Genomic DNA, 144179 nt, shown 5'->3' with positions numbered 1-144179 from the left:
GAGGTGGTAGTAGGTACCAAAACAAGAGGAAAGATTCCAGTTAAAATGGGCTGTAAGTTGCATACCTTAAGAGCAATTGGTTTTCGCTCTTCAACTGAGCAAGTGCTCATAGCTCTTAAGGAATGCATTTTAGAGCCCATGTTTACTACACCATTTACCTCTGAATGATCGTTCCTGTTACATCGCTGAATACTGACCATTTCTCCTGAGTCACATCGTCTATTAGACCAGATAATTAATAAATAGCTACCGAATCAAACCGAGATGAAAACTAATTTTATGGTAGGGTTGAACGGTAGGGATGTGCTTTCATTCCTCTAGGGAGACAAAGTGTTGATTACAGTAAGATGTTTGAAGTGGACAAAGGTAGCTGCGGTTATATAAATACTGTAAACCCTCAATACCGCGTCGCGATTTGTTCCTCAAATTACACATTTAAGTCGCAATATACTCCGGATCGGAATTAATCGTCTCGTCAGGTTACAGAATATACACCAGTCACAATCAGGTGTGGTTATCAGTGAGAGCGATTGACATGATAACATTATATTGTTTATTTTCTCGGAACACAAAAAATTTTCTCAGGTTATCCCCTAAGCAGTAAAATGTAATTTTGTAACTAGTATAAACAAAAGGACTCAGTTGTATTTCGGTGATGATATTAAACAATTCTTAAAACATATTTGCTTTTAACAGTTTTTCGTATGACTGTAATACTAGTTACATTAAGTTAACAACAATTCTACTTTTCAAATACTACCATTAATGCATGGAACAGTGTTTTGTGGGTTATAGCTTGTGCAACGAATGTGTCAACATCCTCATAACGCAGTCCACCCACTACTTTGTACTTTGTACCACGTGACCGTGGTAGTAAAAGTGAGACAGATACATCAAATACTCTTACACACCTCGTGAAAATGCCTTCTACGAGCTGTAGGTACCTCCCGCAACAGACCAGAAACTGCTTCAATACTCACTTCGCAACAATAAAGAGATTAACAGACAACACAATAGTAGACGCGTAATGGCTACTACCCTGCTGTGAGGCGCTTACTTTCATAATAATAATAATAATTATTATTATTATTAGTGGCAGCAGTGAAACACAAAACATTGGCAGCCTGAATTTTTCCAGTTTCTTTCAGTTCAGAAGTAAGGAGCCCACAAATCAAGTCGTTTACATGCAGTAGACCCTAGTGTAGAGCACAGATCTTAATTTGGTTGATTTTAAATGTGAATTCATGGTATGGATGTATCAAGTGTTGGTAGGGAGAGGAATGGTCCAGAGGAAAGATATTTTACAACACGTTTCTGCGCTCAATATGGTCAGTTATCCATAGTTCCAGAGAGGAATTGTAGGTAGCAATCGCAATGCATTCGGAATTTCTTCCTCAATCTACACAAAAAGTTCTTAGGAATAAGCCACATTGCTGTCTCGTTGGCTCATTGAGGTTGTGGTTCAATAAAGCACCTATGAAACTAAATATCTTTTATCGTTCGCCATTTTGAAAATGAAAGTGTTCATAGTAAATTGTTTTTTCATTCCAAACATACGTTAGCTGCTAATGTTGCTGAAAGCGGTGAATGGGATGTAGTAGCTACCAACTGACTCACTCAGGGGTAATGGTCTCAGAAACATTAGGAACCACTGATTGGTGCACTTGCCTGGAAGAAGCAAAGATCTTTTGGAAATCCCGTGTCCATCTTTGCAACATTTCCAGTGCTCCTGAGTGAAATTTATTTTCGTTGTCTATTAGCTTCTTCTTCAGTAGACAGCATGATTTTCTCGTACCTTTTATTGTCTCGCACTGTATTCACTTCCATCAGAAGACTTAAATGCGCATGGCACAGTTAATTATTCATACTGCATTAATGACATTTGTGCCCCTGCCATTGCCTTATTCATGAAGTACTTTATACAGGATCAGCCCAACTCACGAGAGTTTTAACTACTAGTTACTTAGAGATTGATGTAACATTTACACATTAGAGTACAATTATATACAGTTTATTATTTGTCACGTGATGGAAATAAAACATTAAATACCAAGTAATTATTTTATGTTCTAGGATACTAAGCTGTGAGCACTTTCCAATATGCTTGTTTTCTTCTTTAGACACCCAAAACACAAATGTCACTCATTTATGTACTGTCAAACAGTCCCGTTGCTTTCACTATGCGAAATAATGTAACAGTTGTATCAATTCATGAAGGTACAATCTCAACCAAAGGAGACATTAAATCCTCCGTCATAAAATAATCTGGGAGAACCTATTTATCTGACACCCACGCTTGTAATTCCACAGTACCTCTTGTTTATCTATTCACCCATCGAATGTGGATAAATATACTGGCTGACAGTATTTTCTCAGACATTAATTAGCAAATGCTTTTTATCTATTTTAATTACAGATGATAGGAAGTAAGTAATTACTATACTTACCGCACTTCCTGTACTCTTTAGGTCAGTAACATTAAGATTTAATTTCATTTGCAAGTTTCATATAATTCAGACTAGCAGAATGTCCTCTGCTTATAAAGGATAACGTTTCTTTTCCTAATTCAAAGAGTAATGAATTAAAGTTCATACTAACTACTACTACCGCTGAGTACAGCATGATCTATTTTAGAAAATTCAGACGTCAAATTCCTACCTACACTCTAAAAACATTTCTTCCTTTATTAAGATTTATGTAATACCAACCCAGTTGATGGTAGTGTAATTATTTACCTTACAAAACAGAAAACTAATTAATACTCGTTCTATATACTTCCACAGTTCATGACTTTTATGTTAGGTGATCACCTTCTTACTAAAAGTAGTTCCTAAGTTATGCACTAGGATGTTAATCCCTAGTTGATTGCTTTCCATTGTATATGAATTATTGTATTATTCCAAGGCGGAAAAATCATTTTACATTGGACATGAAGAAAAATTCTGCAGTGTGGCTGTAAACGAATGCTATCTGAAGGTTCCAGATCTTAACTATAAGTCAAAGCACATGTGCTTAGTCCACTACTTAGTATGTTAAAGCTCCCACTTCAATGAGTGTTCGTTATAACATTATTCGCCTTATTACATTTCTAAGTACGCTAATTACTTAACTATAAAAAGGTGGATAAATTATTCAGTAGTGATAGATGTCACCATCAGTGCATTGATCAGATATTAAACAAAGCTTCGTACACCTATTTATCTGCCCAACGTTGAAATAACTTTTGTTATAGAAGTTCGATTCACTCGTTTTTTCCTTGCCCTATAATCTTGACCAGACTGCACTTCGATACTTGTTGAGCCATGCAAACTGACTCCGATCCCCTACATTAACTTAGCCTGACACTATAGTGGCCATAACACACTCAGAAAAAGTTTTACATCACCCCGGCTCCCAGAGCTCCTGAAGACAGAGGTTCACTGTGGATATTGTATCGCAGACACAGTCACTTTGACTGTTCAGACATGTCACTAAACCAGCCCAAAGATGTAAACAACCATGTATGAGCAGCGCCTATAGATGGAGGGGGTGCGACAGCCGATCACTCCAAGTCGTTCCACCAGGAAGGTGGTACACAGCTCGTGTTGTCTGTAGTTCAACCATGCCTAGGGAGTCAGTACCGAGGTTCGATTACGTCTACATTGTTATTTTGTTCCAGAAAGCGCTCTCAGCAAAGGAAGTGTCCAGACCTCTCGGAGTAAACCAAAGCGATGTTGTTCGGACATAGAGGAGATACAGAGAGACAGGAACTGTCGATGACGTGCCTCGTTCAGGCCGCCCAAGGGCTACTACTGCAGTGGACGACCGCTGCCTACGAATTATGGCCCGGAGGAACAATGACAGCCGTACCAACATGTTGAATAATGCTTTTTATGCAGCCGCAGGACGTCGCTTTACGACTCAAACTGTGCACAATAGGCTGCATGATGCGCAATTTTACTCCCGACGTCCATCGTGAGGTCCATCTTTCCACCCATGACACCATGCAGTGCCGTACAGATGGGCCCAACAACATGCCGAATGGACCGTTCAGGATTGGCGTCAAGGTTTCTTCACAGATGAGTGTCGCATATGCCTTTAACAAGAAAATCGTCAGAGACGTGTATTGAGGCAACCCAGTCAGATTGAACGCCTTAGTAAAGTATCCAGCGAGTGCAGCAAGGTGGAGGTTCGCTAATGTTTTAGGGTGGCATTATGTGGGGCCGACGTACGCCGCTGGTAGTTATGGTAGGCGCCGTAACGGCCGTGCGATACGTGAATGCCATCCTCCGACCGATAGTGCAATCACACCGTCATCACATAGGCGAGGCATTCGTCTTCATTAACGAAAATTCGCGCCCCCATCGTGCAAATCTTGCGAATGACTTTCTTCGGGATAACGACATCGCTAGGCTAGAGTGGCCAGTATGTTCTCTAGATATGAACCCTATCGAACATGCCTGGGATAGACTGAAAAGGGCTGTTTATGGACGACGTGACCTACCAGCGCTCTCCGGGATCTACGCCGAATCGCCGTTGAGGACTGGGACAGTCTTGACCAACAGTGCCTTGGTGAACTTGCGGATAGTATGCCACGACGAATACAGGCATGCATCAGTGCAAGAGGACGTGCTACTGGGTATTAGAGGTTCCGATGAGTGCAGCCATCTGGACCACCACCTCTGAACGTATCGCTGTATGGGGGTACAACATGCAATGTGTGGTTTTCATGAGCAATAAAAAGGGTGTAAATGATGTTTATTTTGGTATCTATTCATATTTTCTGTACTGGTTCCTGAAATCTGGGAACTGAAGTGATGCAAAACTTTTTTTGATTTGCGTATATTCTTTTGCTTAACATAACTGTTGCAACTACTTTTTATATTTGCTTAACATAACTGTTGCAACTACTTTTTATACATATACATCAACCTGGTTAGCTGTAAATAACGTCTTTCATAAAGAAAGACTAAAACATAGCACCAAAGATAAGAGATTTATCTTATTTCATGAAAGCAATGTGATAACTTCTTGCTTTCATTCTAATTTATTTCAGTTATTGTCTTAAGGTACTTTATGCTATCCAGTTGTACAGGTAACATCTATAACGCCACCTAAAATTATGAATACTGAAACTCGTATCCTCCTTCCACTTTCATTAATTATTGGTAAGCCCTGGTGAAAGTACTTTTCAGTGTCCCTGAGGGGATTCAGTCCGTTAATTTTCTTACTGGATAGTTAAGCAACTGAGTAACAGACCTTGTGTTGAATTCTTAAAATTTAGAAGGAGCTCGGGTACATCAACAGAAATTTCTTGGTTTTCTTTGATAGAAACGAAGGTTTATACTGAGTGTTGAGCAATACTTTTTCATCAGTAGAGTAGTTCTGCGTTCTCGCTAATTTTTTATCGTAGCACACTTACCATAAAATTGCTCTTTCTGTAATGGACGTCAATACCTGGTTTATATCCTCTTACCAGGTGGTTTCTGCTCGGGGCAAACTTGGTATTGGATCTACCAAGTCATTCCTTTCCTTTTCCTTATGTATTAGATTAGCTGTGGTATGTAGTGTACTCCACGAAGGAAGATTGGTTACTGATTGTTCAAAAACTTCCAAGAATTCAACACATTTGGTATGCTTACTCACTGCATATGTCCCCATAAACCTGCTAAAATCTCAAAAACCATTGCTGTGGCATTTTCTGGAGGATTATATTTTGGGAATAATATCTGTTGAATTTGTTGATTCTCCAAATATTCTTTTGTATTTATTCAGGTAATGTTTGATGCATTGCCTGCACCTCGCAGATCTCGAGTTATGATAAAGTGTTAACTGTAGCATTGTGTGTCCTTTTACATGTCTAATTTCAAAATAATAAGGCTGCAAGAACATCAGAGAGCCAAATTATTATGCAAAAACTGCAGGTTAACAAGATATTTAATGTTGGTGATAATAGACTTCCAGGTGTTTTCCAAACAGATAACAGTTAAAGTAATTAAACGTCCATATTATGGCCAAGACTGAATAATCACGTTCACATTCCGATAAACCATGACTAGCAAAACTGATTTTCGTAATCTCAATTTTACCTTGTTGTAATAGGCATGATATCTGCCTCGAAAATGAGGCGTCAGAGGCAATTCAAAAATGTTTTCTCATTTCAGAATGACGTAATGTCCCAGAATGTGTTAACATCTTTTTGACATGGAATTGTCCAAGACCAAGGTGCATTTTTTAGTAAACTCAACAGGCAATTCTGTTTAACAGTTGATGAAGGACTAAATGGCTAAGGAATTAACATAACAGTTAGTGAAGTGTGAAACACCCAAAGAGGGAGTATAATCCCATGAAAGCTTTTAACTGTCTGTTGTTTTGGAAACTAGAAAGCTTTCTATAGCACTCATTTTATACCGTCTCTGGATTATTCCTTATGCGAAATGATGTGTCCGAAAAGTTTAATTTCATCTCTTCCAAATTTGAATTTCAATACACTGACCGTGACACCTGCAGATAAAAATTTCTGCAATATCTCTTCCAACATTTCTAAGCGTTCTTACCAGGTGGGAGTGGCTATGAGACTATTATCGACATAAATTGTAATTTTTTCTAATTTATTGAGCACAGTATCAAGTTCTGTTATGAAAACTCCAGAACTGACCTTTAGACGGCAAGGTAACATGCAAGAAGATCTCCCAGCGTATACAAGTATAAAGGGTGTATGTTTCCTGGATTGTTTGGAAAGTGTCATCTACCAGAACAAAGCCTCAGGATGGATACCAGACAGAAACTTGAATTGGAGCAATTTTTACACTTCTTATTTGAGGTTTTCCAGTCATCTTTGCACAGTTATGACAATGTGGTTGATTGCTCCAGCTTCCAGTACTAGGTGTATCCTCGTGCCTGGTTTAACTACTGCTAGAAGTGGACTGCTTTGTGAAGACAGTGAAGCTTACATCTACGTCTACATCTGTATCTCCATGGATACTCTATAAATCACATTTAAGTGCCTGGCAGAGGGATCAACGAACCACCTTCAAAATTCTCTATTATTCCAATCTCGTATAGCGCGCCGGGGAGAATGAACACATATATCTTTCCGTACGAACTCTGATTTCCGTTATTTTATCTTGGTGATCGTTCCTCCTTGTGTAAGTCGGTGTTAACAAAATATTTTCGCATTCGGAGGAGAAAGTTAATGATTGGAATTTAGTGAGAAGATTCCGTCGCTACGAAAAACCCTTTCTTTTAATGATGTCCATCCCAAATCCTGTATCATTTCTGTGACACCCTCTCCCGTATTTCGCGATAATACAAAACGTGCTGCCTTTCTTTGAACTTTTTCGAAGTACTCAGACAGTCCTATAAGGATCCAACACCGCGCAACAGTATTCTAAAAGTGGATGGACAAGCGTAGTGTAGGCAGTCTCCTTAGTACATCTGTTACATTTTCTAGGTGTCCTACCAAGAAAACGCAGTCTTTGGTTAGCCTTCCCCACAACATTTTCTGTGTGTTCCTTCCAATTTCAGTTGTTCGTAATTGTAATACCTAGGTATTTAGTAGAATTTATGGCTTCTAGATTAGATTGATTTATCGTGTAACCGAAGTTTAACCCGTTCCTTTCAGCACTCATGTGGATGACCTCACACTTTTAGTTATTTAAGGTCAACTGCCACTTTTCACACCATTTCGATATTTCTTCTAAATCGTTTCGCAGTTACTCGATGACTTTCCGACAGTTACAACGAACTGTGACCTCTCTGACAGGAAATCACAGATCCAGTCACATAAGTGAGACGATATTCCATAAGCGCGCAATTTCACAACGAGCCGCTTGTGTGGAACAGTGTCACAAGCCTTCTGGAAATCCAGACATACGGAATCGATCTGAAATCCACGGTCAACAGCACTCAGCACTTCATGTGAATAAAGAGCTAGTTGTGTTTCACAGGAACGATGTTTCCTAAACCCATGTTGACTGTGTATCAATAGACCGTTTACTTCGAGGTAATACATGATGTTCGAACACAATACATGTTCTAAAATCCTGCTGCAAATCGACATTAACGATATGGACCTGTAATTTAGTGCATTACTCCTACTACCTTTTTTGAATATTGGTGTGACCTGTGCAACTTTCCAGTCTTTGGGTATGGATCTTTCGTTGAGCGAACATTTGTATATGATTGCTAAGTATGGTGCTAACGCATCAGCATACTCCGAAAGGAACCTAATTGGTATACAGTCTGGACCAGAAGACTTGCTTTTATTAAGTGGTTTAAGTTGCTTCACTACTCCGAGGATATTTAGTTCTACGTTACTCATGTGGGCAGCTGTTCTCGTTTCGAATTCTGGAATATTTACTTCGTCTTCTTTTGTGAAGGCATTTCGGAAGGCTGTTTTTAGTAACTCTGCTTTGGCAGCACTGTCTTCGATGGTATCTCCATTGCTATCATGCAGAGAAAGTATTGACTGTTTCTTGCCGCTAACATACTTCACATACGACCAGAATCGCTTTGGATTTTCTGCCAGGTTTCCAGACTAAGTCTCGTTGTGGAAACTGTTATAAGCATCTGGCATTGAAGTCGGCGCTAAATTTCGAGCTTCTGTAAAACATCGCTAATCTTGGGAATTTTGCGTCTGTTTAAATTTGGCATGTTTGTTTCGTTGTTTCTGCAACAGTGTTCTAAACCCGTTTTGTGTAACAAGGAGGATCAGCTCCGTCGTTTGTTAATTTATTTTTTATAAATCTTTCAATTGCTGCCGAAACTGTTTCTTTGAATTTAAGCCACATCTAGTCTACACTTCTATTATTAATTTCTAATGAATGGAGATTGTCTCTTAGGAAGGAGTCAAGTGCATTTTTATCTGCTTTTTTGAGTAGGTATATTTTTCGATTATCTTTCGAGGATTTGGGGATTACAATATACAATCTTGCTACGACAGCCCTGTATTCACTAATCCCTGAATCGGTTTTGATGCTCGTTATTAACTCAGGATTATTTGTTGGTAAGAGGTCAAGTGTGTTTTCACAACAGCTTACTATTCGCGTGGGCTCATGAACTAACTGCTGGAGATAATATTCAGAGAATGCGTTTAGCACAATTTCGGATGATATTTTATGCGTACCTCCGGAATTAAACATGTATTTTCGCCAACACATCGAGGGTAAATAAAAGTCACCACCAACAATTATCGCATGATTCGGGTACGTGTTTGAAATGAAACTCAAGTTTCCTTTGAACCTTTCAGGAACTGTATCATCTGAATTGGGAGGTCGGTAAAAGGATCCAATTACTATTTTATTCCGGTTGCCAACAATGACCTATGCCCATACTAATTCACAGGAAGTATCTACTTCAATTTCGCGACAAGTTAAACTACATGTGACTGCAACAAACATGCCTCCGTCAACCGTGTTTAGCCTATCCTTTCGGAACACCGTTAGGTTCTTCGCAAATATTTCGGCTGAGCTTTTGTCAACTTTCAGTACCTATAACGATTAGGGCATCAGTGGATTTTATTAGTGCTTAGAGCTCTGGTACTTTCCCAACACAGCTACGACAATTTACAACTGTTATACCAATGATTCCTGTATCTATATTTCCCTGTGTTCAGCCTGCACTCTTTGTGCCTGAATCCCTTCTTGTGTTTTCTCGAGACCCTCTATCCTAAAAAACCGCCCAGTCCACGCCACACAGACCCTGCTACCCGTGTAGACACCTCCTGCGTATAGTGGACACCTGACCTATTTAGCGGAATCCGAAACCCAACTACCCTTTGGCGCAAGTCGAGGAATCTGCAGCATACACCGTCGCGGAACCGTTTGAGCCTCTGATTCAGACCCTCCATTCGGCTCTGTACCAGAGGTCCGACTATGCTCCAAATGGTCAGCTCTGCTTTCATCTTGCAAGCAAGACTGGCAGCCTTTACCTCCTCAGTTAGCCGCTCGTAATCCATGACTGTCCACTCTAACATAAGTCAAAGTCCTTAATACGAGTAGGTGTTGACCATAACTGGCTTACTGTGAAACACAAACGCCAACTTAACAGTGCGTCTTTATGTCCCTTTGGTTGCTGTTGAGAAATGCCAGTAACTTCAAGTACTTTGTTACTAACTACATTGCTATCTTCGTATGTTGTAACCTCATTTTCAGAGAGATTAGTGATCAACAGCTTTTTATTCCAAATAAGCTTTATCAGTATATTTAGATAAAACTACCTATGGCATATACGTATCCTAACAAAGTCCACAACACTATCTACAGATGGCAGTTTTTGCATTTCTTGCTCGAAGAAATTCGAGACCGAAAATACACCTTTTTACTAAATCCTTGTAATATACGCCTTACTGTTAACCTAGAGATAATTAGTATAATGCAGGTTACTGTCAATGATGACAATGAAGAATATAACATGACAATCTCTGATGTATAAAATAAGTTAGTTCCAGATAAGCAGGTTCGTATGTATAACATCAAAATCGATGTAGATTCTGTTACGAAATTTTATGTTAGTAATGGGAGTGAAAACCATGACGAATCATTCTCCAATTTAAACAAAGGATTTGATGAAACTCGGTCAGCATTGTACCTGATGCATTCAGTAGGTAATGTAATACAAAATTTATTTTTGAAAGCAGATTGGCTTTAGTCTGGATTCCAATGTACGATATTAATCTCCAAACTTTTGACTACAAAATTCCAATTTCTGTAATCTCTGTTCAGTGCAACAGCCTTACATCACCTTACTGTGGGTCCTTGGTACCATTTTACTGGTTGACTTTGGAATCAATGTCTTGCGGCATCAATAATTTCATCATCAACATACGGCTGCCTATGGAGCTCATCCTTCATATGGCAGACGGGTGGAAGTCAGAAGGTGCGAGACACGGGCCGTAGTGTTGATGAGATAGAGCAGGCCGATGAAGTTCTGTGAGCTCCTCTTGTTGTCTGATCGTTGCTCGTCGATTACCTCGAATGAGACTGTTCACACGTTCCAACAATACAGGAGCTGCAACTGTGTGACCGACCAGCTCACAGGAGATCAGATCGCACAAGTTTGCTCGACCTTGTTGCGATGATGACACACGTGCCACTGAACGAATAACTGTGCTTTTATTTACTACCGAGTCTCCGTAGGCATTCTGAAAGTCTGCGACGCTCAAAATTCTCGCCAAAAGGCAATGACAGGTATGTGGTTGGAATGTACCTCCCTTACTGACGCCATTTTGAAGGCTATGTAGAGCACTGCTACCAATCGGAACTTCATGTAAACATAAGGGCTGATTCGTGAATGTCCCACGATCTTCTAAAACAATTTTAGCATGTTTCAAAGAATCTGTCCGAGAGATACATTTTATTGCCTTATTTGCTGAAAGCCGCTGATGTAATAGAATGTTGTCAACATAGAATTTTGCAAAAACTAATCCTAAAATGACATTTGGCAGTGTAGCTGGCATTCAGCAAGATATCAATGATGTTACTGCCAGGAGCGCTGATATCTTCGCTGAGAGATTAGATCTGAAGTTAAGAAAACTTATTACAGCAAATAACAACAGTCGAAATGCTAACAAAGGAGACCACTATGTAAAAATAGTTACCTTTCTCGAATTTGTTGGTAAGAGAAAAGTACATAGTATAAATAGCCACGGGACGAAAAATGGTGATATTGTTAACGAGGTCCACTATTTGAGACTAAGTGGATTAGGCAAAGTTGTCACTAAGATAAAAGTACGCCCTATCGGGAATCGTAGGGAGAAACCCGGGAATACTTCGAAGACTCCATGTCAGGTGGTTGCTTTGCCAAACAAAGTAAGGAAAGGTACCGGTTGGAAAGGCCTAAAGTTGAAATAAAAAAAGAGTGGGAACTAAAATAGTAATAAAGTAAGCAACGTTTCCATAAATGAAAATGACAGATATAGTAAAGGTTTTCTCAAGAAGGGAATAGGTTCAAAAAGAAAGAGGCTCACGTTTCCGTGGCGGTAAGCAAAATAAAGATCGTGGCAGAAAACACTTATGAGAATATATATTTTGATGACTGTAGACAAAATGACGGTTGTGACACCAAGAACCCTGGCGGGAGTTCAGTATTTCAATAACGAAAGACGAGTCAATAATAATGTTAAGGCAAATATGGAGAAAAGGAAAGGGCCAAGGAAAGAGAATAAAGATAATCATCATTTCGGTGTGAGGTTTGAAGTTGGTAATATTGACACGTAGCAGTGATTGTTATAGCTAGCAAGTTAGGCCCCACTGTAAAGGAGAAGTTCGCGAACAAATAATAGACAGAGAGAGCCGGTGTTATCAGAGCAGTGATCTGACATTGTACAGCAACGAATGATAGTAAAAGTGGGGCATAAAGAAAAAGTTTTGAGATAAATTGTGGATGGTGGTACCAGATGAATCTTCCTTTTTATTCGTATGATGGGAAAGAATCTGCTGGGACACTATGCTGACTTCGTGAGTTTGAAGAAGGGCACTATGATCGTTAAGGTAAGTGGTATGGAGCAAACTATGAAATTGGCAAATGTTGATTGTTTCTTTAAGAGAAGTGGTCAGCGAATCTATGTGGCGATCAGTAAATGTCTTCAATTCGAATTCAACAGATATGAAACGAAATCAGAGAAGGAAATAATAGTCGGAACTTTTGTGAACAAAACTAGTAAACTGAGAAATGAGAGTTAAATTAAAGGAAATTATTATGATCAATGAAGCAGTAGAAGCAACAGTAAAGAATTTGATTTTAAAGTACCTTGAAACATGATGAAGGATGATGGTAAAGTATATAAAGTTACAGACACAATGAAAATAATTGAGAAAGCTATAAAAGATAGTTACAGAATTAGTTTTCAAGGAAACTGAACGTAATTTCGAAATAAACAGGATTAATGAAAAATGACGAAAAATCAATGAATATTATGCACAGGATGGTGATGCATGACGGGAGTTTTGAAGAGCAGTATATTACGAGCATGGTGGAAATGTGAATTTAATTAGAAATGATACACTCTGAATACAAAGTAATATAAGGGATATACAATGTACATGATGTTAAAACGTACCATGGCAATCAAGGGAGAATCTATAGGCTCTGAGATGCTTGAGTAGAAGATACCGACGAGAATACCTCACTAGTAATTACACCTACGAAGAATAGTAGCACAATAAGCATATAAATTAGTAACACTAACAACAGTTTTAATAAGTTGAGATAACGTGTATTTAGTACAGTGTTTGCATACAGTAAGCAACAAACGCTGAATGAGCTCCAGGAGAGCAAAGAATCATACCTGTCTTGGCGGCACCAAGGCATTTAAAAAAATTGTTCAAATGGGTCTGAGCACTATGGGACTTAACATCTGAGGTCATCAGCCCTCTAGACTTAGAACTACATTAAACCTAACTAACCTAAGGATATCATACACATCCATGCCCGAGGCAGGATTCGAACCTGCGACTGTAGCAGCAGCGCGGTTCCAGACTGAAGTGCCTAGAACCGCTGGGTCACAGCGGTCGGCAAGGCATTTAAAGGGCCAGGATGGTGGAGAGGAGCTAAACGGCTTTGAGAACTGCGGCCATCAGCTGACACAGTCGGAGTGCGAGAATGTATGAACGCAGGTGTACAGTACACAATGGCTTCAAAGAGTATGGAGAAAGGTACTTCATACGTATAGTTTTTTTCATATTGGAGATCCTTATTGATGACTAAGTGATCAATTTAAAAAAATATATATACAATGGACTTAGATTCTGAAAAATGTTGAGAAAGACAGTGAAAGCATTAGTGTATCATATGATTAGTTAGTCGTTTACTATGAAATAATAAACTATAGAAATATGTGTAAGAGTAAATATTCGTGGGTTAATAAAATTATCAGTTGAAGAATCTTTTAAATTTCCCACTTGAGTAGAATAAGAAAATAATCATCATAATATGCAGTTTCGGAGATGTGACAATCATCAAATAGCTCTGAGCACTATGGGACTCAACTGCTGTGGTCATCAGTCCCCTAGAACTTAGAACTACTTAAACCTAACTAACCTAAGGACATCACACACATCCATGCCCGAGGCAGGATTTGAACCTGCGACCGTAGCAGTCGCACGGTTCCGGACTGCGCGCCTAGAACCGCGAGACCACCGCGGCCGGCTGTGACAATCATAATTGTTTTGTTTCCAAAATGTATGTTTTTGTTACATGTACTCGTACTAGACTTAATGGTGAACGGAAACATGGGGAAATTCGCAGCTCATGTAAACAGGTGACAAACTAAGAGTCATATCGGATGAGCGGTCAGCAACAAGAGACACAGTTGGCGTATCCACACTTAATGACGCTCAGCAGGGAAACACAGAGGACACACATCGCCTTGGACCTACAATTTCAACCAGCGGGTAATAGTGTTTCAAGCAAACTTAATCTGTTAGTGCCAAGAGTTCCCAAAAAACGAATCTGACTCATAAGTGGTCCATAATAGACGTAATAGAGAACGTCACTGCACCGTAGTAAAGAGAAATGAAGTTCCTTAATGTATTTTGTATAACGTTTTTTTTTATTCCGTCTGTTTTGTGTCAGTGTAGTGTAAATTTTGCAGTAATGCTCCAACGTATTTCTCTGGGACAGCCAACAATAAGCTGAAAAATATCAGTGAAACAGGCTATTGTTTTTCATACGATTTTGGAAAACCAAATAATATTTTGCTGATGATATAACCATATCTGTATACTTAATCCATATTTAGAAACTGATAATTCGTGGTCTTAGACATGTTACGTTTCCTATGTTATTTTTCTTCAGTGATTCTCTACTTAAAAGAGTAATGATCTGTAATATTATGAGCGCATCTGAGAAGAATTCAAAGATCCTGGTGTGACAATTTTTGGGAAACTTAAAAATAGCTACTTACCAGCTGCTAATTTATTGATATCTGTTGAAATGCTGGATTTTATGTTTAAAGCCTTTCATAATGGAATACTAGAAATAGTTTGATACAAAAAAAATGTCAGATGACCTAAATGATTCGCCCCAAGAATCGTAAGACCTTGAACCCAATGTTTCCAAAATTATGATTCTGATGTAAAGAAAAAGACAAATTTGAGAAAGAATTACCGAGGGGAATGTGTAAAGTACGCCTTATTTTCTAATTACATTTTATTTCCTGATTTTCGGGATTAACATTTTACATCACGTCTGCATTTATCAGTAGCTTTCAACAGGCTCGGGCAGCACGGCAGACCGCAAACCAGGGAGTAAGATTTCAGTTTCCATGCTGGCTGAAGCAGCTGATGGAACATCTGGCTTGGCCACTAGACGGTGAGAATGAGGTGTTATGGCTAGATGTGAGAAAGACAATTATGAAAACGCATGATACATAAAAACCCACAGTCATGCTGGCGCTAAGCAAGTAATTTTGTTTAATAAATACTAGCTAACAAAAGACACTTTTTCCGCTAGAGATACTATAAGAAGCCTACAGCGCAAAATACTTTCATGCAACAATATTGCGACGCAGCGAAACAGCTATTTCAATAAACTGATGGATAATGTTTAATATAACGAAGTTTTGTGAACAGCTACAATGGTTCAGGATTGTTAAGTACCAGTTCTTGACTATGCACCACTGTTGCCAATCGTAGATGCGATGCATTTCGATCTATTTCTGTCACAAGACCCTGCCCTCACTAAATAGTTAGTTTCATGTTGTAACTGATCGATTGTTTAATTTATTAATAGATTACTTTGTTTTCGTAAATTAAAACATCTTAACGCACCCATCAAGATTACTTCAAATACTGTCGACTCCAAATTCATACTCAGAAATTACAAGATACAGAAATGCACTTTCCAGAGAATGTAATGGAGCTGATACTGCTTCTGCGAGGGAAGTTCACCACGAGAGCGTTACAGCAAAAGAGGTAGGAATAAATCCTACATGACGACTCACTAAGACAATCGAAGGATGGGCTGTCCGACTCTTTCAAGTCTCAGCTGGAAAAGACAACCAGTCATATTGTATGCCTCTTATGACAACTTCTACAGACTCTTTCTCTAAAATTTTATAATTCTGGAGGTTCAGAAAAATAGGGGGGGGGGAGATTTTACATCCTCTACTACCCGAAAATTACTTCATCATCCTATTTCTTACATTAACATCCTACCTCCTACAGCGCCAATTATTCTGTAGTTTTGCGCAGGATAAGTAGGTGATGTTTTAACATTACTGATTTCACTACATAACGTTTTGGATATCATGTTAACCATAGCTCCAGTATCAAGTAAAGCAACTGTAGGCAAAATTCCTACAACACCTCAAATACAAGCTCTAACAATCTCTTCTATTCCATCTGAACATCTATGATAACTGCCTGGCAATTCAGTCCGGATTTCCGTATCATCATTGTATCTCTACACCTTACTTATTGGATTTAAATTGCCTCCACATCGTTCATGGCCTACCTCTGGAAGCTTAATGTGACCAAATGCATTTCGACAGACTGCTGCTCACAGTTTGTGTCTTATCTGTGACTTTCACAATACTGGCTATGGGACTGTGATTTCTCCAATGCAGGTGAGCATTATGATAGAACTGTGTTTGTGTGTATTTTTCACATTATACTGTGGGTGGTTTCTTTGATGAGGGTGCCACTGATTGTCGCAGTTATCATGATTCTGCCGAGAACCTCCTCATTCATTACCTTATGAGTCCACCTAATGTTATACATTTGACTGTAGTACCTCATCATAAATCCTTTGAGTCTCGTCTGGTCCATTTGATCGACTGTCCATGTTTCACCATTATACAGATGTATGCTACAAACGTACATTCTTACAAATTTCTTCCCGTAATTAAGGCCTACATTTGACACTAGAACAATCTTGGCCAGTTATGGTCTACTTTTAATGTCCTCTTTTCTTCTGCCATCAGGGGTTATTTTCTTGACTACGTAGCAGAATTCAATAACCTTCTTCTAGTGCGTGATTCCTAATCTTGTAGTTAAATTTCGCGCTATTCTCTTTTCTTTTACTTTTCTTATTATTTTTGTCTCTCTTCCATTTACTCTCAATCTACGACCGTTGGAACTTTAACAGTGGCAACTATTTATTTATCGCTCGTAAAAAATAGATACGTGTTTCAAAGTTTTACTGACCTTCAAAGTAGTCATCAGTGTTGTGAATAAACCGTTGCCAGCGATGTGGAAGTCGCGGGATACTCTTATCAATGCCAGTTGTGTTGACAGTTCGAGCGGCGCCGTCTATTGCCTGACGAATTTGTAGCAGTTCTGAAGCGAATGCCGTCGAGTGTTTCCTTCAGTTTAGAAATAGAGTTGAACTCACGAGGGCTTAAGTCAGGGGAGTGCAGTAGGTGGTATAGCACTTAGTAGGCCCATCAGTCAAACAAATCGGTAACAGCTTGCACTGTACGTGCTTGAGCATTGTCCTAGAAAATGATGGTCATTCCCTACAGAAAGTGTCATCACTTCTGTCTCTAAGCTGGTTGTAGGTTGTGTTTCAAAAATGAACAGCATAGAGAAAGAAGTGGTGACACTTTCTGCAGAGAAAAAACATGTGTTTGGAAGGCTACACCAGTCACTCTTTGTTGTACAAACTACTGCGAAATTCCATACAACGTGGGATATCTGCTGCTTCTAAAACCTGCATTCTTTGAAGATTGTACCCTTTTAGGTTGTACTGATGTAATACTCTCCAAACAGATACATGACCTACTCCCACAGCACGCGCTACAGAACGCATGCTGCCTGAAAGCTCGTTGCTAAATCTGCGGACCCCTTCACCCATTTGGCGCTCTCATGTGACATCTTCCAACACCAGCGTGCTCGAAATCGTCCATGAACTGCGCAAAAGGTACTGTTGTGTGTGTGTGTCTTCCGCTACGAAACCTTTTTTCGAGTATAGGAAGAGCTGCTCTTCCATTCCCCCCCCCCCCCCCCTCTTTTCGCCAATCATGCAGTGTGTTCATAACACATATCTTCCGTGTTACCTTGAGTACAACACGAAGAAAACCTTAATGCGGCACCAGTCACATGGAAGACACTGACGCGACACTACAACAACAATGCAAGCTGAATGCTACACTGGTAACATACAGGCCACCATAGATACAATTATTACAATAACTTAAGCAGAGAGCCGCATTGGTAAGATGCACGCCACTGAGATTACGGTATTACAACAAACAACACAGTGTGAGTAACAGGACTGGCATGGTTCCATATAATAACAGCCTCACTAAAGGTGCGCAGCATGACGCTGGGTGGTGCTGCGCATGTATATCACTCGCGTAGTTTACAAACAACGGAACAAAACGTTTTGTTCCTCAACAAAAACTGAGAGTCTTTGTGTGATTCTTTGTGTGATCTATCATCCCTCAAGATTGTTGATGAGGTCCTGAAACCCCTGTATATTTGTCTGTCAGACGTTTACACTACAATGACCGGAAAATATCGCAACATCAAAAAATTATTATTGTAGAGTAGTGAAATGTCGGGAATACATTTGTCCAGGTAATATATGTAAGTGATTCGCATTGCAAGATCACAGGTAAATGTGAAATGCTGGTACATTAATAAACGGTGTAACCATCATACTGTTGCATGTAAGCATGCAGAGGAGCATGCAATGGGTTGTACAGATTCCGGACATCAGTTGTTGAATGGAGTTCCTTGTACGCCGCTTTTGGTCGATCTAGACAGGGACGGTTAAAGGTGCGTGTGCATGACGCTGTTGTTGTCGTCTGATGATGTCATATGTGTGCTCCGTTGGAGACAGGTCTGGTCATCGAACAGGCCAAGGCAACATGAAGACACGCTGTAGAGGATGCTGGGCTACGTCCGCGGCACGAGGGTGAGCGTTATCCTGTTGAAAAGTACCCCCTGGAATGCTGTTCATGACTGACAGCACAACAGCTCGCTTTACGAGACTGATGTCAGTATTCATGGTATAACCGTGAGAGTGTTCCTGCTGTCATAAGAAATCTCACCATTGACCACAGCTAGAGGTGTCTCTCGGGCAGGCAGTTTCGTCACAGGCCCTCAACAGCCTTCCTTCTAACCATCATTGGCAGCATGGCAGATCCAGCTTTCATCAGAAAAAACAACAGATCTACACCCTGGGCTCCGATGAGATCCTGCTTGACACCACCGAAGTCGAAAACGGCTGTGTTTTAGAGTCGTTCGAATGCACACTACAGATCGCCTGCCTCAGAGATATTCTTGAAGTAACCGATTTGTAACATTTCGTTTTATCACTGTGGTGCCAAAGGCTGCTCAGACTGCTGCTGCTGATGTAGTTCGATGCGCTAAAGCCATACGCCAAGCACGATGGTCCTCACTCTCGATAGTGCCACGTGGCCTTCCGCAACGTCGTCTTCTTAGCACTGTACATTCACGACAATGGATACCAATCACGTACAGTGGTTACATTCCCGCCAAATCTTTCTGCATGATCGCAGAAGCAACATCCCGCTTCTCGTAGCCCTATTACACGACTTCCTTCAAACTCAGTGAGTTCTTGATAATGGTTTCTTCGACACCTTAAGGGGACCACACAGTGGTTCAGGTCCAACAAAATCGATATTTGGTTTTCATCGTATTTCTATAGATTAAGATTTTATTAAAGTACTCTGAATCGTATTTTGCTGAAAAAAATTTTTTTTCGATCATTTAAAGAGCATTCTCCTACCACGTGTGTTTATGTGCCACGCCCACTTTTCAGTCACCCACTTTTCTGCATATGTTTTAGATATTTATATCCCCTACATTGCACCTTAGGGATTTTTTTTACTCCCGAGTGTGTTGGCTATCCTTAGAATGCAACGGTCGTTATTGTTTTGTTTCTGCTCTTTGTAAACAACACGCTTTTCAAACACACGGTTAGTTTTGTTCAAGTGTGATTGCCAGTAGTTGTTATAGAAAACTTGCAGGTGTACTCGTCGTCGGCTGATACTCGTATCCGAGTTTTCATTTCTCTCCTGAGATTTCCTTTGTCACTGTTCAGGCGTGGAAGTGTCGTTGATGGCTTAGCAATCCAATCCTAGCGTGGAACAGGCGGCCATAGACATTACAGATGATGGAAGGTGGAGGACGTGGCTGAGCCTGGAGGAGTTTACGTCTCTGGCGTTTGTCATTCTCCATTCTTAGACGTTCCAGCTCAAAGTTTTGAAGAGCATTTGAGGTAACTGAGCGCCAGCGACTTCGGTCTTCTGCTATTGTGGACCAGTTACTCGGATCGATGTTCAAGTTTTTCAGATTTTTCTTGTACTGATCCTTATAACGTTTGAGAGGGGCACCTCGTGGCCTTTTACCTGTGCTCACTTCGCTGTACAGCATTTGGCGTGGAAGTCTGTCATTTTTCATCCGCTGGACATGTCCGACCCATCTGAGTTGATGCCCAATGATAAGAGCTTCCATGCTATGCATTTTTGCTTTCTCTAAAACAGCCGTGTTGGATATGAAGTCATCCCATTTCAGGTTCATGATATATCTTAGCTTCTGTTGGTTGAAGCGTTCTAGTTTCTTCAGATCGCAGCGATATAACGTCCAGGTTTCGCAACCATATAGCAGGGTGGAAATGACTACAGCTTTGTACACCATCAGTTTGGTGTACAGTGTTAGGTCTTTATTCAGGAAGACACGCTTTGTAAGACGACCAAATGCTACATGTGCAGCACGTAATCTATTCTCCACATCTTTTCCAGATGAGCAGTTGGATGACAGTATGCTTCCCAGGTAGAGGAAATGGTCCACTTGTTCCAAGAGTGTATCATAAATGGATATGCTGAAGTCAGGAACGGAGGAGCCAGGAGTTGGCTGCGCCATCACCTTTGTCTTTGGAATATTGATGGAGAGACCAAATCGTTCGTACGCCCTGCTGAAGGAATCAACTAACAGCTGCAACTCTGCAGGTGAATGAGCTGGAGAGGCATTGTCATCAGCATACTGCAGCTCTGTCACACGAGTGGTACTGGTGAACCTTTTCGAATGGAGTCTGGACTGGTTGAATAATCCTCCATCAAACCTGTACTTTAGTTCTATTCCTGCATTGTTTACGGTTGTCTCGTAAAGCATAGCTGCCAGATACAATGCAAATAATGTTGGTGCAAGAACGCATCCTTGTTTAAGCCCACTTGTTATTGGGAATTCACCAGTCATTTCATTCTGGCAGAGGACCTGTCCAGTCATATCATCGTGGAGAGCCTCAATCAGGTCAACAAAATGTTCAGGGCAGCCGAAGCGTATTAAGACCATCCACATGGCTTCTCTGGGAACTGTATTAAAGGCCTTTTCTAGATCGTAGAAAACAAGTAGTAAAGGCTTTTGCTGTTCTCTGCTCTTCTCCTGTAGTTGTCGTGCACAGAAAATCATGTCAATTGTCCCTCTTGAAGGTCGAAACCCGTATTGAGACTCAGGTAGTATAGTCTCTGAAAGTGTTTGGAGGCGATTTAAAATGATTCTTGCAAAAATTTTTCTAGTGACAGAGAGTAGAGATATTCCCCGGTAGTTACCACAGACGCTTCTGTCGCCCTTCTTGAAGATGGTGACAATTGTGGAGTTCTTCAAGTCAGCTGGTACCTTGCGGGTTTCCCACATTAATATAATAAGTGAGAAGAGTCTAGTTTTTAGAGGCAAGCCGCCACCCTCAATAAACTCCATCGGGATGCTGTCAGGTCCAGGAGCCTTCCCAGGTTTCACACTCTTGAGTGCCTTGCAAAATTCTTGAAAAGTTGGAGGATCAGCCAGCCAGGGTTTTGGAGGGTGCTGTGGGACATTTTTGAGAAAATCTCCAGCGGCAGTAGAAGGGCTGTTTAACAGTGAGCTGAAGTGCTCTTTCCAACGATTTAAGATGTCCTGACTTTCAGTAAGAATGGTGGAGTTGTCAGCAGCTTTCAGTGTTCCTGATGAGGAGCGGATAGGTCCATACAGCTCTTTAATACCAGCGTAAAAGCCACGCAGGTTCCTTGCATCAGAAAGATTTTGGAGTTCTGTGGCTTTCTGTTGCCACCATTTGTTCTTCATTACTCGTATTTCACTTTGACATTTCTGCTTGAGTTCTTGAAAGTGTGCTTTCTTTTCTGCGCAGGATGGATCTTGAGCAAGGGATAGGTAAGCATCCCGCTTTGCATTGATGATGGCTTGGATTTCTCCGTAGTTGTCATCAAACCAGTCACTTCTTTTCCGTGCACTACAACCAACAACATTCTCAGCAGTTTCTTTGATGATGTTCTTTAATGTGGTCCATTCTTGTTCGACGTCATCTGTGGTTGCTGGAGCTTTGTTAAGTTGTTCAGACAGTATGGCTTGGAAGTGTGAGCGAACGTTTTTGTTGTTCAGGTTGCTTATGTTGAATTTTCTGCGTGGTGGGTTTGAAAAGTGGGATCGTGGCTTGCGATACTTTGGTACTCTCAAACGGCTGACTAAAAGTCTATGGTCAGTCCAGCACTCATCGATGTTTAGTGCTGCTTTTGTGATGAGAATGTCTTTCTTGTCACGCTGTCGCGTAATAACGTAGTCTATAAGATGCCAATGTTGGGAGCGTGGGTGCATCCATGTGGTCTTATAGCGGTTACGCAAACGGAATTGGGTATTGGAGATGATAAGCTCGTGCTCAGCACATAGACCAATAAGTAACAACCCATTTGCATTGCAGTTTCCCACCCCTTGTTTACCCATGACATCTCTCCAAAAACGGAGGTGCACTACGGGCAGGCAATTAGGACAAATAAAGAAAATCTGGAGGCAGTGAAGAGTTTGGACCATATTCTACCATCAATCCTCTACTGACAATAAGCCATGTCATGTATTGTGTCCATCAGGAGAAAATTCGTGGGCCCAGGCAACTGGAGAATCTTATTCTCACCAGCATTCTCTTCCTGCTGCTGTTATTACAACAATTAAACCTATTTTCAGAGACTTGGCCCATTCAGACCTTCTAAGGAAATGTCTGCATGGGCAGACACAGAACCCAAATGAATGTTTCAACAGCATAATTTGGAACCGCCTTCCAAAACTGTATTTGTAGGCATGCATACAATGAAACTAGGAGTTCATGATGCTGTTATTACATTCAATTGTGGTAATATTGGAAAGTGTTGAGTACTGAAAAAGCTGGGAATTAGTCCTGGTGAATATATGATAACCGGGCTGCAACATTGCAATAAAATGAGGATAGCCGATGCAGACAGGTCTGCATCTAATATGGCCAAGAAAGTAAGACAGGAAGGTGAAAAAGAAGCTGGAACACCTGCTAGAGGCCAAAGAAGGGCCATCACATGCAGAAGGGCAGTTTTAATTAACTGTGAGTAACAAATTTCAAAAGGTTTTTCTTTAAAGTCAATTTCCCGCAAACTAAAATTTTCAGTACATATGCCCCATTATATCAGAAACTATCATAGATCAATCAGTGAAATTTTCAGAGACTACGTAACATGAAAAGCTACCTATGGTACTACATTCATTAACATTCCCCCAATAGGAAGATCACAGAAAAATATTTTCTGCAGAAAAAACTTAATATTTTCTGTTAATACATTTAAAAAAGTATTTCTTAAAAACTATAAAATGGGTAAAGTAGATTTTAGTACAGTTGACTCTATTAGCATCATGTAACATATAGTAAAAATATGGAGGTCCTGCATCAAATAATTTTTTCATAAATGAGTCAAATACTTGTCTAATTTAACATGGGTTAGATAGGCAGGGTGTGGTCCCCTTAAAATTATTCTTGACTAATGTCAATTCACCAAGTCAAATCTCAAAGGCAACTAAAGCTCATGACCGTTATAGCGTCTATTTGAAGCAAGTATGATTTGCATCGTCATAGTGGCGCTTGCCATTCTTGTGCGACTTGCGCGAAATTTGAATAGACATAATCTTTCAGATGTAGAAACACGCCTACGCATGTCGCACAACTCTTCCTTTGTGTTGCGATAATTTTTTCCGCCAGTGTACTGTAATGTGAAGCAGTGCGTCTTTCAACACATAATATGAAGGGAACACAGCATACAATTACTTCGGACACCCTTACTCATTGAAACTCAGGATTTAATGCACATATCGTTTCCGTTGCATAATTCTATTAATTGCTTTTAGACACTAAACTGCAGTGCATTGAGGTGCTTTCTAACGTGCCGTACTACACAGTGTTAGCTCGTACATGAGGTGGAGTAATACGTTCAAAATCCGGAAAAGTCCTATCAATTTCGGAGTGCCCTCTCCGCTTCGAAACAACGGACATTTGTCTGCACTAATTGCAGTGTAGTCGCACATTACGTGGCTATTAAGGCAACCTTTGTCTGTTGGGAACTATCTGGTCGTGATCATGCAGGATACAGGGCTGTGATTTCGCTGCCTTGCGGATCGTTCGTAACGAGTGCTGCGCTCTGTTAACAAGCTCTTTTAGGCCATTTCTCGTGTCTATGTGAGAAACGTGCGAGCACCATTGAAACTGTCAGCCCGAAAGACATCGAAGTTACTATGTAGATGTAATGAAAGGCAAAGCTTCTTGGTGCTATTCACTTGGAGTACGTTCAGCCGGCATTGTTTCTACGACTATAGGCAATGGGAACATTTAAATTTTCATTAGAGCAGTACTTTATGGGCATATTTGTTATTCCGTAATTACACGAGAAATACACAACAAATCGTTTCTATGCCATCAAAATATACCATTGAATGCTGTGTTATACTTTTCGCGTTAGTTCCGTCTGTATGCAACAGATTTTGAACTACTGGAGGAAATGAAACTATGAGGACGGGTAGCGAGTCGTGCTTCTTTAGTTTAGTCGGCAAAGTGCTTGCCCGGAAAAGTTGAAGGTCCAGCATAAAGTTTCAATCACACACTAAATTTCAAGAGATTATTGAGTTCTGTAAGTGGTGATCCAAAAGTTTCCATTCGAAGCCGTACAGTTCAGTATTGGTATGTCATTCAGGCAAAATCGCCATAAGCACTAGGGTAATCATTCGCCGAAGCACCAGGTTGAAGATGCCCGTTTGGTAAAACATCTCATCCTCTTGGTCTGAGAAATCCGTAATTTCCTGCTGGAAACATTCGTCCGACAGGAATCTTCGAACCTTCTAGGCCCGATAATCGCATGGGGAGATATCAGGCCAAGGTGGAGGCTGCCCGAATATCTCCCACTTGGGTTGGCGTAACTTACCTATACGGGGACGTACGTTGTCACGAACCAGCAGCGCTCCTTTTCTCAGTTTTCCCGGATGTTTCACCTTCATTAGACGCTGTAATACCTCCAGCGTTGCGCAGTACCTTTCTTCAGGAACGACGACACCAGGTTCCCTGAAGTGGATCAGGCTGCCTCCAGATCGGCCGGCATCTTGCGTCTAAACGCGGCCAGCACCGAAGTTGGCGCAACATCTCACAACGGTGGTTTTCGAAAGACATGTTGCCTCATACACATTCTTCATTCTCCGATGGATGTCTACCGATGATCGTCCTTCAATAGCCAAGAACAGGAGGACAGTTTGTCAGTACAGTTTCGATGCATTTGATAATAACGTGGCGTCAGTTCACGTTTCCTTATTTATCGCACGCACCTGGGAAAGATACGAATGCCACTGTAATCTCTTACCTACCTGTCAGTGCTTATATACCAACATCGGAATCACACTCAGTTGCATATACGCTGCAGCAACACCCTCAAACGGCATGTTTTTAATCACCCCTTATATACAGACGGACATAATGTGAAAATTATCAACAAAACATTCCACGTAACAGAGAACGGCAGTAAAAAATAAAAATAAAATAAAATAATGTCAACACACTACGTCACGTTTTTCTTGAGGCGATATGGGCAATATTACGCTCAGATCCTGACCTTAGACTCGTGTACAAGACAAAATGTTAACGAGGATCATAACATCAGAGCAATCAGCCTCTACTGAGCTTGAAATTGTATGTGACAGTGTAGTTATCTGATCGCATATAACTGGAGCTGACTTCTGAAACTTTTTACCACCCAACAGTTCTAGAGGCATACAAAGATAGCCTACAGTCAGTAGCGCGTAAATATTCACATCATACAATACTAGTTGAAGGCAAATTTAACCATCTACTATCGACAGTGGGATGGGTTTGGATTCTTTGTGTGTGTTGGGGGGGGGGGGGGGGCGCCAGGGGGTGCAGACTGAATGTCGTGCGAAATAGTATTGAACACAGTTTCTGAAAACTGTCTTGAGCCTTTTTCTCGGCAGCGCACATGCAATGGAAATATCCTAGACCTTGTAGCTACAACAGGCCGGACATTAACGACAGTGTCAGTGTGCTAATGGGGATTACTGATCATGTGTCATTGCAAAAACTAGTTAATAAATCAGTCAAGAAGGCTAGGAGAGTGTTTTTCCTAGACAGAGCAGATAACTAGATGTTAGCATCTCATTTAGATAGTGAACGGACATCGCTTAGTTCCAGTATGATAGATGTAGAAGATGTATGGGCAAAGCAGATTGTCATCTGGAGAGTTACGAACATAGTAAGTGGACAAAGAATAGAAAAGACCCACCATGATGTAAGAATGAAATTCGGAAGATGCTGAGAGAACAGAGGCTGTTGCATTCACGGCTCATAAGAAATCGAGCAAATAACGACAAACAGAGGTTAGTAGAGCTTCGTGCGTCTGTGAAAAGACGTATGCATGAACCGTACAATAACTACCACCGTCATACCTTAGCAAAAGATCTGGTCGGAGAATCCGAAAAAAATCTGGACGTGTGAAATCGCTAATTGGTTCTAAGGCTTCCATTCAGTTCCTTGTTGACCAGTCTGGCGTGGTAGTAGAAGATAGCAAAACGGAAGCCCCAGTTTTAAATTTCACGTTCAAGAAATACTTCATGTGGGAGAATCGTACAAACATACCATCTTTTGACCATCTCACAGACTCCAATATGGACAACATAGTATTAAGCATCCCTGGCGCAGAGAAACAACTGAAAGATTAGAAAGCAAATAAATCACTAAATCCGGAAGGAATACCAATTAGGTTTCACAAACAGTACTCTATAGCATTGGCCACTTATCTACGTTGCATTTATCGGGAATCTCTCACCCACCACAAAATTACAGCGACTGGAGAAAAGCGAAGATGATTCCAGTATATGAGAACGATAAAAGAACGGACCCGCAAAATTACAGACCAACATCCCTAACTTCTGTTCGCTGTAGAATCCTTGAACATATTCTCAGTCCGACCATAATAAATTTTATTGCCCGAGGCAGCAATTCAGCCAGCGACCGTAGCGGTTCCGGACTGAAGCGCCTAGAACTGCTCGGCCACCGCGGCCGTTAACAAACAAAAGAGATAATATGTTCCCCTTATCAGTTTCATTATTCATATTCCCTAAACACAGTTTAATAATCTGTGTTTCCCAAGTGTGCAGAATGCGTGAATAATATTTTTCAATATTGTGAATCTGGTTACATAGTAATATTTCCCAAGGAGATATGTGAAAAGTGAACTACATTTTAAAACGTAAATACCCGTTACTACATAATTTACATACAATATCTTATTCAGAAGCCAGTCATCACAGAATTTGAACACAACCAATATTACAGTGCCACTTTTAAATTGAGTAAAGCTGTCGGCGTCCATGGTGTTCCACAGGCAATTAATGCCCCGTGTTTAGTTCCAAATAATGAAAGCCCCAGAGGACTCAGTCGTCGTTGGCTGGCTAAGGGTTTGTGGAGCCCGGGCTTCCAGAGATGAAGTCTGGTAAGCGCCGCGACCTCAGAAAGCCGCAAGGCCAATGTGGCCGTAATCTCCATCATGGTTCAACGGCAATGCGGGGTCGTTGTGACACATTTTGCATCACCCTCTGTATTGTCACAAAACTGGTGAATCCTTGACCATCAGGATTCGAGAAAATTTCAAACCTAAAAAAAAAAAACTGAAAATCTCAAGGTGTGCCGCACACCGATGGGGTGTATGTATAGATGATATGAAGGGCTTATATCAATAGTGGTACAAGTCAATTACCTCCACTTCTCTGTCTACGATCCTTCTGAAATTAATGGTGGAAACAAACAGAAAGAAAGGTTCATCTCTAGCAAGAAGCCATATGCTTGAATATTTCTGCTATCTCAACTGCAAATTTTTCAGCGCTCGTTTAACTTTAGGACCCTGTATCTCAGAATGAACAAAAATGGACTTGTACCACTATTGAAATAAGCCCTTCATATTGTCGTTCATAAAGTATCTATGAGGCAGCTCCCAACATACATTAAACTTACCCAGGTAAGCGGAAGCTGTTTCAGTGTGGATAATTATTTCACCCGTGGTACGAAAAACTGCCTACTTCTTCTACAGAAAACATTCCAGTTGATTGGGTAGATCACTGGTGAGTACCCACGTGCGGGTGGCTATCCAACTGACGCACAGTAAACCGAAACAGAAATAAATGAGTAGTAATAGAGCGCTCTTCACTCAAATGTTTATATATTAATAAAAACAGAGTTAGGGATGTTTTAGGATTAATCGGAATATTGAGTTTAGAAAGAGTAAGAGGCAGTGAATAAGGTCCACGTGTCTGTAAAAAGTCCAAGAAATCGCACCTACCTCACTGAAAAGTTAACATCCTAGCTGATGGAATGTATTTTTGATTGTACGAATATACAATGGACTATCCGGTCACTGCCGTAAAGCAAAAAGTGCTCAACCATAGCAAAGGTAGCGTGTCATTCCGTGACAATAAGTAAAAACGACGTCAGAAAAAAGCCAAAGGAATGCTCAGAAGACGGCATTATAGAACATTTTGAAATATTTTAAAGTGAACTGACCAAGCTGTTGCGTTTACTGTAAACTTTGATTCCCCAGTTTTACCAGAATACACAGGGTTATTCAGCTGCGCCCACCGATGTCGTTTTGGGCAACACACTATGTTATATCTAGCCTTCAAAAACCATGTGAGGGATTTTCATATTCTCTCTCAACGCAGGTACTATTACTTCTACAGAAAAACGAACAGGACCTTTTTGTAGGACATTAAAATAGTTAACTTTTGCATTTTGATAAGTTTTAGCTACAGGACGTGATTTTAGAATTATTCAAGAAAAATGTACAAAGGAATCTCAAACGCACCCTAAATCCCACATTCAGCCCCCACTGGTCAGGATTTATAGTATATTGTTGCTGGTAATCCCTCCCAACACTGTAGACAAATTTGCGACTGCGTGAATTATTTCACTTTTTTGGTCTTCATTGACTGCCCTTATTACGCCGCCGTGGGTGGGTGGGGTGGGGGGTGGGGAGGAGGCTTAGTTTAGCACTTGCAATTTGTAAAACTGATGTTTGTGTAAATTTCAGCTATCAATTTTATGCATTTTAACAGTAAAAAATAAACATATGCATCGTTATATTCGTCAGGTCTTGTGACTACGAAACAACTATGTTTGTAAACGTTAAATCTGTTTTGCAGAATTTCAAAATATAGCACGTATAATGCGACAGGTTTTTAATATTTTCCACAACGAAATTCTGTCTAGATAACTGGCACAACACCCAAAGAGATTCTGGTCATACATAAATCACATCAGTGGCAAGACGAAATCAATACCTTCACTGCCGGTCGGTGTGGCCGAGCGGTTCTAGGCGCTTCAGTCCGGAACCGCGCGACCGCTGCGGTCGCAGGTTCGAATCCTGCCTCGGGCATGGATCTGCGTGATGTCCATAGGTTAGTTAGGTTTCAGTAGTTCTAAGTTCTAGGGGACTGATGACCTCAGATGTTAAGTCCCATTGTGCTCAGAGCCATTTGAACTAATACCGTCACTGCGCGATAACAACGGTGAAGTCACTTGTGACAGTGCCACTAAAGTAGAGTTATTAAACACGGTTTTCCGAATCTCTTTCACCAAAAAATACGAATTAAATATTCCAGAATTCCAATCAAGAAGAACTACCGAGTTGAGAGACATAGAAGTAGATGTCCTCAGTGTAACAAAGCAGCTTAAATCACTTAATAAAGCCAAGGCCTCTGGTCCAGATCATATACCAGTCAGGTTCCCCTCAGAGTATGCTAATACAATACCTACATATGTAGCCATTATATCAACCGTTCGCTCATAGAAAGATGCGTACCTGAAGACTGGAAAATTGCTCAAGTCACACCAGTATCCAAATAAGGAAGTAGGAATAATCCACTGAATTACAGACCCATATCACTAACGCCGATTTGCGGTAAGGTTTTGGAACATATACTGTATTCGAACATTATGAAGTACCTCGAGGAAACGATTTATTGACTCCTAGTCAGCACGGATTCAGAAAATATCGTTCTTGTGAAACACAACTAGCTCTTATACTCATGAAGTAATGAGAGCTGTCGACAGGGAATGTCAAATTGAGTCCATATTTTTAGATTTCCAGAAGGCTTTCAATACCGTTCCCCACAAGCGTCTTCTAACCAAACTGCGTTCCTATGGAATATCACCTCAGTTGTGAGACTGGATTCGAGATTTCTGTCAGAGAGGTCACAGCTCGCAGTAATAGACGGAAAGCCATCGAGTAAAATCAAATTAACATCCGGCGCTCCCCAAGGAAGTGTTGTAGGTCCTCTATTGTTGATGATCTATTTGAATGATATAGAAGACAATCTGTGTAGCCCTACTAGATGCTGTCATTCACCGTCTTGTAAAGTCACCAGATGACCAAAACGAATTGTAAAATGATTTAGATAAGATATGCGTATGGTGCGAAAAGTGGCAGTGACCCTGAATGAAGAAAAGTGTGAAGCTATACACATGAGTACAAAAAAAAAAAAAATTCTACTAAATTTCGATTACCCGATAAGTCACACAAATCTGTACGATATAATACAGTTACAAACAACCTAAATTGGAACGATCACATAGATAATCTTATGGGTAGAGCAAACCAAAGACGGCGATTCATAGGCAGAACACTTATAAGGTGCAACAGGTCTACTAAAGAGACTGCTTGCACTATGTTTGTACGCCCCATTCTGGAGTATTGCTGTACGGTGTGGGATCCGCATCCGGTGGAACTGACACATGACATCGAAAAAGTACGCAGAAGGGCAGCTCGCTTTGTATGTAGCGAAATAGAGGAGATAGTGCCACAGACATATACGTGAATTGGAGTGGCAATCGTTAAAACAAAGGCGTTTTTCGTTCGGCGGGACCTTCTTTTGAGATTTCAATCACCAGTTTTCTCCTCCGATTGCCCAAAAATTCGATTGGCACCCACCTACGTAGGGAGAAATGATCATCACTATAAAATAAGAGAAATCAAGGCTCGCACACAAAAATTTAAGTGCTCGTTTTTCCCGCGCGCCGTTCGAGAGAGGAACGGTAGAGAGACAGCTTAAAGGTGATTCATTGAACCCCCTGCCAGGCACTTTATTGTGAACAGCAGAGTAACCATGCAAATGTAGATGTATTGTCAAAGTAATTAGTCTTAGTGTAACATTTACAATAGACTTTCATTACCCTCACGGGCAAGTTTGAACTAAATGTTAACAAAATACATTACTATGCCGTTGGCGTAATCTGTCAATCTACAGAGACAAAAGTAGTCGAATATGGGGAATAACTTGTGTCGTCGGAAATTTTTGCACAGAGGTAGGAGGGAGTGATACGAACAACAGACTAGAAATCTTGACCGGTGAGTGATGGGTGTGGGGTGGAGGTGCATTGCATTTGAATGTCAGTTTTGTACATTTTTCTTGAACTACTGAAAACCGTGGCCTCCAGTGCAAATGTATCTCTCTGCATAATTTAACTACATTGAATTTCTAACAATAATGTTCTGTTCATTTTGTCTGTGGGACTATAAGTTTGCTCGTAGTGAGCGACATAATGTGACAATATCGCGCGTGGTTTGTGAATGCCGGATAAAAAATGCAGGTTTTATAAAACGACATAGGTAGGGCAGGTTAATCATCCTGCATATCAAGGTAGGCTCCCTCCGTTTTCATGTGCGGACGTAGATCCGAAATCTCATACATCATTATAAAAGTTAGTTTTTTTGGGAATGCTACTCTCATGTGCAACAACTATGCAACATTTGACAGTTGCGGTGGAGGAACTGATCATATGAAATTACCAGCTCACTACTCTCAGTCTGTGTGAAGTGCTTGGCTAATGATGCTACCTGTAGGCCAGATGATTTCTGTTGCTTCGAGAGAAAATAATAAAAGAAATTACGGTTACCCAACATATGTACTAAACTGCCCACCAGGCAATGTTGCCCTTCATCCTAAAGCAAAGGAATTTGAAAATAACAATGAGGGGTATAGGAAATACTAACGTTTAAATTGGAAAGCTAACAAATATTTCTCTTGTAGTACATAACACGCTACACAAACATCGTCTTAAATTGAAATAGAAAAATTAAAAAGTAAGAAAATCTATTCCTGCACGAGAGGGCGATTCTCCTGAGCTGGTGGTTTAGTGTCCATGCAGAAAAGTGAGACCGATAGGGGATAGCGCTAAAGAATTTATGTAACTGTCAATGACGAATGTGACTACTCGCGTCTCCCCCAACAAACCAGCTCTCAAACAGTGTAATACCATACGTCCTTTGTAAAGCAACCACAGTCTCTCCAAACCTGACCCCTAGTGATGACCTAGACATCTAAATTGGCAAAAACATTATAATAATGTTAAACTGACCGTTTTACTGTAGAGAGTATAATATTATTGTGCTATGGGGATCGGTGACCACATGCCGCCGGCCGCTGTGGCCAAGCGGTTCTAGGCGCTTCAGTCCGGAACCGCGCTGCTGCAATAGTCGCAGGTTCGAATCCTGCCTCGGGCATGGATGTGTGTGATGCCCTGACGTTAGTTAGGTTTATGTAGCTCTAAATTCTAGGGCCTGATGACCTCACATGTTAAGTCCCATAGTGCTTGGAGCCATTTGATTTGATAACATGCTCCAAGGCGTAACAGCCTTATGGAAAACGAAGACTTACGAACAGGGTAAACAGGACGGCTACGGCGTTCAATCTTCAGCCCTTGTGGACGCTGCTCGGTTGTTGGTGGTAGATTATCTGCATGACAGCGACCCCTCCTCAATCCGCATACGTGTTGCAGATCTACAAATGTCACCAGAAAACTACCAAAATCGATTCTCACCACTGCCAGTAGGATGTCCAGTCAACCCATTATATTCCAACATCCTAACAGTGCGCATAAATTGGACACATTAAGACTGTAACTCACTGAGGTGCTGGTGTATTCTATACCTGGTTTTAATCAGGGTGCCACTTGTCTCGTGGTCGAATGAAATGTGCTATTCTTTAATCAGAAGCAGAGTCGTATGGGTCTGCAACAACTAGAACGCCAACCAGCCAGAAGGAACACCTCAGACTTTCAGATAAGTGGGGCAAAGAGCAGCTGAATAGACAAGAAGAGCAAAGGGAGATCGTCGAAGGGATTCCAGCATTTCCCTAAGTCTAAATTAATGTTCGAGACATTATGATTTTTGGTAGAGATAGTAAGTATCTAATAACTTGTGCAATGTGCAGCAGCGTCCTTATGACCGGCCCACGAGATTCAGACCAGTTAATGTCGGAACAATTTGCAGAATTTCCATCAACCAGTGTCCAGCCTTCCACACATCTATTGCCGTGGAAGGTATCTGAGATATTCTCAGGAAGGAAGTCCTGGATGACATTTTGAATGGCATTGGGCGAACAGAAGACTTTCCAACGTTATGACAGGAGGTACTCTTCATTCCCATTCTCACCCCGGGGAAGTAATGCACTAGCACAGTGGATATTGAATTCTGACGAGCGGTCTAGGAAACGATTTAGAGCATGTGGTGAGTAGCACTCTAGTCTGGTTTTCCCCAATCCTTGGATTCAACTTACAGGAAGAATGTACACTCGACAGCAAAAAAAGTGGGTCACCCCTGAATTCCAACGTGTAGGCTGCACCTGAATGTATGCAACCAACATTGCATATCTGTGCTGCACGTCGTCGCAACCCTCCACAGTACAGTCGTTGTAAGATACACAATGGGTACCACTAGAGACTACTAGAGAACACCAGTCTTTATGACAGTCCATCCAGATGTAAAGTAACATCACGATAGTACAGAAGAGATCAGACAGTCCTTAACGTTTGTAAACTAAACTTAATTACAATAAGTGACATTTCAAATGTTATGGGACAACTAGTTTTGTGACATAAATCGTTCAGTAATCCTTAGGTACAATTCAATATTTGAGACGGTATATGAACTTATAAAGTTGTATGGCAATTGGAAACAAGTTCTTTGCTGTTTAAAAGGTATACCCAACACATGCTGAACGTCGTTCAACGTTCAACGGGGAGTGTATTCGCATCAACTTTATGTAATACTAAGCAGTTAAAAGAAAACGTGAAAAACGGCGGCAACCACTCTAAGGAAATCCCAATATTAACAGCGAATCACAAGTAATATCATTGTTCACATTACTCATCAACAGTTACTTGTACATGAAGTTGTACTTTCAATGACATGACCAACGTCTTTGTTCTGGATCCGGATGCAAACCCAGAACGTAAAGCCATTGTTAACCAAGCAAAGCTTTGTGCCTTATCGAGACTCGATCACTAGGCAGAAAGAGACGTCAAATATTGACGTTTGCACCAGTATCAGTTATCAATTCTCATCTAGAACGTAAATGACGATAATGTTTGTACGAAAGCAGGAACCCTAACATGACAATTACCTTCTTGGTAATTAACCTCGAAAGACTTCGTATAGTGTAGCATTGTCAAGGAATAAAGGATGCACATGTTTAAAATTGAAATGCGATCATGTAATGCTGCGGACAAGGATGCGAACCTAGCACCTAATCGGATTGTTGAATAAGTACGTAAAATCAGAATGTAGATATCACAGTTTGTCACCAGTAGTGGGGTTGGAACTTTAATGACGACTGAAGTTGTATTGCCTGACCGGATTCGAAACCGGCGCCTATCGGCGTCGTTGTCTAACCAGGAACAGACGAGAAATGTCCAGTGTTGGTCCACCATCAGCGAGATGTGCACAGTGCACACGTTTAATTAGAAATAAGGTGACGAAAACGTCTATGCTGACTGAGAGTCGAACGCCGCACACAGGGTTATGAAGACACGTTAATAATCAACTTCATATTCAGTAGTAGCTAGGAGTAGCATCTTTAGTTGCAAACCTTAAGGCCTTACTTATCCCTAGTAACGTGTTGCCTAATATCTGCGATATCATGATGTTAATTTACAAGTGAATTGACTGCCGTAAAGAGCAATGTTCTCTAGTAGTCGTGTATCATTGAGACGTAAATGAAGTGCGTCAGCAGAAAGTAATTTCCGTCGTGCAGCACGTATTGTTTTAGAGACACTGAGTACATGTTGTAAGTGCACGAAACGTGTATTATATACTAAGTGTGTACTATCATTTGGAGGAGCTGCCGCCAAACCTGCTTACTTTTACATTCCGCTTACTTGTCGTGGTTGAATACAGGTTTTCTTAAGGCTACATCTAATGCACAGCGGTTACAAGAAAGTACAGTTTCCTGCGTCACGCTATTGCTAGCTAGGTGAAATATTTTGTGGTAGCTATGTTCAAAATGAATGTATTTTTGAAAGTATTATTCGTCAAATATTAGAATAAATCGTCAACTGTAGGTGTGCCTGCACATGTTATAGCGTAATAGCTGTAGCTGCGTTAGTTTTTACTACAGACTTGGGTAGGTAAGGTGTAACTTTTGATCCTTCAAGGGGTGATCGTGGCCATGCAGCCCGGGTCTGTACTAGCCGCGGCTCGCGAACTACGGGCCAGCCAGGCTGGCCGAGGCGAGACGCAAGTGAGCTAGCTGGCGGTGGCGTTGGTGGGCCAACAGCCCAAGACGAGGCAGCACGGCTGCGCCGCATGCCTCTGCCTCTGCCGCTCCCTTTGACGTAAATATGTTTACCTCCTCTTCTGGAATCGCTATAAGAGCGGCAAGCAGAAATACACATCAGGCTGTCTGCCGTAATGGCTCACTGGGAGAGGTCTATTCGACGTAGAGTCAAAAAGTTGTTCAAATAGCTCTGAGCACTATGGGACTTAACATCTGAGGTCATCAGCCCCCTAGAACTTAGAACTACTTAAACCTAACTAACCTAAGGACATCACATACATCCATGCCCGAGGCAGGATTCGAACCTGCGACCGTAGTGGTCGCACGGTTCCAGACTGAAGCGCCTAGAACCGATTGGCCACAGCGGCCGGCACATATTTCGGTAATCACCGAAATAAAATAACGTAACTGCCACCTACACAGAACTGCCAACAGTGTAGGATGCAGAAATTTAAATAGGAAGTGTTCCTTTCCATTTGAGCTACTCTGTTGCGCTATCTGTTTGTTGAAACCATCGTGCAGTGCAAAGAAATGCTGTAACTGTCTGTCTCTCAGAAGACTAGATCCGGCCATATGCATTATCTCACAGCACTGTGGAATGCCGAAGTTCTGGAGGAACTGTTGTTCACTTCCACAGGTGCTGTAGTTACGTCACAGCTAGTAGCGTAACGGTAAGCATCGCGTGTTCTATTACATTCGCTACAATTTTTTTTTAAACGCAATTCTGCTGTCTGTTGAAGTTATGAATGAAAAGAAACCTTACTAAAACTGTGCACTGTATTGTAAGAAATGAAATAAAACTACCCACGAAAACCTTACGACGAAAGTCTGTTCTAACAAAACTGGGTATCTGTACACAAGCGTGCATCGATCTGCATGAATTAGTAAAATACTACTAACTTAGATTCCGATTGGGTCTGTGTTTAAATGTTATGCTGTGTCTTACTCAACAGGTATACAAATGTGGCATTGCATAAATAAAGTTTCACATTCCTAGAAAACCAAAATTTGCTTGTCAGCAGCGGAAACAGGCGTTACCTGTTGTGCAGCATTGTAAGTTTTTCACCATTGCACTTTGAGCTGAAAGTATTTTTTTGCGATTTGCTAATCAATTTATTTCCTTCATACTTATCACCCTGGCATGGGAGTTTTAAGTGAAAAACATTATTGAATTTCGTATCGTTGACGGTCGATTCGAATTTCTTCAGAGACGCTTGTATTGTATGACAGCTTGGCAGTCAGAAAGCCGAGACCTACGACCATTAACACAACTTACTGGGTCGAGCTGCCAAGAGGATTTGATGTGTAAAGGTTTTCTTCTGATTTTGTTACAGAATTTTTTCTGGGAATTCGCAGCTCCATGAAATAATACACAAAAAAAGCTCGCACGCGCTGCCCCTACCACAATTAGAACTGACGATTCTCTTAACCGTTGGAACACGACACACGGGCGGTACCACGGGGCTACGGACACGCTGCTGCCAGCACGCCACTCTCGTCATGGTATTGGCCGCTCAGCCTCATAACGCATCGTGAAAGATATTAAAAGTTGTCACTTATGTGAAGAATAGCATTTCTTTAGCCAAAAAGTTGAAATTTCTGTCTCAGTGTCTTAGCTTACGTGAGGATTATATACAACGAGTCATTCAAATGGAAGGGGAATATCAAGTGAATTTAGCGACTCAGTTCAGTACCCTACGCGGAAGTGATTGCACTGTCACAGTGTTGCCAAATGTTTGTGACGATGTCGCCAATTCTCAGCTGTGCTAGGGACAGCTCTGTAGGAGAGTCCTGTGCTCATGTCATAGGAGGATACGGAGGCGCGGGGTTTGGTTAATATGCAGCGTTTTCTCCTACCAGCTGTGTCAGACATTCGGGTGTGTAATCTTCCGTCACGATTACAGTTTCCTACAAAATATATACGAATAAAACACTTACCTTGTTACTTTGTTACAGAAGTATTTTCAGTACAATAAAAAGTCTTTGGAAATCAACTTTGCCAACCTTTCACGAAAAGTAAGATAAGAAACACTTTGCACCTCGAAATCGATTGCATCTATGTGCAGTCTTGTGATCATACACGTAGAACTTCATGAATTGCACGAGAATGTAGAAAAATTTTGGTGCGAATGGAAGCTGAAAGAAACACAGTTACCTAATTATTCTGTATCACGTAATAATCAATTCATTTGATAATTCAGAAGAAAAGAAACTAAAAATTATGCCCATTAAGACAGAAACTAAAGTGCAGATGCGGGCACTGTGCTGATCTGCGCTTTTTCATCTTCAGATCTATACAAATAATGTATACTAACCAGCGTATTCATTGCTTTCGTAATGTTTCCCTCTTGTTTAGTCTTCTTATGATGAACTGGATCCACACCCATGAGTCTGATTTTTTCTTTTTACCATTCCATCCACTATCTTTGTGTGTTATTGTTCGGTGTTCAAAAAGTAAAATATTATGCCTGCTCCCACGTGGTATTAAAATGAGGTCGCAGAAAGGCTAACGAATTATAATCAAAATACAGTGAGACACCAAGTTGTCTGTCGTCATGGTATTAAGTGGACAGAAATAGTTGGGTGCTATTATCGTCTTTTCTTATTGAGACTTTCATATTACCCTGACACAAGACGCCGAGGTAAATGTGTATATTCTCCGTGACGAAACATCCCACATCCCATTCATCCTGATCCATTCGTTACGGCAATGAGTGAAAGGAAAGCTGTTGTGGGGTGACGAATAACAATAACAATGGTAGTAATTAGAAATCAATAATCAAGGATGTTTACTGCATTATAGACGATTAACAAAATAACCAAGAATGGCTGAGTGTTTAATTGGCGTACTGAGTAGGTGTTCATACGACTTTGTTACTGAATTCTGTTCTAGTTGTTTGCAGAGAGAAAACAAAGAACCCCATAGCCATACATATCGCTAGTACAACGAGATATTACCTATATATTATCCTTGCTTTAGATCACGAGACGAACATGGCGTCACTGAGCTGATATTTGAAATACATTTCTGTTTTCTCTCTCTGTCTCTCTCTTTATTTTTATTTTAATTTTTTGAGGAAAGCATCGAGAAGCGCAATAATAAGCAAGTTGGCATAAAACGTGTTTACAGTTATTTTCATCGGGATACATAATGCAAAAATACAACTTTTAAGTGTGTTATTGCGTAATTCCAGTTATCGACAGTCTATTCGTGAGGTTGCTCGCATTCAGTGGGGCGAAACCTATCACAGAAGCAAGCAAAAGACAAATATTTCTTGCACCATGTGCAACACATAAACGAAATCTCGCTGCACTGACGTGTTGTCTGGTATATTGCACGGAAAACATATCTGATTCATGTTGCTAAATACAGCTCTATCAGATATCAATTTGGAAGCCTACCAAGTGTATAAAAACATATCTTGCAATACGCAGAAAGGCCCATAGAGGTCGCTACGGTCGCAGGTTCGAATCCTGCCTCGGGCATGGATGTGTGTGATGTCCTTAGATTAGTAAGGTTTAATTAGTTCTAAGTTCTAGGGGACTGATGACCTCAGATGTTAAGTCACATAGTGCTCAGAGCCATTTTTTTGAACCCATAGAGGTATTCGACAGAAACATTGCCATGACCAAAATTGTAACTGGGGTCGACAGCATCGTCGTGTATCACCTTGACAACTCGAACGGTGACAGTGCTCGGCCGGTTACTTACGTTTACTTGTATCAAAGCTACAGCATGAAAACAAAAAAAAATGTTAATAACCCGAAGATCGTTAGTTTTGGAACCCATAGAAAGTAAAGCAGTCATCAGTCGCAAGAGTGGTTTAAACACCACAGTGCTTTAATAGGCACGGTCTTGTTGGAGGTGGTACGCTGTTGCTTTCATCCGACCTTTGAGTTGACTTACCAAGCCAGTTAGTAGGGGAACCAACAGTTTTACGTGCATTTCGGACCACGGTGCAACTCGGCATTTTTCACATCAACAAACACTGCCCCAGGGGAAATATGTGTAAACCGGTACATAAAAATCGTGGGACTGGTGAGGGATCGAATGTGAGACCTTCATATCCATAGTCTTGCTCTTTATCACCTTGATACCATGCAGCCAACACTGTGGTTTGTGCTTGCCATTAAAATTGAGGATCTCTCGTTTGTGCCTGCGTTGGCAGTTGAGTGTCCCTTAGGAGACCTTACCTTTGGGATTACCCTCGTATACGTGTGTGTAAACGCCTTCCAATGCCCACTCAAGGAAGACAAGGATACCTAGCCTAGCTTCATTATTAGAAATACGCCTCAGTTTGTGGATGAACGCAGACTTGGGTTGATAATCAAATGGTTCAAATGGCTTTGAGCACTATGTGACTTAACATCTATGGTCATCAGTCCCCTAGAACTTAGAACTACTTAAACCTAACTAACCGAAGGACATCACACAACACCCAGTCCTCACGAGGCAGAGGGTTGATAATCATTTTGAATATTTATCAGTACTGTACCCATTGGTGTGAAACTCGTTTTCTACCAATGATTCCCACAGCTACAGGAACACTACTTTAATACCTCTTACACAAAATACTTACGCAGTGCTATCAGACGAAAAGATCAACCTGACACAAACTGTGGGAAGTTTGCTTTACAACTTTCGTACCTGGATAAAGAAGTTTTCCTGTTAGAGATATCTGTGAACGTTGCTGCATAAGACGATTTAAGAAGAAACTAAATTCCTTCAGCTACGCCAATGTTTAAAGAAATCGTGTTAACGGCACTAAATCGTCGTTTGTAAATCGTTTACCAGCCGTACTCTGCCACATTTCGCTGGTTCAAAGGCAAAAAGCTTACTGACAAATTTCACGGAAGGAAAAGGGGGACGAAATGTCACCCACTGGAAGATCATGTTATTTTATTTCAATGATTACAAAACCAGGTAAAACGAACAGTGAGGTTGTCAGTAAAAGCACATTACTGTTGTCAGTATGATGTTGCACCGCCCAGGGCCAGTAATTATAAAGGGCCCGTTTAAATCAGGCATAATGTATACACAAGTGGAAGAGAGAGCACCACGATATTCAACAATCCGTATGCATTGCACACAAACAGAAATTACCCTTACAGTGTGCTTATGGAGCCCAATGGGTTAATCCCGTATTTTCCGGTGATAAAGAGCACTGGCAAACAGTATTTGCTACATTAGGTTACTTAAACTGATGTCACTCTGAGCTAGAATTTATGGTCAGCGTAAGGTCAATGGGTCGAATGCGGGTTTTGCAACTGTGAAATACTTTTCCACATTACAGAAGCGAATATTAAAGGTGAACTAACACTGCGAAAATTTTGAACTTGGTTAGCTTAGAATGAAGATCTTTCTGTTGATAGCAAAGGAAAACAATCGATTTTATAAAATATTCTCTGTCATGCACAACTTGAAACAGGTCACGTCGACCAAATCATATGGAAGAACGGACAGCTACGTATATCGGAAGGCAGTAAGATCCCTTGGCTTTTGGTTTGGCAGTATTCGACAGTCATTTCTAGGCGCAGGTAAATGAAGAAAGACAGTGCGTTTTTGTTATCAAGTCACATCTTCATCAATTACTTCATTTTCAATGTAATCTACAAGTAATTGCTGATGTTTGATATTAACATGAAAAGAATTCCGTAGACAGGGAAAGAACCTGTTCTTGGACAACGAATTCTATAATGACCAAAATGATTTTCAAGCACATGGGTTCCAGCAGCGGTATGAAGAAAATGATAGTAATAATGACGGTGATAATCGAATTATCCGGTAACTTCACACTTCACAGTGCATTTCTCGAACTAAGAAATTTCCTGAATTAGTGAAAATTTCAAAATGGCTTCAAATCGAGGCTATGACGCCTAGAAGAGTCTTTACATCCTGAGGACATGAGAATAGCATAATCTCCACGTCAGAAGCTTCCTTATACTTAACCATTTAATAGACTCGCGTTTTTTCCCACCGTGACTAGTTTAGTAAGCTAAGCACATCATCCATTACAGCACACATCTGGTGCAATGCGTGGGTTCAGGTATTTACTATTAAGAGGCACAAATAGATTTACTTTACCTCTGGTAACCTCAAGAGAAAGTTGCTATAATCCAGACTCCGCGTTAAACAACTCGTTCCTTCATTCCAAACTGGGCAGAGCCGGTTTACGTTGGAAAATGACATAGATGGAGGTCAGGTTAAACAGATATACTGTCACCAGTAAACTTAGTTACATTAGAAAATTTTATTTCATTTGATGAAGTGATAACCATCTAAAGGAACAGGGCTCTTATTTTATTTGTACTTTATTGAACTAGAGACGTTGAAAAATTTGGTGCTGGATTCTGATTCTAATTCGTATTTCCTCTTTCGAGGATCTGAATCTCTCGGAACAGTATAGTTCAATCACTTCATTTCTTTTCCCAAGACTGTAGTCTTCTCTAGGTCTCCTCCAAAGGTAAATATGTGGGTTCGGATCCTGATCCAGTACAAAAATTTTGATAATTTCATTTCAAGCTCTATCACGTGCACACCGGCCCGCTAGTGAAAATTAACGTGCATTTTTAATGTCTGTTCATGTTGCCAACAATTTCTGGTCAGACACGCACACATCTTACTGTTGGTGAGTAAGCAATTGATACTTAAGCAATATGCGTGGGCAATAAAGAAGAACGATAGGAGTGCGGTTCGGTTGTCGCTCAGGCACAAAAATTTGTCTCCTTATTTTATATTCAAACACCTAGCAGTTGGCAAGAAAAACCGATACGTAACATTTGATTTTACTTAGTTAACAATCCGATTACGTCTTGGGTTCGTATCTCCGTCGCAGAACTTCACATCATGCGCTTCATCTTTATATGCATACACACTTCGTTACTTCTGAATTGAGGTATATCAGACATCTTTCATGGTTAGTTAACAGGGGTGAAAGTGTCTTGATAGGAGTCTCGGTTTATTACAAAAACTGTCGTCTTTTATTTTCAAATTTAGATTTGGTTACTGATATAGGCGAAACTTTCGGTACTTCATGACTCTTCATGGATAGTCAGCAATATGATATGATTAGATTAGATTAATACTTGTTCCATGGATCATGAATACGACATTTCGTAATGATGTGGAACGAGTCATTTTAATGAAAGGCTTCTTTAAATACCAGTTTTCAATTTCTTTACAACAATTTTTTACTCTCTCTCTCTCTCTCTCTCTCTCTCTCTCTCTTCTCAGTCTCTCTCTCTCTCTCTCTCTCTCTCTGACACACACACCCACCCACACACAGACACACACACACACACACACACAAATCCTCTTTTTATTTTTATGTGTTTGTTGTGCTCGACTATCGGCGAGGCACGAAAACGTAAGTGAATGAGTTTCTTAGTTTTGAGTACGATTACGAAAGAAATATAAAAACAACTATGAGAGTTACTGATGTATGATGCTTAGTAGCAGTCAGTTCTGAGTATTATTAGTAACTACGCTCCAGTCCCTAAACCTAGTTACAGAAATGCGAATCAGACGCATTACGTATTTCAGGCCGTAGCAGCCGCGTCTTTGAGGCGCCAGGTATGGTCACTTCCCAGCCCGCTGTAGGATCACATCGGTTCGTCTTCTTCCTGCTGGTAATGTAACTGAGATTTGGCAACAACGCAAGGTATGTTTGGCAACTCTGTGATCGGCGAGTCATTTCCTGGTGTGCACGGAATTAAGCCTCGAAGTTCACTTGATTTCTCGTGTCATTTCCATTGAATAACGTGAGTAGTTATCGCTTGAGGTGTAACAGAAGATTGTAAATTTACGGTTTTCTGCCCAGAAAAGTCATTGAATGTGGCAATCGCAACTATTCTTGTCCTGTAAATAGCGGTTTACGAGTTCTAGCCACAATTGGCCTCGTAAGAGGAAGGCGTAAACCATATTCTTCCGATAGCTCTGTGTTGACGTGCTGACCTGTGAAAATGCGACTGTTATGATTCGCGGTTCCAGTCTCGCAGAGTGTAACGTTTTTATCCCTTCTCTGTAAGAGCTGCAAGCAGTCAGATCAAACATCGATTAGCAAATCGTAAGAAAATACTTTCAGCTCATAGTGCAATGGTGAAAAACTTACAATGCTGCACAACAGGTAACGCCTCTTTCCGCTGCTGACAAGCAAATTTTGGGTTTCTAGGAATATGTAACTTTATTTATGAAATGCCACATTTGCATACCTGTTGAGTAAGACACAGCATAACATTTAAACACAGACCAAATCGATATCTAAGTGAGAAGTATTTTACTAATTCGTGCAGTTAGATGCACGCTTGTGTACACATACCCAGTTTTGTTAAAACAGACTTTCGTCGTAAGGTTTTTGTGGATAGTTTTATTTCATTTCTTATAATACAGTGCACAGTTTTCGTAAGGTTTCATTTAGCGTTGTTAAAACAATACTAAACATGAGAGAGAAATTAATCATCAACGATATATACGAATTCTCTGATGTTATCTATAACAGTCTGGCAATGCACATGCAGATTATTGATTATATGTATGTAGAAAACTTGTTCTGAGTTAAAGCTGTCAAACAAGGTTTGAAGAAGAATAAAATGCCACAACCAGACGACAGCTAATGCAGAAAATACTTTTCTATTTTGGCACGATGGGCTCTCCCCATACATAATACAAAAGCTTCGAGACGCATATGCTGCCTGGCCGTCTATTAAACCTGAAAAGAACAAAATGACACAGAAGTTAGGCTTTTTTCCACATACGACTATTTTGGGTTGAGAAGTGAAGAGAATTATGTTCAAAGTTACATTAAATTCATAACTTCAGAAGACAGCAGAATTGCGTTAAAAAAATGTAGTAGCGAATGTAATAAAACACGTGACGTATTATCAACAGTGCGCGACACTTACCGTTATGCTACTAGCTGTGACGTAACTACAGCGCCTGTGGAAGTGAACAACAGTTCCTCCAGAACTTCGGCATTCCACAGTGCTGTGAGATAATGCATATGGCCAGATTTAGACTTCTGAGAGACAGACAGTTACAGCATTTCTTTTGCATTGCACGATGGTTTCAACAAACAGATAGCGAAATATGGTAGCTCAAATGGAAAGGAACACTTCCTATTTAAATTTCTGCATCCTACACTGTTGGCAGTTCTGTGTAGGTGGCAGTTACGTTATTTTATTTCAGTTATTACAAAATAGAGTCGAATGTATGCACTGGGTAGCCAAGGCAGCTAGTTCATGGCGATTCGGTCAACCAAGTTAATGAATGTACTGAACATCCTGCAAACCACTACAGGGAGCCTGTGTGTAAGAATTCTCATCTTGTGTGCCGCAATGGTGTTATGATAGAGAAATGAGTTGTACCGAAGACGGTCTGGTGGTCAGTTGGACAGATGGTAGTTTCGTATGATGATGGTCTCGGTTCGATTCCAACTTCTGCCGATTATTTTTTTTTTATATGGAGAGGCAGATTCTCTTCTCTTCTGGCTACGTCAAGTGTTGTTGTTGTTGTGGTCTTCAGTCCTGAGACTGGTTTGATGCAGCTCTCCATGCTACTCTATCCTGTGCAAGCTTCTTCATCTCCCAGTACCTACTGCAACCTACATCCTTCTGAATCTGCTTAGTGTATTGATCTCTTGGTCTCCCTCTACGATTTTTACCCTCCACGCTGCCCTCCAATGCTAAATTTGTGATCCCTTGATGCCTCAAAACATGTCTACCAACCGATCCCTTCTTCTAGTCAAGTTATGCCACAAACTTCTCTTCTCCCCAATCCTATTCAATACCTCCTCATTAGTTACGTGATCTACCCACCTTATCTTGAGCATTCTTCTGTAACACCACATTTCGAAAGCTTCTATTCTCTTCTTGTCCAAACTGGTTATCGTCCATGTTTCACTTCCATACATGGCTACACTACATACAAATACTTTCAGAAACGACTTCCTGACACTTAAATCTATACTCGATGTTAACAAATTTCTCTTCTTCAGAAACGATTTCCTTGCCATTTCCAGTCTACATTTTATATCCTCTCTACTTCGACCATCATCAGTTATTTTACTCCCTAAATAGCAAAACTCCTTTACTACTTTAAGTGTCTCATCTCCTAATCTAATTCCCTCAGCATCACCCGACTTAATTTGACTACATTCCATTATCCTCGTTTTGCTTTTGTTGATGTTCATCTTATATCCTCCTTTCAAGACACTGTCCATTCCGTTCAACTGCTCTTCCAAGTCCTTTGCTGTCTCTGACAGAATTACAATGTCATCGGCGAACCTCAAAGTTTTTACTTCTTCTCCATGAATTTTAATACCTACTCCGAATTTTTCTTTTGTTTCCTTTTCTGCTTGCTCAATATACAGATTGAATAACATCGGGGAGAGGCTACAACCCTGTCTCACTCCTTTCCCAACCACTGCTTCCCTTTCATGCCCCTCGACTCTTATAACTGCCATCTGGTTTCTGTACAAATTGTAAATAGCCTTTCGCTCCCTGTATTTTACCCCTGCTACCTTCAGAATTTGAAAGAGAGTATTCCAGTTAACGTTGTCAAAAGCTTTCTCTAAGTCTACAAATGCTAGAAACGTAGGTTTGCCTTTTCTTAATCTTTCTTCTAAGATAAGTCGTAAGGTTAGTATTGCCTCACGTGTTCCAACATTTCTACGGAATCCAAACTGATCTTCCCCGAGGTCCGCTTCTACCAGTTTTTCCATTCGTCTGTAAAGAATTCGCGTTAGTATTTTGCAGCTGTGACTTATTAAACTGATAGTTCGGTAATTTTACATCTGTCAACACCTGCTTTCTTTGGTATTGGAATTATTATATTCTTCTTGAAGTCTGTGGGTATTTCGCCAGTCTCATACATCTTGCTCACCAGATGGTAGAGTTTTGTCATGACTGGCTCTCCCAAGGCCATCAGTAGTTCTAATGGAATGTTGCCTACTCCCGGGGCCTTGTTTCGACTCAGGTCTTTCAGTGCTCTGTCAAACTCTTCACGCAGTATCTTATCTCCCATTTCATCTTCATCTACATCCTCTTCCACTTCCATAATACTGTCCTCAAGTACATCGCCCTTGTATAAACCCTCTATATACTCCTTCCACCTTTGCTTAGAACTGGGTTGCCATCTGAGCTCTTGATATTCATACAAGTGGTTCTCTTCTCTCCAAAGGTCTCTTTAATTTTCCTGTAGGCAGTATCTATCTTACCCCTAGTGAGACAAGCCTCTACATCCTTACATTTGTCCTCTAGCCATCCCTGCTTAGCCATTTTGCACTTTCTGTCGATCTCATTTTTGAGACGTTTGTATTCCCTTTGGCCTGCTTCATTTACTGCATTTTTATATTTTCTCCTTTCATCAATTAAATTCAATATTTCTTCTGTTACCCAAGGATTTCTATTAGCCCTCGTCTTTTTACCTACTTGATCCTCTGCAGCCTTCACTACTTCATCCCTCAGAGCTACCCATTCTTCTTCTAGTGCATTTCTTTCCCCCATTCCTGTCAATTGTTCCCTTATGCTCTCCCTGAAACTCTCTACAACTTCTGGTTCTTTCAGTTTATCCAGGTCCCATCTCCTTAAATTCCCACCTTTTTGCAGTTTCTTCAGTTTCAATCTGCAGTTCATAACCAAGAGATTGTGGTCAGAATCCACATCTGCCCCTGGAAATGTCTTACAATTTAAAACCTGGTTCCTAAATCTCTGTCTTACCATTATATAATCTATCTGATACCTGATACGTCAAGTGAAGAAGGTATAATTGCATTGTGGTCTGAAAATCACATTAAACATGATATTCCTTCTCTACCAGGTAGACGTTATGTGGAACCACAATAAAGTAAAGGTGGCGACATGTAGAAACTCTATCACCAGTAACCTTTCTTATACTAGTTATTTATTTCTAGGGACGAAACAAACCCAGTGTATGGTCACAGGACACTCATTCCATCTTTTATTTGAGCTTCTGTATGTCGATAAAATTAGTTCTGAACTGGGAATGCAATTCAAACCGCCCTTAACGCGGAATTTGATCCCTTCGTGACAATACAGCTCGACTACAACTTGTTGTTTGTTCAAAACTGCAGATTCCTCAACATCTCCACATATTGCGCAACAATGGGTTGGAATCCTGGCCAAGCACTAAACTTTTCACTATGTATTATCGAGCTCGAGCATGAGAAAACCTACCTGCTGATGGATAATAATTTTTATTTTTAAAGCATTTTCATTCGTTGTCAACACTAACGATATCTGACGTTTTTGACTCCCAGTGAGACGCAGAACTATTTGCGAGATCACTGTAAGTTCAAGGATGTTATTCCGAGCTGCTGGTGGAGAACAATTCAGTAGCTGACGTCTCTTTGTGTGTAGTCCACAACGATATGTTTGGGGTTCGATTCCTAGTCAGCACTGAACTCTTTGTCATATTATTTCTAGTTCAAACATGCTCACATGTAGCTGCTGGTGTAGCAAACCCATACTTAACGTTCTTTTCTCTAGAGTATAACAGCGATATGTGCCGGGTTGGAGTACTGGGAAGGAAAAAATTAATGTTTCGTCTCGTCATTTCAGTTAATACATCTAGCTACTGCCGAGAAAAACCGATATGTCAAACTTGATTGTGCTTCGATAACAATCCGATTAGGTTCTGGGTTCGCATCCCAGTCAAACACAAAGCTTTACCTCACTGCATTTCAAATAAGTTACTTGTGTAGAAGCAGTATTTAACATCTCTCGTACTTCGTTAACAGGGACAATAGATGCTGGGTAGGAATCCGCGACCGTTAAAAATGTTTACGTTATGTAATTTAAAGTTGATATTTGTTATCTGATACTGTCTAAAATCCAGGTATATCACTCTCTTTACGCCTAGTCAGGAATGACTGTTAATTTCCGTCAGTCACGAAATATTAGTTTGCATGACCTGGGTTTGAATCCATATGCAGAACGAGTCGGCTCGTCGCGTCATTTGAAGTTCATACATATTCTCAACTAGCTGCTCATGAATAACGTAAATTTTTAATGAAATTTTGTGTTAAATAACAAGTATGGTATGTTACTTTGAAGAGTAAATCATGAATACGACGAACTTAGTACGTGCATTACCTATCTGACGTAATAATGAGAGTGGTAACAATTCAGGTATGTCAGTTATTCCAATAAATGCGAGCTTACAAGCCTTAAGGACAGTCTTATCTGTGGTGAGGTGTTCCCTGATATTTTTAGTATCGTGGTATTACTTTACATCTTGAGTTATTGCGATACAGAGCAGTGTTTTCTAATGGTGAGTGTTGGAACCATTTTCAATAGTCAAACGACTGTATCAAGGAGTGATTAGAGGACCTGCTAGACAGCTGCGTTATGTGGGTTGCATGGGAATCAGGCGAAATGCAATCCAGGTAGTTCGGATACTTTTGAGCATGACTGTACTTCGTTAACAATCCGATTAGATGCTGGGTTCGCATCCCTGTTAAAAGCTTTATATGATGGCATTTCAAAAAAAAAAAAATTGGTTCAAATGGCTCTGAGCACTATGGGACTTAACATCTATGGTCATCAGTCCCCTAGAACTCTGAACTACATAAACCTATCCAACCTAAGGACATCACACAACACCCAGTCATCACGAGGCAGAGAAAATCCCTGACACCGCCGGGAATCGAACCCGGAAACCCGGGCGTGGGAAGCGAGAACGCGGCATTTCAATTTTAAACATGAGCATACCTTGTTCCTTGTGAATGACACCATATTAAACGTCGTTGGGGGTAGTTCCTTGGACGGTAACTGTTATGACAGGATTCCCAGTTCAGTACAAACATTTTCGTCATTTATTTTCAGGATCTGAATTGATAACTGATACTGTTGCCAACGTCTACACTTCACGTCTTTTTATGCCTAGTGATCGGGTCTCAATAAGGCACAAACAAAGCTTAGCTTAGTTAGCAATGGCTATAGGTGCTGGGTTTGAATCCAGGACCAGAACGACGACGTTGGTCATGTCATTTGAAGTTCAAATTTGTGTACACGTAGCTGTTGATGTGTTACGAGAACAATGATATTACTGGTCATTCGCTGTTAATGTTGAGATTTCCTTAGAGTGCTTGTTGCCGTTAATCGCGTTCTTCTACTGGTTCGTCCAATATCCAGTTTCCAGAGCCATTCGCCGTTGAGCGACCTTCAGCATGTGGATGGAAAACCTTTTAGAGAGCAAAAAACTTTTTTCCAATTGTCGTACAGCTTTGTAACTCCATATATTGTCTCAAGTATTTAATTTTGACTAAGGATCACTCTACGATATATGTAAAATAATCCGTTTTCTCAGAACTTTTGGAATGTCACTTGTTGTAATTAAGGTTAGATTATTAGTGTTATGGGGTGTCTCATCGTTAAGAACGTGTTTTCTAATACGTTTTGTATGACGATATTAGTTGACACTTAGACTGACTGCCATAAATACCTTTGGTCTCTTAGTAGTTTCTTGCGGTACCCATTGTGTGTAGTCAAACGACTGTACCCCACGGGGTTTTGGTGTTTGGAGGACCTGCAACACAGCTACGTTATGTTGGTTGTATTCAGCAGTGACCCACTTTTTTTGCTGTCAAGTATACATACACAGTAATAGCCACATATGGAGGAATTCCTCAATGTCGTTGCTGGTTATCACCTCTCATCAGAATTTGAAAGGAACAGCTATTAGACTTCTGTGAGAGCAAATGTACAGAAAGGGCATGCTTTTGCTACATGTTTCATCAGAAGAGTGACTTTAATATATACCCTCATCTGATGATTATCAGGAAATATCAACAAGGGATTGATGAAAGTATTCTTTCATTCTTCACGATATCTCTGGTTGAACTGATAAAATCTTTCTACTAAAAGTTTCGATTTTAGTGTAACAGACAATCTGAGAAATTTTATTCCTTCAATACAGTAAAGCACTTGTTATAAACTTTGTATCCAGTATGTATTGATTGTGATGAATTTACATTAACATTGAAATGCGACACATTTCTGATTGCTTCCACTCATTTACATCTACATTACTCCGCAAGTTACCAGACGAATTGTGGCAGAGGGTACTTCTGGTACCACTAACTCATATCCTTTTCCCTGTTCCATCGCGAATGGCGCATTGGAGGCGTGATTATCGGTAAGTCTCTGTGTTAGCTCTAATTTATCGAATTTTCCCTTCGTAGTCAGTTCGTGAGATGTATTTGGTATGACGTAACAAGTTTTCCAACTCTTTCCGGAACGCACTCTCTTGAAATTTGAATATGAAACATTTCCGATAAGGAGAACGACTCTTTTGTGGAGTCTGCCACTGAAGTTGCTTCCTTTCTTTTGTTAATTTATTGGTTTTTCATACGTATCCATACACCATCTGAACTGAATGAACTAGAGTTTGTTTCGATAGTTCGGAGTATTCATTAGAGTATGCTTGTGAACATATGACCATGAGCCCGAAGATTACTTGTACAAACGGTTTATGTGATATGTGTTGCAGGAATTTATGGTTTCGGGTTTCTTCTTCTCTGCGAACACGTAGAGGTGTGGGCGAGAGAGGTGTTTGTTGAAATTCCAATGATAAAATTTCAGCTATGCTGTAGCTGTCGTGAATCACTTCGATTTTTGTGTCTTATTACACTATGGTCGTCTTGGAATCGTACGATGAATTAATGTGTAGTAATTGCCAGTCCGATGACCACCGCTTTCTGTTCATGCGTATCGCATTTGTGAGAATGGGTTTATCATATTTTATAGCTACATTTAGAGATACTTGCTTTACTAGAACATCTACCACTGCTCTTTGTTGATAATCTTTGCAACGTTCTTGCGCTGACTAAACGATATCGTAACGAAACGCGCCGCTCTAGGACCATCTCTATCTCTCCTATCAGTTTTACCTGGTAAGACTCCCAAACAGATGAACAATATTCAAGAATCGATCGAACAGGCACTTAGTAAGCCTCTTCTGTGGCGAATGATTTTCTTTTCCTTAAGATTAGTCCCATGAATATCATTCAAGAATCCGGATATCTGCTTCTTCTACTATTCTGTTTTATCTGGTCATTCCACTGAATATCGCTCCAGGTGGATACTCTCAGGTGCTTCATGGTAGTTATGTTCCCGGCACCTTCTCGTCAATAGCGTGCATTCCTTTTCCTATGTGTGCCCAATATCTTACATTTATTTACTTTCGTGGCCCACTGCCACTCCCTACACCATTTATTCTTCTTCTGCAGGTCCTTCTACGAATCTTTAGTCGCCTAGCGTTGCTGTTTTTTTTCTAGACAACCACATCATCTGCCAGTAGTCTTACAGGTCTTCAGTTTCTACTCAATGGGCAAGTGAGGTCTTAGAACTGTGTAGTTTTTCTTTAATGGAACCGTATACTTTTTATAACTACATTCAATAGCTCTTGAGAAGACACTTACAATGTTATAGCGTATATTATCGTTGGCGTTGAAACCTGTAGTAAAAAAGTACGAGAAATGATCCATAATGTGAGAGCAAGGAGGTCGGAAACGGTATTTGCGATGCAAACAGTGGCAAGTACGTGTCTCGGACCAGACTGTGTAGTTACATACCGTAAGGTAAGCCTTCGCTAAGAGAATAAAACTTTATTTGTGCTTGAACAAGCTTACGATCTAGATCAGGTTCACCTAGGAATGCTCTATGTGGAAATACGACATAAGTTAGACTCTAGTGTTCCACCAAAGGTTTAGAAAAAACTATTTAACATGTTTGTATCCTCACAGATATACGTGAGCTGAAACAGGGAAGTCAACTGTTTATTCCTCAAAAATACTGAGGTCTTTTACGCTCAAAAAGCCACTACTGTAATGAATATCTAAATGTTAGAAGGGAGATTTGACATATATTTTCCTACACGTGACTATGTGCTTCTTAGTGGTAAAATACTTGCTGTCGGACAACTGTCTCTACCTACGCTGCTCTAAATTATATAATATGGGATACATTTGTTAAACTAAACATTTTATGAAAAATACTTTGATGACCACCTATACACCGTAAGGTAAATATTCTTCTTAACGAAAAATCGTTCCGTGCTGAACCTAAGCTCGTAGTGACAGTGTTGCAGTTACGTGCAGTATACCTGTCGACTTATTTGGCATTGCAAGCGTTCAAACTTTTGAACATGGCCTGTAATAACTTTACAGTCGCCGCTCGAAAGAACAATGAACAGATGTAATTAAAGAGGATGATATGGTGAAGCATACACTGGCGATTCGACGACACATATCGTCTGGCGTAGTTGGTGCTTCGTCAGAGACTACATCTTTGAGTCCCACTAAAGAAAGAAATCGAGAGGATTCAAATCGGGGGACCTCGCAGGCCGATTGACAACAGAACTTTATCCTATCCAATGTTCAGAAAAGATGTCATTGAGTGTTTGCGTTGCAACACGGGAGAGAGAGATGCACAGCCGTCGTGTTTCCGCCACATACACTGTCGAATTACAGTTGGCACCCCTTCTAGAAGAACCGACAGAACGTTCGTCAAAACGTGTGAGTACGGATGTCCTTTTAGTCAGCCTCACATGAAGTGAGGACCCACATTGGAATTTCCTATGATGCCGCACCATACGTTTACGCTCAACGGCCGTTGATGTTGCACCTGACGAAGACAGTGTGGATTTTCGGGTGCCCAGTACCGCATGTTACGTATTTTTATATTAGCGTGGTTAGTAAACGTTGCTTCATCGGTAAAAAAGCACACGATGAAAAACGTATGGTCGTCTCTCGGTTGATGAAGGACAAATCGACAAAATTCTATACGACGTTAGAAACCACGGTCGTCGAGTGCCTGATGTTGTTACATGATTTTATTCTTCTTGTGTCATCAGACTTCTGAATGGTTTGATGCAGCCCACCACGAACACCTCTCCTGTGTCCATCTCTTAATCTCACTTTAGCACATGCAACCTACGTCCTCAATTTTTTGCTGGATGTACTCCAGTCTCTATTTTTGTCTACTGTTTTTGCCCTCAACAGCTCCCTCTAGTACCACGCGAGTCATTCCCTGGCGTCGTAACAGATGTCGTTTCATCCTGCACCTTCCCCTTGTCAGTGTTTTCCACTTATACCTTTCCTCTGCGATTCCGTGCAGAACCTCCCCGTTCTTACCTTTCCACTTAATTTTCAACATTCGTCTGTAGCACCACATCTCAAATGCTTCCATTCTCTTATGATCCGATTTTCCTAGTCCATGTTTCACTACCATACAATGCAGTGCGCCGGCCGGAGTGGCCGTGCGGTTCTAGGCGGTACAGTCTCGAACCGAGCGACCGCTACGGTCGCAATTCGAATCCTGGCTCGGGCATGGATGTGTGTAATGTCCTTAGGTTAGTTAGGTTTGATTAGTTCTTAGTTCTAGGCGACTGATGACCTCAGAAGTTAAGTCGCATAGTGCTCAGAGCCATTTGAACCAATGCAGTGCTCCAAAAGTACAGTCTCAGAAATTTCCTCCTCAGATTAAGTCCTACGTTTGATACTCCTGGCCGTGAATGCCCTTTTTGGCAATGCTAGTCAGCTTCGATATCCTCCTTACCATGTTCGTCATAGGTTATTTTGCTGCCTAGGCATCAGAATTCCTTAACTTCATCTACTTCGTGACTATCAATCCTGATGTTAAGTTTCTCGTTGTTCTCATTTCTTCTACTTTTCATTACTTTCGCCTCTCTTCGCTCTACTCTCAGTCCATATTTTGTAATCATTAGACTGTTCATTACTTTGAAGAGATCATTCAATTCTTCTGCGCTTTCACTCAGTATAGCATTGTTACCTACGAATCACATCATTGATATCCATTCACCTTGGATTTTTAATTCCACTCTTGAACCTTTCCTCTATTTCTATGATTGCTTCTTCGATGTATGGATTGAACAATAGGGGTGGGGGGTGGTGGGTAGAAGACTACATCCTTGTCATACACCCTTCTTAGTAGGATCACTTCGTTCTTGGTCATTCACCCTTATTATTCTTTCTTGGCTCTTGTACATATTGTCTATTACCCGTCTCTCCCTGTAGCTTACCCTTATTTTTGTCAGAATTTCGGACATCTAGCACCACTTTACATTGTCGAACGCTTTTTCCAGATCGGCAAATCCTACGAACGTCTCTTGATTTTTCTTTAGTCTTGCTTCCATTAGCGGCCACAACGTCAGAATTGCCCCTCTGGTGCCTTTACATCTTCTAAAACCAAGCTGCACCTCATATAACACATTCTCAATTTCTTTTTCTCATTCTTCCGTTTATTATTTTAGGAAGTAACTTTGATGCATGAGCTGTTAAGTTGATTGTGCGATAATTCTCGCACTTGTCAGCTGTTGCAAATGGTTCAAATGGCTCTGAGCACTGTGGGACATAGCTTCTGAGGTTATCAGTCCCATAGAACTTAGAACTACTTAAACCTAACTAACCTAAGGACGTCACACACATCCATGCCCGAGGCAGGATTCGAACCTGCGACCGTAGCAGTCACGCGGTTCCAGACTGTAGCGCCTAGAACCGCTCGGCCACTCCAGCCGGTCCAGTTGTTGCAGTCTGCAGAAGTTTGTGGAAGACATTTTTCCGAAAGTTTGTTGTTATGTCGCCAGAAACATACATTCTACACCCCAACGTGAACAGTCCAAATGATTAGATTGATGGATATTTTTTCGTTGCAGAATTAGAATGACGCTCGTCTGGCTGATTCCACATTCCTTGACAATATGCCTCGTATCACCGTGCGGATTCTATAGCACTGTAGCCCGAACAGCTTCTTCATGTTCTCCACCATGTGCAGTCTGCTTGCAGAAATAAGCGGCCTGCGGTGCAGACAAGTAAACAGGAACATGTGTTAACATCCGGACACAGCATGGCACGAGAGCTCTACATGGCAGTGTTTGCTACATCTCAGTGGATCTATAGAGGGACAGAGCGAGCTGAGTTTCTCTTGATACGTGTTTGCGTAATGCATGTTTATCTTTGTAGAAATTTTCCTTCTCCGAAAATGTCATGATACAAGAACGTGAAACGTTAATCTGCAACAGACTGACGTCAACGATGTAAGCTTGTAACTACGTCCTACGACCATTCTTGAAAACGGAGATGACCAGCGTTGTTTCTCCGTTTGCGGGGTACCGTTAGTTTCACCGGCGACCTGCGATAAATTGCTGCTTGGAAGGAGAGCACCTTCTGTCACATAATCTCTGTAAAGTCTTACACTATGTAATCTGGTCATGATACTTTTCCACTACAAAATGGAGTGTAGCTATTTTTCTACTGCGCGATTAGCTATCTTAATATCTGCTATTTGAAAGTTCGTACGATGATCTAAACGACGAACCGTATTACGATATTGCACGATGAAAAATTTTCAGAAGGCCGCATTCAGTATTTCGGCCTTCCATTCGCTATTTCCAGTTTCGGTGCCATTATGATCTCTGAGTTACTAAATAAATGAATTTGAAACGCTTACAGATCTTACATAAGACCAAAAACTCACACGATTTTTAGTTAGGTTGGTTGACAAAGTTTTACTTTCAAAGAAATACTTGAGTGTTTCTCTAATTGCTTTCCTTTCGCTCACTTTCCCTTCCTTCGGCTATAATTAGTAAGCTATGTTTTCATATTTCCTGAATCTGCAATGATGCTCATTATTAGGTGTACGATGTCGATTTACATTAGGATTTTGGAACATATACTGTTTTTCTTAATTATGACTTACATCGAAGGTCAGCACGGATTCAGAAAATATCATTCATGTGAAACACAAACACCTCTTTACCCGCACAGAGTTATGAGTGCTATGGACATAAGACTTCATATTGATTCCATATTTCTATACTTCCGCCATTCCTCACAATAGACTTCCAATCACATCGCATGCCAACGGAGCACTGTTTCGGTTGAGCTACTGGATTAATGTTATCCTAACAGAAAGGTCACGGTATGTAGTAATCTATGAAAAATCATCCAGTAAAAGTGTTATAGGCCGTCTGCTGTTCTAATCTACACAAATGATTTAGAAGACAATTTGAGCAGGCCTCTGAGATTGCATGCAGATGATGATGCCAATTAACAACTAACAAACTGATCAGAAGATCAAAACCAATTGGCAAAATGACTTAGACACGATGTTAGTATAGTACGAAAAGTGCGAATTGTCTCTGATGAAGAAAAAGCGTGAGGTCATCCATATGAATACAGCGGATATACGATAAATCACACAAATTAAAAAGCTATCAGTTCAGCTACATACGTAGCTAGGAATTAACAATTACGAAAAAATTATATTATAACATTCACATAGTGTTGTGGGAAAGCCGGACCAAATCATGCATTCACTTTTACTAAATAAACTGTGTACACTAAACTTTACCGTACTGCTGTGCAGTATAGGATTCTTACCAGTCAGAATTGACAGAGGACATCGAAAAATTCCAAAGAAGAGAAACTCATTTTTGCATTATCGCCAGATAGGGAAAACAGTGTCATGGATATGATAAGCGAGTTGTGGCGGTAGTCATTAAAACATAGGTATTTTTGACAGCGATGAGATCTTTTCGTGAAATTTCGATCACCAACTTTCTGTCCTGAATGCGATAATATTTTATTACTACCAACCTATACAGCGAGAAATGATCATCGAAATAAAATTTAAAAAATCAAAGGTCTTACAGAAACATTTCAGTGTTAACTTTTCCTACTCGCGGTTAGAGGGTGTCACGGGAAAGGAAAAGCATGCAGTTGGTTCGAAGAACCCTCTGCCATGCACGTAAGTGTGGATTGAAGAATAGTCATCCAGATGTACATGTGCCGGAACACTATACTTATTTACTGTTTAAACATGATATTCGTACATAGTAACGAAATCATTATGCTGGAAGCGAGGGGTGGGAGGGGGGTGTTGCTGCTGATATCTTCATGCTACGTGTTTGTAATTTTGTTATTTTCCTTCCACAAGTTTTATTTGCCCATACAGTATGTGAGCAAGTGTGACCTCAGTGTTAATACATTTTCTAACGGATATATTTTTCTCATAACATTTAATATCGTACCACATGCATTTCAGCTCAATCATTTTGTCTGCCTGCTTGAAGCAGAATCACTAGATGTTTGTCTGACATCCACTTTTCATGCAGATGAAAGAGTGATTCTGTTGGAGGCGTCTCACCTCTCTCTTCAGCACACAAGTACATCATTACGACAAATCCTCTAATCCCCGTGTTGATTACGGTGAAAGATGAGCAAGTCACATAAAAACCATATGTATTTAAGTCATATCTGATACACACGTATATTTCAGTTCCCATGTCTTTAAGCAGAAGAGAACAATTGACTTTGTAATAATTTTCTACGTATTCTTAGCGATTCATTTACAAATGGTTACTAATATCAAAAAATCTTGTAAAATAATATTGACAAACCAGTAGAATTTTGTAATTAATGCTGATTTTTATTCAGTGTAGAAGATACAAAATTGTCATTTCAAATGTTGGCGAGAGGGGAGTAACTTTATTACTGAGCATATAAAATTAGTAACGCATATAAAATTAGTATGATTGATTCATGAATGTTATTGAAATATCGTTATAAAATTTCAACTTTTTTACTCCTGTCCTCGTCATCTACATATAATATTGCGGTATGGTGATAATTTTTACTCTGGGACCGTTTTATGACAACTGAATGAAACACAATTTTTGTACCATATGCGTTTCGCTTTTAACTTTGCAAGGCATCTTCAGTGGCTGACTTCGTGATTGTTGATCTACATGTTCCATTTTCGTTCCTTTGTTATCACTGCTCTGTTTCTTATAACTGCCTTCTGCAATTCTTTTCCCAGACTTCAAAGTACTAGGAACCGAACACTCGTTTTGGCGAAGACTCGTTTTGTGAACCAAAACAAACCATCAAAACGAGTGATGAGTTCTTATTGCGTTGAAGTCTGAAAACCAAATTTCAAATGGCAGCTATAAGGAAGAAAACACAAGATGCACATCAACATTTACGAAATCTGCCGCCGACGTTTCTTGCAAAGAATAAAGGCGAAACGCGCATGCTGTGAAAGTTGCGATGCATTCGACCCAAATTATAAACTATCAGCATATCATAATCTGTATAAAGTTTTCCATTCACTTCTTTCAGCGTAAAGGCACTAAGAGGGCAGTGACTTCAGGTAAATTTAATTCAGATTCTCTCATAAAATGATTTGCCTCACAGAATTTATGCAGCTGAAACGTGTGGAGAAAAATTAATTTCAGACATCGTCTATTACGTAATGTGTATTCAAATGTCTAGTAAATGACAGCCACATTCAGAATTACATTACTCACATGACTGTCTGTTTCGTTATTAGAGTATTGGTTACATCCAGTGTGCTGTGCGGCATATTGAGGTATTGTTATATTCGCGTATTTAAAAATTCGCAGAAATTCATTTATTATATTTCACAATCACTCGAAGTCTCATAATACGTTTTCTCTCTGTATATACAGAAAAAAAATCCGTCCAAACCGTGATTCTGTCTTCTGGTGCATTTGTGTACCGTAATCTATACGTTGATGTGTACGTGCTTGCCGTACCTCTGTCTTAAGACGGAGAGAGCTAGATAGTTGTGAAGTATGGTATTACTATACCGGGTGTCACAGCGAGAACGGTCGATATTTTGGGATATCTCAAGGAAAATGTACACATAATTCCAGTAAAACATTGCATATGGCGTTTGTCCAATTGTTACTGATTGCAGGTAACATCTTTTATATTCTGATCAATTCATCTCTTATACACAGGGTGAGTCACCTAACGTTACCGCTGGATATATTCCGTAAACCACATAAAATACTGACGAACCGATTCGACAGACCGAACGTGAGGAGAGGGGCTAGTGTAATTGTTTAATACAAACCATAAAAAAATGCACGGAAGTATGTTTTTTACCTCAAACTTAGGTTTTTTTTAAATGGAACCACGTTAGTTTTGTTAGCACATCTCAATACATAAACTAATACATAATCAGTGCCGTTGGTTGCATTGTAAAATTTTAATTACATCCGGAGATATCGTAACCTAAAGTTGTCGCTTGAGTACCAATCCTCCGCTGTTCGATCGTGTGTATCGGAGAGCACTGCAACATACATCGCGTTTCTACAGAATGATCTGCCAACGTTGCTCGCAAAGTCCCAGTGGAAACCCGTCGACGTATGTGGTATCAGCATGATGGTGTACCTGTACATTCCGCAAATAACACTAGGCTGACCCTTGCCAGGATGTTCGACGGGCGTTTCATAGGACGTGGAGGACGCATAAATTGGCCAGCCCGTTCTCCTGATCTTAAACCTCTGGACCTCTTTGTGTGGGGTACGTTAAAGGAGAAAGTGTACCGTGATGTGCCTACAACCCCAGAGGATATGAAACAATGTATTGTGGCAGCCTGTGACGACATTACACCAGATGTACTGAAGCGTGTACGACATTCATTACGCCAAAGATTCCAATTGTGTGCAGCAAATGATGGCCACCACATTGAACATCTATTGGCCTGACATGTCGGTACACACTCTATTCCACTCCGTAATTGAAAACGGAAACCACGTGTGTACGTGTACCTCACCCCTCATGGTAATGTACATGTGCGTCAGTGAAAAAGATCAATAAAAAGGTGTTAGCATGTGGACGTAATGTGCTTTTCCAGTCTCTTCTGTACCTAAGGTCCATCATCGTTCCCTTTGAATCCCTACGTAATTCGGTGCTCTCCGATACACACGATCGAACAGCGGAGGAGTGGTACTCAAGCATCAACTTTAGGTTACAATATCTCCGGATGTAATTAACATTTTACAATGCATGTTTATATGTTCTGATGTGCTAGCAAAACTAATTAAAAAAAACTTAAGTTTGTGTTAAAAAACATACTTCCGTGCATTTTTTATGGTTTGTATTAAACAATTACACTAGCCCCTCTCATCACGTTCGGTCTGTGGAATCGATTCGTCAGTATTTGATGTGGTTTACGAAATATATCCAGCGGTAACGTTAGGGGACTCACCCTATATATATATATATATATATATATATATATATATATATATATATACACTCCTGGAAATTGAAATAAGAACACCGTGAATTCATTGTCCCAGGAAGGGGAAACTTTATTGACACATTCCTGGGGTCAGATACATCACATGATCACACTGACAGAACCACAGGCACATAGACACAGGCAACAGAGCATGCACAATGTCGGCACTAGTACAGTGTATATCCACCTTTCGCAGCAATGCGGGCTGCTATTCTCCCATGGAGACGATCGTAGAGATGCTGGATGTAGTCCTGTGGAACGGCTTGCCATGCCATTTCCACCTGGCGCCTCAGTTGGACCAGCGTTCGTGCTGGACGTGCAGACCGCGTGAGACGACGCTTCATCCAGTCCCAAACATGCTCAATGGGGGACAGATCCGGAGATCTTGCTGGCCAGGGTAGTTGACTTACACCTTCTAGAGCACGTTGGGTGGCACGGGATACATGCGGACGTGCGTTGTCCTGTTGGAACAGCAAGTTCCCTTGCCGGTCTAGGAATGGTAGAACGATGGGTTCGATGACGGTTTGGATATACCGTGCACTATTCAGTGTCCCCTCGACGATCACCAGTGGTGTACGGCCAGTGTAGGAGATCGCTCCCCACACCATGATGCCGGGTGTTGGCCCTGTGTGCCTCGGTCGTATGCAGTCCTGATTGTGGCGCTCACCTGCACGGCGCCAAACACGCATACGACCATCATTGGCACCAAGGCAGAAGCGACTCTCATCGCTGAAGACGACACGTCTCCATTCGTCCCTCCATTCACGCCTGTCGCGACACCACTGGAGGCGGGCTGCACGATGTTGGGGCGTGAGCGGAAGACGGCCTAACGGTGTGCGGGACCGTAGCCCAGCTTCATGGAGACGGTTGCGAATGGTCCTCGCCGATACCCCAGGAGCAACAGTGTCCCTAATTTGCTGGGAAGTGGCGGTGCGGTCCCCTACGGCACTGCGTAGGATCCTACGGTCTTGGCGTGCATCCGTGCGTCGCTGCGGTCCGGTCCCAGGTCGACGGGCACGTGCACCTTCCGCCGACCACTGGCGACAACATCGATGTACTGTGGAGACCTCACGCCCCACGTGTTGAGCAATTCGGCGGTACGTCCACCCGGCCTCCCGCATGCCCACTATACGCCCTCGCTCAAAGTCCGTCAACTGCACATACGGTTCACGTCCACGCTGTCGCGGCATGCTACCAGTGTTAAAGACTGCGATGGAGCTCCGTATGCCACGGCAAACTGGCTGACACTGACGGCGGCGGTGCACAAATGCTGCGCAGCTATCGCCATTCGACGGCCAACACCGCGGTTCCTGGTGTGTCCGCTGTGCCGTGCGTGTGATCATTGCTTGTACAGCCCTCTCGCAGTGTCCGGAGCAAGTATGGTGGGTCTGACACACCGGTGTCAATGTGTTCTTTTTTCCATTTCCAGGAGTGTATATATATATATATCGATGAGAAACAAGCAGCTATGTGGTAAGTTAACACGGAAATATATTTCTTCAAATCTCTTAAGCATCCAGTGGCAACACCTAGCAATGAAACAAATATCCTGGGAAAAGTTAAAAATTTTGCATTATTTTGAGAGAAAGACAATGTTTTTAAATTTTATGGTCGTATATTACAAGAGACATGGGTCTAAATGCCACGGGTGTTCTGTTTATTTCTGCAACTTCCACCGTGCTTTATACACATCCTGAACTGAATTAGTACACCTCGAAAGACGACGTCGATTTTGATCCGATGACGGCATATACCTCCTGGTTTACGTGTACTGATAATGCTTTCAACGTCGTCAGCCAACAGACAGTGTGGTGTCATAGCTATCAGAGCGCCGTCTTGTCTGTCCTTTAACAGGGAATGCTCACAGCCAGAACGTTCAGTATGGTGCAAACGTGTGAAGCAATCAGGCCACCGTGTCACAGAGACACACTAGTGCTCCCTACAGCAAACTGAGCGAGTTTGAAGGTGCTCAAATTTCCGCCTTCCGAGATGCGGGATGGTAATTGCGGATAACTGCCACGCAAGTTTTACATGTTGCATCAGCTGCACAACGGTACTGGTTCAGTGGTCAGTGAACATTCTTACAGTCGTAGGCGAAGTTCTGGAAGTCCACGCAGCACAGACGCCCGCCTGGGTCGTCATATTAGATGAGCAGCAGTGGCAGATCGTACAACTGCCACAACACAGAAAAGAGGGCTTGTGAGCTCTGATGTATCAACTGTAACTGTTGCGAAACGGTTATTAACAGTGCGACTACGGGCACGCTCATCTGTAGCCCGTCTTCCCCTCAGGCCAGAGCATCGACGTGCACGGTTCGACTGGTGCCGCCAGGGTATCGTCTGGAAGATGGAATGGCTCGCCGTCATCTTTAGCGTTGAAAGCAGATTCTGCCAGCACCCAAGTGATGGTAGTTTGAGCTTACGACGTAGACATGTTGAGCGCCGTCTCGTACAGTGCATTTGTCCAAGACGCACTGGCCCCACAACAGTTCTTATGGTCTTCGAGGCGATAAGCTAGAACTCTCGTTCACCATGGGTGTTTCTGGACGCGATGCTAACCAGTGCTCGGTATGTACAGAATGTTCCTAGACCCATTGTTTTGCCGTTCTTGGAACAGGAATGTGATTTGCTCTTCCAAGGGAGTAATGTTTACCCACACGCCGCCTGTCAAACTCAATGGGCTCTCCAACGCGTGCAGCAATTTTTCCTGGTCAGCACGAGCTCCGGAATTGTCTCCAACGGAACGCATGTGGGATATAATGGAACGAGAAGAGACTCTGCGACTCGTGAATCAACAACCGTTACGGAACTACGTGTATAACTGGAGGTGGTACGGCATAATGTATTCCAGAACAGTATTCACCCTCACTACGATCGACTGCATACCAGAGTCAGCGCCTGCATTGCCAATTGTGAAGGCTACATTATTTCCTGATGTGGGTGTTTCAGCTGTAAGATGGCTATAATTTCGCACTTTACAAGCACTCATCCACATACTTTGCCGTGAACTACAACCACAATTAGGTATCGTTTGATAGGTAGTACATCATATATATGAATATTTAAAGGAGACTGACATTGTCACGTATGTTAACGCTTATTGCATGAAAGGTGACGGAGTGTCTTTTTAACAGAACAGCGCAATGAATGATTGCCTGTACTAGTAGAGGTTGGAAGGTCAGTGGAGATGAAACGGCCGGCAGAACTCAAGTTCTGGGTGGAAGGCCCTCACAAGTGTTAGTCCTGTTTAAAAACAGGAAGTAGCTAGACGGACGTCGTGGCACCTGAGCTCTGGAGCCCAATAGGTTGACAGCCGGCCGCTATTGTAGTAGTATTGGAAGGATAACCGGAAACTCTGCATATCTCGGACGCAGGCGAGAGGAACGAAGAAGCGGCACCTCGGAAACCACGAAGGCTGCGTTACTTCCAAGGATTGTTACTCAGAAGGGTGCCATTGTACGAGTATAGGTTTTTCCTCGCAAACGTTACGCGCTGGACGACAAAAGACTAAAATATGGTTGGTCGGCTTTCGGAAGAATCTGTAGACAGGGGGAATATTCCGTGGTTTCGGAAATATGGCTCGTTTTCGGAATTACGAGGGTGCGGAGCCGAGCCTTGCTGGGAAGCCACCAGTGGAGAGACGAGTCATCCGTTGTGAGCGCCCGTGTGTGACGGTCGCTCGGTATCAGGTTCGCTGGTACAGACGGACTTGCTGTCTTTGCTCTCAGGAGAGTTTATTGTTATGTTAGAACAGTTAGGCACTGTACTATTGCGGACGTTTACGATTCTGGACATCAACTCCGGGTTGGAAGTCGTCGTTGAGTGTGCAGCGTTTGGTAACTGAGAGCACTTCTTCTGCCTACACTTACGTTGAGACGTTATCTGAACTCCGTCCTTGTGGCTGGGAGTTCGCGTTTCTCGTCTGTAGAACACGGAGAGGAGAAGACAGTATTAGGGTATACTAGTCAGAGGACCGCCTTCTGCCGTCCTAGTGTTTGAAAGCGTTTACTTGTGCCTCGAGTTCTTCCATCATCGCAGACGAGTACGAGAACCATCACTTCGATGCACCAGACGCAATTCATACAGTGATATCGCAAATTGATTCGGCTTATTAGGGCTATAAAACGAAACAGCTGTGATCACGTTAGTTTATTTCCACGGAGGTTCCACACCACCGTAGATAATCTTTTAAAGTAGCGTCTTCTAGTGTTTGGTACGAAGATGATATGTCATTTCACGTTAGTGATATTAGACCGTGGAGTCATAATAAGGTGCAGAGATAGGCAATTGATTAATAATTTTAGTTACGAAATATAGACAATTGTACTTAAATGGTTGATTTTAATGTACAATAAATACATATTGAACAACAGCGTTTGTCATTTAGTAGTGTTAGTTGCCTTCATCATTCATTTATGTTTACATTGTAATTTATATCTTAAAAAGAGCATTAAGAGATCCTAAGATCTGCTTCAGGGGGTAGTTAGACAGGGCCAAATCATCATTTTAGCGTTTATTATTTTCCGTTGCGCATATTCATTTTTACACACGCCTGATGCCTAAGAACCGCATGTGCTATTAATCTGTAAATGTAATCATTTCATCTATTCCATATGCACTATTGGTACAATAAATCTTGAGTGAATTGGAAACTCTAAATGGGTGTACTAATCTTTTCCCGTCAGTGTATCTTATGACAGAGCACTAGTATTTCTGTTATTACAGACATTTTTGTATGTAGAACGTTTAACTGATGAAAAGTGAAGTTGGTTTAGGAAAAATCGGACAACTAACGCACAAAGAGTAAATCCTGCTGAAGCTTAGTAACATTTGTAATGTGCCTCACTCAAAGACGTAATATTACTCCAGTTTTAATAATAATCTGATAACGAAGTCCTCCCTAATTTAGTTACGGAGTTGTTTTACCACTCCTCTAACGGTTGTAGCGAACAATACGCAGCACGAGTCGTCGCAAAGTTAGCCGGAACGCCGGCTACGTTGCCGTGTTAACGAGACTGGCGTTGCTCGCTTTTACGAGGCTGTAAAACGCTGGAAGCTGCCCCCGCAAATGCAGGCCTGGTGTTCTCTCGGAACGTCATATTAGCACTGCGTTCCGCACCAGGAGCATTTCTTGTAAGCACCTGAAAGGCACCCTCTAATTAAGCTTTCAGTGTAGCGTCATGCGTGACAGCTAACTGCATGATGTTGACAATAATCACAACAAATGATATTCTTCCTGAGTGATGTAAGGCACGTGTTTCCATACTCAACATCCGAGAAATTTTCTTACCAAGTCGGGATGTACAACGTGTGTAGGGAGATGTAAACATCAGATAATATTAGCGGACTTTGTTAATTAAAGCAACCACTGAACCAACAGCTGGACTTTTTAGAATTTGGTAGATACGAAAGTTTAGAAAATCATCTCGCAATTATCAGACATCCTAGAATGTATGTCTCTGTCAGGAAAATGAAATGAGTCAAGGTATTCATAATAAAAATCTAACTCCGTTCACGTCCTCGGTTTTTATATGTAACACAAACCCCTTTCAGCTCTGCAAATCGTTCTCTATGTGAAGTCTGCCGAGTTTCATCGTCGTCTGGAATCCACGTTAAACTGTATGCCACCTTCTACAAACTGATTGGGTGGAACTGTTCGTACTTCAGAGAAATGGAAGGTCATATCAACTTCAGCATGACGAAGCCTAGTAACGTATTTTCGCGATCAGATCAGTCTTCAGGCTGATGATAGATTTTGCCTTTCTACGTACACTATCAAATAGCATCATTGTAGTCCCTTGTTTCATTTGCCCTTACGCAAGCTGTAAATGAATAAAGGAAACAATGGTCAAGCGGCTTCTAATCTTCTGTTCACCTATTTGTGACGTGCAGCTCCTAATGATCTTTTCGTAGTGCCTTTCTCCACATCTGTGAAGGGCCTAAGTTTTTACCTTTTACAGCTTCCCCCAGTACAATAGAAGTTATTATCCTGATGTCTTACAGATGTCCTACCATCCAGTCCCTTCTCCTTGTCAGTGTTTTCCATACATTCATTTCCTCGCCGAATCGCCGGAGAACCTCCTCATTCCTTATGTTGTCAGCCCACATAATTTTCAGCATTCTTCTGTAGTACTACATCTCAAATTCTCCGATTCTCTTCTTTGCTATTCTATTACTGCTTATTAAAGCGCTACGTATTTACAGCATACAATGAATGACAGTCATTTACTAGCCATTAATGTAAATATTTGTTAGAAGCGTACGTGGTTACAAGTTATATGCTAACAGTAATTTTCCCGTTACTGGAGTAACAATAAGGAAAAAACCTTAGAAGTATTTAAGTCTCGTAACTAATCTTTCGTTTGTATCCAGTTACATGTTTAGAGATTTGATATACAGTATAAGCCATGCACCAAAGCTTAGTCGTCACAATGCTGCAAGATATAAACAAAATGGAGCAGCCCGTTGATAAGCTGCACATGGTGTGGCGATTCCTTTTCTGCAGTTGAAAGGGCACGTCCCATGCTGAGTTTGTGGCAATGTAAGAAATTTAATTTCTTTGAGCTGATAGTAAATTCTATGAATACCCTTTCTTAAGATTAGTGGTAACTACCACTTCTTTTAAATATTAAGGGCTGATACAAGTTAGCAGTAAGAACTACTGTGAACATGTGGGGTTAGTAGTGGGGTAATCTAACACCGTATACAAATTGCTAACAGTCCTTCCAAAGCGTTTGGAATTTTATCAGCAAGGACTGACAGCATATGATGAATTGAGAGACAAGCTGCTGGGACTCTAACGAACTGCCCCAGCGAAAAAGAATTCTTCAAAGAACTTTAAACATTCACGAGAGAAGATGACAATGTTTTCGGGACACCTGTTTTTCAGGCATACATTGCTACAGTGGTGGATTGTGCTTAGTGTATTGCACCATTCGCGAGGGTATGTGCTAGCGACAAAGTAGCAGACGAGCATAGCGTCCCTATCTGACTCATCAAAAATGTCACAAACATTAAAAGTTTTCCCAACTGCAAATATGGACCGCCATCATCTGTAGAACGGAATGATGACAATGAAAATTTGTGATGGACCGGGTCTCGAACCCGGATTTCCCACTTATCGCGAGTGGTCGTACATTGCATCGTAATTCCGAATAATGCAGGCACTGCAATATCGTAACCACATGTGCTCAACACATGAGATCCTGTAGAGAGGTTTGAAATTTGAACTAAACCATTGGAACAAAGACTGCTGATCAGGAATTTTACGCCACCATTGGCAGCCAAAGACTGAAAGTAAAAGTTTCATCTGTTACCAGGATTCGAACCGACCTTACCTCAGTGTCGAGCACCATCGTGTACACGGGTGAGTAGCGACCTTTTCTTTTTTTCTTTTTTTTTTTTTCAAGAAAACCAAGGGGAGAGGAGAAACAATCGCGGCTATACAACTGTCCGTCGACGTAGCCAGAGGGTAGGGAGGCGGAGGTGTATTTCAGGCCTGGCGATGATGCCCCCGGACCTCTTCACGGTCGGATAATAGGGGTCTGCATTTGTTAGCTAGGATGGAGTGGCGGAGTTTCTCTTTTGTTTATTTATTTAATCCCAGATAGGACAACGTTGGAGAAGAGGGTAAAGTGTTCTGGTGCTAGTTTATGGGGGCTGCATAGGTCGGCAATGAGATTCGCTCATCCATATGACATCCTCAGAAGGTGGAACGAAAAATGCAGAGGCAGCGAAGAGAACGGAGAGAGAAGTCATAAGCAGAGGAGAGGACAAGCTCCATTAGGCACCAAATTGATTTGGTGGGAGGGGTGGTTAGGAATATTCCATGCAATTAGTTGACGCACAGGATCTGGAAATTGGGTCGCCGCTCCAAGACGGATTTGGCACCAAAAGCCAAGCATGATTTGTCACCGTCGCCGTACAGGTATCCAAATTATGGACTGGTTGTGGCAGCTGGGAAGTACATTTGCTCTGGAGAGATGCATGTCTCAGGTAATCATTGTCAGATAAATGTGGAGGTATCAGAGATCAAAGATTGATGGGCATGTGAGGTGATGGATGTCGTAATGGTTGGTAGGCGGAACACAACAGAATGTACAGTTGCGTGTAACTTCTGTTGTCTGGCAATTTCTCCATTGGTAACCAAATACCATGTTGCTCGAACATATGCGGCGATGTAAATTTTGGAGGTTGTGGCCCCATACATTTGAACAACGGACTGAAGAGTACTTGGACTATGTTGCGTAACATTTGTCGCAGCGGGGTGAGATAGATGTCTTTGGCCGTATTACGATATGTGGTCGGGGGTGCAGGATGCACATACAGTAGGCCACAATTATGGTCGTAATACGTGACAAGGTATGAATCTGACCACCCGGCACTGGTGGAAAGACATACACTGGCTTGAAGGCGTCTAGCGAACTGAGTGCAATGAACGCTGTGATCCATTGCATTGTTTCTGCATCGTTTGCATGTACTGAGCATTTGTGCTATGCTCTACGTGGAGTAGATCAAGTTCTCTCCCATGTGTGTTTCATACCGAACTTTAAAAACCGCTCCCGCCGTCAGATTGTAGCCGAAAGCCACTTGCGAACGGAGTCTAATCGTGGTGCAATAAGGGCAAGAACTGTGTAACTGGCACCTGTTTCGATGCATCATAGCGAGAGGCCACTCGATGACAGGGCTGAGAAGGCGGAGTAGATTGTTGTAGATTTCGGCGCGGACAATCTGCAATGCGCGCTGAAAATTAGTGGCTGTCGAGCGGAATGTGTAGGGGGTGAAGACATTGCCCAGATACTCGATGGTCTGCTGCCTTGTAAACAGTGCTCGTTCGGTATGTGGGACGCCACGACCTATTGGCAGCACTACAGATTTATTCACGTTTATGGAGCTGCCTGCCGCTGTGTTGAATGTCACGACTGCTTCAATGGTCAGTCGTGTTTCCGCTCCAGAGCGGAGTAGATGGTCGGCTTATGCTCGACAAAGGAAGGCGTGTTGTCGTTATGTCACTCCCATTAGCACAGATAGCAGGTTCCCAGTGACAGGTTCCATTACGAAGGAGTATAGTAGGTTTGATAGCGGACAACCTTGACAGACAGATCGCACTTTCGGAACTGGACACGTTAAGCGACTTCAGTCGTGTATGTTGGATCTAACTCTGTCATGTACATCATGTATGACGTTGAGGAAGGTGCCATCGCAGGGAATAGGTAACTCTGGTATGCTTTGTCGTATGTACTATCGTGGTCGATTGCAACCATAGCTACCTGGAGCTGGCACTTCGGGGATAGTGCTACAACATCACGACTATCTCCGGTTGCTGTCTGCATAGTCACCTGACCACCGGGGGTCGTCGGTTCCAGTGAAAGGATGCTGGGAAGAAGCGGACGAAGGCGCGCCGCCAGAACGCTGGCAAAGATTCTGTAATCTGTATTAAAGAGGGTAAGTAGACAGTAATATGTGAGTGCTACTCTACGGCGTGGCTTATGTGAAGGAAATGATTGTGCCCATGATGAAGCTGAGAGGGATGACGTAGACTTTTGTGGAAAGTTCTGATACATGCTGGTCCACCTAGAGGCCATTGTCTTCCAGAAGACACGATAAAACTGTACTGGCCAACCATCCATACCGGAAGGTTTGTTAAACGCAATCTTGTCAATAGCAGCCTCCATTTCGTCCCTGGCAATCAGTTCCTTCAAGTGGGTATTCTCCATCGAGATGGTGAACGTGTTGTAAGGTAAGACCTGACCATTTGCTGTCCCATAGGCAATCCCGGTGCCGTAGATGTTCCGGTTGTGATCGGCGAAAGTGGTGTATATTTCAGATTTTTGGGTGAAAGTTTATACCATTCGGATGACGATTTTGGTTATGAGCTGCTGTTGTCGTCGTGGGTCACGGGTTGCGGTTTCATGCATGGTACGAATCTCGTTATACAATGGGTCCCGTAGACAAATTTTCACGAAAATTCCCTGTAGACGACATCGGGAAATCGTTACTATGCGCGCCAAAATCCGCTGCTGAGCTCTCTGGATGGCGGCGTTCATTCCTTGGGTGTCTAAGTGTCGGAGGAAGACGTAAAATTAGTGAACCGTTTGCCGGCGGCATTCCGCCATGTCCTTCCCGTATTGCATCACGGCCTGATAAAGAGGGCATGGCACGCCATAATCTCCACTCTAAGGTTGTTCTATAGGTGGGAAGTCGTCGTTTACAAGTTGTCTAAGTCTGTCGACCGCGGCAGACCGGTTGTGACTCAAGCTTTCAGATGTACGCACTGTTGTCAGAGAAAGCCAGCTGCCACAGTTCAGCGTCTGGGACATCAGATGCTAGATCCCAGCAGACGTAAATCGTATCAAGTCGACCTACCGAATAGCTTGTTTGGTGTGTGGGGCCGTGACCATTGCCAATATTCTCTTCCCATGTGTCATTGAGCCAGAGATCTCGGGCGATCATGTGCATTTCTTCTCAGGTATCGAAGTGAGAGCCTGATATTTCTATTGCAAAATACAATTGAATTCAGCTCACAGTATGCAGCTATAATAATACCTTAAGAACAATGTCTTCGGCGTAGAATGGCTCTCTTCTGCCAACGTGTGAGACCAGATGGTGCATAGATGTTGATGATATGCACGTCGATAGTGGTGAAGGCGATGACTCTTGCTGTTGGAAGAATGGTTCCCTCACGAACATATGCAGTCAAGCCACTGCCGATGGATCACCAGAAGAATTATGTGGAATGTATTCAGCAACGTGAGGCAGATCGGCCAGATCTCCAGATCTCTGCAAAATCAGGCAGATTTCCGCCATCGTCGATTCACAGCTGTACTCTTTCCCCCACATCCGGCGACGTTCTTTAAGTGTATACCGTCCCGTGTTGCTTATTTTATGTGTAATTGCTTCACGGAGATCTACAGTTGTCTGTGGTCTTCAACACTCGGCGTTTAAGATATTCCCACAGTGAAATATCCTACTGTCCATTAAAATTGCTACACCAAGAAGAAATGCATATGATAAACGGGTATTCATTGGACAAATATACTAGAACTGACCTGTGATTACATTTTCACGCAATTTGTGTGCATAGATCATGAGAAATCAATACACAGAGGAACCACCTCTGGCCGTAATAACGGCCTTGATACGCCTGCGCATTGAGTCAAACAGAGCTTGGATGGCGTGTACAGCTACAGCTGCCCATGCAGCTTCAACGCGATACCATAGTTCATCAAGAGTAGTGACTGGCGTATTGTGACGAGCCAGTTGCTCGGCCACCATTGATGAAACGTTGTCAGTTGGTGAGAGATCTGGAGAATGTGCTGGCCAGGGCAGCAGTCGAACATTTTCTGTATCCAGAAAGGCCCGTCCAGGACCTGCAACATGCGATCATGCATCATCTTAGAGAAATGTAGGGTTTCGCAAGGATCGAATGAAGGGTGGAGCCACGGGTCGTAATACATCTGAAATGTAACGTCCACTGTTCAAAGTCCCGTCAATGCGAACAAGAGGTGACCGAGACGTGTAACCAATGGCACCCTATACCATCACGCCGAGTGATACGCCAGTATGGCGGTGACAAATACACGATTCCAATATGCGTTCACCACGATGTCTCCAAACACGGATGCGACATGATGATACTGTAAACAGGACCTGGATTCATGACGTTTTGCCATTTGTGCACACAGGTTCGTCGTTGAGTACACCATCGCAGGCGCTCCTGTCTGTGATGCAGCGTCAAGGGTAACCGCAGCCATGCTGATAGTCCATGCTGCTGCAAAACGTCGTCGAACTGCTCGTGCAGATGGTTGTTGTCTTTCAAACGTCCCCATCTGTTGACTCAGTGATCGAGACTTGGCTGCACGATCCGTTACAGCCATGCGGATAAGATCCTGTCATCTCGACTGCTAGTGATAAGAGGCCGTTGGGATCCAGCACGGCGTTCCGCATTACCATCCTGAACCTACTGATTTCATACTCTGCTTACAGTCATTGAATATCGACCAACGCGAGCAGCAATGTCGCGATACGAGAAACCGCAATCGTGATAGGCTACAATCCGACCTTTATCAAAGAAGAAAACGTGATGGTACGCATTTCTCCTCCTTACACGAGGCATCACAACAACGTTTCACCAGGCAACATCGGTCAACTGATGTTTGTGTATGAGAAAACGGTTGGAAACTGTCCTCGTGTCAGCAAGTTGTAGGTGTCGCCATCGGAGCCAACCTTGTGTGATGCTCTGAAAAGTTAATCATTTGCATATCACATTATCTTCTTCCTGTCGGTTAAATTTCGCGTCTGTTGCGCGTCATCTTCGTGGTGTAGTAATTTTAATGGCCAGTAGTGTCTCTGGGGTGGTGAAGGGGGGCGGGGTAGGTCAAGTGAAGAGGGCCAACATTTTTTTGTGGTTATTTGGCCCCGAAACAAACTGCTTACGAGTTGCGTGGAAGAGTTAGATGTGTGACACGTTGCTCTATCCTGTTGTCTCTGAGTTCGATGTAATCCAGCTGCTCCACAAATATACTGATATGCCCGTATAAACTATAATGTCTACGTCATGTAAAAGAGAAAGGGGCTAACACTCCTGGATATTAAGACGGCTCACCACACTCCGACATTCTCAATATGCAGGGATGCTTCACGGATAATATGGGGGTTTACACCACCAGAATATCTGCTGTTTTGTGTGTTAGAGTAACCTGAGAGTTGATGTAACGTGGTGTAACTTGGGAGCCTCATCCGTGAACCGTATTATGGAGAGAAAGTCTGGACCTTGAATAAGAAACCCATGAGAGCATCGACAGTTACACCTTCTTTTCTCATGAGCTGTCTCTTGCATTGCGTGCATCATGTGCGCTCTTTGTAGTCATAATGCCGATTTCTTCGCAGGTCTCTAACATGTGCCATAAGATATGCCCGTGAGAGTTTTTCAAGCGTATTCTAACATTATGAAGTGCACAGTGCACATTGAATTCTCTCCGGATTGCCCGTTCTGCTGTAATCAATGAGTCGGTCTTCCAATAAGTTTTCACAATTTAAAAAAAAATCACAAACCACTGCAGGTGAGGCTACGAACGAACTAACATGAGCCGAGCGAGAGCGGCATTGTTCTGAACAAAGGACCTCACGAGCAGAAAGAAAAATCAACTTTCCAACAACGAGCGGTACTTCAGATTCTCCCAGAATTACTGAGATCATTAAAACAACTTCCGTTTGTACAAGCTTTCGGAGCGATATTTTGACCCATTGAAATAGTTCAGGTTTATATTCGTCGCCCTTTAGTAGTCGGGTACTAGCCGAACGAACGTTTCTTACGCAAATATACACAATGTTACTACTATAAACGGCACTATTTAGCACGTGACCTGTACAATTTTCCATAGTGTGATAGACAAATGGGTAGCATAAATTTGATCTAAATTCCTAATTTTTCTGTTTGAATGAACATTTACCAACATAAGGTTCTTCCGCTTGAAATATGATTGGGACAGAATTGGTTGCACAATGATCAACAGAATACCAATGGCAGTACCTCATTCAATGTCAGGAGTAAAACAAGGTAAAGAAAAGGCAAGGAAAAATGAGAATTAACTTTTATTGAATATATTTTGTTTATTTTTTCCTACAGTGATGGGCACATAGCTGAAAACGGGAGTGTTTTTTTTTTTTTCAGTGGGAGGAATGTTCTTTAACTTTATTCAACGTTTTTAAGAGCTATGATGACTATCACTGCAGGTTTTAACATAATTTTCTCCCTCTAGCTTTATATTGATTGTAAATTTTGCTACAGTACGAAACATACATCAATTAATATCAAATTTCCACCCCTCATTCAGACTGTGTAGAATAATTTCAGACACAGTACACTACAGCCAAACAACACAAATTTCCGTAACGATAATGTTCTTCTTTCCAGCTATAGGAGTGAAATTAAGCACCTGATGAACAAAGAGAAATGCTGTACATAAGAATTTTGAGGTGGAACTGAATAACCTGTTAGTTTTACGCAAATAAACATTTAACAGTCCATGGGAGATACTTTTAACCAGAAATACACTGACAGACCAAAACATTACGACCGACGATGAATGCCGCCTGGTGGCATTTCGGGCACGTGACATGTAACAAAAGCATGTAAGCGGAGCACGCACGGACGGGGTATCACACAAGCGAAGATATGAGCTGCAAATAGGGAAATACATTCAGATTGGCGACTTTGAAAAGGGGCAGAGTATGATTACGCAAAGCCTGTTAACGAGTATCTCGAAAACGGCGAAGCTGGTCGAATATTCAGGGAAACTGTCGTGTCTACGGAAACAGTTAGGACAGCGAAACTACCATTAGGAGCTATATGGTTGGACGTCAAAGACTCTTCACAGAACTTGGGGTCCAGAGGCTTGTCTGCTCTGTAAAGTAGGATGGATGGTGATCTGTGGCATCCCTGCCGAAATGCGTAATGCTGGTCCACGCACAAGTGTTTCGGAGTACAGCGTTCATCGTACCCCTACCCAACGACATCATCAATTACGATTGCAGTAGACACGGGACCATCGGGATTTGACCGTTGATCAATGGAAACGTGTTGGCTCTTCGGGTGAATCACATTTTTGCTACACTAGGTCGATGGCCGTCTCCAAAATACCGTCATGTAGGTGAACAGCGCCTCAAAACAAGCACTGCACCACGGACGCCAACTGGAGAGACTTTCTCATGCACTGCATGGAACCTGTGGTAGTAAACGAACACACGTTGACCACCTGCATCCCCTGATGCGATGCCAGAGTGCAGCAGTATACTTGTCCATTTCTCGGCGCCAGAACGATGTTACAGTGGTTTCAGGAACATTATACTGAACCCACCTTCACTTCTCGGTGACCAAATTCACCTGATGTAAATCCTATGGAACCCGTCAGGGCCGCCATACGGTGCCATCACCGCGTACACAAATCGGTAGCCCATTATTTGCTCGAATTACCTGACCTGTGCGTGGACATTTTTCCACATACCTCCACACAACTACCACCGAACAGGCGGTTCTACGTCGTTCCAAAGGCGGACAGACAAGCTACTAAGCAGGTGGTGGTAATGTTTCGGCTCACCGGTGCCGATATCTCCGGTTTTATTTTAATCAAACATTTTTAGTACAATATAACTTACATGGTCTTGTTGATAATGCCATTATTGCATGTAGGACAGATGGGACTGTAGTTTCGCAGGAGACAGAACTCTGGATAACAAGCAGCGAGTCAAGCTTACAGGTCTGCATCTATTTAGGTTGAGAGAGAACACTGTTCTTCAAACAGAAGTGGAGGTCATTTGAAAACAGACCTTAATGCGCTACAGGAAGTTAAAACAGAGAACAGCTGCGTAAAGAGAGAAGTGGAGCTGTGTCTAGTATGGCGTTTGAATCGAGCTATTTTGGAGTAATTTTGAAACTTGTGCCAGCTGTAATGACGGTAGCTGACTACGACACTGCTTAAAGTGTTGAAATGGCAGTTTCTGGGTGATGGAGGTGTGAGCGAATATCTTTTAAGATAATGGAACATGCAACAATGTACTGTACTGCACACTTATATTACAGACATCAGGACAATATCATAAGAAACCAATGCATCGGAAGAGTTCTGCTCCTTTCAAAGGCATTGTTCTTCAGTGTTAGAACCACTGACGAATACGTTAATTTTTATTGTTGGTGGAGGTTCGCACAGGCAACACTCACAGTGGGAGTATTGTAAATCCTTAAAATAAAGTCAAATAAAATTAGGGTGCCTTGGGCTGTGGTAGACTACACGTTGACATCACTACATTTAATAAACCATACTCTAATACTGTCATCACGTAGTGGCACACTGTGCTTGAGTTTTGAAGTGTCAGAATGTGGCACTGCAATACTGGCAACATCAGATTCCTGTTGTTCCACGTTTGCAAACTGTTAGCTGTCCAAACTTATATTCAAATGATATCACGCAGGAAAACTCACTACCACAAAATATTGAACGAAACCCACAAAGGCAGCGTGTGTGTGTGTGTGTGTGTGTGTGTGTGTGTGTGTGTGTGTGTGTGTGTGTGTGTGTGGCAGTGTTTCATTATTATAGATTATTTATATTTCTTATTTATAAACAAGCATTTAGGACAGAAGCTATCAACAGTATACGCATTCAGACATTGTTTGGACTATAATATAAGTTACTGAAACGGAAATTTTAGATTCATCTACATATTTGAGTTTTAGGGAACATACAGCAAACTTGGTTTTCGTTGCATAGGATACTGTTAACAGGTTATTCCTTCGAGCTATATACAGACTCAGTAACAGAATGCCTAATTCAATGCTGTAAATGTAAACAGTTCTTTGAACAACTTGGAGAAAAGCATGATACAAACTGTCCTGTCTTACAGTACATTTATTCACTGGGTCTTGTGCCTGACCAATGGTGATGTGCGCTTACTGCTGTTACATGTTTTCAATGTTGGTTTCTGCTTGGTTAACCTTGTTTTATGGTGTTAAATATCATTTCCTTATTTTGTCAAGTCAACAATTGCATATACCTTTATGGTTAATTAGCACTTATAGCACGTGAGGTTGTTACGATAGATGTTTTACCTCTGTGACTATGGTCCATGATCGAAAAGGCTAGTGAATAAATGTGTTGTGAGGCAGCACATTGTGTATCATGCATTTATCCAAGTACATTAACGCTGTTGAGAATTGCCTGAGGAAAAGTAGTTGACGTATGAACAACATTAGTATTTTCAAATGGATTCCACCTTCTAGTGCTTATACACATGTGTATGAACATCTACAAAATTTGAGTACTGTTATGTATCAAACTACTAGTACCAATTCCATTACGAGACATATGAAGGCGCTTAAATATTTTTGGTATCGTTGAACTGCAAATAAATCACGAGGTAGGTGGTGATGGCACCAGCCATGGAAAGGAGTATGGTGAGGTCAACCGTGAAGACACCGGCAGCGGTGAAGCGGAGACGGTGGTGCAGCAGCTGCTGCGAGAACAGCTGCAGCTGGTCGCGCAGCTGTGCGCCAGCCGCGCCGGCGCCCGCGTTCGGCAGCAGCACCTTGTGCACCAGAACAGCTGTCTGGCGGGCCTCGGCGACAGCGGAGCTGGAGCACCACGTGACGGCCAGCACGCAGCTGACGTGCAGCACCACCCAGCTCAGCAGGTTCAGCATCATCAGGTCCACTTGGCTGGGCGGGATAGGCTGCCAGCGACACACAAACTACAGTGAGCGACACAGCTAACCTCTCATACGGCCGACTTAAGAGCTATGAGTTTTTCAGAAGGAGAGGTCACAATGACTGTGACGCAAGACAACATGGACTATTATTAAATAAAACCTACAACTGTACCGTAACGCTGTGTTACTTTCCAGCGTATTAATTGACATATTGTCTGCCAGACTTGAATCACCCAAGGTTATGTACTAGGCCAAGTCCTTTTACAGTGTGGATAATTGTCAGAGACATGGCCTGTGAAGTTAATTTCTTCAGTATCGTTCCTGTTTCGCTATCGTGTACAGGAATTATGCAAATCTTTAATAACAAATCAAGATACATTTAAGCATTTCAGAAAAATGGCGTTTATTGTTTGGAAGTATAAAGCCAAAATAATATAAATGCTGAATATATAATACTTCAACAGGCTAGTTTACAAATTCACAGCAGATGTAACAACATAGTTGAATTATCTTATAGATTGTATGCTTTACTTTACAAATGTGAATAATGAAAAGACAATCCTATGACGTAACCATTACACGAATGTCGGAACAAAACGTGCACTGCCTCTCCAGCAGGCCTCAGCAACTATATATCCATCTGAACTGAATGTAGCTGTGTGTATGAATTACATTCACCTTCTCAAATGTGTTTATCAATTTGCTTCATATAGCTTGCCAGGGAAATCACCGTGTGTAACAGTTTGATACACATGGCAGCCATGTGTCAAATAAGACTCAGTTGAGTTCCCATCCTCCAAACGCTTTCCAATCTCTTTCGCGTAGAAGTACAGACAACAATTTTCAGAATGAAATGGGAACCAAGTCCTCAATAGTCGTGTTTTATGACAAAGACAATACATTTTTAACTTTTGTAAACAAACTGTGAAGCTTGTATTTGAGTTTTAATAGTTGGGTGAGGTGGGAGAAGACGAAAATGAAACGTTAATGAGCACGTTTCAACAGAAATCATTTGAAAGAGAATCTGGGAATGTGGATTCATCTTACATTTTCTGACTTATGAACTGGACAAAATAAAAATATAAAAATGGGCTTAATTCCATTTAAACGAACTCAAAATCCGGTCCTGGAAACCACTGATTTTAAGTTCTTAAAGTCAAATCGTTCATTCTTCCGCAGCAATGCTACCTGCAGTATAATCGAAGAAGATAGTAAAAAAGCAGTATATTCGCATCACCTGGAGATCGAATGGCAGTGATGAAATCAACATAGAAGAATAGGCATAAATTGATGATTATTTTCACGCTATAGCAAGAATCTAAGCACCAAAATTTCGGAAATCTCCGTAGTTAGTATCGAAGCGGGTACACTATGCCGGTTGGTCGACTGAAAGAATATACAATGACCTGAAACTTGAAAACAACTTTCCCAGTTCGATTAAATTCAAAGAAAATCTCAATGATCTCTATTCTTCCTCTCGAAACATTAATCTGAAAGAGAAAGGACAAGAAAGACCTATGCAGACTATAGCAAAAGATTGTACATCAAGATTCATTCCTTAAGTCCGAAAGGTTAAGTATGTACACGAAAAGCGATGTGAAATCGCTCTGGCCATATGTGTCACCACGAGTACCTCGAAATCCTTCTAGTAGATATGAGTTCACCCTGCAGCATGACAGAATGAGAATGACGGTGATGTAATGCCCAGAATACTGAGAAAAATTGTAAAGTGCAGTTAGGACAGCTATAGTGATATTGCAGGCTTTATAGACACGATTTTTGGTATAACTGAAGCTATGACTGTATCTTAATATAGAAAGATATATAGCTGTATATTCTATTATATGAATACTATATTGAGTATAAATCTGTTGTGAAATATTTTCCTGAAATATAGTGGGAAATTTAACCAAGCCCTAGAAATCATTACATTTTACCCTTCCAAACAGTAATTATGATGAGTTTGTGAACACAGTATAATACAATCGTCAATCTACACAAGCTCTCAAAACTGACAGTAATGGACTTGGTTGTATTTAGTATTGGACCCTCCGAATATTTTTAAAATGTAGCAATACAAAAACGGTAGTTCTGTATGCTGAAGTTCACTGGCTACATTAATTTCCCTACAGATAAAAAATCTGAAACGACCCATTAAACATGAGAACGGAAAGACCCAGCCTACTGACACCTGACAAACAGACGTCGCGCAAAAAACGGTTGAAGGGGAGGCGCAGGGAAGCAGTGGGGTAACGTGACTACAGCAGATAACTCAGAAGTAGTGACTGTAATCGGGAAGCAGGAGTATGGGACAACTGTTGCTGGTAACAGAAATCGAAGGGGAAAGAAAATATTAATGTCTCAATTTTCTCTGTATGATGAGTAAAACTCAACATGTCAAAAATAAAAGTAACCGAATTAAATAGCGCGTTGTTTACCACACTGGATTCGCATCAAAGGCCTGGTAATAGGTTGGGTGGAGATTCGTATCTGAATCTCTTCCGTGACCCTATCAGAATCCACAGTAAACCAACATGTATACACGCTGACGTCGCAAGCTTAAGATGAAGAGATAGAAAAAGTTTATGACCATATTGAAAGGGTAATACAGTACGTAAATCTGTAAGTCATGAAGAAACCGAATGCAGTTGGAGGGGAAGAATTAGATGAAAGGGTTACAGGAGTAACGAGCTTGGGACAAGGAATGAGGAGAAAGGCTGAGTTCTGTATAAATTTTAGCTGTTAGTAACAAGTAGTCTGTTAGAGAATCACAAGAGGAGCGGGTATACGAGGAAAAAGCCGGGTGATACGGGAAGACTTCACATAGATTACGTCATGATCAGACAGGGATTCCGAAATCAGATACTGGATTGTAAGGCGTACCCAGGAGCGGTTATAGACACAAATCACAATGTAGTAGTAATGAAGAGTAGGCTGATGATATTAGTCAGGAAGAATCAGTACGCAAAAAAGTGGGATACGGAAGTACTAACGGATGACGAGATCCTCTTGGAGCTGTCTAATTCTGTAGACACAGCAGTAAAGAGCAGCTGGGAGGGCCGTACAGTTGAAGAGGAATGGGCATCTCTAAAAAGTGCCATCACAGAAGTTGGCAAGAGAAACATGAGTACAATGAAGGTATGTACAAAGAAAACATGGGTAACGGAAGAAATACTTTAGGTGATCGATGAAAGAAGAAAGTACAAAAATGTTCAGGGAACTTCGGGAAAACAGAAATACAAGTCGCTGAGAAATTAAATAAAGCAGAGAAGCTAAAGCGAAATGGCTGCATGAAAAACGCGAACAAATCGCAAAAGAAATAACTGTCGGTCGTACTGACTCAGCATATAGGAAAGTAAACACAGACTTCAGTGAAATTAAAGTAGGGGTGGTGACAGTAAGAGTGCAACAGGAGAGAGTGCATAGTTCGAAAGAGTATATTGAAGGCCTCCATGAGAGGGAAGATTTGTCTCATGTGTCAATGTAGAAGAGATAAGGGATCCAGTACTAGAACCAGAATTTAGGAGAGATTTGGATGGATTAAGAAGAAATAAGGGAGAACGGATAGATAACATTGCATCAGAATTTCAAAAATCATTGGGGCGAGTGACAATAAAACGACTATTCATGTTTGTGTGTAAAATGTATGAGTCTGGCGTGATAACGTATAACTTTCAGAAAAATATCATCCACACAATTACGAAGACTGAAAGAGCTGATAATTGCGAGAAATGTCGCACAATCAGCTTAACAGCTCTTGCATCCAAGTTGCCTACAAGAATAATATACAGAAGAACGGAAAAGAAAATTGAGGACGTGTTAGATGATAATCAGTTTGTCTTCATGAAAGATAAAGACACAAGAGAGGTAATTACGTCGTTTCGGTTGACAATGGAAGCAAGATTAAGTAAAAATCAAGACACTGTCATAGGGTTTATTGACCTGGGAAAAGCGTTCAGCAATGTAAAAAGGTGCAAGTTGTTCCAATTTCTGAGAAAAATCGGAGTAGGCTATAGGGAGAGACGGGTCATATACAATATGTACAAGAGCCAAGAGGGAGTAATAAGAGTGGACAACCAAGAACGATGTGCTCGGATTAAAAAGTGTAATCTTTCCCTCCTAATGTTCAATCTGTTCACCGAAGAAGCAATGACAGAAGTAAAAGAAAGTTTCAAGAGCGGAATAAAAACTCAAGCGGTTAGGATACCAATGACACGATTCACTGATGACATTGCTATCCTGAGCCAAAGTGAAGAAGAATTTCTTGTTCTGCTGAATGGAATGGGCAGGGTTATGAGTACAGGATATGGACTGAAAGTAAATTGAAGAAAGATGAAAGTAATGTAGCAGTAATGGGAACCGCGAGAAATTTAACATCAAGCTTGATGGCCACGAAGTAGATGAAGTTAAGGAATTCTGCTGCCTAAGCAGTAAAATAACCAATGACGGACGGAGCAAGGAACCCATAAAACGCAGTCTACAACTGGCAAAAAGAGCATTCCTGGCCAAGAGAAGTGTACTAGTATCAAATACAGGCCTTAATTTGGGGAAGAAATTTCTGAGAATATACGTTTGGAGAACACCATTGTATGGTAGTGGAACATGGACTGTGGGGAAAAAGGAGCAGGAGCGAAGCGAAGCATTTGAGATGTCTACTACAGACGAATGTTGAAAATTAGATGGACCGATAAGGTACGGAATGAGGAGGTTCAGCACAGAATCAGAGGCGAAAGGAATATGTGGGAAACACTGACAAGGAAAAGGGACAGGATCATAGGACAAACTGTAGAGGAAGATAGAGATTGGAATACATTCAACAGATAATTGAGGATGTAGGCTCCTACCCTACTCTGAAATGAAGATATTTTCACAGGAGAGGAATTCATGGCGGCACGCATTAAACCAGTCAGAAGACTGATTGTAATGGATGAGGCTGTCCTCTCTCTAATCCACTGGCCTTCTGTGTCGAATAGCTACCAGCAAAGAACTTGGCGCATCATTGGTTTTCGAGCAAATCACGCCTCTGGTTGATAATAAGTGAATGCTGTGTTAGCACTGTGTGTACGATTCCACTTACTGTGCATAACGCAGTTTGAAGCCGACCTGTGATGAAACGTGATATTACTCACCAGGGTTTGGACATCAGAAGAATAGCTGCCATCAATGTATCTAAAATATTCCACTGAGGTAGGGAGCGGATCTCTGACTTACAATAGACAAATAGTCCCTGTAATTGTATTTATTGCAATCACTTTTGCATATGCTGGATAATTACAGTGCACAACAGCAACCTCAGGTATCGCCTGTTCAGACAAGGATATACTGGTACAAAATTTCTCAAATAACATAAAATATAAAAGATCAATAATATCAAAAAATTGACGATAGTTAATTATTTTAACTGATAGAAAGACTATTTGGCGGAAGACTGTCCTAATGTCAAGCTGATCAATGTTACCAGCTCTAACAAATTTCATTCTTTCCCCACAAATGTTAACCAAACGTTGCCATGGAGTGCACGAAAGAAATACGTTACTCAAATAGTGCAAGGGGGATAGGTCTTCCCACTTCGAGCTTGGTATCACTGGAGTAAAAACTGACTTGTAACACAACAGTTGCATTTAATGATGTGCAGCGTTATTTATCCTCTGTTCCACAGAGTCGTTGGCTTGGCTGCTGCTGTGTTTCGTCCGATCTGTTCAAATTGCTCTGAGCACCATGGGACTTAACATGTGAGGTCATCAGCCCTCTAGAACTCAGAACTACTTAAACCTGCCGTAAGGACATCACTGACATCCGTGCCCGAGGCAGGATTCGAACCTGCGATCGTAGCAGTCGTGCGGCTCCGGACTGAAGTGCCTAGAACCGCTCGGCCACAGCGGCCGGCTTCCGATCTGTAAACCTATCATAATCTTATACTGATTCTATATCAACAAACTTGCCCTACGTTTTCGTGACGCGAAAAACTTTAACTTCACCCTAGTATCCCTTTAACGGCTAAACACAGGCGCAAAGCTGGTGCGCCGTTTGTTACTCCGTCCTCGCTGTTCTGGCAAGAACTTCACTATATTGGCTCTCTTTGTTCTCTGCACAGGAGATTTTACGGAAAGAACTGAGCCAGTTCTTAACTGAATTTTGGAGGCGGCTGAACAAAGTTTTCACACAAACGTATCCCCTTTCCCCATCATCACGTCAGAGAGGGAAGGCCTCTGACCACACTCGACTACGTCTCAAGGGGAAGAGCCTGTCGCGCTGTGAAGTTGCGCATCTCCTCAGCCTAGCTTCCCTTCCCTCCCAATGGTGTTGGACACTGGTTCGAACAGCCAATGGCAGTCACTCTTTCATTTTTGTAGCAATGGCTTCCCAGTCAGCAAATGCTTAGTAAGTACCGTGTCGTATAACTGGCTGACTTTCAAGTGAACAGCCAGGTCTGTTACAATACACTGCGTCATCCACAAGAGTGGTAAGTTACGGCCTTAAGCACCGCTCACGTGACATACTGATCTTCCCCCCAGTTCTCTGCCGTGCCCGTCACCTGCACTTGACCTTATCTAGGCAGCTGCTCTGCAAGGCATCGTGCCATAGCATGGCTAACTAAAACTGGCTTCCCCTCCAGTGATGCTTCCACACTGTTCTACCTAACTTAATAATGCAAATTTACATAAGGGAGTTATTCTCGTGACTCTCGATGCCACATGTATTAAATCTCAAACAAGTGAAATATACGCACAAAAACAGTTCCATGTAGCAAAACCAGTGTCTTGAGACATCATAAACGACACTTAAAACTGAGGCACCCAACATGTAAGGTGTCCAAAATCCCGACTCCTTACATCGACGGATGTGCTGCCCCGTATATATTCTTCATTCCTTTCTTCAGCCAAGAAAAGAATAACAGCACGTTGGTCCTGCATGGACGCATTTGGTAATAACATTGCCGTAGTTCACGTTTCCGCATTTGCTGCACGCACATCGTAAAGGCACAAATGCCACATTAATCCTTTGTCCACATGTAGTTTATTACATACCCGCACTGTAGTCGTGCTTAGTTTCACATACGCTGCTGCAACACCCTCAGACGAATACTTTTTGATGGCCCCTGATGATCTGGCTACTGCTGACGTTCTGTTCATGTTGTAAAGTTTCCTGACAACCTCCTGTCACGGCCCCCGCCGCAACACAGGCAATGGTCACGAGCAGCGGCGAAATTGCAAAACTCTTAGGACCTACAGGTTTCCGGAGAGGTCAATCAATCAGTTGGAGTTAAAAATGTGAAATCAATAAAAGTCAAAATGAAAAAGGCGTTAATATAGAATCTCTCTAATAGAAGTTTGCCGTAACAAGAAACATCCGCTTTGCATACGGTGGTCGATCGGCAGAATAGTCCTCAGCGTTCCAGCAACCTTTCGACGTCAGTGAGTACAGCTATTAGAGTAACCTCATCTACACCTTCTGTTTTATCCTCGAAGATGTATGTTTCATCATTATTTTAGTTCGAAAGCATTCCTTCTATCCTTATTATCCTATGTAAAAATTACACTACTGGCCATTAAAATTGCTACACCAAGAAGAAATGCAGTTGGTAAACGGGTATTCACTGGACAAATATATTACACTAGAACTGACATGTGATTACATTTTCACGTAATTTGGGAGCATAGATCCTGAGAAATCAGTACCCAGAACAACCACCTCTTGCCGTAATAATGGCCTTGATACGCCTGGGCATTGAGTCAAAGAGAGCTTGGATGGCGTGTACAGGTAAAGCTGCCCATGCAGCTTCACCACGATACCACGGTTCATCAAGATTAGTTACTGGCGTATTGTGACGAGCCAGTTGTTCGGCCACCATTGACCAGACGTTTTCAATTGGTGGGAAATCTGGAGAATGTGCTGGCCAGGGTAGCAGACGAACATTTCCTGCATCCAGAAATGCCCGTACAGGACCTGCAACATGCCGTCGTGCATTATCCTGTTCAAATGTAGGGTTTCGCAGGCATAGAATGAATGGTAGAGCCACGTGTCGTAACACGTCTGAAATGTAACGTCCACTGTTCAAAGTGCCGTCAATGCGAACAAGAGGTGACCGAGACGTGTAACCAACGGCACCCCATACCATCACGCTGGCTAATACGACGAATACACACTTCCAATGTGCGTTCACCGCGATGTCGCCAAACACGGATGCGACCATCATGATGCTGTAAACAGAACCTGGATTCATCCGAAAAAATGACGTTTTGCCACTCGTGCACCCAGGTTCGTCGTTGAGTATACCATCGCAGGCGCTCCTGTCTGTGATGCAGCGTCACGGGTAACCTCAGCCATGATCTCCGAGCTGATAGTTCATGCTAATTACCCTCCTGAACCCACCGATTCCATATTCTGCTAAAAGCCATTGTATCTCGACCAACGCGAGCAGCAATGTAGCGATACGATAAACCGCAATCGTGATAGTCTACAATCCGACCTTTATCAAAGTCGGAAACGTGATGGTACGTATTTGTATTCCTTACTCGAGGCATCAAAGTAGCGTTTCACCAGGCAACGCCGGTTAACTGCTGTTTGTGTATGAGAAATCGGTTGTAAACTTTCCTCATGTCAGCACGTTGTAGGTGGCGCCACCGGCGCCAACCTTGTATGAATGCTCTGAAAAGCTAATCATTAGCATATCACAGCATCTTCTTCCTGTCGGTTAAATTTCGCGTCTGTAGCACGTCATCTTCGTGGTGTAGCAATTTTAATGGCCAGTAGTGTATTAATTTCGCTGCGGTGTGTGCGCTTATACGAAACTTCCTGGCAAAATAAATTTGTGTACGCATCTCACCTGGTATTGTAACTTGAGCGCTAGTATTAGGTTGAGCAGTGATACGCAGTGGATGAAGTGGGCGGCGACAGCAGTCAGTATTGGCAGGCCGAACGCTTCGTTAACGAGTCCTGCTGTGTCGAAGAGCTGACCGTGCACTTGACGCAGCAGATGAACCTCTCCAGAGTCGTCAACGTTCTGCGGGCAGAGGCATTTATACTCTTAACATCACATTCATGATAACCTCACCATACCATATCACTACCAGGGTGGGCGTTTGAATCATTGGGAAATGCTGACAGAAATAAGAAAATATTCTACTGTACAGCCCGTTTGCTTAACTCGGACGCCACTGTATTACAGAACCGTTGCTAGACAAGCCATATACAAGTGGGAAGAAGGCTTTTCCGATTATATTTAATCTTGACAGAAATAATCGAAAAGGAGGTAGCAGAAAGACAGTATCACTTATAAAAATTCGCCATATAATATTAAAGCAGTCTGTAATACATAAATGCTAGTTATAACTCTTTTCGCTACTCCTTATGTAGGATCAACCACGTTTGTCAACAGAACAACTAGTGACATCTAGTATAAATTTGAACAACTGCTTACATTTAAAAAATTATAATGGAATGGGGCTATGTGAATCAGTTTTCGTAGTTTTTTTTAATCGGAATATAATATGTATTTCTTCTTTATTAAAGTATTCATGTAGACTAATTACAAAGAATAACGTCTCAAACACCACTGCAAAAGTAGGTTTTAGCAAAATTTTCGACATCGCTCGTAGACATGGAGCTATTGTAGGAAATGCTGTGAAGGGATTTGAGTGCATGAGAATTTTCCCGTCATTCCAAACAAATAACCGTCACACAGATTCCTTTCTTCACGCACATTCCTAAGTGACCAGTTCTCTTCTGCTGTCACAGGATCAGAAGTAAACCCACGCTCTCCAAATACTACTAATCCTGCAGGTAATACGGAAGTCGGAGCTCAGCAGCATCATCTTCTCTTGTTTTGCCAATCCCAACAAAAAACACCGGAACCCCGCGTCGGAGGAGAGAGAAAAATTCAGCATGTTATTTGATTTCACCATTTCAACTCAATCTAGCAAGAGGGAAGAGAAAATTGCATTATGAAAACTACTGGTGAAAGGAGAACAGTGACTGCAGGAATCGTGGGATTTTCAAGGGAAACCTTCAAATTCAGATGAAAATCCATCTTCATCAGCACATTAACCTGATTCGGAGGAAGAAAACGAACATCGTGCATTCTGAAACATCAAACGTTATGATCGTAGATCTATCAAGGAAGGGGAATCGATCAGGTGTGATAAGTGCAAGGTTTGGTTCCACGAAATTTGTGAGGTGGGTGCTGGTAATAAGCAATCCCACTCCAGAGAACTTATGTTAGGGCTACTGGAGCAGTTAAAAAACCTAAACTACCGTATTGTATTTAAGCGTGTGACAGTTTACAATGATCCACGTTGCCCCCATTTACCACACAAACTGCTCCACATACTTTTAACTGTTCCACGGTGCCAACATTTTGCTGTTTACAATGAAGAAGTGTAGACCTCGAAGCAGTGTACCGTTATCACACAAAACATAACTATAACCTGTCCACAATTACAGTTTAACGTGTGTAGTAAAAAATTTATTACCTGTATGAGGCCCAACAAATTGAAATTATTCATTTGGCTCCACCTTACCCCATGTTCAGTAGGCATTAGCCAGGAATTACGCTTGAGGGTACACTTTGTATGTCATAATAATAGATAAACTGAGGATCATCACTTTGCTAGGTAGAAAATGCTGTTGACATGTTCAGAAAAAAACATTTCAGAACATGATATCAAATAATGTAAGTCGTCTCTACCGAAATCATGTGTCATATGTAAAATATCTCCCATGAACCATGGACCTTGCCGCTGTTGAGGAGCCTTGGGGTCTCAGCGATATAGATAGGCATGCCGTACGCGCAACCATAACGGAGGGGTATCTCTTGAGAGGCCACACAGACGTGTGGTTCCTGAAGAGGGGCAGCAGCCTTTTCAGCAGCAGCAAGGGTAAGAGTCTGGATGATTCACTGATCGGGCCTAGTAACATTAACCAAAAGGCCCTTACTTTGCTGGTACGGCGAACGGGTGAAAGCAAGAGGAAACTACAGCCATAAATTTTCCCAAGGGCATGCAGCTGTATGGTTAAATGATGATGGCGTCCTCTTGGATCAAATATTCGGAGTTAAAATAGACCCCAATTCGGATCTCCGGGCGGCGACTACTCAAGAGGATGTCATTATCAGAAGAAAGAAAACTGGCATTCTACGGATCGGAGCGTGGAATTTCAGATCCCTTAATCGGGCAGGTAGGTTAGAAAATATAAAAAGGGAAATGGATAGGTTAAAGCTGTATATAGTGGGAATCAGTGAAGTTCTATGGAATCAGGATGAAGACTTCTGGTCTGGTGAATATGGGATTATAAATACAAACTCAGATAGGGGTCATCCAATAGTAGGTTTAATAATGAATAAAAAACAGGAGCGTAGGTAAGCTACTACTAACAGCAAAGTGGACCCATTATTGTAGCCAAGATAGACACAGTGCCCACGCCTACCACAGTAGCAAAAGTTTATGTGCCAACTAGCTCCGAATATCATGAAGAGATTGAAGACATGTATGATAAGGTAAAATAAATTATTCAGATAGTGAAGGAAGAAGAAAATTTAGTAGTCATGGGGGACTGGAATTCGATAGTAGGAAAAGAAAAAAACGGGAAAGCAGTAGGTGAGTACAGAATGGGGGTAAGGGATGAAAGAGGAAGACGCCTGGTAGAATTTTTTGTAGAGCGTAACTTAATCACAGCTAAAACTTAAGAATCATGAAAGACGGTTGTATACGTGGAAGAGGCCTGGAGACACATGAAGGTTACTGATAGATTATGTAATAGTAAGATAGAGATTTAGGAACTAGGTTTTACATTGTAAGACATTTCCAGGGGCAGATATGGTCTCTGACCACAATCTATTGGTTATGAACTGTAGATTAAAACTGAAGGAATTGCAAAAAGATAGGAATTTAAGGAGACGGTACCTGGAGGTTGCAGAGGGTTTCAGAGAGAGCATTAGGGAACGATTGACAAGAACTGGGGAAAGAAATACATTAGATAAAGAACGGGTAGTTTTGAGAGATGAAAGAGTGAAGACAGCAGAGGATCAAGTGGGTAAAATGACGAGAGCTAGTAGAAATCCTTGGGTAACAGAAAAGATATTAAATTTAATTGAGGAAAGGAGAAAATATAAAAATGCAGTAAATGGAGCTGGAAAAAAGAAATACAAACGTCTCAAAAATGAGATCAACAGGAAGTGCAAAATGGCTCAGCAGGAATGGCTACAGGAAAAATGTAAGGATGTAGACGCATATTTTACTAGATGTAAGATAGATACTGGCTTTCCTCCACGCCCAAACAACAGGGAACTGACATGTATCGAGATTAGAATATAGTGCATTGATAATGGCTAGGCACTATACGAAATCTGGATTTGCCACATAAAATCTGCAAAAAATGGACGACTGATTGCTAACGTGATGGTATTCTTATCTTTTGTACTGATGTCAATGGCTTAGTTATTTCTCAATGCTTAGAATCAACGATTACGTGTCTAAAGGGGCACCCTTACAACATTGCTGAAAGTTATTAGCCGAAAGGAAAAACGTTATTAAATGTGGTTAGTTTATTGGTCAATCATTTATTATTTAATGTTTACGCAAAAGCTATGCAACATTCGTTTTCGTTGCGCTTGTTCTACGTAACAGTGTGCGTGCCTCTGTGTTTATTCAGGTAAATAGGAAAAGTCAGATTTGGTTTCCAAAATAGTTTTTGAGGTTTATAAATATTCATACTTACTGCAGAATCTAAAAGCTCAGGGTTTTACCTTCACTGTTCATAGGAGGAATTCACGTATCCGACACACACATCTATAAAACAAAAACATTCACAAAATATCTCGATTGTAGCACTTCGCATCTGGAACAGAACTACCGTCTGTTCTTTGCATAGTTCAATATCCCGTCGCCTTTGGAAAAGACTGACCTTCGGCTTTTTCTTATTTTCGTCATCCAGACGGTTATCCTCCCACAAGTTAACAGAATGATCATTACACATCCGCTTAGTTCAGGCACATCTTCTTTTTCTTTCTTCGTCTATTCACCATCTGTTTCCCACTTCTCTGAGCTCCTCTGGTCCCTCTGTAATCTATCTTTCACCCTCTCTGACGTCAGTACTTTAAAATTTCAGTCTATATTTAGTGATGAGCCAAAATACTACCAGCCAAAATATTGCCACAGTGGATACACCTGTTTCCGTCGGATCACCGAAGTTAAGCGACATCGGGCGTGGCTGGCACTCGGAGGGGTGACCATCCGAGCCGCCATGCGCTGTTGCCATTTTTCGGGGTGCTCTCAGACTCGTGATATCAGCTGAGGAGCTACTCGACCGAATAGTAGCGGCTCCGCTCAAAGAAAACCACCATCCTAACGACTGGGAGTGTGGTGTACTGACCACACGCCCCTCCTAACCACATCCTTAGACCTGAGGATGACACGGCGGTCGAATGGTCCCAATGGGCCACTTGTGGCCTGAAGACTGAGTGCAAAATATTACCACCTCCTTCTTAATAGCTTGTTTGTCGGACTCTTGAACGAAATACATCACAGATTCTGCGTAAGGGTGTTCCGATGTTCTATTGCTAGGTTTGTGGAGGTATGTGGCATGCGATTTCTCCGCCCGCGTCATGTACCTCGCGTAAATAACAGGCCGCTGATTTGGGTACGTGGAGATGGCGCCCAATAGCGACCCACAGTGGTCCCTTAGGATGTACAGTCGTCCTCAAAAGTATCCGAAGGACCGGAATTGCTTTTAGCATGATTCGCATGCAACCCACATAACGCAGCTGTCTAGCAGGTCCTCTAATCGCCCCTTGGAACAGTCGTGTGGCTATTGAAAATGGATTCCACAAGTCATCACTAGAAAACTCTGCTCTCTATCGCAATAACTCAAGGTGTATAGTAATACCACGATACTACAAATATCAGGGGACACCTTATCACAGATAAGACTGTCCACAAGGCTTGTAAGCTCACATGACATACCTGAAATGTTACCACTCTCATTATTACGTCAGATAGGTAATGCACGTAGTACGTCCGTCGTATTCATGATTTCCTCATCAAAGTAACATACTGTACTTGTTATTTAACACAAAATGACATTGAAAGTTTAAGTTATTGATGAACAGCTAGATGAGAATATGTATGAACTTCAAATGACACGACGAACCATCTCGTTCTGCCTTTGGATTTAAACCCGGGTCATGCATACTAAGATTTCATGACTGACAGAAACTAACAGTCATTCCTCACTAGGCATACAGACAGTGATATACCTCGAATTTGGACAGTATCAGTTAGAAAAATCAACTTTAAATTACATAACGTAAACATTTTTAACGAATGCGAGTTCCTACGAAGCATCTATTGTCCCTGTTAACGAACTATGAGCCGGCCGGAGTGGCCGTGCGGTTCTAGCCGCTACAGTCTGGAACCGAGCGACCGCTACGGTCGCAGGTTCGAATCCTGCCTCGAGCGTGGATGTGTGTGATGTCCTTAGGTTAGTTAGGTTTAATTAGTTCTGAGTTCTAGGCGACTGATGACCTCAGAAGTTAAGTCGCATAGTGACAGAGCCATTTGAACGAACTACGAGAGATGTTAAATATTGCTTCTTCACAAGTAATTTATTTGAAATGGTGTGAAATAAAGCTTTGTGTTGGGCAGGGATTGGAACCCAGAACCTAATCGAATTGTTATCGAGGCACGATCAACTGTGACATATCGGATTTTCTCGGCAGTAGCTAGATGTTTTAACTGAAATGACGAGACGAAAAATTACTTTTTTCCTTCCCAGGACTCAAACCCGGTACATGTTGCTGTTATATTCTAGAGAAAACGAACGTTAAATATGGGTTTGTTACACCAGCAGCGACATGTGAGCATGTCTGAACTAGAAATAATATGAGGAAGAGTTCAGTGCTGACTGGGAATCGAACCCCACACATATCTTTGTTGACTACACACAAAGAGACGTCAGCTACCGAATTTGTCGACACCAGCGGCTCGGAATAACATCCTTGTACTTACAGTTATCTCTCAAATAGTTCTGTCTCACTAGGAGTCAAAACCGTCAGATATCGTTAGTGTTGACAAGGAATGAAAATGCATTAAAAATCAAAATTATTATCCAACAGGAGATAAGTGTTCTCTTGCTAGAGCTTGATTATACGTAATGAAAACTTTAGTGCCGGGCCAGGATTCGAACCTATTCAAGTGCAATGTGTTGAGATGTTGAGGAATCTGCAGTTTTGAAGAAACAACAGACAGTAGTCGACTGTATTGTCACGAAGGGATCAAATTACGCGTTAAAGGCGGTTTGAGTCGCCTTCCAAGTTCAGAACCAATTTATCGGCATACAGAAGCTCAAATAAAAGATAGACTAAGTGTCCTGTGACCCTACATAGCGTTTGTTTCGTCACTAGAAATAAATAACTAGTATAAGCAAGGTTACTGGTGATATAATTCCCACATTTCGCCACTGCTGACTATATTGTGTTTCAACCTAACGTCTACTGGGTAGAGAAGGAATATCATGTTTAATGTGAATTTCAGACCACAATGCCATTATATCTTCTCCGTTGGTGTAACCAGAAGAGAATAGAATCTGTATCTCTCGATTAAAAATCATTGGAAGACGTTGGAATCGAACCCAGACCATTACCACAGCAACCTATCATCAATCCAACAGACCACAAAAGCCTCGTCTCTGAGAGTCATTTTCTATCATAATACCGTTGCGTCACACTCGATGAGAATTCTGAAACACAGGCTCCCTGTAGCGGTTTGCAGCATGTTCAGTACATTCATTTACTTGGTTGACCGAATCGTTATGAACTAGCTGCCTCAGCTACCCTGTGCATACATTCGACTCTATTTTGTAATCACCAAAATAAAATCAAGTAACGGTCACCTACACATAACTGCCAACAGTGCAGGATGCAGAAATTTAAATAAGAAGTGTCCCTTCCATTTGAGCTACTCTATCGCGCTATCTGTTTGTTGGAACCGTCGTGCAGTGGAAGAGAAAAGCTGTAACTGTCTGTCTCTCACAAGTCTTGATCCAGCCATATGCATTATCTCACAGCACTGTGGAATGCAGAAGTTCTGGAGGAACTGTTGTCGACTTCTAGAGCTGCTTCAGCTGTACGATAACTAGTAGCGTAACGGTAAGATTCGCGCAGTGTAGGTAAGGTGTCGTGAGTTCTATTACACTCCCTGCAACCTTTTTTTTAAAACGCAATTCTGCTGTCTGCTGAAGTTATCAATCTATTGGAACTTTGAACATAATTCCCTTCACTTCTCAACCCAAAATAGTCGCATCTGGAAAAAGGACTAACTTCTGCGACATTTTGTTCTTTTCAGGTTTAATAGATCACCAGGCAGCAGGTGCATCTCGAAGCTTTTGTATCATGTATGGGGAGAGCACATCGTGCCAAAGTAAACGGAAAAGTATTTTATACATTATCTGTCGTCTGGTAGTGGCATTTTAAACTTCTTCAATTCTTGTTTGACACCGTCAACTCAGAACAAGTTTTCTACATGCATGTAATCAATAAACTGCATGTGCATTGTCAGACTGTTATAGATAACATCAGAGAATTCGCATATATCGTTGATGATTAATTTCTAAAACAATGGTTCAAATGGCTCTGAGCACTATGGGACTCAACTGCTGTGGTCATTAGTCCCCTAGAACTTAGAACTACTTAAACCTAACTAACCTAAGGACATCACAAACATCCATGCCCGAGGCAGGATTCGAACCTGCGACCGTAGCAGTCGCACGGTTCCGGACTGCGCGCCTAGAACCGCGAGACCACCCCGGCCGGCGATTAATTTCTCTCTCATGTTTAGTATTGTTTTAACAACACTAATAGAAACCTTACGAAAATTGTACACTGTATTATAAGAAATGAAATAAAACTACCCACGATAACCGTACGACGAAAGTCTGTTTTAATACAACTGAGTATCTGCACACAAGCGTGCCTCTATCGGCACGAATTAGTAAAATTCTTCTCACTTAGATTGCGATTGGGACTGTGTTTAATTGGTATGCTGTGTCATACTCAACAGGTATGCAAATATGGCATTTCATAAATAAAGTTATGTATTCCTAGAAACAAAAATTTGCTTGTCAGCAGTGGAAAGAGGCGTCACCTGTTTTGTAGCATTATAAGTTTTTCACCATTCCACTATATGTTGAAAGCTTTTTGTTGCGATTTCCTTATCGATGTTTGATCTGACTGCTTGTAGCTCTTTTACAGAAGGGATGAAAATGTTACAGTCAGCGAGACTGCAACCGCGAACGTAACAGGCGCTTTTTCACATGTCAGCACGTCCCCTCACGTCTAGCCAAGAGGTATGTGTTGAGCCTTCCTCTTACGAGGCCAGTAGTGGCTAGAAATCGTAAACCGATATTTAAAGGAAGAGATTAGTTGCGATTTCCACGTGTAACGGCTTTCCTGGGCTGAAAACCGTAAATTTTCAACCTCAAGCGATAATAACTCAGATTATTCAATGAAAATGACTGAAAAAATCAAGTGAACTTTGAGCCCTAATTCCGTGCACACCAGGAAGTAACTCGTCGATCACAGAGTTGCCAAACAGACCTTGCCTTCTTGTCAAATCTCAGTTACAGTAGCAGCAGGAAGAAGACGAACAAACCTACGTGATCCTACAGCGGGCTAGAAAGTGACCATAGCTGTCTTCTCAAAGACGCGGCTGTTACGGCATGGAATACGTAATGCGTCTGATTGGCATTTCTGTAACTAGGTTTAGGGACTCGAGCGTTGTTACTAACTATACTCAGAACTGACTGCAAACTATGCATCATAAATCAGTAACTCTAATAGTTGGTCTCATATTTCACTCGATCGATTGCATCTATGTGCAGTCTTGTGAACATACAAGTAGAATTTCGTGAATTTCACGTGAATGTAAAAAAAATTTGGTGCGAATGGAAGCTGTAAGAAACACATTTAACTAATTATTCTGTACCACGTAATAATTAATTCATTTGAAAATTCAGAAGAGAAGACACCAATAATTATGCCCATTAAGACAGAAACTAAAGTGGAGATGCGGGCACTATGCAGATTTGCGCTTTTTCATCTTCAGATCTATACAAATAATGTGTACTAACCGGTGTATTCATTGCTTTCGTAATGGTTCCCTCTTGTTTATTCATCTAGTGATGAGCTGTGTCCACACCATGAGCCTGATTGTTTCTTTGTATCCTTCCATCTACTGTGTTTGTGTGTTATTTATCGGTGTTCAAAAAGCAAAATGTTATGCTTTTTCCCACGAGGTATTAAAATGAGGTCCCAAGAAGGCTAACTAATTATAATCAAAATAGAGTTAGACGCCAATTAGTTTTTCGTCATGGCGTTATGTTGTTTTTGTGGTCTTCAGTCCTGAGACTGGTTTGATGCAGCTATCCATGGTACCCCATCCTGTGCAAGCCTTCTCATCTCCCAGCACTTACCGCAACCTACATCCTTTTGAATCTGCTTAGTGTATTCATCTCTTGGTCTCCCTCTACGAGTTTTATCCTCCACGCTGCCCTCCAATACTAAATTTGTGATCCCTTGATGCCTCAGAACATGTCCTACCAACCAATCCCTTCTTCTTGTCAAGTTGTGCCACAAACCCCTCTTCTCCCCAGTTCTATTCAATACCTCCTCATTAGTTATGTGATCTACCCATCAAATCTTCAACATTCTTCTGTAGCACCACATTTAGAAAGCTTCTATTCTCTTTTTGTCCAAACTATTTATCGTCCATGTTTCACTTCCATATATGGCTACACTGCATATAAATACTCCGAAACGGCTTCCTGACACTTAGATATATACTCGATCTAAACAAATTTATCTTCTTCAGACACGCTTTCCTTGCCATTGTCAGTCTACATTTTATGTCCTCTCTACTTCGACCATCATCAGTTATTTTGCTCCCCAAATAGCAAAACTCCTTTACTACTTTAAGTGTCTCATTTCCTAATCTAATTCACTCAGCATCACCCGACTTAATTCGACTACATTCCATTATCCTCGTTTTGCTTTGGTTGATGTTTATCTTATATCCTCCTTAAAAGACACTGTCCATTCCGTTCAACTGCTCTTCCAAGTCCTTAGCTGTCTCTGACAGAATTACAATGTCATCGGCGAACCTCAAAGTTTTTATTTCTTCCCATGGATTTTAATACCTGTTGTTGTTGTTGTGGTCTTCAGTCCTGAGACTGGTTTGATGCAGCTCTCCATGCTACTCTATCCTATGCAAGCTTCTTCATCTCCCAGTACCTACTGCAACCTACATCCTTCTGAATCTGCGTAGTGTATTCATCTCTTGGTCTCCCTCTACGATTTTTACCCTCTACGCTGCCCTCCAATACTAAATTTATGATCCATTGATAGCTCATAACATATCCTACCAACCGATCCCTTCTTCTGGTCACGTTGTGCCACAAACTTCTCTTCTCCCCAATCCTATCAATACTTCCTAATTAGTTATGTGGTCTACCCATCTAATCTTCAGCATTCTTCTGTAGCACCACATTTCGAAAGCTTCTATTCTCTTCTTGTCCAAACTATTTATCGTCTATGTTTCACTTCCATACATGGCTACACTCCATACAAATACTTTCAGAAATGACTTCCTGACACTTAAATCTATACTTGATGTTAACAAATTTCTCTTCTTCAGAATCGCTTTCCTTGCCATTGCCAGTCTACATTTTATATCCTCTCTACTTCGAACATCATCAGTTATTTTACTCCCCAAATAGCAAAACTCCTTTACTACTTTAAGTGTCTCATCTCCTAATCTAATTCCCTCAGCATCACACGACTTAATTCGACTACATTCCATTATCCTCGTTTTGCTTTTGTTGATGTTCATCTTATATCCTCCTTTCAAGACACTGTCCATTCCATTCAACTGCTCTTCCAAGTCCTTTGCTATCTCTGACAGAATTACAATGTCATCGGTGAACCTCAAAGTTTTTATTTCTTCTCCACAGATTTTAGTACCTACTCCGAATATTTCTTTTGTTTCCTTTACTGCTTGCTCAATATACAGATTGAATAACATCGGGGAGAGGCTACAACCCTTATTACTCCGTTCCCAACCACTGCTTCCCTTTCATGTCCCTCGACTTTTATAACTGCCATCTGGTTTCTGTACAAATTGTAAATAGACTTTCGCTCCCTGTATTTTACCCCTGCCAACTTCTAAATTATCAAGAGAGTGTTCCAGTAAACATTGTCAAAAGCTTTCTCTAAGTCTACAAATGCTAGAAACGTAGGTTTGCCTTTCCTTAATCTTTCTTCTAAGATAAGTCGTAAGGGCAGTATTGCCTCACGTGTTCCAGTATTTCTATGGAATCCATACTGATCTTCCCCGAGGTCGGCTTCTACTAGTTGTTCCATTCGAATGTAAAGAATTCGTGTTAGTATTTTGCAGCTGTGGCTAATTAAACAGATTGTTCGGTAATTTTCACATCTGTCAACACCTGCTTTCTTTGGGATTGGAATTATTATATTCTTCTTGAAGTCTAAGGGTATTTCGCCTGTTTCATACATCTTGCTCACCAGATGGTAGAGTTTTGTCAGGACTGGCTCTCCCAAGGCCGTCAGTAGTTCCAATGGAATGTTGTCTAGTTTCGACTCAGGTCTTTCAGTGCTCTGTCAAACTCTTCACGCAGTATCGTATCTCCCATTTTATCTTCATCTACATCCTCTTCCATTTCCATAATATTGTACTCAAGTACATCGCCCTTGTATAGACCCTCTATATACTCCTTCCACCTTTCTGCTTTCCCTTCTTTGCTTATAACTGGGTTTCCATCTGAGCTCTTGTTGTTCATACAAGTGGTTCTCTTATCTCCAAAGGTCTCTTTAATTTTCCTTTAGGCAGTATCTATCTTACCCCTAGTGAGATAAGCCTCTACATCCTTACATTTGTCCTCTAGCCATCCCTGCTTAGCCATTTTGCACTTCCTGTCGATCTCATTTTTCAGACGTTTGTATTCCTTTTTGCCTGCTTCATTTACTGCATTTTTATATTTTCTCCTTTCATAAATTAAATTCAATATTTCTTCTGTTACCCAAGGAATTCTACTAGCCCGTCGTCTTTTTACCTACTTGATCTTCTGCTGCCTTCACTACTTCATCCCTCAAAGCTACCCATTCTTCTTCTACTGCATTTCTTTCCCCCATTCCTGTCAATTGTTCCCTTATGCTCTCCCTGAAACTCTGTATACAAAATTTAATACCCACTGCGAAAATTTCTTTTGTTTTCTTTACTTGTGTTAAGTCGACAGAAATAGTTGGGTGTTATTGCCTGCATTACCGGCATCCCATTGTCGTCTTCTCTTATTGAGACTTTCATATTACCCTGAACACAAGACGCCGAGATAAATGTTTATATTCTCCGTGACGAAACATCCTCACATTCCATTCATCCTGATCCATTCGTTACGTGCATCGGCAGCAATGAGTGATAGGATAGTTGTTGTGAGGCGACGAATAACAATAAAATGCTAGTAATAACAAATCAGTAATCAAGCATGTTTACCGCATTATAGACGATTAACAAAATACCCAAGAAAGGCTGAGTGTTTAATTGGCCTACTGCATAGGTGTTCCTACCACTTTGTTACTGAATTCTGTTCTGGTTGTTTGCATAGAGAAAAGAAAGAACACTGTAGCCATACATATCGATAGTTCAACGAGATATTACCTAACAACTATCCTTGCTTAACATCATGAGACGAACATGTCGTCACCGAGCTGATAGTCGAAATAGATTTCTGTTTTCTCTCTGTGTCTCCCTCTCTCTTTTTCTATTTATTTTTTGATGAAAGAATCGAGAAGCGCGAATAATAAGCAAGTAGGCATATAACCTGTTTACAGTTCTTTTTATTGGGACACATAATGCAAAAATACAAGTTTTAAGTGTACTACTGCGTAATTCCAGTTATTGACAGTTTATTCGTGAGCTTGCTCGCATGCAGTGGGGTGAAACCTATCACAGAAGCAAGCAAAACACAAATATTTCTTGCACCATTCGCAACACACAAATGAAATCTCGCTGCACTGACTTGTTGTCCGATATATTGCACGGTAAACATGTCTGATTCATGTTGCTAAATATAGCTCTATCGTATATCAATTTGCGTACCAAGTGTATAAAAGTATATCTTGAAATACGCAGAAAGTCACATAGAGGTATTCGACTGAAACATAGCCATGACCAAGATTGTAACTGGGATCGACAGCATCGTCATCTACCACCTTGACAACTCGAACGGTGACAGTGCTCGGCCGGTTACTTACGTTTACTGGTATCAAAGCTACAGCATGAAAACACAAAACTGTTAATAACCCGAGGATCATTAACGTTGGAACCCGTAGTAAAGTAAAGCAGTCATCAGTCGGAAGAGTGTTTTGAACACCACAGTGCTTTAATGGGCACTCTTGTTGGAGGTGGTATGCCATTGCTTTCCTCCGACCCTTGAGTTGACTTATCTACCCAGTTAACATGGGAACATACCGTTTAACGTGGTTTTCGGAGCACAGCACAACTCGGCATTTTTCACATCAACAAACACTGCCTGGCGGGAAATATGTGTAAAATGGCACATATGAATCGTGGGCCTGACGAGGGATTGAACCCGAGACCTTCGTATCCGTAGTCTTGCTCTCCATCACTTTGCCACCATGCAGCTACTACTGTGGTTTCTGCTTGGCATTAAAATTAAGGATCTCTCATTTGTGCCTGTGTTGGCACACGCGTGTCCCTTAGGAGACGTTACTTATGGGATTACCCTCGTAAACGTGTGTGTAAACGCCTTCCAATGCCCACTCAAGGAAGATAGATACACAGTCTAGCTTCAATATTATAAATACGCCTCAGTTTGTGGATGAACTCAGATATATAGCAGTGCTGTACCCACTGGTGTTAGACTCGTTTTCAACCAATGATTACCACAGCTACAGAAACACTACTTGTGATACCTCTTAGACAAAATACTTACGCAGTGCTATCAGACGACAAGATCAAACTGACACAAACTGTGGGGCGTTGGTTTTACAACCTTCGTACCTGCATAAAGAGCTTTTCCTATTTGAGATATCTGTGGACGTTGCTGCATAAGACGATTTAAGAAGAAACTAAATTCCTTCAGCTACGCCAATGTTTAAAGAAATCGTCTTAACGGCACCAAATCGTGGTTTGTGAATCGTTTACCGGCCGTACTCTGCCGCATTTCGCTGGCTAGAAGGCAAAAATCTTACTGACAAATTTCACAGAAGAAAAAGGGGGACGAAATGTCTCCCACTGGAAGGTCATATTGTTTTATTTAAATGATTACAAAATCAGGTAAAACGAACAGTGAGGTTGTCAGTATAAGCACATTACTGTTGTGAGCGTGATGTTGCACCGCCCAGGGCCTCTAATTATAAAGGGCCCGTTTAGGTCAGGCATATTGTATACAGAAGTGGAAGAGAGAGCACCACTAAATTCTATAATCCGTATGCATTGCATACACACGTAAATTACTGTTACAGTGTACTTAGGGAGCCCAATGAGCGAATTGCAAATTTTCCGGTGAGAAGAGCACTGGGAAACAGTCTTCGCTACATTAGGTTACTTAAACTGGTGTCACTCTGAGCTAGAATTTATGGTCAACTACTAAGTGTAAGGACAATGATTCTGATGCTAGTTTTTGCATCTGTGAAATACTTTCCTACATTATAGAAGCGAATATTAAATTTGAACAAATATTGCGAAAATTTTGGACTTGTATAGCTTAGAATGGAATTTTTCTGTTTATTGCAAAGGAAAACAATTGATTTTCTAAGACGTTCTGTGTCATACACAACTTGAAACAGGCCACGTCGACCAAATCATATGGAAGAACTGACAGCGACGTATGTCGGAAGGCAGTAAGAACCCTTGGCTTCTGGTTTGGCAGTATTCGACAGCCATTTCTAGGCGCAAGTGAATGAAGAAAGGCAGCGCGTTTTTGTTATCAAGTAACGTCTTTATCAATTACTTTAGTTTTAATGAAATCTACGAGTAATTGCTGGTGTTTGATATTAACATGAAAAGGATTCCGTAATCAGGGAAAGAACCTGGTCTTGGGCAACTACTTCTATAATGACCAAAAGGCCTTAAATGATCTTCAAGCACATGTTCCAGCAGCAGTATGAAGAAAATGATAGTAATAATGACGGTAATAATCGAATTATCGGGTAACTTCACACTTCACAATGGATTTTCTCGAACTACGAAATTTCCTGAATTAGTGAAAATTTAAAAATGGCTTCACATAGAGGCTATGATGCCTTGAAGAGTCTTTACATCCTGCTGACGTGAGAATAGCATAATCTCCGCGTCAGAAGCTTGCTTCTACTTAACCATTTAATAGACTCGCATTTTTTCCACCGTGACTAATTTTGTAAGCCAAGAATTCATCCGTTACAGCACACTCCTGGGGCTGGGAAATGTGGCCACAATGGTCTGGTGGAACGAACTATCACAAGTGCAATGCGTGGGTTCAGGCATTTACTTTTAAGAGGCACAAACAGATTTACTTTATCTCTAGCAACCTCAAGAGAAAGATGTTATAATCCAGAATCCGCATTAAACATCACTTTCCTTAATTCCCAACTGGGCAGACTCGGTTTACGTTGGGAAATGACATAGGTGGAGGTCATGGTAAACATAAATACTGTCGCCAGTAAACTTACTTACATTAGAAAATTTTATTTTATTTGATGAAAAAGGAACAGGGTTCTTATTTTACTTGTACTTGATTGAACAAGAGACGTTGAAAAATTTGGTGCTGGACTGTGATTCGAATTCGTATCTCCTCTTTCGAGGATCTGAATCTCTCGGAACAGTATAGTTCAATCATTTCGTTCCTTTTTCCAAGACTGCAATCTTCTCTAGGTCTCCTCCAAAGGTAAGTATGAGGGTCCGATTCCTGATCCAGTACAAAAGTACTTTTAATTTCATTTCAAGCCCTATCACGTGCACACCGGCCAGCTAGTGAAAATTAACGTGCATTTTTAATGTCTGTTCATGTGTTCCGAAAAATTTGTGGTCAAACTTGCACACATCTTACTGTTGTTGAGTAAGTAATTGACGCTTAAGCTATATTCGTGGATGATAATGAAGAATGATAGGAGTGCGGCTCGATTGTTGCTCAGGCACAAAAATTTGTATCCTTATTTTAGATTCAAACACCTAGCAGCTGGTAAGAAGAACCGATACAAAACATTTGATTTTACTTAGTTAATAATCGGATTACGTGTTGGGTTCGTATCTGCGTCACAGAACTTCACATCATGCGCTTTACCTTTAAAAGCATACACACTTTGTTATTTCTAAATGGAGGTATATTAGACATCTTTCGAGGAGTCCCGTTTTGTTACAGAAACTGTCGTCTTTTAATTTCAACTTTAGATTTGGTTACTGATATTGGCGAAAATTTCGGTAATTCATGACCCTTCACGGCTAGTCAGCAATATGATACGATTAGAGTACATTAGATTAATACTTGTTCAATAGATCATGAATATGACATTTCGTAATGATGTGGAACTTGTCATTTTAATGAAAGGTTTCTTTTACATACTGGTATTCAATTTCTTAACAACAATTTTTTACCCTCTCGATTATTATTTTTTTATTTCTCTCTCTCTCTCTCTCTCTCTCTCTCTCTCACTCTCTCTCTCTCCCACACACACACACACACACACACACACATACATTCTTTTCTGATTTTTATTTGTTTGGTCTCCCGGACTATCGGTGAGGCGCGAAAACGTCCGTGAAAGTGTTCTTAGTCTTGAGTACACTTACGAATGAAATATGAAAACAACTATTAGAGTTACTGATTTATGATGCATAGTTTGCAGTCAGTTCTGAGTATAATTAGTAACAACGCTCGAGTCCCTAAACCTAGTTACAGAAATGCCAATCAGACGCATTATGTATTCCATGCCGTAACAGCCGCGTCTTTCAGACGCCACCTATGGTCACCTCCTAGCCCGCTCTAGGATCACGTAGGTTCGTTCGTCTTCTTCCTGCTGGTACTGTAACTGAGATTTGCCAACAAGGCAAGGTATGTTTGGCAACTCTGTGATCGACGAGTTACTTCCTGGTGTGCACGGAATTAAGGCTCAAAGTTCACTTGATTTTTCCTGTCATTTCCATTGAATAATCTGAGTTATTATCGCTTGAGGTTGAAAATTTACGGTTGTCAGCCCAGGAAAGCCGTTACACGTGGAAATCGCCACTAATCTCTTCCTTTAAATAGCGGTTTACGATTTCTAGCCACTATTGGCCTCGTAAGAGGAGGGCCCAACAAATACCTCTTCGCTAGGTGTGAGGGGACGTGCTGACATGTGAAAAACTGTCTGTTAAGGTTCCAGTCTCGCTGACTGTAACATTTTCATCCCTTCTGTAAAAGAGCTACAAGCAGTCAAATCAAACATCGATAAGGAAATCGAAAGAAAATGCTATTAACATATAGTATAATGGTGAAAACCTTACAATGCTGCACAACATGTGACAACTCTTTCCACTGCTGACAAGCAAATTTCGGGTTTCTAGGAATACACAACTTTATTTATGAAATGCCATATTTGCATACCTGTTGAGTATGACACAGCATACCAATTAATCACAGTCCCAATCGCAATATAAGTGAGAAGTATTTTACTAATTCGTGCCGATAGAGGCACGCTTGTGTGCAGATACTCAGTTGTATAAAAACAGACTTTTGTCGTACGGTTATCGTGGGTAGTTTTATTTCATTTCTTATAATACAGTGCACAATTTTCGTAAGGTTTCTTTTAGTGTTGTTAAAACAATACCAAACATGAGAGAGAAATTAATCATCAATCATATATGTGAATTCTCTGATGTTATCTATAACAGTCTGACAATGCACATGCAGTTTATTGATTACATGCATGTAGAAAACTTGTTCTGAGTTAGAGCTGTCAATCAAGGATTGAAGAAGTTTAAAATGCAACTACCAGACGACAGATAATGTAGAAAATACTTTTTCGATTACTTTGGCACGATGCGCTCTCCCCATACATAATACAAAAGCTTCGAGATGAATCTGCTGCCTGGTGATCTATTAAACCTGAGAAGAACAAAATGTCGCAGAAGCTAGTCCTTTTTCCACATGCAACTATTTTGGGTTGATGGATAACTTCAGCAGACAGCAGAATTACGTTTTAAAAATTGTTGCAGGGAGTGTAATAGAACTCACGACGCCTTACCTACTGTGCGCAACACTTACCGTTACGCTACGAGTTGTCATACAGCTGCAGCAGCTCCAGAAGTCGACAACAGTTCCTCCAGACCTTCCGCATTCCACAGTGCTGTGAGATAATGCATATGGCCGGATCAACACTTGTGAGAGACAGAGAGTTACAGCTTCTCTTTGCCACTGCACGACGGTTTCAAAAAACAGATAGCGCGATAGAGTAGCTCAAATGGAAAGGAACACTTCTTATTTAAATTTCTGCATCCTACACTGTTGGCAGTTCTGTGTAGGTGACAGATACTTGATTTTATTTTGATGATTACAAAATAGAGTCGAATGTATGCACAGGGTAGCTGAGGCAGCTAGTTCATGGCGATTCGGTCAACCACGTAAATGAATGCACTGAACATGCTGCAAACCGCTACAGGGAGCCTGTGTTTCAGAATTCTCATCGAGTGTGCCGCAACAGTGTTATGATAGAAAAATGACTCTCAGAGACGAGGCTTTTGTGGTCTGTTGGATTGATGATAGGTTTCTATAGTGATGGTCTGGGTTCGATTCCAACGTCTGCCAATGATTTTTAATAGGGAGAGACAGATTCTATTCTCTTCTGGTTACGCCAACCGAGAAGTTATAATGGCATTGTGGTCTGAAATTCACATTAAACATGATATTCCTTCTCTACCCAGTAGACGTTAGGTTGAAACACAATATAGTCAGCAGTGGCGAAATGTGGGAATTATATCACCAGTAACCTTGCTTATACTAGTTATTTATTTCTAGTGACGAAACAAACGCTATGTAGGGTCACAGGACACTTAGTCTATCTTTTATTTGAGCTTCTGTATGCCGATAAATTGGTTCTGAACTTGGAAGGCGACTCAAACCGCCTTTAACGCGTAATTTGATCCCTTCGTGACAATACAGTCCACTACTGTTGGTTGTTTCTTCAAAACAGCAGATTCCTCAACATCTCAATACATTGCACGTGAATAGGTTCGAATCCTGGCCCGGCACTAAAGTTTTCATTACGTATAATCAAGCTCTAGCAAGAGAACACCTATCTCCTTTGGATAATAATTTTGATTTTTAATGCATTTTCATTCCTTGTCAACACTAACGATGTCTGACGGTTTTGACTCCCAGTGAGTCACACAACTATTTCAGAGATAACTATAAGTTCAAGGATGTTATTCCGAGCCGCTTGTGGCGACAAATTCGGTAGCTGACGTCTCTTTGTGTGTAGTCAACAACGATATGTCTGGGGTTCGATTGCTAGTCAGCACTGAACTGTTCGTCATATTATTTCTAGTTCAAAGATGCTCACATGTCGCTGCTGGTTTAACAAACCCATATTTAACGTTCGTTTTCTCTAGAATATAACAGCAATATGTGCCGGGTTGGAGTCCTGGGAAGGGAAAAAGTAATGTTTCGTCTCGTCATTTCAGTTAAAACATCTAGCTACTGCCGAGAAAATCCGATATATCACAGTTGATTGTGCCTCGATAACAATCCGATTAGGTTCTTGGTTCCAATCCCTGTCCAACACTAAGCTTTACTTCACGCCATTTCAAGTAAGTTACTTGTGAATAAGCAATATTTAACATCGCTCGTAGTTCGTTCAAATGGCTCTGAGCACTATGCGACTTAACTTCTGAGGTCATCAGTCGCCTAGAACTCAGAACAAATTAAACCTAACTAACCTAAGGATATCACACACATCCATGCTCGAGGCGGGATTCGAACCTGCGACCGTAGCGGTCGCTCGGTTCCAGACTGTAGCGGCTAAAACCGCACGGCCACTCCGGCCGGCTCGTAGTTCGTTAACAGGGACAATTGATGCTGGGTAGGATCTCGTATTCGTTAAAAATGTTTATGTTATGTAATTTAAAGTTGATTTTTCTAACTGATACTGTCTAAATTGGAGGTATGCCTAGTATGCCTAGTGAGGAATGACTGTTAGTTTCTGTCAACTCATCAATAACTTGAACTTTTAATGTCAGTTTGTGTTAAATATTAAGTACAGTATGTTACTTTGAAGAGAAAATCATGAATACGACGAACGTACTATGTGCATTATCTATCTGACGTAATAATGAGAGTGGTAACATTTCAGGTATGTCATTTATTGCAGTAAATGTGAGCTTACATGACTTATGGACAGTCTTATTTGTGATAAGTTGTTCCCTGATATTTGTAGTATCGTGGTATTACTTTAGACCTTGAGTTATTGCGATAGAGAGCAGAGTTTTCTAGTGATGACTTGTTGAATCCATTTTCAATAGCCACACGACTGTATCAAGGGGCGATTAGAGGACCTGCTAGACAGCTGCGTTATGTGGGTTGCATGCGAATCAGGCTAAATGCAATTCAGGTCCTTCGGATACTTTTGAGCATGACTGTACATCTGGTGAATTTGATCGCCGAGGTATCCATGTGAGTTCGCTATGATGCTCCTCAGATCACTGTAGTAATGATCTCCGAGACAAATTCGATACACTACTGAAAGACGTTATCGGCGTCGGCGAAGACATCAGGCATGAACGGATCGGTGTTTCACAGCTGTCACTGTGTCTTCGATTACTACAACAGGTTACATGGACGTGCAGAACAATATATCCCATAGCGTAATACTGCTCTCACCAGACGGAGTCCGTGGCACGCTGCACATTTCGAGCCACCGCTCACCCCGATGACGGCTTTTTGGTGACGGCCATCGACCTAGTGTAGCAAAAGTGTGGTACACCTGAAGAGCCAACAGGGTTTCTGTTGATCGACGATGGGGTCAACGTATGAACACGTAGGGGTGGTCAGCTGCGGAGCTCAGTGTTTAACAGTATACGGTGACCCGTGTGCTCTGAAACACTTGTGTGTGCACCAGCACTGTGCTCTTTCGGCAGACATGCCGCAGATCACTATCTATCTTACACTACAGAGAACACAAGTCTCCAAACCCCTCGTTCTGTGATGGGTCGTAGATGTCCCACTATTGTTTCAGTGCCCTTTATAACGGTACTTTGCGGGCAGGCGTGTCAATTAGCATCATATTAATTAAAATCGGGGAAGAATTAAAAAGGGGAAAGTAATACGAAACTTTAATAACTGCACAGTATTAGTAAGAAGCAATATAATGAAAAGTAATAAAAAGCAAAGACCAAGCGGGACAGAAAGATATAGGGACGCGTTTGTTTTTTAATACATATAAAAGAACATATAACACATTATTGAGCTCTCTACCTCCAGGTATCGCGATCGGGCTAGTCGATGAAAAAGTGGTACGCGACTGCGAAATTCGTCAAGGAGATTATTTAAAGACTCTTGAAGCACGTTTAAAATACATTACGTGTGACAAAGTGATCAGAGACGTTTATTGTCGGGTGAAGTGAAAATGATTCCGACAACATAATTGGAACTTTGTGTTAGCTGGTAAAAGTACTCTTGGGAAACTATACCCACGAAAATTGTACGCAACGGAAAGCTATAGTTTACGTAATTCTGCATTTTTTAAAATTGTGAAACGCGTGTGCGCGGAACATTAAGAGAATCTTATCCTTGGACGGTTGTGGGGGTAACTGATACAAACATCGCGCCAGCATAAAAATAGTTCGCTTATTAACTACCAGATATTAATTAACGGCGACCTAAATTACTAAAAACAGTGCGAACTCCGTTAAATTAAACCCTGCGTGTGAAAGATAATCACATCGAACATTTCGAGAGCGAAGAATAGACATATAAGTGCCGAATTGATAGCCTGGGTCGTGTCGATATTTGGACATTATATGACACGCGTTATTCAGAACACGATATCGACCGTTCTAATATGAAAAGAAGGATAGGATCATCACCTCCAATCCCGATTCATATTTCATATTTAGTTAGTGAAAAGAAAAGTGTTAATAAACAAACTACATTTCAATTTTATCCACGATTTTGGCTTCATTACATAGTGTTGACTACACGATAAACAATATCTGTGGAAGTTGTATACAACGTACCGTCATTATATTTTGCCAAGCAATGTTGTGGGACACCAAAAACGTAAATGCATGAAATTGTTCTTACAGCGGATATATAATGTGTGAGTGCGACGAACTACGAGTATATTGAGAAACTGAACATCCATTACGTACTTGCATGTTTATCTGTGAACATGGTCCTTGTCGGTACATCAGCATAGAGTTCGAATAGAATCCCTGGAACATTGCAAACCATTCAGATTAATCGAACATCTAAATACGCATAATACTGGTATCACCAGGATGTATTCTTTCTCCTCACCCCCGTGGCAGTAATTGAAATAAGAGTCACCCGGGAATAACATGTAAATCAACTGACGACCATTGAGCTAGCGTCACGAATTTTCAAACGTCCACTGCCATGTATGAAGGTGAATGACACCACGAGTGTTAACGTCGATCGAGAGGTGTCGTGGTGATAGTAGTGAATGACACTGAGCGGTCACACTTTCTGACTCGTTCTGTAGATGCTCACGCCAAAATCACGTGAATATTCGGCGAGCTGCGCCGTTTCCGAGATACTCGCTCTGCGTCGTGATGTAACTCTTGTCAGTGTTGCTTACCTGACTTTTCCATTTGCAGCCCGTATCTTTGCTAGGGTGATCTCCCGTCCGTGTTAAGCTTACATGCTTCTGTTGTAGCACGAAGTGACCGTAACGCCAACAGGCGCCATCCAACGTCACGGCGGGCAGTGGTCGTAATGTGTTGGCTTATCAGTGTACCATGCACACTGCCAGACGAAAAAAGTGAAGCGCCCAGAATGGGAGGTGAAAATAAAAAGAAATTTTGCGGTTTGAGAATCTGTATGATGTCTCTGCAATGATGACGAAGCGGAACTGACAAAGATCCATGCACTGCTTCGCTTGTGAACTGTGTCATAAAGCCATTATATCCTCTCCTGAGGCATTGTGGCCCACAACTGTTGTAACTTGTTAATGATATCCTGTATAATGGCTCAGGAGTTAAGTTGACGACGGAGATAGTTCGATAAAATTTCTTTCGGTGATAGATCTGGGGATCTTGCTGGAAACTGACGAGTGTCAACGCGCAGTTCATAGGGAAACTTGCCATATCTGGACGTGCATTAATCTGTTGGGAAATGGCACCACACCACGCCGCATAAACCGTATCACAGAAGGGCGCAGCATTTTAGCGGTGTACCATTACGCTGTAAGAATTCCCTTAATCTCTACTAGCCATGACCTGAAGTCACACCGAATGGCTCCCCACACTGCAACCTTACTCGTAAAGTAGTTCCAGGTGTAACACATCTGTACCTCTCTGCAAGTTTGAAGCCTCTCCGCAAGTCGTAGCCATTTTCGCCGATGACTGACATCCGAGGTTTGTGAAACCACGATTCGTCGCTGTTAATAATGTGAACCAGTGATCAGCAGCCCATCCATCCTGTTCACGGCACCCCTCAAACGCCACCATGTGCGTTGTTCTGCTTATGGCAGCCTACGCTTGGGACAGTAATCTCGTCGTTCGGCTGCTGCTAGTCTCCGTCCAATAGTGCAGGATAACACTGATTACTGCAGGGCGACGATTACTTGTTCTCAGATGTCAGATGCAGATGTGACGGTATTACGATGCGGTTGGTGCCCATTAGGGCTATCCCCGCTTTCAATTGTGATACGTGACGGACCGGAACCACGACGAGGAGTGTGCCTGCCCTAACGTCCGTGTCCAGTCCCACATCGGACCGTGGTCACCTCCGAATGCCCCATAAAAATATGGATATTGTACGAGGGTTATCCCAAAACTAAGGTCTCCTATTTTTTTATAAGTTCAGAATTCAGTTTGTGTGGCGGTTGGTCACACTGTTATGAAGAGTGCTTCACGCACTGTGTGTAAACATGCGCACGCCGCGCTGAGGCGCTCAGTGTTGGCTTCGCAGCCGTTGAGAATGGAGCTCCCGTTGGATGTTACCGCCAAGTGTGAATTCCGCGTAGTTATTCGGTTTTTGAACGCAAAGGGCACTGTGCCGATGGGAATCCATCGCCAAATGATGGAAGTGTATGGTAAGTCGTGCATGAATGTTAAAAATTGTTCGTAAGTGGTGTAGAGAGTTTGCACTTGGTCGGACCGAAATTCACGACGAACAAAGGAGTTGACCGCCAGTTTCTGAGGAGACTGTGTTTAAGGTTGAGCAAAGCATGCGTTAAGATCGGCGGATTACCCTGGATGATTTGTGTACGTTGGTTCCTGACGTTTCCCGAAGCACCGCTCACAGAATTTTAACGGAAACTATCGGAAGGCGTCGGCAAGATGGGTGCCACGCATGCTGACTGAGAACCACATGCGGCAACGTGTTGACGCTTCCCGCGCATTTCCTCGCCACCTTGTAGCCGAACAGGACATCTTAATGGATGGACTCAATTGTCGCGGGTGACGGAACCTGGGCATACTACTTTACACCTGAGACCAAGCAACAATCACGCCAGTGGCGGCATCCTTCTTCGCGAAAGCCGCGGAAATTCAAACAAACACAGTCTGCTGGTAAAGTCATGACAATCGTTTTTTGGGATCGGAAAGGGGTATTGTTGGTCAACTTTATACCCACTGGGACCACAATTAACGCTGACAAGTACTGTGAGACTCAAACGGGCAATTCAGAACAGGAGAAGAGAAATGTTGAGCAAGGACGTTCAGGTTCTCCATGACAAAGCTCGCCCACACATCACTCGGCAAACCGTTGCTCCCCTGCAACAGTTTAAGTGGAACATGATCACCCACCCACCCTATAGTCCTGACTTGGCGCCCAGTGACTATCAACTGTTCCATAGGTTAAAAGAACAATTGGCCCAGAAGCTATTCAGCTCCGACGACGAGGTGAAAGAAGAGGTTCATAACTATATGAACAGCATGGAGGCGAGCTGGTATGACATGGGCATACAAAAACTGCCACAGCGTCTACAAAAATGCATCGACAGAAATGGTGTTTAACTCGAAAAATAGCTAAATGTTCAAGCTGTAAAATGATTTAAACCATTGTAGAAATAAACCGGTCTATGTACTTATAAAAAAATAAGAGGTCTTACTTTTGGGGACTACCCTCGTATTATGCTCCTAGCCGGGAAAAACGAGAGCCGCAATGAGGCGCCTTTTATACTCCGTCAGGTGTCGATAACGTTGCTCCATACAACTGCGAACCAGCACTGTGTCTTTCACAGCGGTCACTCAACATCTAACGTTGCTTACGCTCCATATTTAACAACACTAAACATGAACAAAATTAGTGTCATCTCATGACCTTTCCACCTGAAACAGTTAATTGCAATTCTGATCATTCATGTAACTGTCAACAGTGTGTACGTTTACAACGGTACCTGAAAACTTACTACATATTCTGGGAGCTTAACTTTTTTCCAGATAGTGTATGAAAAGCATAATAGAATTCTCTGATAAAAAGTTGTTCTTGAAGCAATATGTCAATGAATAACCTGTTCTTCGTATCTGATAATATTCTCCTGAAGATAAGAGTAGTTGCTGAAACGTTGCACAGGGCAACACTGCCCCTCAGGGAGAAACCATAAAACATTATCTGTGTAATACATCTATTATAGTAATTTCACTGGCATACATACGAATTCAAAAAGAAAGTGGACTGTGTTCCTTTCTAACAGCGGTGTTATGGCACCATTGCTTTTCACAATATATATAAACGACCTAGTAGATAGTGTCGGAAGTTCCATGCGGCTTTTCGCGGATGATGCTGTAGTATACAGAGAAGTTGCAGCATTAGAAAACTGTAGCGAAATGCAGGAAGATCTGCAGCGGATAGGCCCTTGGTGCAAGGAGTTGCAACTGACCCTTAACATAGACAAATGTAATGTATTGCGAATACATAGAAAGAACGATCCTTTATTGTATGATTATATGATAGCGGAACAAACACTGGTAGCAGTTACTTCTGTAAAATGTCTGGGAGTATGCGTGCGGAACGATTTGAAGTGGAATGATCATATAAAATTAATTGTTGTTAACGCGGGTACCAGGTTAAGATTCATTGGGAGAGTCCTTAGAAAATGTAGTCCATCAACAAAGGAGGTGGCTTACAAAACACTCGTTCGACCTATACTTGAGTACTGCTCATCAGTGTGGGATCCGTACCAGATCGGGTTGACAGAGGAGATAGAGAAGATCCAAAGAAGAGCGGGGCGTCTCGTCACAGGGTTATTTGGTAACCGTGATAGCGTTACGGAGATGTTTAGCAAACTCAAGTGGCAGACTCTGCAAGAGAGGCGCTCTGCACCGCGGTGTAGCTTGCTCGCCAGGTTTCGAGAGGGTGCGTTTTTGGATGAGGTATCGAATATATTGCTTCCACCTACTGATACCTCCCGAGGAGATCACGAATGTAAAATTAGAGAGATTCGAGCGCGCACGGAGGCTTTCAGACAGTCATTCTTCCCGCGAACCATACCCGAATGGAACAGAAAAGGGAGGTAATGACAGTGGCACGTAAAGTGCCCTCCGCCACACACCGTTTGGTGGCCTGCGGAGTATAAATGTAGATGTAGATGTAGATTAAAGTTAACGTCATAATCTAAGCGTAAGTAAGAAATTGATAACTTTAGTATTAAAAGTACTTTATCAACGGGAAAACTATGTGGTTTTCGGCAGAAACAGTTACAGTATCAATTTTATTCACCATATTAGCTTAGACTGAAGACAAATGGAAGACTAATTATTTTGCAAGTATTTCAGGATCAAACGTCAGGGCTGTATTGTGCGTACTAGAAACTACGGTGAATAAACAGCTTTTTATGTACAAGTGGTCTATAACGAAAGTAAAGTCTACTTCTGATGCATTAAATGCTTACTTTACCAGCCACATAAATTAAATTTTCTGTTACGTTTTAACTTTTGAAACTTTGCTGCATAGAGCCATATCGCCAAATCCCCTGAATCATGAAAAGAGTGGCTACATTACTCTGGGAGAGCTGATGTATGGATTAAAGAGAGGTTATTATAAAAATTGTAGAACAGGAAAAGATATTATATTCAGTACCTAGTCAAACGTATCCGAGTACGCCTATGATATGCGGAACTGACCACTGGACGTCACGAGAGGCCTTCCCGACAATATAAAACAAACCGGAAATTACGCACAAAATGCTGATCTGCTAGACCATCGTACTGTATTCTGTCCACCGTGAGTTGACACAGTCGGCACAGGTGCATTCAGAACGAGCACTTTTCTTAGTCTCTGCGCCGAAGAGCCTCCACTAGGAATCAGGTGTCGACTAGTCACAGCAAGACAGGAGTTCTTTATTCCGACTGACCTAAAGTATTTGGAAAACGTTATGTAATTCGGAATTTAGCAATAGATGATACTAAGGGCGGAAGGCAGGAAAAACGAGGGCGGGGAGAGTTGACACAATTAATAACATGTTCTGGGCTATTATACCATGGTCGAATTGGTTTGACCTTAAAACCCGGCGTTTCGTCCCCATCCTCGGACGGTTTTCTCAGGTGTGATCCTAGCTTTGTTGGATGTCCGATTCATACCCTGGCTCGCTCACAAGGGTGTGAATCGGACATTGGGCAAACCTACGATCCCCCTTGAGAATGTCCTCCGAAGATGGGGACGAAAAGACGGGTTTTAAAGTGAAATCCATTGGACCATGGCATAATAGCGCGGAACATTTTATTAACTGCGACGTTTCCGGTCGTGAAAGATAACATTTAACAAAGGGGAGTGTTGCGTTGTTAGTAGGGAAGCAGTAACAGCAGAATGGGATGGTCTGGAGTGCTGAGTGACTTGTAACGTTCACTAATCATTGAGTGTCACCTGAGTAGCAAATCCATCAGGGACATTCGAATTCTTCTAACTCCCTCCAGAGCATCTGCTGGTGGCGTGGTTTTGAAGTGGAAACCCGAAGGAGCAAACACGGCTGAATCAAGTCGCTTATTGAGAGAGGCAGGCGAGCGTATCGAAACATTTCATTTAGCTCAATGACTGTGCGTAAGGAATGAAAAAGATTGGGCTACAATGATCCAACAGTTCCTCATAAACAACACATTTATGTAGCCAGTGTTAATTACCGCTTGAGGTAATGTAAAGAGCGACTTCACTGGAATATGGTGACTAAAAACAAGTGATTTGCTTTGATGTATCACGATATACCCCGTGATAATTCAATAGAAGGGTTTGAGTTTTACGAATGCCTGGAGAATGTTCCCTGCCGTCATTTATAGTGCAACAGTAAAGTGCGGAGCAGGTGATGTTGCGGTATGGGGTTGCTTCTCTTCGTGAGAATATGGCCCTCTCAATGCGCTTAAGAAAACGCTAAAATCGGAGGATATGAACAAACTTTACTGTATCGTTTACTGTATACAGAAGAGCAACAGTTCGGAGACGATGATAGTATCAGTATGACATTACACCCTGTCATAAATCAGCATCTTTGAGGTAAATGATTTGTGGACAATAATATCACTGAAGTAACTTTTCCTATGCGCAGTACATACTTGATACCAATGTAACACTTCTGGGATGAATTAGCACCTTGACTTCGCTACAAACCGTAGCGTGCGCCTCGCGGGGTAGCCTCGCGATCTGGGGCGCCTTGCCACGGTTCGCGCGGCTTCCCCCGTCAAGGTTTCGAGTCCACCTACAGCCAGCAAGTATATTTCCAACGTGGCGATAGCTATTTATAGCGGGTGGACTGCTGTCGAGCCCTTAGCCGCTGAAGGTGTGGTTGCTACGGTATTCGCCGCTGCGAAGCACTATGGCAAATAAGTGCTGTGTACCAGGCTGTACTGACAAAAACCAGACGGCATGGGTGAGTGTGTTTGTGTGTGTTGTGCTTAGCGTAAGTTACTTAAGTTAGATTAAGCAGCGTGTAAGTCTAGGGACCGATGACCTCAGCAGTTTGGTCCCATAGGAACTTATCACAATCACCACCTAGCGTCCATCTTCACTACCAATCTCCGCTTTCAGCTCTTGAGGAATAATACACTGCTATTCCTTAAAAACATTTAAACACATCACTAAATGCATGTTCAGGAGAGTTCAAGCCATCATAAAAGCGAAGCGTGGCCTACCTCTTATTAACGTCCACTAATGAGTGTCTAAAAACGTTCGATTGGAGAGTGTATAATAAATAACACATTAAAGTTTTAGTATATAAGCAACTACGAGGAAAACATGATCGTAAGAAAAGAACTGTTCTCTGAGGAAGCCTTTCAGTGTTGCTGTGGAAATCATTGTATTATCAATTTCGTTTCATTCTCGCACTTCAAAGATGTGTGAAATCTTTGGGGCTTAACTACTAAGGTCATCAGTCCCTAAGCTTAAACACTACTTAACATAAATTATCCTAAGGACAAACACCCATGCATGTCCGAGGGAGGACTCGAACCTCCGCTGGGACCGACCGCACAGTCCATGACTGCAGCACTTGAGACCGCTCGGCTAATCCCGGGCGGTTCTCGCAGTCCATTCCATCTGTTTGTGACAGTAAACATACCGCACAAAATAATTGCGTGGGCATCCGCGGCCAGAGTCAATCGACATAGAGTTTTCTGGGTGTGGTATCGCGTCATAATGTTTAAAACTACTGCTGCTGGAGGAAAACCAACGTTTCGGCGACGGTTGCGGCGGCCCACCTCTGGGTCTACAGGTGCGCCCTAGCTATGCAGTGCCCCTTAAAAATGGTTCAAATGGCTCTGAGCATTATGGGACTTAACATCTAAGGTGATAAATCCCCTAGAACTTAGAACTACTTAAACCTAACTAACCTAAGGACATCACACACATCCATACCCGATGCAAGATTCGAACCTGCGACCGTAGCGCTCTCGCGGTTCCAGCCTGAAGCGCCTAGAAACACTCGGCCACTCCGGCCGGCAGTGTCCCTTAAAATTGGTTGTTACTGTTCACTGCGCATGCCATTACATACAGACAGGTATCTGCGCGCCAAATCCTACTGTAAGTAGGCTGTTTAGGTTTTTTTATTGGTAACGCCACCTCTGTATGAAAATCACTGGCTGTGCTGTGTGCAGTCTGTGGCTGCTTTGCGTTGTTGTATTACTCGCCATTGTAGTGTTAGGCAGCTGGCTGTGAACAGCGCGTAGCGTTGCTCAGTTGGAGGTGAGCCGCCAGCAGTGGTGGATGTGGGGAGAGAGATGGCGGAGTTTTGTAATTTGTCATGAACTGCTATATATATATTATGACTATTAAGGTAAATACATTGTTTGTTCTCTATTAAAATCTTTCATTTGCTAACTATGCCTATCAGTAGTTAGTGCCTTCAGTACATTGAATCTTTTATTTAGCTGGCAGTAGTGGCGCTCGCTGTATTGCAGTAGCTTGAGTAGCGAAGATTTTTGTGAGGTAAGTGATTTGTGAAAGGTATAGTTTAATGTTAGTCAGGGCCCATTCTTTTGTAGGGATTATTGAAAGTCAGATTGCGTTGCGCTAACAAGATATTGTGTGTCAGTTTAAGCACAGTCGTGTATAAATTTTTCTAAAGGGGAAGTTGCATATGTCGACCCTTAGCCGAGGATACCTCACTGGAATCTTCTGATTTTTTTCTTGTAGTTTGTGTAATTAGTGTAGCTTTTGTTTATTACTAGCGCGTAATTGTACAGAAAATCTCCTTTGTAGTTGTAGTTTTTCATTGTTGTACAGTAAAACAGTTGTGGCATGCATGTAGATTTGCACCAAGTATTTCGCAGCTGCAATTAACTAGATATTATTTTCAGTGCTATATTAATGTGTTCTCTTGTTTTTGCTCTTCAAATTGTGCTTTTCTGTGTTATCGTGTGAAATATTGTGACAATAATAGCGTGTGAAAAACGTAACACTAGGCTACAAAGTAAACTGAGAAATAATAGTGACGACGAGCGTAGCTTATCAGCACCACTGTGTAATGAATTAACAGACATTCAAAGTAGTAATTTGGTAACTGTGCATAGGGAAATGGAGCGGGCGTCAAATAATGGCGTAGACAATGAAACAAGTAGTGAACAGGGAAGCATTATCGATCGATCGGTCGGCAATAGCTCGCCTCAGGAAGCCGAAATGACACGACACGATCTCGCAAATACTGTAGACTCAGGTTTTGGGTCCTCACCGTTTTCTCAAATGAGTCAAGACACATTTTCTGCTTGTCAAAATGTGAATGTTGCCGGTGAAAATGCACTGCAAAAAAGCATAGAGAAACAGATTCCAGACACTAATACATTATTATTGCAATTAATGCAACAAATGGGACAAAATCTTCAAAAGTTAGACACAATGGAACAAAATCTTAAAAAGTTAGACGCAATGGAAAAAAATCTTCAAAAGTTAGACTCATTGGAGCAAACTCTTGAACAAACACGTGAGGATTTAACTACTGAGTTACATCACATTGAATCGAAATGTCAAAAAGTCTGTAATGACGTAAAAACACAAATTTGTGAGCATTTCCAACCTATTTTTTCGCGTCATGAAAATGCACTAGAGAATCACGAAGCAGCCATAAAAGAAGTGCAAACTACTGTTCATGAAAATCATGAGACCTTGCAAGCTAAATTTGACTCAGTTGCATCTACCGATTCGGTTACGCAACTTGCAAAAACTCAGGAAAACTTGAAGGACACAGTAGAATCGATTTCAGCACAAATGGACACTCTGAAACTTGGTTCAGAAAAACACACTGAGGAAATGTGTTCACTATCGGAGAAAGTAGCCGAACTTTCGGATCAGGTCACTAACTTATCTACAAAGGTAGATGATGATCTGAATGACACAAGACCTGTAGCCTTCACTGACACAGAAGAGTATGAACAAATTAGAAAATTCAAACAAAATCAAAATCAAATCGATACACAGTACAAAAGAGAAATCCGGGAAGTGCAAGATCATTTGGCACAAGTAATACAAGAATTACATATTTCAGAGGACACTCGCGCTCCAGTGCGGGAAGAGGGACATAGAAATACGGAACAGACACAAAATAACAACACAGGGCACTTCGGAAATTATGAAAGAAATTGGCAAGGTACACCGAATTTTGAGATGGAGCCGCCGAAACGACGTAACAATGACCGACGTGCGACTTGCCGACATGATGATTTTGACTATAAGCTGTTCATTACTACACGTAAATTCAAAACATTTAAGAATTCTGGCAACGACATTCATCCACAAGCATGGCTCCATCAATTCTCTCATTGTTTTCCTCCCAACTGGTCGTTAGAACACAGATTAGAATTTATGTGTGGCTACTTAGAGAATGAACCAGCTGCAAGAATGCGATCGGTCATTCACGATTGCCACAGTGAAGGAGAATTTTACCATGCCTTCCTCTCAGCATATTGGTCTCAAGCCACACAAGACCGAGTAAAACATGGCATCATAATGATGAAACATTTCGAACAATCTGAATTCTCCAGACTTGTGAAATATTTTGAAGACATGTTGCACAAGAATCAGTACCTGTCAAACCCATACAGCCCCTCAGAACTCTTCCGCATTGCTTAATCAAATTACCTGAACATTTACGACATATTATTTTAGCAGGACGTTCCAAAGAAGACATTGAGGCTTTTCAGGGAATGTTACAAGAACTGGAAATTGACACTGACAATCGGGGAACGCGGGAACAGGAGCACAACAATTACAGGTCACATCTGTCACAATTCCGCGATGACAGAAATAATACACGACAAGGCTATTCTTATAACGTAAATCGCGACCAAAACAGACACCACCCGTATGACAACCGTTGGCAGAGTAGTAATAATTACAGGGAAAGATCACCTCTCCGCGGTAATGACTATTACAGAGACAATCAGAGAAACAGACAACATGGGAACCAAAATAATTATTATTACGGGAGACAGAATAACTTTAGACGCAACGGTCCAGCGCACAGTTACGATTCAGGGAGAAATTCTCCACCACTTAACCGACAAGAAAGAAACTACAGGAACTACCAACATGACGACAGACGATGTGATCGTAACGACAGACCTGAATTGCATCAGAACTGGCGGGATTTAAACAGGGCAGGGCCTTCTCGTCAGAGTGAATTTGTAGAAGTTAGGTCTCCTAATCCCAATAACGGCGCGCGCCAACACAGAGACAGACAATGACTCGCACAGCAGGCAGCCGCGTGCGCCGGCTGGCTCAGAGAAAAATAACATAAGACGCTAGCCTTGAGAAAAGATTTAGCATTCCACACCGACGTATAAAACATGACAATTGCTTTGAAGTTGAAACTCTGTGCACTAGGAAGAGTAAAGGTTTACACCACATTTCACATGTAAAACCGTTTATTGATAGAAAATCTGCTTTTTAACTTTGTCTTTGCCATAAAACGTTTCACTTCACATTTCTAGTATGCATTGTCAGACTTAAGAAACTGCTAACATGCAACAATGTTTGAAGTTAAATATTCAGTCAAGAACCAAGAGAACTTATTTAAACAGAAATTACGAATGCATTGTTATTGTGAACAGACGACACAGTGTTATTGTGTGTGTGCATTCTTGCTTGTTTGTCGCACGATTACGTAACGACTATAAGGCTCACATACTTAGAACATATACTAGTACTGCTAATGAGATTTTAATGCAACATTTTGGTTTATTTGAAAATACATTCTGAATTTAAAGTGCTTTCTGAGAGATACTAGATGACACAGTGGTTAGTTTATGTGATAGCTACACGATTTTAACACGACGCTACTAATGAGTGACAATTTACAATGTTGCTTTTGCGGTGTATCTGTTTTATATCTGCACAGTTTTCTGAATTCTTCTGGAAAGAAAAACATGTTTTAGTAGTAACTTTTGTGGTATAGCAACAATGAGACAGCGTTTTTCGTGGCACAACAATACGTTACATCATGGCAATAAGCGTAATAACTAAGATATCTATACGCAAAGCATTTCACTTTTGTTTATCATGAGGTAAGTACATTGACTTCTGCAGAACTTAGCTTTCGGAGGACAACAACTACGACACTTCCACAGAGATTATCTTACAACAAGATGCACAGTTTAGCGCTACAGTACACGTATTTGAGTGATTAATTTTGTACTTACAACATCTATTTTTTTAAGGTATTTGAAGAACAATGATACAAAGGTTTTCCGTGATACATTTCATTCCATTGCTGTAATCTGTAACACCTGAGGGTATAATTACATTAATCCTCAGGGGGGTACACGTTTACTTTGTGTACCATGTGTTTGGCAAGCACAAGGAGCCCTAGCTAATATGGTATTTGCTTATACAACTTTACACATCGGTACCATATTTCTCTAACACACAAATTACACAGCTATCTGATCATTTAACTGAGAGAGACAAACGTTTTTACTACGGCAGTGACAGATGTTTATGTAATTACACAGTTGGATAATTTCACACTTACGAAATTGTATTTTGTCTGTACTTTGTGAATTGTTCATATTTTTTCGGAACCATTGTGATACTATGAGAGCTTTGAATGATGTATTTGGTATGAGCTCCTGATTTTTAAGGTACGTTTCAGGTAGATGACACTTTTGAAATGAGCAGAGAATTTTTTTTAGGTTTTGAAACTATTGGAGGAAGCTACGACGATTTTGAGATTTGGCTGAGGTTTATGATGTTATTATTACGATGATGATGTGTATTATGCTGTTGCGGTATGTTTATGATCAGTAAGCTGATGCTATATGAGTTATTTGATTATGCTACATATCTGTTACGATGAAATATTGTAGAAGTGTCGACGAATAAGGTAAGGAATAATGAGTGTGGAAAAGGATGTTGGAAACCAAGAATCGTACTTTAAGAGTTATGAAATGTGTGTAAATGCGTGAATGTATCACAATGCCGACGAAAATTTTTTTGGACTCTGTTATATCAATAGGATTTTGTTTCTACAGATTTGTAATGCAAATTCTTGACCTGTGAAATATTTTTATATGAGACTGTCACTGTATCGGAAACTGCTGTTGTAAATATTTCCGTACGAAAGTTAAGTGACCACCTGCATGTAATGCGCCGCGGGCACCCAGCTGTGTCAGACGCCTGGAGAAAAAGCCATTATTGCGAGCCCTTTTCAGTGGCACAGGTAGAAAAAAAAAAGGGAGGCCATTATCCTCGCTATTGACGTTCCTTTGTAGAAAGCATCGCAAAAACGACACGGTCGAACTTGAAAACATATGATTACACTGTGGAACTCTTAATTTATGATATTTCCTAAAATGCCTAATGAAACGATGAGAAACATTTCACGGCTACTGTCTTGCTAATTGAGAGAAATGCCATATGGCTTGCTTTATGTATGTGTTTACTCATTTTGTTTAATATCTAGTTTCTAGCTGCACTGCAGCATTGGTTAAAATAAAATTTTATAGATGTACTAATATAAATATTTTCTGTCTACAGATCCAGTAAATAATAGTTTTGTGATCTACTTCCAAGAAAACGAGGGCACATAAATAGACATTTCCCTTCACAGGACTTGCATAAATAATTTCTTTACGATTTGGTAACTTATCTGCTAGTGTAAGTTCTCGTGATGCATCACTCTAGTGTTAAGATGTGACATAGGTATAAGACATGGCCATTTTTAGTGTAATACTTTTTCTGCTTGAACTTTGTCATGTTTAGGTATAAGTTATGCTGTTTGCCAGGAATAGTGCTACTGAATTTTAATTTGTGTTACTCTTCTAAGCCAGTTTTACTACTGATTTATTTTTCTTGTTTGCTGCTCATTGCCTTATATTAGTTGTAATTTATGCTGCTTGCTTCTCCATTTGTCTTTTTGATCATTGCTGTTTGTGTTAATTGTTTTGTGCTGCTGCATTGCCTCGTCCCTTAGTTTAGCATCTGAGCTCAGTAGATTTAAGTTAGCTTAAGAGGGGTAGACTATATAAGAACCTAACTATGGAAATAGGGAAAGAATGCATTGAAAGTTATATGAAAACGATTTAGGCCAAAATGAGTATTGTACAATGAGCCATAATTATTTTGAAAGAAATATGGTTAGAATACAGAAAAGAGGTATAAATAGGACTTTTTGGGAATAATGATGAATGAAGGGAGATCTCCGAGAAGTAAAGAAAGTTTTGTTTGCAAAATACTGCAGTAAAACAAACCCTGTCCTTTCCTTTTGTATTATTATGCTATGTGTTTGTGTACCCTTGTGTATTTGTGTACTTCCTGTCTTTAGTTGTTTATCTGATAAGACCTAAGTTGTAGAATATTTCTAATACTATGTTATTTACTTTGTAAAGATGTTTAGACATTATTTATTCTGGTTTGTTGCTCATATGTGAAGGTGATGTTTCAAAAGTTCTTCTGATCTTTATGTGTTTACTTATGTCATAATTCCTGTAACACTGATGTATATGTTTATTTCTATTCTTTTGTAAAGCCCCTATTACTACAAATGTTATCTGTATTGTTATGTTCTTTAATAATGTATTTTGTACCTTTGTAATTGTATTCTTATGTTATAATATTCTAATTGACACCAGTTCTTCAAATTAAGTATCATTTCACTGCACACGTTTCTGTTGGTCATAGTATATGGACAATATGTGAGAAGTAGGGACTGTTAGTGTTTGCACGTGTGTTAATAATTCAGCAAGGGACTGGATAACAGCATTGCTGGTTCTAAGGGCAATTCCAAAAACTTTGTGAGTGCACAAGTGGTGGTTATGGACTTGCTATATTATCCGCAAGACTCTTCAATGGTGATTGTGCACCCGCACAGTCACAACGGATGGCTGCTGGCCATCTCTACAAGGACTACAGTGGGTCTGCATCTTTGATGATCCATCAATACCATTATTTCTACAAGGACTGCAGTGGGTCTGCACCTCTGGTGGCCCACCAATACCGTAATCTCTACCAGGACTACAGTGGGTCTGCTCTGTGATGACCTACCCACCAATACTCTTCAAAACTTCGACTGACTCCGCTGTGGGTTTGCTCTGTTGTGGCCCATTACCTGTCAGCATGTCAAGAGTCAGCACTGTCTTTCCGTTGGAAGGACAACGCTACTTCTTCAAGGCTGCATGGAAATCCACTACTTCCGTGTGAATTTTCTTTTACTGCTCAGACTTTGAGAAAAACACTACAATGTGATGAATGATCAGGACTGTCTTTATGGACTGTGAGAAAATTTTAGCTTTTGACCAACATTGTATCAATAAGTGTGTGCATTTGATTTCTTTGTTATTGTAATTACGATTATGAAAAATTTTAACAAATATGTATTGGCCACTGCCCAAACCAATTTGTAAAATTTTTTGTGGGGAGCATGGGGGCTATGTAAGTAGGCTGTTTAGGTTTTTTTATTGGTAACGCCACCTCTGTATGAAAATCACTGGCTGTGCTGTGTGCAGTCTGTGGCTGCTTTGCATTGTTGTAATACTCGCCATTGTAGTGTTAGGCAGCTGGCTGTGAACAGCGCGTAGCGTTGCTCAGTTGGAGGTGAGCCGCCAGCAGTGGTGGATGTGGGGAGAGAGATGGCGGAGTTTTGTAATTTGTCATGAACTGCTATATGTATTATGACTATTAAGGTAAATACATTGTTTGTTCTCTGTTAAAATCTTTCATTTGCTAACTATGCCTATCAGTAGTTAGTGCCTTCAGTACATTGAATCTTTTATTTAGCTGGCAGTAGTGGCGCTCGCTGTATTGCAGTAGCTTGAGTAGCGAAGATTTTTGTGAGGTAAGTGATTTGTGAAAGGTATAGTTTAATGTTAGTCAGGGCCCATTCTTTTGTAGGGATTATCGAAAGTCAGATTGCGTTGCGCTAACAAGATATTGTGTGTCAGTTTAAGCACAGTCGTGTATAAATTTTTCTAAAGGGGAAGTTTCACTGCCACCACCCAGCCCAGAAGAACTCGGTCATTCGTTCTTTGCTGAAAGCATAGCACCTAAGCTTAAAAGGCTACACACCATGTTTCTACCCAATGGCTACAGCCATAATTCGATTCACACAGCCTTGTCGACGAACACAAGCAAGAAAGATAAGCAATAAATAGACAAACTGCAGCCAACAGTGCGCTTACCTTATGTGAAAAAGTATTATTGATCGAATAAGCAAAGACCTTTCCCCTGGTTGGGGTGCAGCCTGTCTTCTATAGTGGTCGCAGGATCCATAGCGTGCTAGGCTCCACCAAGGACAAGGTGGATGCATTAGACACTGCAGGCGTGGACAAGGTGGAATTCGAATGTGGCGAGGCATATATCGGGGAGACTGGAAGGCCAATAGCAACGCGCATTCGGGAAAACGAACGTTATATTCGTCTATCGCAACACAACAAATCTGCAGTGACAGAACATCGGTAAGACTGCGGAAAAGAAATAAAATTCAGCGAAGCCTGTGTGTTGGTAAAGCAACCGGTTATGACGAAACGCAAAATCAGAGACGCCATCGAAATACTTAAACAATCTAATAACGTAAATAGGCGTGCCTCATCTTGGCTGCCAGCAACCAGAACCCAGCAGACCGCACTGTCAACATGAGGCACGAGCACTACCGGCGAGTATCCGCCGGTGCGCGGCCGACGTCCAGCATTTCGTACAGAGGATCCAACTTCTCATTCGACAGTGACCACCAATCATGGCACATAACACAAGAGCCGGTAGACAACAGAGGTTACGTTCTCCCTCCACCGCAACAGCCTACTAAAATGAAGTTCATTCTCTTTCTTTCTTAGGTGACCAATGGAACTATCTTTTTAAAATTATGACGTAATGGCAAGTGCGTTGAACAGACAGAAACAACAAAGTATAAGGGACACTGCATAGCTAGAACGCACCTGTAGACCCAGAAGAAGGCCGCTACCGCCGTGGCCGAAACGTTGGTTTTTCTCCAGCAGCAGTAGTTTTATACATTATGACGCGGTACCACACCCAGAATACTTTATGTCGACATTCCGCACCAAAGTGACACATTTGTCAGTAAGAAGTGATTAGAGATCACTATTAGTAGGAAACACGTTTCTACAGTATGTCTATTGCTATTTTGCTTTCCCAAGTTAAAGTACTTGATCACATGAAACAGCTATCGACAATATGAAAACACTAAATTTTAATAGTTTCATGTCAGAACTGGAAACAGTGCGATTCCTTGCCGTTAAGCGTCCTAATTGAAGTAAGTGTTGCAGGAGGAAGCAGTTAGGAAAAGGGACAAAAGATTGCAGAGCCAGTTTTCTATCGAGGCAACAGAGGGCCTAACGATGGTAGTAGTAAATACAATGTAAAATGCAGACTGGAAATAGCAGGAAAAGCTTTAACGAAATACGCAAATATGTTAAGTTTTAGGAAATGCTTTGCCTTGAAAAGAAATTGATAGTATATAGTGCAGGCAGCAAGAGAACAGAAGCTTTAGGAACGATGGAGTAATGTACACAGGTGAAGATCATTTGTGTAGACTGGCTATGAAAGGAAGGGGTACTGAACCTCACTGAGGGGAGAGAAAAATTATGGCAGAAACTAGATAAAAGAAGGGAGAGCTTCCCAGGGCACATGCTAAGGCGTTAAGGAATAGTCAAAGAGAGGTCAAATGGTAATGAATTGGCTACAATTAACAGTTTCATGTAGTTGGATATGCAGAGGCAAATACTCTCCCACTAGCGCTGGATAAACTAGCGAGAAGACCAGCTTCAAGGTAGCCTTACAACGAGGTTTCTGTAAACAACGAGCTTCAATTTGGTGTATGCAGGATATCCAAGAAATCTTGCCACGAACTCCAAGGGTTAGAAGAGGGTGTCTTCAGGAATAAATGGAGGACAAAAACCTTTCTCCGGAAAGGTCATGCAATGTCGCTGCAGTGCGGCGAAGTTATATGTGTCCCTTGCCACGAGGCCACGAATTTGCGGCAAATGTGACTGCATGACGGCGGACCGTATGCGGAAGGTCTTGCAATATTGTTTGTTATTCAGTGAACGCGACTGATCGCCAGTGGAGAAGATGGATCTACCTGGTGCCTAGAAAGGCTTGTCTCCTATGAATGCGCCGGTGGGTGACGGTTCTGGAGACAATTTCCCATCTGCAATCTATTTTTCTCCTGAATACCGAAAAACATTCATTATTGTAGGGGGTTCCAGGAGAGAAATAAACTGTAGAAGGAAACCCTTGCCCAAAACTGTCCTCCACTGAGGCAACGAAGATCAGATTCATAAGAGACAAGGCCTTTCTAGGCAGTAGACAGCTCCATCTTCTTCATTGGCCATCGTGGCAATCAGTCATCATCACTGAATAACAACATTGCAGAAAGTTTCCCCTGTTGCCAGTTAGTGTAAAGACTCACATTTTCTGCAAGAGGGGTGGCCTAATGGCTGGCGGTGGCTCCTGTAATATGGGCGCCCTCTAGCATCATTGGATGACGTTTCCAGACACGAGTTCTATCCCTGATTTGTTCCTCAAGACACCATCTACAACCCCCTTAATTCTGTTGCAGCATTTCTGGGACACCCGGCAGACAGGTTTGAACTCAGGACTTTATCACAGCATGGCTGGAAATATACCAGACTCACCTTGGCTTGCCGCATCACTGTATCAATAAAGAGTCTCCTGCTAGGGCGGCCGTCGTCGGTGGTTGCTACCATGTCCGTCCAAGGTGTTGACCGCTTTAGGAATGAAGCTGACTCTGCTCTCTGCCACACCGATCTCAGCCTTTGGTTCACTCGTGCATAGCGACACTTCAGCAGCAGCACCAGGTTGAAGAACTGCGTTTCTGACATTACGACCACAGCGTAATAGGGATACGGCGCAGCAAAGTAGCATAGGTCGAAGATCTTCATGGACTCCTTCCACGTCCAGGAATCACACACGAAGAGGAACAGAAGCGCAGGAACCAGCACTGCTATTTCTACCATAAGAATCCTGAATATTTTCCTGAACTCCGCTACGGAATCAGTCAGGAGAACTTCGTCGATTTCGATTATCTTATTTAGAATATCTTTAACAATCTTGTAGTTGGAAAGAAACCATTTGAGCAGAATCAGTGTGCCAGATGACGTAACCATTACTATCTCAATCATATCGTTCAAGTCGACAGTTGGTATGAAATGCGTAGCCTCGTCTCGTTCTGTTGTGGCTAGAACGCCCAGTACAAATGCAGCTGTTACCAGTACAAGAGGATAAATTCTGTCATACAGAGCACAGGTGAACTTACTGGTTTTAGGATTGAAAGAAAATGGAGCCAGACCAAATATCCTGCTCAAGTAGTATAGTGGTTTCACGGCGCCGAATAAGTTGTCTACCATCATCAGGGATTTTAGCTAAGGTCAAACTCTTATTTTTACGGGCACAGATGTACTCTGCAGTGCCCAAATATTTAAGTTCCTGATGACTATAGCTCCTGTATGTATATACTGTAGCTACATTATCTCTTGCGAGGCTCAAAAGCTGAGTAAACAGCGTTAGGAACCGTCAGTCACTACTGACAAGGAGCCGTCATTCACTACTGAAACTGTCGGAGTGAAGAGCCTGCTACAGAAAATTACAATCCCGTTAATTGAGGTATCCAATTCTGATAATGCATTGGAAGTACATGTCGTTAATCAGCTTGCTTTTAGAATTTGATGCAACGATAAACGTACCATCATTATTTCCATTTACGTTTCCCTTTTGTTTATTCTCACAACAAAGAAAATACTTATGCGGCTGGAGATATCTTTTGTGGCGTTACAATGAAGTAAGTTCAATAACGGTGCCTTTCTTATACTTTGCAGAATGGTCAGAAGCATTCACTCATGAGTAATATTGTTTCATTACAGCAAAAACAAAAATTCGCTTAAGGGCGTTACACAAGACGAATTTGTACTGTGGCGCTCATTCTCATCATAAATATCGTAATCAACGAGTTTAGGGATAAAAGAGCTGTATAGCACGTCTTTCACTCGCGAACTGCTTGAGAACTTTGCTAATCATCGAAGCTTAGGCGTGCAGTACTTTTCCTGAATTACGTAAAGCAACACGGCTAGTAGCGTGCTTTATTCCTTCGCAATGCGAACGTGTGCTCCATCTCTGATAACTAGATCATCGGCGGATGGACAACACTTATTTTTCCCTGTTGAATACTTCTGTCGTGCACGTTGCAAAATGGTTCAAATGGCTCTGAGCACTATGGGACTCAACTGCTGAGGTCATTAGTCCCCTAGAATTTAGAACTAGTTAAACCTAACTAACCTAAGGACATCACAAACATCCATGCCCGAGGCAGGATTCGAACCTGCGACGGTAGCGGTCTTGCGGTTCCAGACTGCAGCGCCTTTAACCGCACGGCCACTTCGACCGGCGTGCACGTTGCACTGCTTAAGAAAGCATATGTAGTACCACACAGCACCAGATGTTTCATTTTTTTGAATTTTCTCCTCATTAACTTCAACTGACAACCCTATTCCCTTTTTATTTTTTGTATACTTACAGAAAACTGAATGAAGTGCGAGCATTGTACTCATTGAACTTCCGGACTATTCGCAGAAGTGTGATGGAGAATTTGTGTTGTATTATTATATTACGAATTGCAGGATATACTGGAATACCAAAACCGAAACACTTCACTTGCTTTACTTCAGTCTACAAAAAGTCATACGGGTGAGTTTATATTGGTGATGATCTCTTTACGTCGGAGCACCATGTAACACTCTACGTGACGGAACCACCATTCAGCTACACCACAATAAAATTATACACATTAAAGGTCTAACATTCATCAATAATTTGGCCCTGACGGTGAACCTGAGGTGGACACAGGACAATAGATTTTTAACTGCTTTGAGTATCTCCCACATAAACTAATCTACAATGGTTACGGGGACGGATTTCTACTGCAATAACAGATGCTCAGTGTGATTACACAGGTTAATTGTTGAAAAACACAATGGTGAAAGTCGATGGGAAAAGATAAATAGCTTTTAATTAGGATGAATGATTAAAGTACTGCAGTGCAGTTAAAGTCAGGAATGGGTGATGTCTCTATACCACGGTTCCCTATTATAATGTGGCACTGCTAATAATAATTCACTGGATTGACAGGAATTGTGAATGGCAAACGCGTGATTATGTCATACGTATCTCGAGCTAAGACTGCTACCGTTAGAAGAGGCGAAAACAGTAATGTAAGAAATTCCCCCCCCTCCCCCTCCCCCCCCCCCCGCCCAACATATCTATCAAGCTGGAGCAGCACAATGCTTACCACACACCATGGGGAGTCTGCAATGCCGTGACCTGACTGCTCGACACAGGATCAGATTATGTGTCTCCGAACCAGACATGGAATCGCAATACCACACGAACCAAGGCTCTTCGTCAGAAAAGTCACTCAGGTTTGCCTTATGGCAAAATCTACCAGAGTCGCCTTGCGGCTACCACACAACACACCCCCATCCGATTATGATTCACACTTTAGCAGTCTAATCATAACAGTCGTCTGTCTCTGTCCTCCCTCGACCCACTACCCATGCTCCTTTTCATTATTTTCAGGAAACGAACACTTAACATGGAGTTGCTTCAAAAACCACAATCCGTCAATGGCATAGCATGAGCGGCGCTTTTCACCAATTGCATCTTTCTCGGTACTGTCTCCCTACAACAGACAGACGCTTTTCCACCAATCCTCCCTCTACTGTGGCATCGAACATGCACCGTCCAGTATTCTCTCTGATGGCACAGTAGGCTCGCCAATCAAGACGTAAATTCACTATTTATGCTGGTACACTGGCATGGAAGCCAACCTGACCCTCAGAAAAATGAGAAGTTTCCGAAACAACTGTGTGATGGACATCTATCCGCACTGGTGCATTATGGAAACAAAAGCAAAATGTTTTTACACTGGCTCGTATCGTGTTGTCAGGAAGGCCCACGGAAGAAAATTGTCAGGGCTACTTGTGAAAGCCGAGGCATGCTCTCTCCTCCAAAACTAAGCTAACCTTCACCTGAAAAAACCAACGGAGCTGACCGACCGCCGTGTCATCCTCAGCTTCACAGGCGTTACTGTACGCAGATATGGTAGGGCACGTGGATAGCACACCGCTCTCCCGGATGTATGTCAGTTTAAGATACCGGAGGCGTTATTTTTCAGTCAAGTAGGTCCTTAGTTTGCCTCACAATGAGGCGACAATTCCTTCACCTCGGAAGACTACACGCTAAATTACATTACAATCAACAACATGTCAAATTAATTGTCAGATGGACACCCATCCAAGTGCTGGAATGTTCCAGGCAGTGGTAGATGAGGTCAGAACGAACTGCAAACGATCATCTATTGAACTATCTTCATCAGTGGGCGCAGTCGCTGGGAAGCCTAACTACGAAGTGGTAGCTTAATTTCATGTTATTTATGTTTACTATCTTCGATGGTGTCTTCATTCTGTTTTAGTTTTCCAGGCTTGATTAACTATAACTGTTCGCACATCGATATCTATGTCAATAAAAAAAGCAGGACAGCGCATAACTGCAGCAAGGAAGCTCTCTCCCCTGCACGGATCAATTACTAGCAAGTTATTCTGTTGCGACTCGGTATGGAATTAGTAAGATCTGAGGCGGCTGCCTGTGCTTGGTAATGTCGTGTGTCTTGTTAAACACGGGCCTGTACAGGACACTTGCGAACGCCTTGCTGCTTAAGACCCATTCCTCCCGGTTCCTCCTACAGCGAGGAAGCTGTCTCAAACACTCCACCCATCATCCCGTATATCTCATCTCGGTCCTTCGCATTCTCTAAACTGCCAGAAATAAAGTGGCCGTTCTGCTCTCTACACTGTTAACCATCACCTCACCCGAAAGAAAGCTTAGCCATGTGAACGACACCCTTCCAACATAAGCACAATTCCTTCACCTCGGAAGACTGCATGCTAAATTACATTACAATCAACAGCTTGTCGAATCAATGTCAATCCTATATACTAGTCACCGAATTGGAACATTTGCTCCTTGAGGCGACATGAGTGCCCTGGTGCATTCAGTCCATAATTGTGATTAGGTAAAAGAAACGTGAGCCCAAACAACTTGCCATCTTTCAAGTCCACCAAATGCACCTGTCACTCACTCTGTGTATCACCCCTTGGGTAAGGAATTTTGTTTTTATATTCAAGAAATTTTTCGTAGTTACATCTGGGAGGAGATATTGCACATTTTTTCAGATGACAAATACCTAAGATACAACCTGTCTAAAATGATCACCTCAACAACCAGCCTTCATGATGAGAAATGATGCTTACGACGCTTCAGTTTCTAGTATAAATGAGGTCTAGCATTGTCAGAAGGGAACAAACCTTGCATTATGACAGAAGAACATGCCATCGTAATTTTTCAATATACAGGCACTGCTCATGTGCGACACGGAGGTATTCGTTGCATACTAACATCAGAAACTCGTCTGTAGCGAAATTTCATCCAGTACATATTTTCAGAAGAAAATGTGCGTCAAATAAAGGAAATGTAGTAACACTGCAATCATATGTATGACAAGTAACTTCTTTCAGCACTGAGAAGATGTACTGCCAATTAGGGCAGTGGGTGGAGTTATGATTTAGAATATTCTAGTTCAGTTCTGCGTCTAGCGACATCTCCCTCCTAATTTTAGACTGGGTGATGTGATATGTTGCTGGTTAATCGTAATACAGCAATTACAACAGGTCTATCAGAAAACAGCAGCAAGTATTTAATGGTAACACAAAAATGAGATTAGAAATCGTTATTCACTAACACTTTTAAGTTGTTATGTTACCTTTTCTCTTCCACACGCTTCACTCTTCTATGCATTCCGGTCCAGTGTAGACGTTGCTGCCCCTTGCTTCAGTTACATCTTTCTCCTTCTTCAACTGTGGGAACTTCTTTTATCGTAGGTAGTTTGCCTGCAACCACACAAGTCACACAACGTCATCGTCTAAGTCCATTCTTTCACACCTTTGAATCAAATACATTCTACTTTGCTTCGGTTTGCTCTCCTGTCATTCTTTGTGTCGCTTAGCACTGACTATCATACTTACTACTTTCAAGTCCATATACCTTTTTAGGACCTGTCAGTAGCATGGTTAGCGACCAGCTTTACTGGTAATTATCAAACTCTGATACCAATTTTATTATCATAATATTTTCAGTGTATTATTATTATTATTACTATTGTTGTTATTGTTATTATTATTTATACTGTTATTACCGGCTACATCGATGGAAACCTGTTATTGCTAGGTAAACGGTGCGACTGAAGTCTAACATCTTTCATTACCAATAGTGTTAGACTGAATATTGTAGAACATATGTTTTCTTTCTGCATGTCTTTAAACATACATGTAGCCGATTAGTTGTTGACAGCATGGTTGACAACGTGATATACGACGCGACCGTTTTTCAAACGACTGATTACTCATAATCAATGTTTCTCCAAAAGCACTCCGAAAGAATTCTGAAAATCACTCCGCTCTCTTTGTCAAGGAATGCACTGCTACTTAGAATTTAATTTAAAAAACTCAAAGTTGAGTTTCATAAAACCTTATTGTAAAAACGGCACCAAATCAACCTTTAAGACAGAAGGGTTTCGTTGCGCTTTACCACAGCTACAGAATCGATGTGATCGAAGCAACACAACGTAGCTCAGTGTACAGTCATGCACATATCGTACTTTCATCTCGTATAAAACAGTGCGGGCAGTAGTATGGCGCACTAAGAGATCAAATACGTAGATATGCATTTGGTCTTTCGTCCATCTATTAACAGGCCTGCTGCTGTTCGAGAGTGCCCTGCTAAGTATACTTGCCGACGTAATCAATACAATAACATGTGTCGTTGTCTGGTGCCTCGATTTCGGGTGACAAGTTCTCACCCTGCATGATGATCATTCACAAGATCTCGGCCACGGAGTAGTCATAGTCCAGGTAATGAAGAAGCCGTCCTAGAAGCTGCATATCACATCTATTGAAACTGCGTGCACGTACGAGTGTATTTTCATTACGCATAACGCCCATCATCTTGGATACCTACAGCTGACAAACCAAATAACAGAGTAAAGAACCGTACATTTCTCACAATCAGTTAGTCTGAAGAAAATATTCCACTTCCTACGCGGCCAAGGTTTTGGTTGCCACATGATAGTGCGATTGTAGATTGCAGATTAGGAAGAAACGTGACACAGTATTTACGCTGAATCCTTCCTGGGAAATGAACCGGTTGTGAAAGCTCAATTTTATGGCCTTCTGCTGACGTCAATCGCCAGGATTCTTTCTGCAGGGCAAGCAGAACGACAAGACATATTCATATCCGTCGTTGAGCAGGGAACAATTGTTAGTGCGTTTCCCTGCAACTGCGCATGCTTCTATGCTGCGAGAAGTTCAGAGAAGTATGATCAAGTTACCACTGGAAATGAAGGGAGACGCTAAGAGCATCTGATCTGAAGACTGCTTACGTGCTGTGAGAGAAGGGTTGTCACTTAAAATATACTAGCTGACCAAACTATAATTGCCTGCGTACCATTTAACAATTTTCTATTTGAAACGAATACAAAAATTGACTGTGTTTGTTGTGTAACATCGAAAAAATTTATTTGCATTCATTCGTGAAAACATCTGTGATAGTATGAAACAATCGTACAGAGAAATACACTTATGAGCCAAAATGATATGACTACCTACTTAATGGCTTGTTTATCCGTCTCAAACAAAATCCACACATCAAAAAGTTTTGCATGACCCTGATTCCGAGAGCTCTGAAACTTGTAAAAAAACTGGATTTTAGATCAACATAAACATCACTTCCTCCCTTTTTATCGCTCATGAAAATCACACATTGCATGTTGTACCGCCATCCATACAGCGAGACCTTCAGAGGTGGTAGTTGGTAGTGCAGACTGTTGTACATACCGGTACAGTAGAGTCTCGATAGTTCGAGTCTCGATAGTTCGAGTTTCCAATAATCCGAGACTCTTAAAAAAAAAAAAAAATACAACGACATACTTTTTTTTACTGACATGATAAATAATGAAAACATCATTGCAAAAGATAGATAGGGAGAGTACAGCTTAGTGACAAAGCAGACAACAATGCAATCAACACCGACGATTAGCTCGCTGCCCTGTTCCACGAACATCTGTTGTCAGTAGGGCACGAAATACCCCGAATGTTGCCGGCTGCCGGCTGCTACCGATCAAAACTGGGGAGTTCATACGCTGCTGTAGTTCCCAGTACCTGTGCTGTACAGTGTTGTGTGTCGTTTTGGTTGTTGACTGTGTGTTCCGTTGTACACCTTACAAAGATGAGTGCTGTAACAAAAAAGAGGAAATTTGCGCCTTTTCATCTAAAATTAGAAGCACTAAGACGACTTGACAAAGGAGAAACAATAAGAAAACTTGCTCTCGAATGTGGTGTCGGTAAAGTTGCTGTTGGTGACTCGTGAAGAAACCGACTTAAATTGGAACAGTTTTCTTCACAGAAATGCTCACACGAATCTCTCAGTCGAAGAAGTACAAAGAAGTGAAACTTCGAAAAAACAATTGAGGTATTGTTCACGTGGTTTACCCAACAGAGACAGAAGGGTGCTCCGATTTCTGGCCCAATCTTGCAAGAAAAAGCTTTGTTTTTCAGAAACCAACCGCAGGAAGGAGATGACAATTTCGCCGCTAGTGTGGGCTGGCTCGAAAAGTGGAAAAGACGTATGGAGTGCGTCAACTAGACGTATGTGGAGAAAAGCTTTCTGGTGACGCTCAGGCCGTTTCAAAATTTATCGTCGAGTTTAAAAAAATCATAACTGACGAAAATTTGTATAATGAACAAATATATAGCTGTGACGAAACTGGGCTAAATTTTAAAATGTTACCAACGAGAACACTCGCTTCTTGTGAAGAAAAAAGTGCTCCTGGGCACAAAGAAAGCAAAGAGCGGCTCACAGTTATGGCAGCTTCAAAAGCAACTGGAAACCACAAACTAAAACTAATTGTGATTGGGAAGTCTGTCAAGCCAAGAACATTCAAGAATGTATCCATGTCAGCTCTTCCGGTTGTCTATACACATCAGAATAATGCCTGGATGAATCAGGAAATCTTCAAGGACTGGTTTTTTAACTCATTTGCACCTGACTGCAAGAATTTTTTAAAAGAAAGCGGACTGCCATGCAAAGCAGTTTTGCTCACGGATAATGCGTCCTCACATCCAAGTGCGGGAGAACTGCAGTGCGACGGTATCCGCGCCTTGTTTTTCCCACCAAACGTTACCTGTCTCATTCAGCCCATGGATCAGGGCGTTCTGGAATGTGAAAAGAAAGTATCGACAGCGATTGCTACAGTCAATCCTTATTCCGAAGACAACGAAAGCATTGTAGGAACTTTGAAGAAAGTGACTTTGAAGGACGTCGTGTACTGGATTAGTGAAATTAAGTCAGACACAACTTCTAAGTCATGGAGGAAAATTCTACAGGAAAGTATGCCAGACACAGAAACTGAAGATTTAGCAGATGAGGACGATCAACCATTGTGTAATGTAATCAGAAGTTTGCAGGGTGTGAAGAGGCAGAGGATGTGGAAGTAGGCGAGTGGTTAAATCCGGACGAACAGTTGGAAGTGGCAGACTCTTCTATAATTGACATGGTTAACATTCCACCGCAGTGTGAGAGTAACGAGGATGACGAGGCAGAGGCTGCACTGATGATGAGTCACACCGATGGCTACGCTGCTCTCGAGGCCGCCATATGCTACCTGCAACAACAGCCTGAGGCGACACCAACTGATCTATTGCTCCGGAGAAGGCGGCGTGACATTGCCGCGAGGAAACGTTGCAGCTTCGCCAAACAAAACACACTTTACTATTACTTGTCTAAGTAAATAATTATTGATATTCTGCACATGCAAATGCATTTGTAAATACTTTTATTTTAATAAAGTTCATATTTTGACCTGTATTACTTTCAACATCATAATATTTCTTTTTCTCATTTAAATTTCGATAGTCCAAGTTTTCAATAGTTCGAGGAGGTTCCGGTCCCGTTCACCTCGAACTGTCGAGACTCTACTGTACCTCTAATACCCAGTAACACCTTCTCAATGCTCTCACCACATATGTAACTCTGTGGACTTCATTTACAAACTGAAATCACCCCAGCTGTACAATTGTGATTGTTAGTGTCGATGTAGTGTCGTTGTTGACAAAGGTTCCTGTTTTGGAATCATTGTATCTCTTTAGAAAGACTTTCGATAAAAAGATTTCAGCTTTATTTAAACATGTTTTGACCTCGACATAATTTTTATTCAATAACGAAATTTATGAACCGACTGACGTTGTCGCCAAGGGCTGTCCTTTGTCAGCCTTGGTGGCCTACTTCTTTACGGAGGACTTGGAGGAGAAAGCGCTGGAATCTGATAGCTTGAAACTTACAGTGTTTTGGAAGTATGTTGATGACACGTTAGTAGTGTGGCCCCAAGGTGAAGACAAATTAAAAGAATTTTTAAATCATCTGAATTCTATCCACAGACAAATTCAGCTCACAATGGAAATCGAAAATAATGGATGCTTCCCATTTTAGGATGTGCTGGTATGGCGTAAGGATGATGGCACCTTTGGAAATGCAGTGTATCGAAAACCGACTCTTACGGGTTTATATTTACGTGCAGATAGCTGCCACAATCCTTCGCAAACGATGAAAGCACTGAGAACTACTGCACACTGAGCACAGTTCATTGCTGACGAGGGCGGTCTGAGGACGGGCTACTACACCTGAGAAGAATTTTTGAAGTCAACGGATACCCTCCACAGCAGATACGTAAGGCACTACAAATGAAATCAACAGTGGGCACAAAGAAAACGAAAAAGACACGGAAGGTTTTAAATCCATGGCTTTCATGCCATACGTGGGAAGCTTTTCGTCAAAAATAGGACTGGTCCACAGTAACACAAAGTGAAATTCATTTGTCGCAGTCCACCAATGACTGCAGCACTCCTGGGTTCCTGTAAAGAAGATTTGGTGCTTCGGAAGCCTGCGCTTTATAAGATCCACAGTGAGCGCGGCCGTTCATATATCCGTCTCTTACAACCTAATAAATCTGCATATACTTATGTGGATATGGCGTCTGCTCTTTAGATGACCTGCAGCTGTCTAGAACGAAATTCGAATTATATTAATACCTTCATCTGTTGACGGGCGTTGATATCTATCAACGAGGACAGGTGAAAATGTGTGCCCTGACCGGGACTCGAACTCGTAATCTCCCGCTTACATGACAGACGCTCTATCCATATGATCCACCGAGGGCACAGAGGATAGTGCGACTGCAGGGACTATCTCGCGCACGCCTCCCGCGAGACCCACATCCTCACCTTGTATGTGCACATATTACAGTCGTAGTGTCCCACCCCAGCACACTTATTAATCGTGGTAGACATTCTTACCAAGTCCCTTAAGAGTTCGGGGAATATGTGCGCATCCGCACAGAAGAAGAAGGATGGCCGGTATTGCCAGAACAATATAAAAAGGATATGGTGTCTGTTTTTTCGGACATGTCCCAAAGAACAGACACCATTGATGACCTGCAGGTGTCTAGAACGAAATTGGAATTATATTAGTACCTTCAGCTGTTGACAGGCGTGAAACCTTGCACAGCGAGTGTAACTATTTCCAGAATCTTACTCGTAATGCGAAATACTCGATATGAGAAATAATTTATCACATATAAATTAATGTAAAGTATGACAATGCGTTCTATGCATAAAAAGTACTAAAAGTGTTATCTCATTCATGCCATTTGCCATTTATTCAAAGAAAATTACACATACAGTATTATGTACTTTATTATTCACGATACATTACTAAGTTTTCTTTTAGCAGGAAGCTACTATAAACATTTGTTTCTGCCGACGCTTCAATAGTAGGTAAAAATGCGACACAACATCATCATCAAATAAATTTGTAGCTCTCTTAGCCGCTGCTTTATTGGGATGGTGATTTTCTGTGTACGATGCAACCGGTTCCCATGCTTTTTAGCATTTCTCTTAGCGCACCAGAAGATCGTTACTTTGCTGTTACCGCCTACTCCTACTCCTCTTCCTCTGAAGAGCTCCTCTCCATATCTTTCTTCTGTGAAACATACCGCAACTCAATAATACCTTAGTGGTCATGTGTTAGCTGTGATCTTCCACAAACTCCTCGATATCGTTCTTATCCACTTGTAGCCCCATGCTCTTGGCCAAAGACACAACCTCGTTGACTACAAGCTCCAATGATAATGACTCAAATGCCTCAGAGTCAGATTCGACAGCGAACTCTGGCCAATGTTTCTTCCAAGCAAAAGTGAAGGTTCTCTTGACAGCCCCTTCCCACACCTTTACGATCATCTTGACGCAGGCAACGATGCTGAAGTGATATTTCTAAAACTCTCTGAGAGTTAGAGTTGTTGTGGTTGTTGTTGTTGTTGTGGTCTTCAGTCCTGAGACTGGTTTGATGCAGCTCTCCATGCTACTCTATCCTGTGCAAGCTTCTTCATCTTCCAGTAACTATCGCAACCTTCATCCTTCTCAATCTGCTTAGTGTATTCATCTCTTGGTCTCCCTCTACGATTTTTACCCTCCACGCTGCCCTCCAATACTAAATTGGTGATCCCTTGATGCCTCAGAACATGTCCTACCAACCGATCCCTTCTTCTAGTCAAGTTGTGCCACAAACTTCTCTTCCCCTCAATCCTATTCAATACGTCCTCATTAGTTATGTGATCTATCCATCTAATCTTCAGCATTCTTCTGTAGCACCACATTTCAAGAGCTTCTATTCTCTTCTTGTCCAAACTATTTATCGTCCATGTTTCACTTCCATATATGGCTACACTCCATACAAATACTTTCAGAAATGACTTCCTGACACTAGTTAGAGTATTATCCTCATTTAATTCACAGCAATATTTTAAGAGTGTTTGGTGTAGAGCTTCTAAAGTCATAAATAACCTGCTGGTCCGTAGGCTGGAGTAACGGAGTATTGTTGGGAATTCATGAACTGAAATTCTACAAGGAGGTGGTCTTGTAGGACTGGGGAATAGCGAAGAGCGTTGTCCATAATAAGCCAGACATGAAATGGCAGATTCATCTCAAGCAAATGCATTTTCACCGAAGGACCAATCACTTCATTCATCCAGTCACAAAAAAGATCACGTGTCACCCAAGCATTGTTGTTGGACCTCCACATCACGTTTAACCTGCTCATCTGGACTTCTTGAAGGTTCGTGTAGTTTCTGAATGGTAAACAAGCAGAGGTTTAATTTTCAAATCTCCGCTTGCAATGGCACAGAATAACATGTGAGACGGTCTTCCAATCTCTTTTGACCGTGCCATGCATTCTCCTCTGCTGTTATAGAGGTCACTTCAGCATCTTTTTCCAGAATAGACTCATCTCGCCACAATTAAAAAGCTGTTGCGACAGATAACCGCCAGAATCTACTGGCATGTGGAAGTTACTGATGAAGTTCTCGGCCGCCTTTGTGTCAGAGCTGACTGCTTTGCCGTGCCTCACAATTCTGTGCATGCCGGTTCCACTCTAAAACTTCTCGAAACACCCTCGGCTTCCCCTAAACTCTTTTTCGGCCGCCGGCGAACCTGGCGTCATCTTAACGAGGTCGACGAAAATCGTCTCGAATTCTTACAAATTTTGTGCTCGTTAATAGCATCGCCCTGCAATTCCTTTTCATTTATCCATATAAGGAGCAATCTTTCGACATCGTCCGGAATACGAAACTCTTGTCACTCTATTTGAATCATCTGTCTCCTTAATCTTCTCCTAGTTCCTGAGGATAGACAATTAATTGATGTAGACCGATTGTATCCGAGTGCTAAATCAGCAACGCTTTTTTCAGTGCTTTTGCGTTTCATTCTCCTATGCGTTTCATTTCTCTTATGCTCGTCTTCTTGAGGCATTATCTTCGGGGATATTTCTGTGAAGGTTATTAAAATTTGCACACAAAAAACACAGTGTCAACACAACTTCAGAAAAGCGTGTAATTACAAGCTGCACTAAGATGGTAGTAGAACGAAAGCTAAACCCAGACTGCAGTACGTGCTAAAGACATTATTCATATGCCGCGACGTAATGTGAAAGGTGTTCATATTGTTGATCGTTTCCCCTGCAATGCACGAACGGCTGGTGACGTCACACAAAATCGTCGTCACTCGTTATATGAAACATCGCTCGTTAAGCGAGTCATTTTCTTTTTTTCTACGTTTTGTTTCGCTCGTTATGCGAATTGAGCGTTGTGGCAGATGCTCGATAAGCGAGGTTCCACTGTTCTGGCAATCATTTTACGTCGCAAGGTAGTCCAGTTTGATGTGTGTGGGTGTATTGCGGTTGCGCAGTGCTTGCAATTTGTGCGGCCCAGACTTATTGGCGTTATTTGATGAGAAGTGTAGTTTTCTAAGACGGAAAGGTCGACCTGTTTTTCTAAACAGACTTGTGGCTGTGTGTGTGTGACTGAACTGCGCTAGTGCTGTGTTGTGCAGAGGTGTTCCTCGGTGCGGTCAAGGGTTGAGCTCATTACTTGAAAAAGTTTAAGTTGCCATTCTGACATTTGTCGTGGTTTCTTTCTTTTTAGACCAAGTGATCGTATATGGAGAATGTAGTCTTCTTATTGTCTTCTAAGAGGTTTCTTTTAACAGGTGTTGACAGTTTCCGAGGCTGACTTGAGTATTTATAAATCACTTGCTAAGTTATTTTTTGTAATTTGTTGATAAAGTTAATATCGTTATTTTAATTTGGCTTACCAATTTTATTAAACTTACTTATGATTGGCCCGTTGTGTTTGGCATCTTGGTGGCCACTTGTTGAATGTTCTTCAACCTTCAATAGTTTCTGTTCTAAGGGGGGTTTGGACTGTCTTATTAGATATAGGTAAGTCTTTTTTTCTAACCATACTGAGCTATCAAAATGGCCATTTTTGTGGTGTTCCTGTTTTTATAGCAGGTTTGAAGGTCTGGACAGAGCTACTGCCAATAGTGATTTATGGGTACAGTTTTTGGCTTCTGAGACAAGTACGCCAGAGATTCTGTCGCGCCCGATCCGCTGCAGCTAGATCGATGAAGGCGGTTCCCGCATTCGGAGCGACAGGGAACATTGACGTACCGGTCATCTTTGAGAGTTTCTACCATATCTGTCCATGCATTAAATCAATAGAACAGTATCAGATCAACCTCGTCATAATTAATATCCTGCCCTTCATTACCACCAGTTAATCAAATCCTAGTTCAACGTCCTTAACTCGCTTTCGGTTGAGTCTGGAAACAGTATTACGCGAAAAGCTTCATATTTTTCGACACGATCATTCCCAAATTCCTTAGCATGGCAGTGTACCCTCTGGTAAATAGACGATTTACTCATTAGGCAAATGTTTGATTTCAGATTTTGCTGTCTGGACTCATAAAGAAAAATTCATACACATGTCTCAGAGCCAGTTTCCTTCTGTCATGAGTGTCCAAGTAACGGCGTGATGGAAAAGTTTTATGGATGCGTGTTTGTGTCAGCTCTGTTGATTCCTAGACAATGTAACACTATCAATCGTGGCTTCGTCGGCCGGTGTGGCTGAGCGGTTCTAGGCGCTTGAATCTGGAACCGCGCGACCGCCACGGTCGCAGGTTCGAATCCTGCTTGGGGCATGGATGTGTGTGTTGTCCTTAGGTTAGTTAGGTTTAAGTAGTTATAGGTTCTAGGGGAATGATGACCTCGAATATTAAGTCCCATAGTGCTCAGAGCTATTTGAACCATTTGAATCGTGGCTTCACTTACGGAAAAAAAAGATAGAGTAATTTATGGGCCAGGCTCTAAGGCATCATCACCAATAACATTTGCCACATTTCTGCATTACGGTTGGTTTACCTTTATAACTGCGTGTGTTTCGAAGTAAGTAGCAGCTAGTTTTTGACACTAATTCATTTCTTCATTTTTTCTTTACACTTTTGTGCGTTGCCAATCTTCGACGAAGAAGCTGACAGCTTTCTGTGAACAATAGGAATATGCGTTGACGCATGTGACCAATTCTATAAGACCAGTACGAAATGAACGGTAATGGAGCTGAAGGATGGTCTCCAGGTGTCATATGACTTGCCAGCTACTCCTGTTTCCGAAGTGGTCTAGATCAAGAATCAGGCAGTCACCTAATAGTCGTTGGTGGCCAGTGACGAGGTCTTTAGCGGTTTCAAGGGGCGGTTTAATCTTGGCTGAAACACTATCCCAAATCTTAAGACTATTACGTTTGAAGCATTCAACTATATACCTAGGAATTACAAATACAAACTACATAAATTGGAAGGTGTGGGGGAAAAAGTGTTTCATTGGCATGTAGAAGCTGCGAAAAATCCACTACAGACCTTCTACACTACACTTTTTGGTCCTTCTCTAAAGTATTGCTATGCGGTATCGAATCTTTAACTGATGGGATGGACAGAGAAAGTCGAAAAAGTTCAGAGAGGGGCAGGTCGCGTACTGTAGAAAAACAGGGGACAGATTGTCACGGATACAATACGCAAGTTGAGGTAGCAGTCATTGAAACAAAGGCGTTTATCTTTGCGACGGATCTTTTCACAAAATCTGAAACCTCCCTCTCCCAATGCTAAAATGTTCCGTTGGTGTCGACGTACATAGTGAGAAATGACAATTGTAATTAAATAAGATAAATCAGAAATTGCATGGAAAGACTGAAGTGTTAGATTTTCCTGCACGCAGTTTGGGAATGTAACTGTAGAGAAATAGAGTGAAAGTGGTTTGGTGAACCTCTGCCAGGTACCTATCAGTGAATTATAGAGAAATCGCGTAGATGTAGATTTAACTGTACAAGGAGCGTTCAAATATTAATGCA

The 144179-nt window shown here is 41.6% G+C and overlaps 1 protein-coding gene across 1 annotated transcript; it reads right to left on the bottom strand.

The window, feature by feature from the left end:
- Positions 1–77797: 77797 nt before the first annotated feature.
- LOC126260335 (putative gustatory receptor 28a) lies at positions 77798–128643 on the bottom strand. The gene is made up of 3 exons (XM_049957660.1): positions 127909–128643; positions 86955–87131; positions 77798–78151 (listed from the first exon to the last, which is right to left on the bottom strand). Exons 1-3 carry the CDS (start codon positions 128641–128643, stop codon positions 77798–77800), a joined length of 1266 nt encoding a protein of 421 aa, XP_049813617.1.
- Positions 128644–144179: the final 15536 nt, after the last annotated feature.

The sequence above is a fragment of the Schistocerca nitens genome, chromosome 5 (assembly GCF_023898315.1).
Source record: "Schistocerca nitens isolate TAMUIC-IGC-003100 chromosome 5, iqSchNite1.1, whole genome shotgun sequence".
Taxonomy (NCBI): Eukaryota; Metazoa; Arthropoda; class Insecta; order Orthoptera; family Acrididae; genus Schistocerca; species Schistocerca nitens.
This window is presented reverse-complemented; position numbering and strand designations above follow the sequence as displayed.

Bases quoted from the DNA above. Each gene is read 5' to 3' on its own strand.
- LOC126260335 (XM_049957660.1), bottom strand. From the start codon at position 128,643: ATGATGGTAGACAACTTATTCGGCGCCGTGAAACCACTATACTACTTG. The intron at 87,132-127,908 runs GTGAGTCTGGTA...CTCTGCCCGCAG, and splicing joins CAGTGATGCGGCAAGCCAAG to AACGTTGACGACTCTGGAGA. The intron at 78,152-86,954 runs GTGAGATGCGTA...TGTCGCTGGCAG, and splicing joins CGCTCAAGTTACAATACCAG to CCTATCCCGCCCAGCCAAGT.